The 126749-nt window shown below is 43.7% G+C and overlaps 16 non-coding genes across 16 annotated transcripts; 15 read left to right on the top strand and 1 right to left on the bottom strand.

The window, feature by feature from the left end:
• Positions 1 to 35674: 35674 nt before the first annotated feature.
• Positions 35675 to 35756, bottom strand: trnas-gcu (transfer RNA serine (anticodon GCU)). The gene has a single exon. It is a non-coding gene; the product is annotated as a tRNA-Ser (tRNA).
• A 22168-nt stretch (positions 35757 to 57924) lies between these two features.
• trnav-cac (transfer RNA valine (anticodon CAC)) lies at positions 57925 to 57997 on the top strand. Its single transcript has one exon. It is a non-coding gene; the product is annotated as a tRNA-Val (tRNA).
• Positions 57998 to 59608: 1611 nt separating this feature from the next.
• On the top strand, positions 59609 to 59681 carry trnav-cac (transfer RNA valine (anticodon CAC)). The gene has a single exon. It is a non-coding gene; the product is annotated as a tRNA-Val (tRNA).
• A 1761-nt stretch (positions 59682 to 61442) lies between these two features.
• trnav-uac (transfer RNA valine (anticodon UAC)) lies at positions 61443 to 61515 on the top strand. The gene has a single exon. It is a non-coding gene; the product is annotated as a tRNA-Val (tRNA).
• Positions 61516 to 64850: 3335 nt separating this feature from the next.
• trnav-uac (transfer RNA valine (anticodon UAC)) lies at positions 64851 to 64923 on the top strand. Its single transcript has one exon. It is a non-coding gene; the product is annotated as a tRNA-Val (tRNA).
• A 3336-nt stretch (positions 64924 to 68259) lies between these two features.
• Positions 68260 to 68332, top strand: trnav-uac (transfer RNA valine (anticodon UAC)). Its single transcript has one exon. It is a non-coding gene; the product is annotated as a tRNA-Val (tRNA).
• A 3336-nt stretch (positions 68333 to 71668) lies between these two features.
• Positions 71669 to 71741, top strand: trnav-uac (transfer RNA valine (anticodon UAC)). Its single transcript has one exon. It is a non-coding gene; the product is annotated as a tRNA-Val (tRNA).
• Positions 71742 to 75077: 3336 nt separating this feature from the next.
• trnav-uac (transfer RNA valine (anticodon UAC)) lies at positions 75078 to 75150 on the top strand. Its single transcript has one exon. It is a non-coding gene; the product is annotated as a tRNA-Val (tRNA).
• Positions 75151 to 85303: 10153 nt separating this feature from the next.
• trnav-uac (transfer RNA valine (anticodon UAC)) lies at positions 85304 to 85376 on the top strand. Its single transcript has one exon. It is a non-coding gene; the product is annotated as a tRNA-Val (tRNA).
• A 3336-nt stretch (positions 85377 to 88712) lies between these two features.
• trnav-uac (transfer RNA valine (anticodon UAC)) lies at positions 88713 to 88785 on the top strand. Its single transcript has one exon. It is a non-coding gene; the product is annotated as a tRNA-Val (tRNA).
• Positions 88786 to 92121: 3336 nt separating this feature from the next.
• trnav-uac (transfer RNA valine (anticodon UAC)) lies at positions 92122 to 92194 on the top strand. The gene has a single exon. It is a non-coding gene; the product is annotated as a tRNA-Val (tRNA).
• A 3336-nt stretch (positions 92195 to 95530) lies between these two features.
• Positions 95531 to 95603, top strand: trnav-uac (transfer RNA valine (anticodon UAC)). Its single transcript has one exon. It is a non-coding gene; the product is annotated as a tRNA-Val (tRNA).
• A 3336-nt stretch (positions 95604 to 98939) lies between these two features.
• On the top strand, positions 98940 to 99012 carry trnav-uac (transfer RNA valine (anticodon UAC)). The gene has a single exon. It is a non-coding gene; the product is annotated as a tRNA-Val (tRNA).
• Positions 99013 to 102324: 3312 nt separating this feature from the next.
• On the top strand, positions 102325 to 102397 carry trnav-uac (transfer RNA valine (anticodon UAC)). The gene has a single exon. It is a non-coding gene; the product is annotated as a tRNA-Val (tRNA).
• Positions 102398 to 105733: 3336 nt separating this feature from the next.
• On the top strand, positions 105734 to 105806 carry trnav-uac (transfer RNA valine (anticodon UAC)). The gene has a single exon. It is a non-coding gene; the product is annotated as a tRNA-Val (tRNA).
• A 3336-nt stretch (positions 105807 to 109142) lies between these two features.
• On the top strand, positions 109143 to 109215 carry trnav-uac (transfer RNA valine (anticodon UAC)). The gene has a single exon. It is a non-coding gene; the product is annotated as a tRNA-Val (tRNA).
• Positions 109216 to 126749: the final 17534 nt, after the last annotated feature.

The following is a 126749-nucleotide window of genomic DNA, read 5'->3' as shown; positions in this document are numbered from 1 at the left end:
CAGGTCAGAATTAACAGTTTCACAGGCCCAATGACATGAGGAGTTGATTTCTGGTCTATTATCGTATTTTGGAAATAATAATGAAAAATTTTTGCAGTTGAATTAGAAGTGTAAGACCAAAATGGTTTTATTGAGGAAGTGAGGACTGCAGATGCTGGAGATAAGGGCTGAAAAATGTGTTGCTGAAAAAACGCAGCAGTTTCAGGCAGCATCCAAGGAGTAGGAGAATCGACGTGTCAGGCACGAGCCCTTCTTCAGGGCTGTGCTTTTCTAGCACCACACCTTTTGACTCTGATCTCCAGCATCTGCAGTCCTGAAGAAGGGTTCATGCCCGAAATGTCGATTCTCCTGCTCCTTGGATGGTGCCTGACCTGCTGCGCTTTTCCAGCAACACTTTTTCAAAATGGTTTTATTCTGATTGAGCACTCCTCCTGTTCTCTCATTATTATTGACAACCTCATTCTCCCCCGCACCAGAACCTGTTCCAGAGAGTGTTACAGAACAGCAGAATGGTCAGCTGCAGCTGGTCACCTGACCGTCACTGGACCCGAACGTTCACTCTCCACAGATGCTGCAGATCTGTTGAATTTTTCAGCAATGTCTGTTTTTGTTTCTGATTTGCAGATGGTTCGTTGTTCAATATTCATCTTGTCTGTTTCAGAAGGAGTTTATTGATGAATTTGGAGAGTTTTGAAAATTGCAAGTTAGGCCACAAATTAGCCATGATCTATTGAATGGCAGAGCAGGGTTGAGGGGCTGAATGGCCTCCTCATGTTCCAATGAAAGTTGTCCATCTGCGGCTTTTGGTAACATTTCCCCTCACTGCTCACTTCACATCCATGTCTAACACACCGTTACTGACTGAACAAACCTCCTGTGTTTGAACTAAACCTCTGAAGATCAGTGGCTCCCTGTCTTACCACCGGTATTAACTCTCATCATGGAATGCTGTCTCGTATTACTGCGGGAATGCTCACAAAGGACTCAGCCTGGAGTCTGTATCCCTGGGATCCACAACCCCATTTATTTCCTCCCTCTCTCATTCTGGTTATTGAATTCTCTGTTTCAATCCATTCTCCTGTCATGCTCTTCAACATGTCCATGTGGGTGGACTACAGACAGCTGGGATTTAATGAAGGGAAGTGGGGATTAGGCAGAAGAACGAGGAGAGCGACAGCAAAGACAGTTCTCATTGTAACGGCAGAGTTTCTCTGTGACCCAGTGAGTGCGGAGACACCTGAGATTGTGGGGGAGGCAGATTCAATCAGGGATTTGGGAAAGCACTCAGACACTGACCTACCCATCTGATTGTTAACTCAGACAGAAAGACAAAGATAAGATACACATTTAGATAGCAACTTTGACCTGGGGTAATGAAACATGTTTCAGACCCAACAATTCCAACCTCAAATCTCTGAACCCACAAAAACAAAGCTTCCTCCTTTTGCAGGTTGTCCCTCAGCCTCCTCTTTTCTTGAGAAAAACATTTTGAATTGTTCAGCCTTTCTGGTGATTATAAGCTCTATTTTCCTGTAAGATTTGTGACGAATCCTTTATTATTGTTCTGTTCCTTGTGAGTATGCCAGCTGACCTGTGCGGGTTTAGGTTGGAGTATTTGTTTTACAAATTCATTCTCACCCTCATATACAGTGTGAAATTGCTGTAAAACAGAAGGAAAGGATTGAGTGAGAACCCACATAAACACAAAGGCAGCGTGTGTACATGAACTGAATGAACCTGGCATTAGAAAAACGTGACGACAATCACAACTAGTTAGAATCACAGAATCCTGTAGGTGCAGAAAGAGGCTATTCAGTCCATCGAGCCTACAATGACCTGCTCTCCCACCCTACCTCCATAGCCCCACATTTACCATGGCTAACCCAACCCGCCGAACCTGCACACTACAGGCCATGTGAGCACGGCCAATAGAGCAAACCTGTACATCTGTGGGAGGGTCACAGATTACATCCAAATGCTGGGAATTGTGGATGAAGGCTCACGGATATGTGACTCTGACACAAATGCTCTGTTTTTAAAAATAAAATCTGGGGGAAACTGCAACCAAAAGATTTCCAATTATCTCTGGAGGAAGAGAAATCAAAACTTGTGCCACTGACCCAGGGGCACAGTGATGTTACAGAGGCCTGGGAACCATCAGAAATGTAACAGGTTGTGAGGAAGGTGGGGGTCAGACAGGGACAAAAAGACAGTCTGTCACACGGGGAAGGGGGGAGAGATTAAACAGCAGAAATGGTACTCCCATCAGGTCAGATGGAATGGAATTAGGGCTGGGAAAGAAACCAGGAAACAAGGTATGCAGCTGTCAAATACTGGAAAAACAGATTATAACAACATAGAGGGCAGAGTTCACAGTCTGAAATTGTTGCTCTCATTGGTGAGTACAGAACATTGTAAAGCCTGGGTAGTTCTATTACAGCAATACTTAGGATGGGCCAAGTGGCCGCGATCTGTGCTGAAGTTTCTGATATTTTTTATCTGACATTTGGAGTTCAAGTCTGATGACGTTAATAAATTTCAAATTGGACTGGAGTTTAATATTCTGGAGAAATGACAAATAAATCACTTGATCCTATTCTGCAGAATTTGGTCCATAGCCCTGCATGTTCCAGCATTGAAGTTACATCCATTTCCTGCTGGTGGAACAGGACATACAGGGATGGTGATGGTGGTGTCTGGACATTGTAAGGAATGTTCTGACTGTGTAAGGCCGTTGGTTGACAGTCTGTGTTCCAGCTCACCCAATACGATGCTGGCAGGGTGAGAAACTACATTTGGAGCTCCTCTGCTCACCAGTTCCTTTCCTTTCTGCTTTTATCTTATTTATTTCTCTCTCACTCACCCCCTTGCAGTCTCTGACACAAATGTCTCAACTTTGAATCATGATACCAGGATAACCCTGTACCCCGTGTCCTCACTACTTTCTGAATAAGCCTTCCATGGGGAACGTTATCAAACACATTGCTGAAATCAATATACACCACATCCACTGCTCTATCCTCACAAACATGTTTGTCACATCCTCAAATAATTCAGTAGATTTGTGAGGCATAACCTGATGCTCACAAAGCCATGCGGCCATCTCTAATCAATCTATGCTTTTCCAAATAAATCCTGTCTCTCAGAATCCTCTCCAATAATTTGTCCACACTGATGTAAGACTGACTCATCAATGATTCCCAGGATTATCTTGATTGCCTTTGTTGAAAAAAGGAATAACTTTTGCAACCCTCCAACCACTGGTATGACTCCAGTGGATAGTGAGGATGCAAAGATCATTGCCAAAACACAGTAATCCCTTCCCCGCTTCCCATAATAACCTAAGTTATATCCTTTCTGGCCCAGGGCACTTCTCTACCCCCATGAGTTTTCAATATGTTCAGCACATTCTCCGTCTTAACATGGATTGGTTTGACCATATCAGCCTGTTTCCCATTGTCCTCACAAAGAACAACGTCCCACTCACTCATGAATACTGAAGCAAAGTACTCATTAAGGACCTCCCCGACCTCCTCTGACTCCTGGCACAAGTTTGCTTCACTATTAGGGGTATAAATGTGGAATTATGTCTCAGCACTGAATTAATATAAAGATATTGCAGTGTACAATCACTCGATTACTTTGAATATTGAACTATATTTTAACTGAGAAAAAAGTTGAATTGATTTGATTATATTTCACTTCACGCTAACATTTATTGTATTTGAACCACAATAAGAGTTTCCTTTTTACATATATAAAACTTAATTAAAATTAATCGCATGTTTTCATACAGAAAATAGAATTAACATCTGCTTGTTCCTTCCTTTTCAATGACTGTTCATTTTGAATTTGTGGAAGGTGTACATTGTTGAAAGGAAGGGGAATTGTCTTCAGCTGAACATTCACATTGAATGACTGATGTATTTTACAAATCAAAGTACAATAATCATACAGTTTTGTCAATTTGTATTTCAAAGAATTGTCATGAGATTCCTGTTTATTTAAGTCTATCATTCCTTTATTCTATTGTTATTGTAAAATATTGTTTAATTTCCAGTCCATTACACACAGAAACTACCTAATCAATTCCCATTCAAATTACTGCAATAAAACAGCTGATTAGTTTTCATTTGAGTAACCACATTAAACATAATATTGCAGTCCTGCGGCCTGAGTGAGAACATTATGAAAGTAGCTTGTGGAGCTGTGGCAGTGTCTCTATTACTAGACTCGAGGGAAGGTTTCAAATCACACCTTCAACAGAAATATATGCAGAGCTGCTCTGAATGTTGATTAGAGAGTACCTAAGCACAGATTGAATTGCTTTTCAATCTAATATTAGATCTGCTTTTGACTATTACATCAATAATCACAAAATCTGATACTTACTTGAGTCAGGTTACCAAGAAATATGTGTTGGAAAAATTCGTTTTTGCCACCTTGCTTTTACAAAAGACTGACATCTGTCCCTGTTTTCTCTAACTGTAAGAATCTGAAGAGGATTTTCACTTTTACGAAAAAAGTGGAGCTGTTTCCCATATAAATTAATGCTTCTTCAACAACGCCTTTTCAGCTTAGAAAAGGTTTCATAATAATGCTTTACTTTCGGATAGTTGGGTTACCTGTATCTAATTCTGTCGCTTATAAGTTCCTGGAGAATATTTGAAAATGTTGCAGAATTCAATATTCCAAGTAATGAGATTGATCTTTTTTTGTTGCAAAGCGGCAAGTCCAAACAATTGAAACACATTAAACATTATTTTCTCGTGCTATAAATTGGAAATAAAGTTGATATCTTCTTCAGTAAACTAACAAATGCTCCCACCTATTACTTGTCAGTCAGCTGTTTGCCGACTTTGTGACTAAATATTGTGATTCATCTAAATATTACTCTGTCCTTTGATCAAAGTGAATTTGTAATTGTTGTTCATTTATGAATTGCCAGAAACTTGTTTTTATTTTTCCATTCACCTGTTCATTTTGACCGTAAGGTTGAAATACTTTGAAAATATTGGAGTTTGTTCATTTAAAAATAAGGTTTGCACATCTCTCAAATATATCATTTCTTGTATTATGATTCAAGAATGTTTCCTGGTGGAATTCAAGTAACTTCCAAACATTTGTTCACTTCAAATAAGACCTGTAATACCCAATTATCAATCTGTTGTTAATGTTTCAGCTGGTTACATTGACATTGATTAGGTACTCATTCAGAGAGATCAACTGGCAATTATAAACTATTTGCAGGATTATTGAATTGAAAGAGAGATACAGACGGGCAATCATATTTTGGAAGGAATTGCTTTTTCATTCAAACGTGTCGGCTGTTCAAGAATTCTATATTGTGTTCCATTGGTTTTCTTGTCGAGAAATCAAATTTATAATTCATGTGAATTTTAATGTGTTCTGTATTTGTATCAGATTTAAGAATAAAAAAGACGAGAAATTAACATGAAAACTTCAGTGAATAGAAAGCACAGTAAACTAAATTGACAGATGCAACCTTTAGTATTACCTCTGAATATTCAGACAAATATTTCTAATGTCAAAAGGAGCATGGTCAGGCAGCATGCGAGGAGCAGAATCGACGTTTTGGACATGAGCCCTTCATCAGGAATCTTTTTTGATGATGGCCGAATGCCCGACAGGCCGATACTCCTGCTCTTTGAACGTGCCTTCCCTTTTCCAATGCTACAGCTTTCCTCACCTTCTACAAATATGTTTAATGAACATGAACTGAAAATGTTAGCATCAGCAGTTGAACAAGACCAAATTGCCACATTTTTTGCAATATTTATAGTGAAAACCTGTTTGAGAACATGCAGAAAATTCGATCGAACAACATCTCTTGCCTTTAGAATCCTTGGCCATTCATGATAAAGAATAACCATGCTTTGAACAATCAATATGGTGTATAACGACTGAACTGAAATACCAGAGGACACTGATTGTATTTATTGCAGGGAATGATAACCAGATCCCTACTGTGATAGTGGTGATTGATCTCCTAGACAATAAAATTTTACTGTGATTATTCCACTGAACAGTAATTAGATGGTCATGAGAATCTTTTTTTGGCTTTATGTACAGTGTTTTGTTTGAACATCGATGTCAGTAACATTGAGATATTTTACAAGATTAACAATTGACACTTAAAGGTAAGTTTTAAATGCAACGTTTAAAAAAAATTGTTAGTTTTGGATAGCGAAACACAATTCTAAGTTTATCGAATCCCTACTGTGTGGAAACAGGCCATTTAGCCCAACAAGTCTACACTGACGTTCCAAAGAATAATCCACTAAGCACCATTCTTCTCGCAGATTACTGGACATTTACCCTGACTAATGCACATAACCTACACATCCATGAACAGAACGTGCAGCTAAGCATGGCCAATCAACCTAACCTGCATATCTTCGGATTGTGGGAGAAAACCAGAACATACAAACTCCACACATACATGTGTCCGAGGATGGAATCAAACCAAGTGCATAACACTGTAAGACACGAGTGCTAACCACTGATCCTCTGTTCTCAATGCCCAATTCCCATGCAAGAAGTGAAAAAGTGAGAGACGTGCAAAATAAAAATCACTAACAAATCATGAATGAGCAATAATTAGAAAATTAATATGATCAAAGGACACAACAATATTCAGGTGAATTTCATTGTTTAACAACAAATTTGGGAATGAGCTAACTAATGAATAACGGGAAATAACATTTGTTTGTTTCACTGATGGAGAAATTGACTTGCTTTTCATCTTTGCAAACACTGCAGAAAAGTGGTGTATGTGCCTGAAATGTTTGAAGTAAGCTCTTTCCAATAAAAAAAAACAATGCAATTCCATCGACTTATTCATCCTTAAGACTCAAACATTATCAAATACTTTCCAGAAACTTAGAACCAGCAGAATAGTCACTTTGATTTCTTGGAACTCAAACAGAATAAACAGCAGATTCTGTGAATTAGTCAGTCAATGCGATTATTCTGCTGAAGACAACATCCCTTCTTTGCAAAATGCTCAACTTCGAAAAATTCAATATGTATTGTCATTGTTTAACGAGACAATACAGAGATGTTAATTCTTTTTCATTTGACTTAACAAAACGCAGCAATGTTACATGATTTTATTGCGTGAAAAATACTTAAATCTTATTGTGATCAGAAATACAACAAATGTTCGCATCGAAGTGAAATATATTTAAATTAATTCAACTATGCTTCCGCGAGTAAAGTAAGAATTCATGTTAATAATGATTGAGATTATACACCACAATATATTTAGTTATTAATGTAAAGAGCCGTAATTCCACGTTTACGGCAAGTACTGGATTGAATAATTATTAGGTATGAGCAACAACTGAATATAAAATTCGATCAATGAATTTAGAAATAATGAGAAATCTCATTTTGCTATGTGACTGAGGAATATTTGCAAACAAACAGGAACTATTGCAGGGAAAAGTAATTGCAGGTCTGTGAATTTAAAGTTTGTGACTATGGAGATCATTCAAATAAGCAAACATTAGACAGTCACAACTAATGTTGGATGCGAAGTCCTTGGATCCATTGTGGGAAACTTGACCTGAAAATCAAGTTTCATATTGTAGTGTTGGTACTCAGAAACAATTGGTCAAATTAAAATCTGAATCTCATTTTACTGTTCAAAAGATTTTCTTAAACAATTGTGCAAGTATTATCATGACAATGACGTGATAATTAATGTTGCAATATGAGCAATGAAGATGATTCAATATTTCAAAAACACATTGCTGTGATGTTGATTGGATATTTATTAAAATTGGTAAATTGTGCAATAGAATATAGTAACTAGCTTTATGAATTGAAGAAAAACTGAACCAGTGATTAGAGAACATTTTTTTCTTTCTTGACTAAAAAATGTAGATAACACAAGAAATATGAATTTCTATCAAATGGTTTGTTCATGGAGACATGTTATTTTAATTTAGATGATTAATATTATGATCAGAGTTCAGACATTTGTGTCAGAATTTGGAAGAAAGTTAATAGATAATGAAAAAAAGCATGAAAGTGAACAAATGATGCAGTCAATGATATTTGGTACATAAAGGAATTATAAAAATTGTTCATTATTGTACAGTGATGAATAATGTTGGAATAGAAAAGACAAAAAAGAATCAATATGTTCAAAGCAGTTCTTTTCTTACAATTAAATGAAACCAATAATCATTTTGCACAGCACGTGATTTTAAAAAACAGTCATTTCATGTGTTATGTAAACTGAAAACTACTTCCATTTTGCAAACATGGAGTCTTTCCCAAATTCACAATTTAGGTGTGCTGAATTATACAACAAAAATGGTTGTAATTTGTAATATCTCTTGCACACAAATTTAAAATATGTAAACTTAAAGATTATTAGAATGACAAAACGTTTATTGTTTGCATGATTGTGTTACAGTCAATATCTGTGATAAAGTAGAAGCATTGTTTTAAGCAACATAAATCATCTTTAACTACTGAACTGAAATAGAAGATATCAATTGCACTTGTTGCATGGAATAGTAAACAAATGGTTACTGTTGTCATTGGTTTCAGGAGCAATAAGGTATTTTACTGAACAATAATCAGATGGTGATGGAAGTCTTTGTGTTGCTTTATGTGTATTGTTTATGTGAACATTGGGTTCGATAAAATTGAGATATTTACATGAATTAGGAACAGATCGATAATTGGGTGCGAATGATCTGATTTAAAATCAGACAGTTTTTAATATTTACGAGGATTGCTGAGTGAAACGTTCTTAAACCATCATGTAATTAACGGGATAAGTAAGAGGTATGCAAATCGAACTTTCAAATGAGCACACCCTGATATTTTCGCACCATTTTAGTATCATATTCAATATAACTAGATGACTGGAAAGCTAAAAACAAATCTCACACAATTGATAAACTGACCAGTAATTAAAAATTGATAAATAATAGCAAGTGGCATTTGTTTATTTTACTGAGAAGTCATTGATCTTTCCTCATTGCACAGGAGCATAAAATTCTGTGTTGTTTTAATTAAGATCTACAGAACAAGAGAAAATTAATGACTATCATGACTTTGTATATTTAAGCTTTATGACTGCAACATTCTCAAATATTTTCTCTGGAATATTGATTGAGTGGAGTTCGATACATTTTCCTATGAGTGACCAGAAGAAAGTTCCTCGCAGATACTGTGATTATAGGAATGGACGATTATACCTCCAAATAATCTACAGACATTGTGACTGGAAATACAGTACGTGTAAGCATCGAAGTAAATTACAATCAAATCAATTCAAAAATGTTTCCAAGTTTAAAATAAATGCAATATACACAATGATTGAGAGATTGTACATTGCAATGTCCTTGCAGTATTTATTGCACATAAGCATAATTCCACATTTGTAGCCCTTACTGGATTACACAATTATTAGATATAAGATATATTAGTAATAAAGGGAGTTAAAAATACATATTCGTGAATTTGAGAATAATGAGATATCCCATCTTGATATTAGACTGAGTAATATGTAGAAATGAAGAGTAATATTGTAGGGAAACGTAATTGGAGCTCTCTGAATTTCAAAGGCTGAGATAATTGTTATATTTCACTTGAGCAAAAATTAGACATTTACAATGAGTGTTGCCAGGGATATTCTTGGTCGTTTTGTATGTGCATGGGCCTGAACAAACAGGTATTAATATAGTAGCATTGATAATCAGAAATAGTGATTGATTTTTTTAAAAACACCGCATTTTAAAAAGTCTATATTAAATTGCTGTTCAATTATTGTAATTGATAATTGCTTTTAGAATCCTAACAGATAAATTGACTTAATATTTTTGAAAACACTTTCTCTGATGTTGATTGGATATTCATTAAGATTAGCGAACTGAAAATTAAAGCATAAAACTACGCTCTATGATGTGAAAAAATCATTCAGCAGCAATTGAAAAAAAATGATTTTGTTTAAAAATGCAGGCATTGCAAGATTTATATGCTTCCAATTGTTTTCTTGAAGAGTCATGTCAATTTTATTGATGTAATTTTTATCACAATAAATGTTTTGAAATTTATTTCAGAATTAGGAGGGAAAGAATTTGGCCATGGAAGGGACTAATACTGTGAACAAAACATAGAGTCAATGAATTTCATCTGGAAAGGAATTCTCATAATTGTGTGATTATTGTTCACTGACATCTAATATGGGAGGAAAAGGAGAATTGTCAACATTTCCAAGCAATATTTTTCTTATAGTGAATTGAAAATAAAAATCATTTTGGAGGGCAATTTGTTTGAAAAAAGGAAACAGTCATTTCATTTGACTCGTTCCCGTTTCCCCCATTGTAGTCTTTACAATAATTTAAAACTTCGTGTTGGTTGAACAAAAGAACAAATTGATAAAATCAAAATGTTTTCTTGTACACTAAAAAAGTAAATGTAAAGCAATTTTATCCTGAAAATTATATCGCTCTGAATGTAATCATTTCACACACAATAAATGTTTATGTTGAATTGAAATGTCATCACAGCTGTAGAAGTGATTTCCCCTGACAGGGAATGAGGACGCAGGAGGCAGGCTGAGCTGAGGCATGTTAATGAAGGGATCATCCCCCGAGGACAATCACGGAAGGGAGATCCATGGCACACTGTAACATATACAGTAAAAAAGCAGCATTTTATGGACTTTCTGCATCACAGTGGCCACATGCAATGTGGTTACAGCCCTTCCCTCCTCATCCAAACACCCAATTGAATCACATAATCGCAGATGGGCATTCTCATGGACATCCCCAGATTCCAATTGGGAACTTTCCATGCGTCTTATTGACATAGATTCCAAAGTTATTCCTGAACTCTCTCGGGCCTCTCAGGATACCTTATCAGTTGGGAAATTTTGAATTCTGCTAGTCATTATATTTTATTTTATCAAAGCCAATTACTCCTTATATGTTTCACTGTCTTAATTATGTATGTACAAAGAAATAGAAAAGACAGTTAATTTTAGCTTATTTGTTATAAGATTAGTAATATGACTTGCGTTATAAAGTTCGTTATATTGTGTAAAATTTTACAGCTACTCTTTCTGTCAGGACTTCATAATTAATGGGCAATCAACATCATACCGTGAAGTTAATTCCTAAAACTAAGTAACTTCAAATCTCAGTCTAAATGTTTGTAGTAGGCATTGGTTACATGTATCAAACTTATGTTGCAAATTTCCCCTATTATACTCAAGAATCTGTAATTAACCTTTGTTTAATATTCTGAGTAACTGTAAAATAATAACTATATCTGACAAATGAACTCTTCTGTTGTCATAATAGCTGCTTTGTGAGTTAACGGGGCTGCACCCTGCAGCTTCTGTTTATTCATTTATTGGGACAATTATCCTTTCATTTATGAAGATCAGGATTGGTCATTTGTCTGTATGTCAGCATGCTCTTATAAAGAAATGTCTGGAATGTTGTAGTCCTGGCGTTGGATTCGGTCCATTGGTAGTGTGCTTTCTTTTAATTTAAGGCTGGAACAGAATGTTAGTCTAGTTTATCACCCCCTGACACCTTGTATTTTAGTTCTAAGGTAGGCTGCCTGTTTTGGAAAGTCAGGCATTTTGTATGAGCCAATATGGACCATTCTATTCCAGGTGGGGCAGCCCAGAACAGCAAATCAACTAAGATTCAAGTATTGGAATAAAAATCACCATTCGCTACCATTGGTATCTGTAAAATGCAATGCGTTCATGTTACTGAGCCTTAACTACACACTTAAAACGAGATACAATGGATTTGGTCAATTCTTAACTATTAGATATAAGCAACAATTAATCTTAAAAACATTTCATAGCAAATTTAAAAATGATTAGAAATCTCATATAGCTGCCCGTCATGTGTAAAAATGAACAGCATTTATTGGAGTGTAAAATAATCAGACCACTCTTAAAATGTCAGGATGAAAATTAATCCAATGATTTCTGTGAACATTCAAATGAGAAGGGAACAGATATTACCTGTGAGTGTTGGATAAGGAATCATTAATTAGTTTGTATTTGTGTTATCCTGGAATAAGAGAACATTTTTTAAAAAAAATAATGACACTAAGAAATACTGGATTAAATTAAAACGTGAATTTGACGATGTTTGTTACAAAACCTAAACTGTGTTATTTTTGGAATGACAATGAATTGATAATTAATTTTAGAACTTTGGCAAAGTAAATGATTCAATATGTCTAAATGGATTTGCTCTGATGTTGACTAGATATTTCTTAATCTGTCTGCCGAGAATGCAAATTCCGGCATGATGATATGGAAAGACATTAGACATTCAGTGAACATTGATCAGAAATGGTTTGTCATTCAAAATTCTCAGATCTTCAAAATTTCTATACTTGGTTTCTCTACTTTTCTTCTGAAGAAATATATAATAAGAACAAATTCTGCATTGTACTTAATTCATGCAATTTTTCATCTCATCAATATTTAGACATTTGAGTCAAAATTATAAAGAAAGTAAGTCATAAGGGAGATTTATTTTCACAGAAGCAGTCAACAGCATTTATCAATGTATTTGTTTCAATGTTGTCTCTGAGTAAACAGGAAAATACATTTAATGGGGATCTATTGACAATGTAATGAGCCACAATTAAATTTTTATCATAATTTTTGGCTTGGAAATCTATCAGAAAAAAATCCTATATTCAGGACTTGCTTCATCTCGATACATGTTACGTGTAGTATTCTCAGTCATAAGAAATAAGTTGTCATCATGGGTCTGGGAAAGATATAGTGTGTAAATTATAATACGGTTTCTCTTCCATATGTTTGTATCTGGTGAGACCTGAATGTTTGCTGTGATTATTCATCCTGAGAACAATAAGGCACGTACAAAGCGTATTTCACCGAACAGTAATTTGGTGGTCTTGAAGACCATTACGAGTACTTTGATTTTAATAATGTTGAGCTGATTTCCATGATCTGGGAAATATTTGACAACATTTTCCCAAAATTCTGGATTCTAAGCATTCAATGGGTTTCATGAAAACACCCTTCACTTGTCGTCATTCTCAAGCGAAGTGTATAACGCTCAGGCACTGGCTGCAAGTCAAGGTGCCAGGAAGTCTGCATAAAACTCTTCAAAGCACAACTCTCGGGCTGGTTGTGATTGGATCTCTCGAACCTTTGTGACCTCTTTGACTGGTCTTTCCACAATTTTCTGGAGCTGATTATTTTGTCTAATGTTTGCTTTAGTTTGGTCTTTTTAGCTCCGATTTCTCCAGCTGTCGGAATATTTAGAATGTTCAATTATGTGCGACAGATCACTTGACGTTACTGGACAGGTATAATATGATTGGGAGATGCCGGTGTTGGACTGGGGTGTACAACGTTAAAAATCACACAACACCAGGTTATAGTCCAACAGGTTTAATTGGAAACACACTAGCTTTCAGAGCGACACTCCTTCATCGGGTGATCACCTGATGACGGAGCGTCGCTCCGAAAGCTAGTGTGTTTCCAATTAAACCTGTTGGACTATAACCTGGTGTTGTGAGATTTTTAACTTTGTACACCCCAGTCCAACACCAGCATTTCCAAATCAGATCAACCATGAGTTCGTTGAATGGTTGTGCAGACTCCTTGCGCTGAATAGCATACTTCCACTTGGTTTAACATTTCGTCTAACGCCTTATTTTATTCATAAGTTCAGAATTGTGAGGGGATGGGATGAAGTGACATAAAAGGTTTATTGAACAGATCAGACACAGCAGGAACAAGGCTCATAAACTCAGGAAGAAGAAATATGCTGTGACCTGGGGGCAACAAATGACACTGGGCCCAGCACAGGTGGCTGTGCACAGAAGCTGTGATTGCTGAAGAAAGTTGCTAGATCTTATACAGTTGGCAAGTCAGTGATCACGCTGGATGATGGATCGTTGTATGATTCACACACAGCAGAAATTTGTGAAAGAACGAAATGTTTGTTTCATTGGAGACATTTTCTGTGGTTCCAATTCCGATTGACTGTTTGAAATGCTGATCAGATTTTTGTGTGAAGTGTTAGGTTAAAATACTCATGAACAATCCCACTGGATAAGCCTGTGTTCCCGATCTGTAGTTTTTTTTTCTTTCTTTCGATGTAAATTCATAGAAAGACAAGATGGAATGTAGGGCGGAAAGAAAAATGGGTTCTTTCTCATTTCACCAATTTCATCTACAATTGAATAGAATGGCTGCTCTCACTCTTCATTTCGACTTTAATGTGGTGTCGATTATTTGTGAATCTCCCGTGCAGTGAAGGGCAAGAAAAAGATTCTCGATCCAGTGTATACCAGAGTGTGAGCTGCAAATAAAAACTGCTAGAGCGGTACATAAAGTTAGCAACCAGAGTGTGACTCGAACCAGTGAATGTGGAGCACAGCGATATAATTACCCACCACCATAATCCCTCGGTCCCCTCTGCACATTTTGTAGAGGGGTGACATATGATCACACCATTGTGCTTCTGCCTTCACCAGAATTATAATAACAGCAAATTCCAATAAATAGTCATGCTGATCAGAATGAATAACTGTCATTGATACATTCTGAGTCAGAACTGAGTCAGAATGAAACAGGACAAGAATTTTCCGTCATATTTACATCTACATTTGACTCATAATTTCTTCCGTCACATGCTCTCTCACGTGAAGAAGCAGCCATGGAGAGGGATATGAAGGCGATGTTGTCACTCAATGGCCTTTCTCATTTGGCTGAACCTGAATTGGATTAAATCGCAAGAACTCATGATTTGTTCGTTTCATTTAATTTTGCTGAAACCTCACAATGTTCATTGTAATAATCAGAAGTGAGTTAGATATATCTCATTGGAACGAATAATGTTGTATTCAAATTTGCTATGACTTTATTTCAGCTTAAGGAAAATACTGCTTTGAAAAACAGAGGGTTAAAGTGCAAAAGAAAACCCACCAGTTTTGTTGCTCGTTGCTTTGGCAAATTTCACTGAGTACGAAATGGACCAAACATCATTGTGTTTGTTCTCACATCCTTAATGCAAGTGATGAAATCAGGAAGTCGTTCTCCAAGCAACTGGTCACTTCCTATTCATTATGTAATATCTTCCCTTCACAATAAATAAAAATCCACTCAGTTCAATTTACAATGCTTTAGGTGGAATATTATGCCAAATCTTTCAAAATGCAGACTTTTGGAACCGAATCTCATTCAGCTGCACACATTAAGAGAATTTCTTTACATTTAAAGTCAACTAATTTAGACACTGTTTCCCCACAACTACCGACCGACTACACCCCATCCCTACAGCTTTACCTACCCACACGCTGTGTCTCTCCTTGTGAAATTTATTCCTTGCATATCAACAAATGTGCCTTTCCAATTATTTTGAAAACCAGATTCTCGGAGTGACAGCGATTGTGTTCTCACCATTTCTTTCTCCTTCAAAGGTTTGATTAAAGGTATTGAACACCTGATATCTAGATGTTTACTTACTTGAAAGATGGAATATTCCACCTATTTACTCTGACCAAACATTTCATAACCTGCAAAAAAACCATTAAGTCTTCCTTGGTTCAAGGATAACTGTTCTCAGTTTTCCAAGAAGACAAATGAATAAAATCTCATCTTCAGTACACCCCCATCAGCATCTTTTCTAATGGCTTTACACCCCAGTAAACCCCGTCATTATCAATTCATTGAATCACAGAATCCTACAGTGCAGAAATAGCCGGTATCGGGCTGGCATCGACTCTCTGAAGAGCATCTCACCTAGACCCACCTCCCCTCCCTATTTCCATATATTTCACCTGAAGAAGGGGAATCCCTCCCCCCCCCTTATGATTTCAAATAAACCTGTTGGAGTATAATCTGACGTCCTGTGATTCCTGACCTTATCCCCACATTTCCCATGGCTAATTCACTTAACTTACTTAATTCACTCCCTGGACAGGAGAGGGCAACTTAACTTTGCCAATCAACCCAACCCTCCCTCTGAAAACCAGTGCGAATTACTGAGACAATGTTCCATCATACTGAGTAAATGCTGTATCATTTTGCAATGGTTTTATACCCTGGTAACAGCCTCATCAGAATAAATGAACCCAAATTCAATGTATCGAAACGCTACTCTGTCCTTTACAATTTCATTCGTGCTGCGGAAATGTTTCTGCACTCATATTTGAATGTGTTTACGTTGTTTCTTCCTCAGCTTCCTGCTTCTAGTAAACACTTTAATCCGGAACAAGTCTGTCAAATACTTTTCATTCCAACACAGTCACAAGGTGAAGTTTGCAGAAGGCACGTGTTTGGCCGTTCACTGACACACAGCCTTCCTGAGAGCTGCAGTCCTTCCCCACCTTTATTCAGGCAGCACTGTCCTTGCTGTGACATGCCCCATCTAGAATGGAAGGACAGGTATCAGTACCCGCACTTGGGAACGGGGCGACAGTTTTAAAATAGTTACACTGTCCCCAGCGGAGAATTGAGGCCTGTGTCAGTCGGGGACACTAACCATTATACTACCAAGGATAAGAGTGTCAAAGGAGGCCCTTCAACCAAATGTGCCCACACTTGTCAAATACACCTGCCTAATGAACTGAATCACATTTCACAATTCTTACCCCACAGCCTTATGTGTCTTGGCATCACAAGCTCACATCTGAATATTTATTCAGGTTGTAAGGGTTTCTGTCGGTCTGAACAATGCAGATAGTATATTCCAAATTCCAACCACCCACTGGCTGATAAAGCTTTTTCGCACATCTTCACGACTGCGCCACTCCATTCCTCTGATTCTGGGGCTGGGAATTGGGACTATGTGGCAGCAGTGTTTACTGCCTTGTGTGGGGAAACTGGTGAAGTAGCCAATGTTAAACTGCATTACTATTGAAGCATACATTTCAACTACACCTGCACTGTCCCCGGAGTTTTTGATGTTTTGGAGAAATCTACTTATCTCAGCTTTCAGCATATTAATGATGGAATCACCACAGCCACTGTGGGAACTGATATTAAGCGGTCAGCCCGTTCTGAGTTCCCACATATCTGCCACTGTTCGCTTAGCACTGATATTGTGCATTTGGTGCGTTGCCTAACATGTCCTATGAGATTGTACTTATTGCACTCTGTCAGCGCACTCATCTGTGCAATGCTGTGATCGTATAGTGGTTAGTACTCTGTGTTGTGGCCGCAGCAACCTCGGTTCGAATCCGAGTCACGGCAGTAATTGCTCTATCTGCTCCAGCTCTTGGGAAACAAAAAGGAATCAGTTGTTTGGATGAAGTAATTTTTTCCAAGGTGATGATCTTTTCCCTTCAAATTCTGCTCGCTCACATCTCTGTATTTCATATGTCAGAATTCAAATCCACCCGTTCTCAGAGATTTCACTCCCTCCTACGATCACTAACTGAACTTTTCATCCCACACCCCCATTACATTAATTTAGAGATGCCGGTGTTGGACTATGGTATAAAAAGTTAAAAACCACACAACACCAGGTTAGAGTCTAACAGATTTAACTGAGCAATAGTTTTCGGAGCTATGCTCTTTCATCATGTGGTTGTGGAGTCATTTCCTCTTTCATTAAGGCACTGCGGAATCGAACACAGTCTCTCACATTGATACCATTCAGTCTGTGCTGCTGCGGTCACCGTTGCTGGGTGAACGTGCCCCAACCCCACCATCGGGACCTGCAGATCAGTTGATCCATTTGGTTACGGCTGTTGTGAGGCCAATCCTCAGGTAGCAGCTTTTACTGATATGGACTTGCGATTATGGGGGGTCAAGCTCAGGAAAATGATACAGGACAATATCGAGGAAAAGCGACTTCTTTCAGAAAGATTAGTTTCACGGGTTTTCCGCAATGGCCGAGCGCTATTACCACTGGACTGTTCACTCAGATACAGAGCAAATGAACCAGGGATCCGGGTTTGACTCCAACCATGCCAGGTGTTAGAATTGAGATTCAATACATATCTGGAATTACGAATCTAATAACACCTATAAACCCATGGGCAATTGTTGAAAAAAACAAAACCATCGTGTTCACTGACGTCAATCTTACCTGGTCAGGCCTCGATGTGACTGCCGACTCACTGCTACACGGTTGAGTCTCAACTGCCCGCTGTGCAATTAGGGATCGCAATCAATACTGCCGAGACAGCGACGCCCCCATTCTGTAACAGAATAGGAAAAAAAGTTAATTTAGCTCTAGCTAGAGTACTGTGTGCAGTTCTGCAATTCACAGTATAGCAATGATGTGATGGCACTGCGAACGTTGCAGGAGAGATTCAATGGGATATTGTCTGGGCTGAAGAGTTTCAGTTATGAGGAGAGATTGGACAGACTGGGGTTGTTTATCACCGAACAGAGGAGATTGGAGAAGACATGACTGAGATGTTCACAATAATGAGGGATGTGGATAGGATAGACTGAAAGAAGCGTTTGTTATTGATGGAGGGATTGAACACTGGGGTCAAGAGATTTTGGGAAAAGGCAAAAAGGTTTGATTATATGTGCAGAAACGGTCAGAGAGGCGGAAACCCTTTTAATCTGAAAAAAATTCAGATGTGAATTTGTGATGCCAAGACATATAAGACTATGGGCTAAATAATGGAAATCTTGTTTCAGGCCGTTAAGCATTTGTGTTGGGCAAGTGCGGCCACAACAGGCTGCAGGGCCTCCTTCGATTTTGTTGTCTTCCACAGTATCGTGGTTAGTGTCCCCGCCTGTCACTGGGCTCAATTCTCTGCTGGGGGGATCGTAAATGGTTTAAACCTGTCACTCTGTTCCACCGTGAAGGTTATTAATGCCTGGCCTTCCATTCTCGATTGGTTATGTCACAGGACGGACAGTGCTGTCAGAATCAGCTGGGGAAGGACTGCAGCTCCTGGGGAGAGAGTGTGTCAGTGAAAGTGCAAACACGTAATTTCTGCAAACTTCACATTGTGTTTCGTGTTGCAATGAAAACCATTATATAGAGTTGTTCCTGACTGTGTGTTTATATAAAGCAGCAATCTGAGGAAGAAAACAGAGTAAACCCATTCAGATCTGAGTGCAGAAACATTTCCAGCAGCACTAATGAGGTTGTACAGCGCAGAACCGCGTTTGGATGCATTGAGCTCGGTTTGTGGGCGCAGCTTGCTTTCACTCGGCTGAGTTGCCAGTGTATAAAGCTATGAAACATGATACGGATAGTGTTCAATATGATGGTACATTTGCTCATTGGTTCGCACTGCTGGTAAGTCTGTAGGTTAGGTGGATTGGCCGTGTTAAATTCGTTGATGTGTTCAGGGAGTGAATTCAGTAAGTTAAGTGAGTTAGCCATGGGCAACGCAGTGATAAAGTCAGCAGTCACACGATGCCAGGTTTCATTCCAACAGGTTTATTTGAAATCACAAGCAAGAGGCATGCCAGGATAGAGACGGGAGCTAGGTCTGGGTGAGATGCTGTTTCAAATGTCCCTACAGACCTGATCGGCTAAATTGTACTTTGTGCATTGTTGGGAATCGGTGATTCTATCAGAGAGGACACTGCCAGCGCTTACTGGGCTGCTAAGACATTAGAGACGATGCTGACGGCGTTTCGTGGGGATGAAATTTTATTTATTTGCGTGTTGGAAAATTTGAAACTGAACCAAGGAAAACCGAATGGAAGTTTTCCAGAGTATTTGAGGTTTTGAGAGAGTAAATAGGTGGTAAATTCTCTCTTTCAAGTTTGCAAATTTCTGAACGTCAGGCTTTCAAAACCACCGATGTCGGGCAAAGAAATAATGAGAGAAGAATTTCTGTCACTCTGAGAATCCATTTCCAAATATTTGGAGAGACACATTTCGAGACACAGAAGGAGTGAGTTTCACCAGGAGAGAGACAGCCTGTGGCCAGGTAAAAGTGTAAATGTGGGATGTGTGTGTGGGGGGGCGGGGGGGTGTGGGCGGTGGAAGGTGTGAGGAAACAATGTCTAATTTGGACGAATTTAGAAGTGAAGAAATATCGAAAACGTATGCAGCTGAATAATATTGAGCAAAGAACCATCAGAGTTTTGAAAGATTTATATTAATATTCTACATGAAACATTATAAATGGAACTGAGCAGATTTTGTATATTGTCAAGGAAAGATATTCCATAATGAATAGGAAGTGACCTGTCTCTTGGAGATCGATTTCCTGCTTTAATCCCACGCCTTAAAGATGGAAGGACAATCGGCATGATGTTGGGTTCATTTGATACCCACTGAAATCTGCCAACGTAACTGAGCATCAAAACTGGCATCTTGTTTTGTAGTTTAACTTTCTGTTTTTCTCAACAGTATTTTCTTTAAGCTGAAATAAATTCGGAGCAAAACTGAATGCAACATTAAACGTTCCAATGATATAAATCCAATTCACTTCCGATCATTGCAATGAACAGAGTGAAGTTGCAGCAAAATTAATAAAATGAAATGAAGAAAACTGCATTTCCGGGAATTTTACCCAGTTCAGGTTCAGCCATATGAGAAAGCCCATCGAGCTAAAACATCACCTTCACTTCTCTCTCCATATATACTTCTTCACGTGAGAGAGAAACTGTCTGAAGAAATTATGCGTCAAGACTAAATATGTGTGTGAATGTGACGGCAATTTCATGTTTGCTGGTTCATTCTGAGACAGTACTGACACGGAATGAATCAAGGACAGGTATTCCTTCCAAGGACGAGGACAATTCTTTGGATTTTGCTGGTATTATTATTCGCTGAAAGCAGAAACATAATGGTGTGGATTCGATTCCTCTCAGGGACTTTCTTATCCCCTGGGTGCACCATATGTAATCACATGTGAGCCCCTTTGCATTGGGCTGGAGTGGCCCAGAGGTGAAGGCGACGGGTTGGTCTTTCATTGTGCATGTGTGGATTTGAATCCTACTCTGGCTGTTACTTCTATCAAAAACAGCTGTGGTTTTCGTTTGTGCCTGGCATCTTTAGTATACATTGGATGGAGAATCTTGTTCTTGCCCTTCATTGCACCGGAGATTTGTGATAAATTGAAACCTCATCAAAGTCGAAATAAAGCAATTTGTTTCCATTGTAAGTTATATTGGGATAATGAAAAGGAGTGCAAACGTTTCTTTCCTCCTTTCATTCCATCCTGACTTTCTATGAATTTACATCGAATGAAAGCAATACAAATAAGGAGAGATCAGGTGCAATATTTTATCCAGTTGGATTGTGAATTTTAATGTAACACACCACACAAACTTTTGATCAGTATTTTAAACAGTCAATTGAATTGGAACTGCAGAAAACTTTTCCAATGAAATGAGCCTTTAATTCTTTCACAACCTTTTGCTGTGTGCATCATACCGGGATCCGTCATCCAGCGTGATCACCAAGTTGGCAACAATATTAGATCCACCAATTTTCTTTAGCAACCACAACGTCTGCACATACCCATCTGTGGTGTTCCCAGTGCCATTTGTTGTCTCCAGGCCACAGCACCTTTCTTGTTTATGAGCTTATGAGCCTAGTTACTGATCTGTCTGATCAGTTTGAGAAACCTTTTCTCTCACTTAATCCCATCCCCTCAAAATTCGAAACTTATCAACAAAGTAAGGCATTAGACCAAATGATGCAGTACTGGAAGTCGGCCATTCAGACCATCGAGTCTGCTCGAACACTCAATGAACTCATGGCTGATCTGATAATCTTCAACTCCATTCTCTTGCATTGCCTCGACAAAGCGTTATCGTCTTTCTGATCTGACTGGCACAGTTTGAAAATGCACAACAACGCAACCTCAACAACAGTTTGGTAAGGAGTTCCACTGATTCACTGGCCCCTGAGCAAAGAAATGACTCCTCATTTCTGAATTAAATCGGCAAAATCTAATTCTGGGTTCATGTCCTCTGGTGTTCTCCTCATACCAGAGGGTAAACCACCTGCCCGTAACTACCCTGTCAAGATCCCATGAATATTGAACGTTTATAAATGTTATCATGTGATTATACAGGTCCCCTCCGCCTCCTTTGTTTCAAAGAGAATAATCCCAGCCGAACCAATCATTCCACGAAGCTCCGTTTTCTCGTGTGTTGACAATATATCCATAAATCTCTGCTGCTCCCTGCAGCGTCCTTACATATTATGAAGGCAGGTGGAGAAATTTATGCGAAGAAATGTTTGAAATTTCAAGCACAGATGGGAACTGGAATTTGAAATCAGACAGCGACTGGAATCAGATTTGTCCACACAAGGTCGAAATACAGTAATGATAACTCTGACAAATGAGAATCTAATCATATCCCACTGACATTCAATGGCTTTACTGAAACCAAATTACCCCGTGTAATCGTGGACGATTACATGGGGTAATACTACCCAGAGCTTGTATTTAAGGGGGAAAAATAGGATAGAAACTGGCGATATAAACATTTTGACAATAAAATCATGTCCTTTGGTAGACATGTTTATGATCATAAACTCAACTCGTGTCTCCGTGAACCCTACATCGTTTGCAAGGCACAAATGAGACGTGGAACATAACTCTATTTGCTTCGATGCGTGTCACTTCCATACCACTTAAGGAACTGGACACAGTCCATGACAATGCAGTCACTTGATTGAACCCTCTTCAATACCTGTAATATTCATTCCCCTTCACCACTAAGGCACAATTGCATCTACAAGATGCACTGGAGTAAGTCATTTGGGCATTTTTGACAGAACCTTCAAAGCTCAACAGCTGTCCTGACTCTAAGGACAAGGTTGGAAGATGCAACGAAACACTACCATTTGAAAGTTCCCCTCCAAGGGCCATAGCACCCTGACTTGGAAAGGAATCAGTGATAAACTCATTGGTGAAACGGTCGTGATGGAAAAAGTTGCATACTTCAGCCTTCCATCTTTTATCTTACAATTTTAAAACGTGTTGATTTATGCGGTGACAGGACTTGTGCTCAGTCCATCAGCTGTTCCCTAATCTGGTGTTTGCTAATTTTCTACTATCATCCACAGCCTGTAGTCAACATTAGACAATGTCCGAAAAACCTCTCAATTAACTGATTCCCCCCAGGTTAGAGTGGTGTTGGAGAAGCACAGCAGGTCCGGGACATCTGAGGAGCAGGAAAAATGAACATTTCAGGAAAGGTCCTTTATCAGGAATGAGATTGGGAGCATATGGGATAGAGAGATAACTGGGAGGAGGGTGGGGTTGGGGAGAAGGTAGCTGAGAGTGCAGTAGGTGAATGGAGGTGGGCGTGTCAGAACAGAAGGTGGATTGGATTGGTGGGAATGAAGATGCGCAGGTGTGACAGGTCAGGAGGACGGTGTTGAGCTGAAAGGTGGGGACTGGGGTAAGGTAGAGAATGGAGAAATGAGAAAACTGTTGAAGTCCAAATTGATGCCATGAGGTTGAAGTGTCCCAAGGCGGAAGATGAGGATTTCTTCCTGCAGGCATCGGTTGCTGAGGCAGTGGCGATGGAGGAGACCAAGGACATGCATATCCTCGGGAGAGTGGGAGGGGGAGTTGAAATGTTTGCCATAGGACACTGAGGTTGATTCTTGCGGGTGTCCTGGAGATATTCTTTGATGTGCTCTGTGAGAAGGCATCCGGTCTCCCCAATTTAGAGTAGACCGCATTAGAAGCAACGGTTACAAGAAATGACATGGACGGAAGTGCAGGTGAATCTTTGTTGGATGTGGAAGCCTCAATTGGAGCCTTAGACAGAGATGAGGGTGTAGGTGAGGGTGCATTTTTTGCAATTCCTGCAGTGACAGGGAAAGGTGCCAGGAGGGATGGGTGGATCAGTAGAGGCCGTGGACTTTACTAGGCAGTCACAGAGCGAATGGCCTCGGCGGAAAGTGGATAGGGTGGGGAGGGGAACAAATCCCTAGTGGTTGAATCCGTTTAGAGATGATGAACATGTCAGCGGATGATGCGATTTATGCGGAGGTTGGTGGGATAGAAGATAACGAGCAGTGGGGTTCTGTCCTTGCTGTGGTTGGAGGTGTGGGGTTCATGGGCGGAGGTACAGAACATGGATGAAATGCGTTGGAGGGCATCTTCAACCACATAGGAGGGGACGGTCTGGTCTTTAAAGAAGGAGGCCATCTGGTGTGTTATGTGGTGGAAATGGTCCTTTGGGAGCAGAGGGAAAGAACAATGACTGCAGATGCTGGAAACCAGAGGTTAGATCAGAGTGATGCTGGAAAAGCACAGCAGTTCAGGCAGCATCCAAGGAGCAGTAAAATCGACATTTCGGGCAAAAGCCCTTCATCAGGAATAAAGGCAGAGTGCCTGAAGGTTAGAGAGATAAATGAGAGGAGGGTGGATGTAGGGAGAATGAAGTACCGAGTGCAGAACACACCATGATGGCCTCCTTCTTTCGAGACTGCCATTTCCCTTCCCACGTGGTGAAAGATGCCCTCCGATGCATCTCGTCTACATCCCGCACCTCCGCCCTCTGACTCCACCCCTCCAACTCGTAACAAGGACAGAACCTCGCTGGTGCTCATCTTCCACCATACCAACCTTCGCATAAACCAAATTACCCACCGACATTTCCGCCACCTCCAAACGGACCCCACCACCAGGGATATATTTTCCTCCCCACTCCTTTCTGCCTTCCCCAAAGACAGTTCCCTCCGTGACAACCTGGTCAGGTCCACGGCCTCCAACAACCCCCAACCCCGTCCTGGCACCTTCCCCTGCCATCGCAGGAATTGCAAAACCTGCGCCCACATCTCCTCCCTCACCTCCATCCAAGGCCCCAAAGGAGCCTTCCACATCCACCAATATCATTTATTGTAACCACAGTTCCCGATATGACCTCCTCCACATTGGAGAGACTTGAAGCCTCCGAGCAGAGCACTTTACGGAATATCTCTGGGACACCCACACCTATCAATCACACTGCCCTGTCGCCCAAAATTTCAACTCCCGCTCCAACTCAGCCGAGGACATGGACGTCCTGAACCTCCTTCACCGTCCCTCCCTCACCACCCGACGCCTGGAGGAAGAACGCCTTATCTTCTGCCTCGGAACACTTCAACACCAGGGCATCAATGTGGACTTCAACAGTTTCCTCATTTCCCCTTTCCCCACCTCACACCAGCTCCAAACTTCCAGCTCAGCACTGTCCCCATGTCTTATCCGCCCTGCCAATCTTCCTTTCCAACTATCCACTCCACCCTCTTCCCTGACCTATCACCTTCATCCCCTCCCCAGCTCAACTATTGCCCGAAACGTCGATCTTACTGCTCCTCGTATGCAGTCTGAACTGCTGTGCTTCTCCTTTGGGAGCTGATACAAAGCAGGTGGAGGAATTGGGAATACAGGATACTGGTAGCGCAAGAGGTTGGGTCTCCTCTACACTGGGACCAACAGACACCTTCTCGCAGAGCGTTTCAGTGAACATTTCCAGGACTCCCGCAACATTCAACCTGAGCGCCCCAAGACCGAACACATCAAATCCCCTCCACACTCTCCCGACAACATGCAGATCCTGGGCCTCCTCCACCACCATTCCCTCACCACCCGACGCCTCATCCCCCATGTCGGGACCCTTCAACCCCAGGGCATCAATGTGGTCTTCACCAGTTTCCTCATCTCCTCACGCCCACCTTATCCGACTTCAAACCTTCCAGCTTGGCACCATCCAACTGACCTGTCCCACCTGTTTACCTCCCTTCCTACCTATCCGATCCACCCTCTTCTCCGACCTACCACCTTTAACCCCATCTCCATCCATCTATTGCACTCTCAGCTAAATTCTTCCCAGACCCAGTCCTCCTATTTATGTCTCCACCTTTGAGGCTCCCAGACTTATTCCTGATGAAGGTCCTTTGCCCGGAAAGTCACTTTTTTCTGCAACTCGGATGCTGCCTGACCTGCTATGCTTCTTCAATACCACTCTAATATTGATTTGAATCCAGCTCCTGCCGTACATACTTCAGTCCAACTGATTTCCCTAACCATTGATCTTCAGAGATCGTGCATGTCGACTCCATGATCTCTTTGTCTGTCTACACCACACAGAACGCTCACTGTCATTGTTTCTTCTCCCCAAATTCATTTACACTCATTGGTCTGAATTCAATTCCATTCAGCATTTTACCTTTCCACCTGATTGATACATCCCAGCAGTCCCTGGCATTTTAACCTTAGTCAACTATACGACCAATTGTTGCATCATCAGCAAAGTTCTAAATCATGGCTCCTGCAACTAAGTCTAAACCATTGATCTACATCAGAGTACAGTGGCATTTCACTGGAAACACGCATCCAGCCATGGTTCATTGCTGGTTGGGATTAACAGCTCCTTATTCTTCCACGGAATGTGGCTATCATTGAATTGAAGAGCATTTGTTGTTAATTCTAATTCACCTTGAACTAAGTCATGGATTAACAACATTGTTGTGGGTCTGGAGTCACATGTTGACAGAATTCATTACGGTCGGCAGATTTCCCTTTCGAAGGGACATGAATGAATGGATTTTCAGCTATATAAAGTTATTTTCGCTGTTCCTGAGATTGGTTTTATTTTCCAGATTTTATTCTTCGAATTTAACTATCAGCAACTGCCACGTTCCAGTCTCCAAATGTTATCATCCCAATAGATCGCCTCTGCACTAACAAGTCCCTGCTGCATTTCTCCATTCAAAGAATGACATTGTCAATTCAGATTATCACAGATGGAGAGAGAACAGATCGCGTTTCAATGTTGGAATGGAAGCAATGTACACTGGATTGGATTGTTCAGTGGAGCAAGAGATTGATGTGGAGATGATGTGAGCAAAATCAGTTCTTACTGTTAAGATAACAAAATGACGCTTTGTTAAGGAAAATCTTTGAGAATGCTTTCACCGTGGGTGGCATGGTGGCACAGTGGTTTGCCATGCAGTACCAGAGACCGGAGTTCAATTCCCGACTCAGGTGACTGACTGTGTGGAGTTTGCACGTTCTCCCCAAGTTTGCATGGGTGCCCTCCCACAGTCCAAAAATGTGCTGGTTCGTTGAATTGGCAATGCTAAAACTACCCGTAATATTTGGTGAAGGGGTATGGGTGGGTTGCTTCGGCGGGTCGGTGTGGTCACACTGCAAGTCATCCAATCTAATTCGAATTCTCAGGCTTCCTCTGAGCCAATCCTCAGTGCGGGTTAATGCTGCTGCTGATTGTTAATAATATGATAATTTGAGACGAATATACCTTTCCACCCCGCCTTTGACCAGAATCACACCCAGCCTCATCATTTCACGTGCTTGGATAGTCAGGTTTTTTTTCCCTGAGGTCGGGGAGTCCAGAACGCGAGGGCATAGATTTAGATTGAGAAGGGAAAGATATAAACGAGACCTAAGGGGTAGCTTTTCATACAGAGGGTGGCACGTGTATGGAATACGCTGCCAGACGAAACGATGGAGGCTGGTGCAATTGCAACATTTCTAAGGTATTTGGATGGGTATATGAATAAGAAGGATTTGGAGGGACATGAGCTGAATGCTGGCAGGAGGAATTAGATTGGATTGGGACATCTGGTCGGAATGGACGGATTGGACCGAAGAGTCTCTTTCCATGCTGTACATCTCTATGAGTCTATGATCGCGCCTTTACCAATCATGTCACTGATGCAACAGAATAGCTTCACGTGCTCATTTCCGACCCCACTTCCGGTTTTGTATTGGCGGCTGCGCCACGACGTTTGTCGAATTCCGGTTCTTGGAACTGGGGTTGTGTGACTAACTGAAGCAATGGGTACCTCCTTGTGTGAAAAAGTTTGGGAAGCAACCGTTTTCAAACTCATTGTTATTGAAACATACAATGCACCAATATCCCGCACTCTACCCTGAACATTTTTGTTTCTAGAAATCTATCAAAGTCAATCTTCAACATGCAGTACTTGATGGAACCACCACAGCGTCTGGGCATATCGAATTTAAAATTCATCTAATTCTGATTTCCCACATGTCTACTATCGCTCGCCTAATATTCCTATTGTGCATCTGCTACTCTACCTAACATATCCTCTGTCACTGTGATAATTGCTGGGTTTTTTTTAAAATGTATTTCCCTGCATGACTCATTTATGGTTTGAATTTTAAAGTATTCTGCATTGTGGCCGTAGGAAGCTCGTTGGAATCCGAGTTACTGCATTTTCCTCCTTGTGATTCATGTTGAAGAAACACAGAAAGGAATTAGTTGATTTTACATGACATTTTCTCAGACATTATGATTTTTTTTCCATCAAACCCCTTTCCTTCTCTCCCTCCTGCAATCACTTACCTTCTTTAAGTACCGCCTCCCATTTCCCTTACAGTCACTTTCTCATTGACCTCATTCTGTCTGTGCTGCTGTGCTCACTGTTGCTGGGTGACCATGCGCAAATCTCACTATCGGGACCTTCAACCCAGTTGATCCATTTCTATACCGCGGCTGTGAGATCACTCCTCATGTAGCAGCTTTTACTGACATGGACCAGCGATTATTGAAACATCAGTCACAGGAAAAGGGCACAGGGCCGCATTGAGGAAAATAAACTTCGTTAAAAAAAAACACCAGGTTCCGTGGACTTCCACATCATTTATTTCACTTGTTCATTCGGCTCTGGCGAGACTATTCTGTGTAGTTATGCAGTTCACATTATAGCAGGGATCTGATCGCACTGCAAACGATGCTGGGGAGATTTCCCAGGATATTGTCTGGGCTGAAGAAGAGATATTGAACAAACTGGATTTGTATTTCGTGGAGCAGAGTAGATTGAGGGAGAATGATTAAGATGTACAAAATATAAAGGAGTATGGATAGCTTAGACTGAAATGCATGTTTCACTTTGACGGCGATTTCCATCATGAGCAGGCATCGAGTTAAGGTCAGATGCGGAAAGATTACAGTGAATGCGTGGAAATACGTTTGCAAGCAGTGGGTGGCTGAAATCTGAAACACAGTGCATGCAAGGATCGGAGAGGCAAAATCCACATAACTCTCCGAAGTATTCAGATGTGCATTTGTGATGCCAAGACATACAAGGCTCTGCATCAAGTGATTTAAAAAGGGGTTCGGATAGTTAAGCGATTATTATTGAGCAATACAGGTACTCAGTTACAAGAGTGGTTATTAATACCTGTCCTTCCATTCTCGAACGGACATGTCAGACTAAGAACTGTGTTGTGTGAATCAGCGTGGGGGAATGCTGCTGCTCCCGGGGAGACACAATGACAGTGACTGTGGAAACACGTGACTTCTGTAAGCTGTACCTAGAGTGTTGGAATGAAAATCATTAGGTAGTTTTGCTCGTAGTGAAGTGTTTACTTATAGAAGGTAGCTCAGGAAAATATACATTCTACTATCCTTTCCCCACTCGCCCATACCACGGAATACCGCCACTATGTAGGACAATTTCTCTCTGAGCACCATTATCCAGTCCTCTTTGGCCCCCAACACTTCCCCATATTGCACAATTGCACGAAATCTCAGAAGATGCAATGCTACTTGTTTACGATGTCTCTCCTCACTGTGTAAAGTTCCAGTGATTTATCTGCCTCTCACTCAACTTAGCAAACTGCATTTCCTGCTCACAATGTGATCTCGTCAAGACTGGGGAGAGAAAAACAGAGCGGGTGACAAACGCGAGTACACCTATGTTCTGTCTGCAAACAGAAAAAGAACTTGAGCTTCTAGATTCCTGTCACTGCAAATTCCCACTGTGTTCCTATGCCTCCATATCAGTTTGGTCTGCTGCAGAGCTCCCACATGGCCTGTGCAAGTTGGAAGAGTGGCACGTCATTTCCGAATGAGAGACTGTGCAATCTTCAGTACCCAACATGGAGTTCAATCATTTTAGACCCTGCCCATCTTCTTTCACGTTCCTGCCCCATCTACACATACCATTCATTCCAAAGGCGGATGGTTTGGCTCGAAAATTTGTCCCCAGATGCACTAGACCTGCTGATTTTGTTCCGATATTTCTAAATTTCTTTTGATAACTTTATTCTGTTGCGATTGCCAGCCTTCAGGAAACGTGCGTTTGGATGGGATTGTGGTCAGAAGAGATTTATCAACGTGGTGCCTGAGCTCGACCATTCCCCCTGCGAAGATAAGCGAAAGTGAGGGCTGCAGGTGCTGCAGCTCAGAGTCGAGAGTGTAGTGCTGGAAATGCACAGCACGTCAGACAGCATCTGAGGAGTAGAAAAATCGATGTTTCGGGAAAAAAACACCGACATTCCATTGCCAGCCGATGCCTGGAGAAAGAAAATCTTTTGTTCCACCTTAGGACCCTGCAACCATACGGGATAAATGTGTATTTCAACAGCTTCCTCATTTCACCTCCCCCAACATTATCCCAATCCCAAGCCTCCAGCTAGGCACTGCTCTCTGGACCCGGCCATCATTGCCCCTCCGAACTACCACCTTCTACCTCTCTTCATCCATCTATCGGTTTCCCAGCTACCTGACCACCAACCCCATTCCTCTCCCTCAACCCCGACTCAAAAGCCTCATTCCTGATGAAGGGCTTATGCCCGAAACATCGATTCTCCTGCTCCTCGGATGCGGCCAGACGTTCTGTGCTTTTAAAGTACTACACTCTCGCCAATGCAAAGATAGATGAGCTCGACTGGGGCTCTCTATCTGACAGCGGAGAAAGCTGAGAGAGAAATTGATTAACGTGCACAGAAATGGAATAGATATGTTTGACAGGAATAAACTTCTTATGGGAAGGGTAAATAACCAGGGTTATAGATGAAACGCTACAGGGAGGATGTTCAGTGAAGATTTAGGAAGAATGTTTACAACCGGAGAGGGTTGTTTTTCTGGAACTCACTGTTTGAACGTGTGGTAAAGCTAAGAGTCATCCAAATATTTCAGGAGTATTTAGCTGAACACTTGAGGAGCTAGAGCATGCACGGATAAGGACCAGGTACTGGAAGGTGGGGCGAAGATAAACAGATATCTATTGAAAGACTTGAATACTGTAACTTTCGGTGCAGTAAAATGGAGGCTAGCGCAGCTCAGTGGCACAATGAAAGACGTGGTGGACATCTCCTGCATTGTTAAGATCGCGATTCAGTTTGTGGGTTTGATTCCCGCCAGAATCGCAATTTTGTTCAGATTTTAGCTGATTCAATGATTGTTCTGCTGCTTCATCGTCAGTTCCCATCGTTTGGAGTTCTCGTCCCTGCTACTGACCAGAGAAGGTTCCTCACTTTCTTGGTGGTGAGTTTTAAGAAAATCATATCATTTGAAATATGATCAGCCAGCAATCGGCTGCTCATTCACAAAACCCACTGCAGATACCCACTGTCTTTCAACACAGTTCCCTCCCACGGTTGCACAGAGTGTTTCTATTTATTCAGTGTCTTTTTCCCTTTGAATGTTAGGTTGATGTAGATGGGCTGGGAAAAGACATTGACCTGTTCGATCAGCCGTAATTATGTCAAATGGCGGGGTAGCGCTGGCGGGTGAAATGGTCCCCTCCTATTCCTCTCAGTCTGTGCTGTTTCTGACAGAGGGTTTTAAACAATAGCATGATGAGGACAATGTGAATCTACACCACGGAATACCGAGGTCCTCCCTTGTATCCCACCGCTCTCACAGCTGCTGTTGTAGCTTCAGATCAGACAGTGGAGGATTCTCCCAGGTGCTCTTTCAAGCTGCATGCTCCTTCACACAGGTTTCCAACTAGACACATGGAGCAAACTGCCGGTTACATATTGGGGATTCAGGGACAGATTTCCCCTTTTTCTGACTAGAGTTCTGACCACGGTAATAAACATGAATTTCGGGCGTTCTGTATCTTACTCTAGATTCTTATCACTTCACAATTTAAACTGAAATTCAAATTACTCTTGCATGACATTTTCATGTCTTCAGTATTCATGAAAACTGTGCATTATGTCCTTGGATGAAGCCATGGTGAAGATTAATGATGAGTGCAGTGTGTTTCATGTTGTCTGTAGGATCTTACAGAAGCATGCTCTTGAAGTGTGGTTGAATCGAATTCTGTGCCGAATTGAAGCCGACCGAGTGAGAAGCCCTGTGATAATGTAACAGTTTCTGTAAACAACGCAGCGACCCTTGGAAACCCAGTTTTCATTCAAGTCTATTTTGCACAACATTTTTCTGTATCCCATTAAATCAGTGAGTATTAAAAGGACTCAGTCCCGTTCCTGGTCATTGTGACTAAATGACCAAGGCAATCGATGGCAATGATAATGATGCTTGACATCGACAGGTGCACTCCTACTCACTAGAGTCACATTGTATTACAGATCACGTAAGCAGAGGAGATGATGATCCTTCTGGCACCCTGAGACAGTGCGACAATTAATCCCACGTTGTTATTCTCACTCTAAACCAAAAACCAGTTAGCCAGCGGACTGAGCTAACCAGCTTCCATTTAATGTAAAGCTAAAACAAACAGGTCAGCACATTAACAATCTGTAGTAATTCACGATTGAGTGGGTTGATTTCTGAAAATTAAACGTACCTTCTGAACAATGAGTGAGGCTATTCCAAGATTGCCTTCTCTGACTGCGCTGGGACATGACTGATGTTCTCTATGATATGGAAGTGCCAGTGTTCGAGTTGGGTAGACAAAGTTAAATATTACACAATATCAGGGCATAGTCCACCAGGTTTCTTTGGAAACACTAGCTTTCAGAGAGCCGCTCCTTCATCAGGTGGGTGTCTTTCTGCAGAAACTTGATGTGTGTGTCAATATGCGCGATCTTTTGGAAGATCATCTGGACTTTAACTGACCGTTCGTGGTGTCGATGGTACCCATGACTTAGATGTGTTGGTGTTGGACTGGGGTGGACAAATTTAAAAATCATACAAAGCCAGATTAGAGTCCAACAGTTGACAATCACCTGATGAAGAAACAATGCACGGAACACTGGTGCTTCCAAATATGCTTGGTCGATACAATCTGATGCAATGTGATTTTTAACATTGAGAGCTCTTGGTAATGATTAATTGATCGAAGACAGTAAACGATTTTTCGTTCGTGGAGATGAAAATTTCAAATATTATCCACCTCAGTGTAACAAAAAAAAAGTTTGGATGTGTGCTGAATCTCCACAATGCGCTTGCGCCAAGCAAAAGTTGAACCTGCACCTGCCTGATCCGTAGCCAGCTATAAGAATGGCTGTACCACTGGCCAGATGCACAGCTGAAATTTTACACGCTGCAGAGCTGTGGTGCTGACAATGACATGAGCAATAACAGTAACAGTCACAAGGTGAACAAAGAACAAAAATAATCACCATCAATGATCCACTTCAAATTGTCTTAAAGAAGACTACCATTCACAATTTGAGCAGCCAATCAATAAAGTCGCTGCTGATCAAGAAAATTGCAACTTACTTTGCTGCGTTTTCAACATAATTAGAGGTAAACTCCAGCCTAATCATAACATCGCATATTCCCATTAATTTTCAGATTTAGATTACGTTAATGACCTGTCCGTATTTGCAGGAAACTGAACAACATGAAATGAGTGAAAACGTTCTTCCGGTGATGTAATCCAGTGCAGAGTCGGCCAGAAAAGAAAAGACAAATACATGAAACATCGATCCCATTTCTCTCTGTTGCAGGACTTGTCTTTAGTATCGAAAGTATTAATTATTTTCCTGGGAAAGTTTATTCATAAATCAATTAACATCTGAGTTTTGAAACCTACTTTACTTCAGACTAAAATAGTTGAATATCCTTTCCCCCAGCCTAATGTCCCAATCCTCCTTTCTCTTCCATGTAAATACCAGCTGCTCCAGGTGAGGTTGGAGCTCCCAACCTGACGTTCCAATGCTCCTTGCTGCTCCATGTCAATAGCAGCTTCTCCAATTTAAGTTGGAGCTCCCAGTCTGATGCCTCAATGCTCCCTGCTGCATGTGAATAGAAGCGGTTCATTTGAGTTTGGATCTACCACTCTCATGCCCAAATGCTCCCAGGTGCTACGCGTCATTAAGAGCTCGTCCTTGTGAGGTTGGTGCTCCCACTCTGATGTCCAAATGCTCCCTCCGCCATGTCAATACAAGCGGTCCAGTTGAAGTTGGATCTATCACTCTGAGTCCCAATGCTTCCCACTGCTACTTGACATTAAAAGCTGCTCCAAGTGAGAGTGGGGCTCCCAGACGGATCTCGCAAAGCTCCTTGCTTCATGTCGACTGAAGCTGCTTCAAATTAGGTAAGATCCCGCAGTCTGATGTTGCAATGCTCCCTGCTGCTTCATGTCAATAGAGACTGCTCCAGGTGAGGCTGGATTTCCCAGTCTGATGTCCCAATGCTCCCTGCTGCTCCACGTCAATTGAAGCTGCTCCGGGTGCGGTTGGACCTCCCAGTCTGCTGCCCCAATGCTCCCTGCTACTCCAAGTAAATAAAAGCTGCTCCGGGTGAGGTTGGACCTCCCAGCCTGCTGCCCCAATGCTCCCTGGTCCATGTGAGCAGATGCTGCTCCAGATGAGGTGGGAGCTCCCAACCCTTGCAACTCACACACATCTATACCAACTTAGAAATAGTGCCCACTGACCACTTCCACCATTGGAGCCATTGGTGGAATATCCGCATCATGTGAATTTAAAATTTTTTTCGTCAGCACCGAATCATTACTTCCAAAAGACATTCTTTCTTAAATATTGTTTATCATGTGCATATTGCAGTCAATCCGAAGTTAGATAATGGTGCTAATTGATGTACGCTCAATAAAAATTACATCTTATTTTTCATGTTGAGTAACTGCTACTTAGCCAGGGCAATGTTTGTAATGAAATCACACTTTTATTCCAGGTGAGGGAATGTGGTTTGTATTATTTAAAATGAACTTGTCCACTGTGTACAATGATGAAATGGATCTCAATTTCAAAGCAAACTTGGTTACGTTGTCATCCATCTTGACATGTGATGTCCTCTTCTTTCAACCACACGGGTATTAGAACGAAACGTCTATTAATGACATGCGTACAAAGACGCATTAAATCATTTTTCGTGCTAATGCTGCATGAATTTGCGATTATTGATCCACAGTTTAGGTTCAGTCCCTACAGTGAACATGCTGACTTCTCCAGATGTTCATTGTTCAATGTGATGCATCCAGTGTGTGCATAACGTTTTGGAGCTTGATTCTCACATCTTGTGTTTATCTGTGCCTTGTTCATAGCCTTCATCAATAGCGAGAGCAACGGGCGAGGAAGAGAGCAATGTGTAAGTCTTTCCGTACTTATGCATGGCACCCATATCTGCAATTCTCTACTGTGCATTTATAGCCAGTTCTCGGTGCCCCTACACCCACGCCCTGCCCCTTTTGAAATATTTCCACTATTTTGTGCTGTCTCTCTGTACTCTTCTCACTAAGATGAATCACTTCTACTCAACATGCTCCAGATTTGATTTGACAAAACAGTCATTAAGAATCCCATTACATAAACACGCCCTTCACATCTCTTGTTATTTGTTTTTCCTGGATCTCTTTCATACGATAAAAGGTCCCAGCTGCTCGACTTGAAAAATAAAATCGCGTTGCTTTTCATTATCCCAATGTGATCTACGTTTCAATGCAGTTTAGGCAACTGACTCAAATTATTCTTTGAGATTTTATAGCGTCGATGCATATAAATTGACCATTGGAGTTCCAATTTCAATAAGACAGGTGTCAACATACAAAAGTAGCAACATTGGAAACAGCGACGAGAGTGGGATTCGAACCCACGCGTGCAGAGCACAATGGATTAGCAGTCCATCGCCTTAACCTCTCGGCCACCTCGTCACATATGCTAGCATTTGTATGAACTTTTCAATAAGTGAATTGCGTAAATTATGCAGAACAGCAGATATTTCTCCCTGGTCTGGTGAAATGCTAAGTAGCACAGTACGGTCCGAAGACTATGGTCTGACATCTGAGTTGTGTGGCAACGGCATTCCCACTGTGACACTCTGCTCACAGTGATCAGAACAAAAATGAAGAATAGATTATGTAACAAAGTCTGTTGAATTCTGTGAATATTTGAAGTCAACGGAATGAAGAACCCGAAAAAGCAGGAGGTGTTCTTTCAAGAAACAGTTGGATAGAGCTCATAAGGGTAGTGTAATCAAGTGTTGTGCGGATAAGGCAGGAACAGGATACTAATTGAGAATGATCATCCATAATCATAATGAATGGTAGTGCTGGCTGGAAGGGCAGAATGGCCTACTCCTGCACCTATTGTCTATTGTCGATTAAATTGCCTGTGCGGAATTGTTTTCCAGACTGGAGGAGAGTGCATAGTGCTCAATGTCATTATTCGGAACACCTTTCTTCGGCTCAGATATTTTTGACACACACCTGTGTACACAACAGACAATTTCACAATCCTAAATGAGGCTAAACTGACAATTGAATTCAACAATGCAAAAACCTTGATCTGTGTCATTTTCCTGGGACATGCTACAACAAGTCACTGTATGATCACAGCAACACAGTGAGGAAGTGTCAGAAGGAAAATGAGTGCAGTACCAGAGAGAATGCTGGGAGCAGCAGTTGACACACGGGGAAGTTCATTTCCCACAACAGGAACACTTCCCAAACAACGGACTGTGGTGGAAGAATTCAGAGGGTGTTTACACTTTCGAATTTGATGCCAGAGTCACAATGGAGATCTGTCATTGAATCTATTAAAGATGAAAATTTTAAGATTTCAACAGATAAAAAACAAAATAAAATGTACATTGGTTAGTGAAGGCAAATGTTGACATTGTATATTTCAACAACGTACCCATCTTTGCAATGAGTAGCTCACCACTTTCCTCACTCAGGTACAGAACCACTGGTGAAGATGATCGTTACAAGCCATGGAATCAGAGAAACTCAGTTTCCCAAACGTTAAGGTACAACCAGGAACGTGGAGGTAAGCATTAATGTGTTGCTCCTGTGCTGCAGGTGGGCAGTGCACAGTATCTCTGTGCCAATATAATGGGCTGTGCTCTCTCGAAGTTTTAAATTTGAGCCTCACCTGGAGCAGCTTCAATTCTTTATTGTCTTGAGGGTAGCGATGGAAGGTGATATTGAGCAAAGCCAAGTTTATGGGAAAATAGCCGTGTTTGTGGATTGGCAAACGTCCTTTTCTGGATAATGACTCCTTGATCAACAAACAAGTATTTAAAACGTGAAGAGACAGGTGTGGAGAGAGAGGCAAAGTTGATTTTTCAGCAGATGAATAACGTTTGACATGTGCACTGCGTTAATCTCCGGGAAAATAGATGCTGAACTGGTTTCATGTTATGCAGTTTGTTACAAACTCACAACGGTTATTGCAATAATCAAAAGCAAAAAAACACACATAGGACCGTTTGAATTTCGTATTGAATTGAATGTTGGTTTGAGCAGATTTTATCTTCAATGGTGTGCTGCAGAGAAGTACAGCGGGTTAACAACACAAAAGGACACAATCTTCTTGGTGCATTTCTTGGGTTGAGTTAAGAATGTAGGAAATATACGTAACATCATGTGAATGTGGTCAAATCTTTAAAGTCCAAGTGACGATTCAATTCCTATCATTAGGATATAACTTCTGTCTGCAGTTATTTTAGGACATCAGCTCCATTTACAGCGTTTCACCTTGAATAATACGCCACAGCTTACCAATCCATGAACTTTTTATACTCAATCTTATTCAGTTGTACGTGTTCATGAAATGTCTTTGTGTCTGAAGTCAACCAAATTCGAATTTTTTACGCAACCACACTGAATTTCTCTCAATGAAAGACTTTCTCCTTGTATGTTTTTTCGGGTATCTTTTAAAACACTGTGAAATCAGATTCTACACTTTATTTCTGGAAAGCCGTTCACGATTTGACTAACTCTATTGAGTGGAAGAAACTCTCATCCAAACATTCACTCATGGTTTTGAAGCTCTAACTGAAGTTATTGATTCACACGAAAGAAGGAGTTTCCCCGATTTAGTCATTCAACCCTCACGTTTTATGGAAATCTCATTTGTTTACATCAAACTTGCGTGATTCAGCACCAGCATTTCCAAATCTTGTGAATAAACTCCTTCATTCTTTCTATCATCCCGTTTGCATTCTTTCTGATGTCCTTATGTCTCAGTAAACAACGTCATTGGCGTTCTAATATCTTGCTATCCAGGAAACAGAGTCTGTGCCTCTGTACATGTTTTTGGTGGAGCATGAGGACAAGGATTACACACAATGTTCCCACTGAGGGTGACCTACAGATTTCACAGTTACACTATGAACTCTTTGCTTTTTAAATTTGACGCCTGTATGTATAAACTCCAATAAGGTAAATTATTTTCTCTCCAGTTCGTGAACATCGTCTCTATGGAGACGAAAATTATCTATCACTCCCATTATTCTTCCACGTAATGTTCGAAAGGTTTATGAGGTCAACATCTCTAACTCCCCATGCCCTAAGTGAGTCTCAGCTATTTCTAAAGGCGTCTGAAGTTCAAATACTTCGTAGTGTGTCTCCAGTCATTCCAGTGCAGACTGTTTCTGGACAGCAAATGTCATCACCAAAGGCCGCCGTAGATCTGAAATCAACAGTTTTCACAGAGTAATTGTCATAGTTAATGTGCATTGTATGTCCGTGTTCTTGTTCAACTTGTTCATCATTACATGAGTCCCTGTATTGAATTCTACTGAATGATTAATTTGTGAATGGAGACATTCCCTTCACCACTCATTCGATACTCCATGGAACATTGAATAATTTTACTCATATGCTTCCAGAGGACAGTCCTGCCATTACTGGGATAAATCAGTAAACATTCCCCACGTATCCTCGAAGGCAAGGATTTCCTTCTCCAGTTTAGGGGATCATAACAGCACCGAATCCCATGTGTGCGTTCATTAAAACCAAAAGAGTTGCAGTAAGATTTTAAAACTAAGATTTTGCAATCTGCTTGCATTGGTTGTCCCCAAAATTACATTCCGCATTGTGGTATGTTTGTGGATGAAAGCACTTTCTGAATCTTGAGGAATTACATTTCAGTTTTGTCAAAAAGCTGTCATTCGCTGTTCTCTCTTTCCCTTTCAGTTTCCCGTTTAATATCCTGTATTTTCTCAATTTATCTTACATTTTCAACAATTTCAATCAATCTCGCTCCTGATTACCAATCCGCGAGAATGCCACAATTTTGTCAATTTATATGCAGTGCAGCTGTAGGGGGCGGTGGACAAGTGGAAAGGCATTGGTCACGTGAACCAAATAAAAGTAGCGGGCTGGTGGAATCTGGCCGTTCTATCGCAGTCATATTTAAAACATTTAACGTAATCTTTAGCCAAATCTTTTGGCAGAAAATAAGAAATCATAAAAGAAAAAATGCTGATGTTGAAAATCAAATAAAAACTGACATTGCTGGAAAATTTCAGGACGTCTTGCAGCATTTGTGGAGAGATGGACTCAGTGGATGTGAAACGTTAACTGTGATTCATCTCCACAGATGGTTCCTGCACACCTGTGATTTTACAGCAATTTCTGTTTTTGTTTCAGATTGGCAGATTTTGTCACAGTTCATGAGGACAGTGCTCTCGAGAATCAAACAGACAGCATGGACCTGCTTGTGTGAAATGAATGAGTAGAGAGTGTTGTACTGGAAAAACACAGCAGGTCAGGCAACATCTGAGGAGCAGGAGAATCGGCGATTTAGGTATAAGCCATTCATCAGAAATTAGGCTTGTGAGTCGGGTTGAGGGACAAAGCTGAAGGCAGATACAAACTCGCAGGCACTTCCTCTGACTGACCCCGATCACAACCCCTCCTCCCATCACCAAACCATCATCTCCCAGACCATCCACAATCACATCACCTCTGGGCATCTCCCATCCACAACCTCCAACCTCATTCTCCGTGAACCGTGCATTCCCCGATTCTACCTCCTTCCTAAGATTCAAAAACCTGACTGCCCCAGTCGACCTTTTGTGTCAGCCTGCGCCTGTCCCATCCGAATCATCTCTTTCTACCTCGACACAATCCTATCTCCCCGGGCCCGGATATGCCCACTTATATTCGTGACACCCCTATGCACTTTACCTCCTCCAAGAATTTCGGTTTTCTGGCCCCCAACGCGTCATCTTCACCATGGACATCCAGTCCCTGTACAAATCCATCTGGCATGACAGAAGTCTGCAAGCCTTCCATTTCTTAATCTCACACCATCCCAACCAGTACCTTTCCATCCTCATCCTGAACTAGGCTGAACTAGTCCTCACAATCAACATCTGCTCTTTCCAATCTTCGCACTTTCTCCATCGAAACGGGTAGCCATGGGCAGCCACATAGGACCAAGCTATGCTTGCCTGTTTGTCAGACACACGGAACTGTCCATCTTTCACAGTTACACATACACCATCCTCCACCTGCTCCTCTGCTACATTGATAAATGTATTGGCGCCACTTCGTGCTCCAACTGGGAGGTTCAATAACTCGCCAACTTTACCAATACCTTCCACACGCAACGCAAATTTATCCGGATCATCTTGGAAAATTCCCTCGTCTTCCAGGACCTCTCCGTCACCGCCTCTGGCGACTGACAAATTACAGACATACACTGCAAGCCCACCGACTCCCACAGGTATCTAGACTACATCTTCTCCAACCCTATCTCGTGTAAAAACGACATTCCTTATTCACAATTCCTCCGCCTCCTGTTCCCAGGATGACCAATTACACTCCAGAAAGACCCAGTTGGTGTCTTCTTCTACGATCACAAATTGCCTTCCCATGTGGTTAACAACGCCCTCCAGTGCATCTCTGCCACTTCACACACCACCACCCTTGAACCCCACGCCTCTCAACGCAACAAGGACAGAACCTACTGGTGCTCACCTTCCACCCACCAACCTCCGCATAAAACGCACCATATTTTGCCACTGATGCTACCTCCAAAGAGACACCACCACCAGAAATATATTCTGCAATGCAGCCCTGCCAGCACTCCAAAAAGACCATTCCCTCGACGACCCCGTATTCAGTTTCACAACTCCCCCCACCAGCCCACAACCCTCTCCTGGTACCTTTCACTGCCACCATAGGAAGGGTGAAACTAGCACCCACACCACTCCCCACACCTCCAACCAAGACGCGAAGGAATCATTCCACATCCGTTAGAACTTCACCTGTACAGCTACCAATGTCATCTACTGCATCCTTTGCACCCAGTGTGGTCTCCTCTTCATCAGGGAGACAGGACATCTTCTTGTAGATCATTTCAGAGAACATCTCTGGGACACCCTTACCCACTAACTTCACCAGCCCTCTCCTACATGTCAAAGACATGCAGGTCCTGGACCTCCTCCAATACCAAATCGTTACAAGCCAACACCTGGAGGAGCACCGACACACCTTCCGGCTTGGGGCCCTAACTGCACACGTGATAAATGTGAATTCGAACAGTTTCCACATTTCCGCTCCCCCAAGCGCAAGCCTTCAGCTCGCCACCGCAGTTTCGACCCATTCCATCACTGTCACTTCTGACGTATTATCTTCTCCCTCCTATTCATCCATTTATTGCTTTCCAGCTATTTACCCTCAACCCCGCACCACTTCTATTTATCTCTCAGCCCTGACTCACAAGTCTTATTCCTGATGAGGGCTGAAGCCTGAAACCTGAATTCTCCTGCTCCTCGGATGCTACCTGATCTGATGTGCTTTTCCAGCATCACATTACCAACACGGATCTCCAGCATCTGCAGTCCTAACTTTATGTTTGGAATTATCAAAGATCTTGGAGTGAAGATATCCCTCGATTGCAGTGATCACAGTGTGACTGAGTCTTCCATTTATTTTGGGTGAGGGCAGGCTGGATCTGAGACGAGCGTTTAACATCTAAACAACGGGAATGGGATCAGATAGCGAAGTTAGGGCGGGCTGAAGTGAAGTGGAAAATTCTGTCAGAAGATGGGTCAATACAACTGCCCAACATCACACAGATTGTAAAAGACACACAGAAGGAGTAAAGCCCTTCAGGCACAATGACAGGTAAAGTGGAAGGGAGACAATACACTGCGGTGCAGTGGAATTATTTATGTGAACGGATTTGATATATAAGCTACTTTACATATAGACTGCCCTCACATTGAAAAAAGGAATTTCCTGCAGTGTAACGGCGACATTTGCCTGTGACATCACAATGTTGAGAGACACTGACATCGTTCCTTCTGTAGCAGCGTGGCCTCGTGAAAGCATGATCATTCCATAAACCAGAATTCAATACTTCATGCTCTCCTCTGCGCTGTACAACTTATTTGCTGTTCCTGTAGTCAGATCTCAATCGCTTCATAATGTATCTTCTTCTGCTTCCTGCTTCACGAAAACACTTGAAATGTGAACAAATCCACTTTCCACTTTCACCAATATTTTGTAACTCCCGAGTTGGCACAGGTACGAGTGACCGATTGACCTTCTCTAGCGCTCTCACTCTGGTATGATCCGAATGATAAAGTGCACTGTGTCTGATCTGCAGAATGTCCCCACCGGGACGGTGCTGTTTATCCCATCCCCGGGGACTGAGCTGTCTCTATTGGCAGAGTATTCAGCCATTTCTCTCCACTAACAGGCATTATGAGAAGGTGTAAGTGCGCATGTGCTCTGAAGCTTCCTCTCCCGGGCACAGCCAGGTGCAAGAATGCCGCTGGAACTCAGTAACTTTGATTGCGAACTTCTTCCAAATATCATTTATTTGAGAGAGAGAAAAAGATGCTGAGCTGGTAGGAAAGAAAGAAATGCGCTGTGGACTCTCTTCCCTCAGTAAAATACCAGTAAGTGCATTTTTGTGCTGCCTATTTGATGTTCAGAATCAATCTTCGGAGAACAATCCTGCTGAAAGGCTTTTGTTTCAGAGGCGTCGGCTTCTTTGCTGCAATCGGGCATCAGTTAACATCTGAGTCCCAACTCCCAGATGAAGTGACTCCGAATGAAACCCTCACTCGCTGAGAACCAGCCCCACAGCCAGGAGGTGCGGGGCTGCAGGTAGTCCAAAGTGGAAGGGAGGATGAAAAGCTAGCCATTATTTTTGTCCAACAATCACTCTGTCACAGAGACAGGGAGAGGGACGGCAGAGACGTGTGACGTCATTCACTTGCCGATTCAGCCCATTGAGTGCACGGCAAATCTCGATCGCTTGCTTCTCTCTGAGGTTATTCATCATTCGTGGTGCTTGTTCTCATAATAGGAAACTGTGTCTGTGTCGAAATGCTGTCTCCAACATATTGATCCACATGTCATTCACGGCTGTTCGTTTCACCGGAGGACCCTGCTGTGTGACACAGGTGGGGAATAACTGCAAGGCGTCATGGGCATGGTGCAAGCCACAACTGATTTCTGTCACTTTCGCCAGTGTATTCCCAGCTCAGGCAAGTGACACGTCATAAGAGACCGACAGAGAACGGCAAAAAATGCTTTCATAACTTCAAACGTGTGTTTCCTCAAATGTATAAATGTGGCGGGTGTATCTATTTCAGATACCATTGAGTGTAAGGACGTAGAAGGCTCATCAATATGTAATGCGAAGAACGGAGCACTGTTATAGCGAAATTCTGGCAGTGGCAGTGCACAAACTGACAGCTGGAATTGTCATCGAGCAAAGGATGCTTTTCATTCATTAATTTTATGGATTATGCGCCTAACACGATCCCTCTGGGCCGCTCTGTTATTGCTGACCACAGCAGTTTCCCGCAGTCTTCAGGTTTTTGTAGCGTACCTTCGAGGATGATGTCAAAAGATATTCACTGTTATTGTGTGATATACTGTGGCACAGATGTGTCCCGGCTGTGTCAATATAACCACTCTGTAACTTCCCAAATTCTGCTGTTTTAATTGCAAATTCAATCAGAATCAGAAAATGTGTCACACTGCAGACTGAGGCCATGCAGCCCACCTTCGCTCTGCTGGTTCCACTCAATGAGGAAATGACTGTGCTTTGATTGATTGATCATCACATGGACCTAAGTACAGTGGAAAGCTTTGTTTGCGATTGCTGAAGGCGGATCATAGTAATCAAGGACATGCAGATCACAGCGTGAGAAATGCAAAATTTGACCAGACTCAGGAATTCAGGTTACTACGTATAGGGCGTGCCCTCGGCAAAATCCACATAGGCAAGATCAGCATTATTTCAAGCTAGACAATCCATTTCTCAGAGCAGCAACGGCCGAGAAGATGCGGTTCGTGAACTTGCTTGTGTTTGTATTCAAGCTTTGGAATCTTTATCTGAACTCGATCTCATCGAAATTATATCGTCTCAGTCAAAAATTCGAATACTCATCCGCAAGGTGAACCTGAGGCCTCTCGCATGTATGTCACCTGTCTGAGGCAATATTACACCCGAGACAAACGAGCCAGAATGGCGCCAGACGTGGTAACCATTTATTAGATGAGTTTTTTGGTTAACTAAGGCTATTGCTGCAGTTTCAGAGTGAAAGAATCACAGAGTTTTCAACACAGGTCCTTTCCATTCTGACTCGCTTCTCCCAGGAGGCTGCGCTAGCTGCTTTCACGGAACAGGGCGGTCTTCATTGATAACTGGACGAACTCATCTTCCATTGTCACGCAGTGTTGGTGGAGAGCAGCTTGAACGCGTTCTTCAGCTCCCAATCAAACACGGGTTTGTGGAGCGGGGTAGGGGTCTGGCGGGAGTGGGAAATAGAGAAATTCTGGAACGGTGTAAAAAAGGGAGATCATGCATGCACAAGAAATCATCTTCTTTTCAGAACCCTTATCCAAATAATGCGGTCTGAGACAGATAGAAAATGCAGAACTGCAAGGAAAGACTGAACTTCTCCCCACTATTCGGGAACAGTGTCTGTGCTTCTCGAAGTCACGGGGAGCCTTCTGCTGTCTGAATCAGCATGGGATGTCACTGCAGCGAGTCCCATCGCACACGCAGTTGATGTGTGTACAGTTTTCTACGTTTCCTGCAGTTCAGATCATAGATTCCACAACTCACATCATCCCAGAGTGACAGGGAAGCGAAGGAAACGATTCAGACCATGATCTGAGCACAACCTAGGCATGGATTGGATGTGGGAGAGCGGACAGTCTCGACTGGTTCCAGCATTTACAATCCCACTATGATATTATGTTCACAAGATCTGACCACATGGAAAGAAAGGACACAGTGACAAGATCTATTGAATCAGATTCCGTGCAAAACAGAAGCCGATGGAATGAAAAGAGCCATGAGAGCGGGAATGTAACATTATCTGTGAGGAAGTTGTTTTCCAGAATCGAGGAGCGTGCACAGTGCTGTTCCCAGAGGTAAATATCTGGATAAGTAGAGTGAATCAGCATCGGCTGTTATTGTACTGCATCTATTGTACAATATTTGCAAAAGCACGGGCCTTTTGTAGAAAGGGGACAACTTCAAAATCCTCAATGATGCAAAACACACATATGAGGTGAACAACAAACCAACCGCAGAAACTCGTGATACGTAATGGGGTAAACTCCCCGGCTCAACTTTCGCTCAAATACGCTCTCTGTCAAATTCCTGAGCCTCAGATTCGAACAGTGAATGGTCTATATTAATAAAAACTGGTCGGATCTCACAACTTCAGTATTTAATACGCCCCTATAAGTACGTCTGACAACAGTAATTGATCCCTCACTGTGTTACTTCAGCACGCGTAGAGAAGAAATAAATATAAGAACAACAGTCGCATATGTGGCTGGGATTTGACCCGATGCTGCTGCAGCCAATCGATTCAGTTGTAATTAAAATTGTTTCCACCTTTCCCGTGTCAGTAATAAGATTGCATAGCTTAGTGGTGAGTTTTCATGCGTTGAATTGGACCCCAACATTCTTTCTCAGGTTGAACTTTACTGGGATATAAAGGCATGTTGAAAGACACGGTGGTGTTTACTGGAGGAAAAAGACGTTTGGAGTGGCACGGTCAGAGCTCACTTGATACAACGTCGATAAAAAGGACATACATGACGGTTACTTTGAGATTGCATCACTAGAAAAAGAAAGAGCAGATTTAATGGGACGTTGGGATAGATAAAGTATCATGCGGGAGAAATCAGGAAAGACTTAGTTGTGTCTGAATGGAGGTTATCCAGCTGATGGGACGTTGGTAAGAGTAAATCTGAGGGAACTTCCTTCGTTTCGGTGAATTGAAACTCGAGGTTGGGGTTTCAGAACAAACGGGGAATGATGAAGAAGTTTGGAGCAGATTTTATTTTTATTCTGAGAATTATTGAAATCGGGGATGAATTTTCAGAAATAAAATCATTTTAGGAGCTAATTACATTATATTTCATAAGGGAGTGAATTTAACAGCGACAGAGATTCTGGCCAGCCTGGATGGTGAGGCAAAAGGGGCATCCTCTCGAAGTGCATAACATTTATTGAAAGAAATTGCATAATACCTGCAACTGAAAATGTTCAGTATGAGAAGAGCTGCTGGCGTTGATAGGTGTTGCAGCTCATTCTACATGAAATATTATATATTGTAAATACACTGAGCTGTTTGGTTCAGCTCTGCATTGAATGGAAGTCGGTTAGCTCAGTCCACTGACTAACTAGTTATTAGAAAAGTGAGACCAACAGCATGGGATTAATTTTCTCACTGTCTCAGGTTTGCATGAGGATCATCAACTACCCCAGTCTCCCGATCTGTAATACTATGGTGCCTCCAGTGTGTAAGGTTTGGCCTGTAGATGTAAAACATCATTGTCATTGTCATCTGTTGCCTTGAACATTTGGTCACAATCACTCGAAAGGAGAGTGAGTCCATTTAATACTCACTGATCTCCGCTTGAAAAATCCTGTGACAAGACTCGACCTTATCCCAGTTGCAACCTCCGCTCCTCCCAACCCCAAAACTACTTGTTATGCCTTTGCCAGATTTACTGACATCATTCAAACGCCCCAAAGAGATAAATCTAATACTTTTGATTGGATATTGAGCTGTGCATGTTTGCAGGAAATGGAATGACATGAAATAAGTTAAACAGACTTTCCCATAATGTAATCCTGTGCAGGGTGAGCGATCTGAGAAAAGTCATTCAGCTAAAATTTCACCTCTGTTTCCCTGTTCACTGATGCAAATTCACGTGCGAAATATTTGCAGCAGTTCAGATAATAATTGACAGAAATGTGAAACTGGAGTTTTCAAATAAATGCTACTTTACTCAACATTGATTTCAACTACGTTTTAGTATGATGCACTAATAATCCCTTGTCAATGACAGTAACAGGATCTTTAGATAAGCATTGAACATACAACCGTGACATTTTCCGCACCTTTAAGCGGTAGGCGCTAAACAATTGCGCGACTGAAGCTGCAGACAGCAAGCTGGTCACATGCCGTACTCATACCTTTGGAGCATTAACTCAACTGCTCTACTTTTGCTGTGGTTCTGAATTTAAAGCTAACGCAGACGAGGTGAAAGTGACATGGACCTGTGATTATTAAAGCATCAGGTTCAGGAAGGGGACGCATAAAAATATGTCAAATAGAATTCATTGAAAAATGGGTTTCTGTTGGTTCCTGCGATGTTTACAGGCAATGTTACTGTGCCGTTGTCGCCAGGCCTTTCCTTGGATCAGCTTCAATTCAAATCAATAAAACTTCTGAATGTTCATACTGGTAACATGAAGCACACTGCATTCATCAACAATCTTCACCATTCCTGCATCCGTGAACACGTTGAATGGTTTCCATGAATACTGAAGATGTAAGAGTGTGATACAAGAATAAATTCAATTCCAGTTTAAATTGTAAAGTAGGAAGAATGAACGGTAAGACACAGAATGTCAGAAATTCATGTACGTCTCCGTGTCCAGAACTGCAGCAAAACAGAGGGGTAATCAGTCCCCGAATGCCCACGTTTGCTTGCTCCATGTGTCCAGTTGGAAACCGGTGGGAAGGAGCATGCAGTCTGACAGAGCGCCTGGGACAATCCACGATTGTGTGATCTAAAGCTGCAATAGGAGCTCACCATTCTGGCTGTGAGAGCGGTGGGGTAAATGGGAGGACCTTGATATTCCGTGGTGTAGATCCACACTTCAACATGTTATTGTTGAAAACCCTCTGTCAGAAACATCACTGACAGAGAGTAACAGGAGGACGCTATTCCAAACACCGGTCCTACTCCGCCATTTGACATCGTTATGACTGACCAAATACATCGATATCTTTCCCCGATCCATCCACAGCAGCATGTCGCTCAAAGGGAAAAAGACATTTAAGCAATCGATGATGCCTGTGCAACTATTGGAGGGGAATGTGTTTAGAGACAGTTGGTTTCTTCACGAAGTTTGTAGGTTTCCTGTGTTAGCAGTTGATTCTAGTCTGATCATGCTTCAAATGATATGATTCCGTCAAAACTCACCAACAAGGGGGTAAGGAATTTTCTGTGTTAAACAGCAATTTCGAGAACCCCAGACGACGGGAATCAGCAGAATAATAATTGAATCAGCTGAAATCTGAACTCCGATTCTGGTGGAACTCAAAACAACAAACTTTCTATCGCAACGTTAACAATGCTGTAGAAATCTAACGCACTTTTCATTGCACCATCGAGCCGCGCTACCCACAGTTTTACTGTACTCAAAGTTGTGGTTGTCATCGACAACATATAAGAAATCTCCAGGGGAGTTCTTCAATGAGATCTTTTATTTGCAGACAAAAAACCGTGACACTCAGAAAGCAATTTCTTGAACGACCCCGAAACTCAGGATCCGTGGCTCTTTATTCCTTTTCTTTTGTTATATTTTTGTTAGCTTACCTGGATGCCCAACTGTGTTAGTCAGAATTATTTCACTCCAAGTATCCAATAAACCATTATCGCTCTACTTCTGCCAATAGGGTTTTTCTATTGTCACGATAATGTATTTTACTGCCACCTCTGCAGCGATGATCTTACAGCCCAGACTAACCTGTCATGATTAGATTTTTCGCTACCCCATCTACCACAATGTTTTCCTGTCCCAAGCTGATTAAATATTTAATGTCTTTTTTTCTGCTGCAAGGGTTTCAAGCAGACTGACGCTACTAACTATCAATTAAATACTTAAAGTCAAGTCCTAAAGATTTATTGTCACGACTTGTCCCAACCTGCAATGATGATAATTAGCTGGCAAGGCTGACGGTATTAATTGCTATTATCTCAGCCTGTCACAGTAACCATTCAGCCCCAGTCTGACTCTGCTAATTGGTGGAGGAGCATTCCACTATGCTTATCCCATCCAGCCACAGTGGCCCCATCCTGCCACAGTGACCTTTTGACTCGTATAGTATTCCACAGACCTCTTGTAACAGATCGACAGTAGTATCCATGCTTTTACCCTTCCCATGATTTCTTGATCGGTATTTGCCGTACGGTGTTCAGATCTTTGATCAGATATCTGTTTGTCTTCGCCCCACTTTCCAGGACCTGGTCCTTATCCATGTGTGCTCCAGTTTCTCAAGTATTCAGCTAAATACTCCTGAAGTGTTTTGATGACTCATAGCTTTACCACACGTTCAAACAGTGAGTTCCAATTATACAACACTCTCAGAATGAAAATGTTCTTCCCATATCTCCTCTGATTATCCTCCCCTTGCATTTAACATCGATCTATGGTTGTAAACACTTTCCATAATAAATTTCTTCCTATAACACGTATCTATTCCCTTACTGTACACCTTCAACTCTTCCAAAATCACTCTTCTCCGGTCTCAGATCAAGAGCCTGAACTAACCTAATTTATCTTCCCCATGACGAGATTGTCGTGCTGGAAATGTACAGCCGATCAGGCAGCATCTGAGGAGCAGGTGAACCGACGCTTCTGGCATAAGCCTTTAATCAGGAATTAGACGCGTAGGTGGGGGCGGAGAGATAAATGGGCGGCAGTTGGGGTTGGGTGGAAGGTAGCTGGAAAAGCGCTAATTGGATGGCGGCGAGGGAGAAAGTGATAAGTCAGAGGGGGAAAAGATTAATAGGTCCGGAGGGTGCTGCCGAGTTGGATGCTTCGGACTGTGATAATGTGATGGGAGGGATATTGAGGAAGATGTTGAAATCCACATTTATCCCGTATGGTTGCAGAGTCCCAAGGCAGGATATGGAGTGTTTTTTTTCCAAGCAGCGGGTGGTAACGGTTTGGTGGTGGCTTATGCCCGAAACATCCATTGTTCTATTCTGCAAACCACATTTCAGGGGAGATGTGAAATACCAAAGACTAAAAAAAGGACAAAAAAACTTATAGAATCAGAGTTAATGGAATTAGACGCAATGCAGACAGAAACCATTTGGCCAAATGAGTCTGCTCTGTGCCGCCGAAGAGATTCACACTCCCTCACCCTATCTTACTAAACCGGCGTTATTGATCCACCTACAAAAATAGAAATGAGTTCAAAAGCTCAGCGGGTCAGGCAACATCGTTGGAGAGAAATCAGAGTTAACATTGCGAATCAAAAGGTGTTCAAAGGAATGGCCTGTTGATCCCAAATGGTCATTCGGTTTCCCTGAGCTGCGATTCCTACTTTTCTCTTTGATTTTGTCTTTGATTATCCAGTTCATTCAAGTTTTCTTTGCCATCTCCCTGAAGTGCACATCTTTGGACATTGAGAAGGAATTGGAGCAGCCGGAAGAAACCCACACGGAAGAGAAGAGAAAAGGAGCGTGCAAATTCCACACAGTCAGTCACATAAGTCTGGAATCGAAATGAACCCAATCTCACGCAGTGACAGGCAGTGGTATTGCCCTGGAGTTCAATGCAAAAAGAAGCCTATGTATCAGTACTGGAAATCTATAATTGATTAACTATCCAAACTCTTTTTGTAAATCACTTGATCGACAGCCTTGTACGTCTTGTCGTCAAAAATTCACATCGGAATACTTCTAAAAGATATGAGGATTTCTGCCTCTCCAACCTTTGCATGCACTGAGTTCCAGATTTCAACCACCTTTGTTTCAAAACGAATATCTGTGCATTCACTCAAATCTTTCTTCCTCTGTTCTTAAATCTATTACCCCGTGAGTGATCTCTCCATTATGGGTAAACTTTAGTTTCAGTCTACACGATCCGTATCCCTGATTATTTTGTATATCTCAATCATGTCTCCTCTCGATCTCTTCTGCTCTAAATCTATCCAGTCTATCCAATCTCTCTACATAACAGGAGCTCTTCTACTCAGACTATGTCCTGGTAAATCACCGCTGCATTATTTCCAGTGCTAATGTGATTGCAGAACTGCACGCCATAGTCTAGATAGAGCCGAATGAGCAAGTGAAATAAATGATGTTGCAATCCGCAGAAAGAGGTCGTTTTGAAAAAAAGTTTATTTTCCTCAGTGCTGCCCTGTGTTCTTTTCCTGAGCCTCAAGTTCCAATAATATCTGATCCATGCCAGTAAAAGGTGCTACTTGAACATTGATCTCAAAACCACGGTATCGAAATGGATTGACTGCTCTGAAGGTCGCAATGGTATGATTGAGTCATGTTCACCCAGCAACAGGGAGCGCAGCAGCACAGACTGAACAGGGTTCAATTTGAAAATGATTGTAATTGAAATGGGAGGGGGAACTTAAAGGAGGTCAGTGATTGTGAGAGGGAGAGAAGTCTCCAAGAATGGGTGAGTCTGAATTCTGACATTTATCTCAGAGAGACGTGTGAGAGAGGGGTTTGATGAAAAAATCATAATGTCAGAGAAAGTTTGCATGTCAAATCAATTAATTCATTTCTGTGTTTCTTTGGCATGTACCACAAGGAGTTAAAATGGGTAGAACATTACATGCCGTAACTCGGATTCAATCGAGGTTCCTGCGGCCACAACGCACAACACTGAACATTATACGATCCCTGGGCCATGCAGAGATGCGTGTTTGAAAAGAGCAGTAACGACAGTGACATAGAGCATGTTAGGAAGAATGCAGAGACACAACAGGACTATTTGGCGAGCAATAATAGACATGTGGGAACTCAGAATTGGCTGTATATTCAAATTGGATATTTCAAGAGGCTGAGTAAGTTCCATCGAGAACTGCATGTTGAAGAGTGAGGGTGATAGATTTTTACAAAACATCAAATTCTCAAGGGATACTGCAGGATATTGTTGAAATGTATGTTCCAACAGCAATGAGGTTTCACGATTGTTGCCACACGAGCTTCCCCACACAAGGAAGTACCCATTTCTACAGTGGATCACATAATCCCAATTCCTCCACCCAGACTCAATGGTGCAGTTGCAAAGATCAAACGGGAAATTGGGATGAAAATGAGCACGTGAAGCTACTGTGTCGCACCAGTGATGCGATCGGTGAGCACATGGTCCTTCTATGATGATACAGAGGTGCGTGAAATTCCGAGGCTGGGAGTTCTCCTGGTCAAAGGCGGGAGGAAGGGCATATTTGTCTCCAGTTATTAGATTATTAAGGTACAACAGCAGCATTAACCCGCACTGCCGATTGTCTCAGTGGAAGCGTGCTGCAGCCTTAAGCGAGAGGTCGGTGTATTGCAAGCATTCAGTGCAATTTTCCTTTACAATGCACTGTTTAGTTATTTTGATAGGTAAGAACTATTTTTTCATCACATCATCCTCTTGCTCCCAGCAAACACTCCAGTACAGCGTACATCAGTTTCATTCCAACACAGCCACATGTCATATTCTCACTCCCTCTGAGATGATTGGAATTGCCAATGTCATTCTCTGAGATGGAGCAATGTAGCATTGGGATGGTAGTGTAGTGAACAAAGAAGAACAAAGAACACAGAACATTTATAGCCCAGGAACAGGCCTTTTGGACCTCCCAGCCTGGGATGAACAAAATCAACTGTCTAAACCTATCACCCAATTCCTAAGCACCTGTTTCCATCTGCTCCCCACTTACTCACGCATCTATTAAGGCGCACCTTGAATGAAACGACCGTGCCTGCCTGTACTACCTCTGCTAGAAACGTGTTCCAGGCACCTACCACCCTCTGTGCTAAATACTTTCTACATCTATCTTCCTTAAACGTTTCACCTCTCAATTTGAATGTGAGACCTCTCATTATTTAATCCCTTACCTGGGGAAAAAGCATCTCTTTACACCCGGTCTTTACCCTGCAAGATGTTGTAGACCTCAATCAGGACCCCTCAATCTCTTTTTATTCACGGAAAGCAATCATAAACTTCTTAACCTCTCTTCACAGCAAACATCTTCCATACCAGCAACATCCTCGTAAACCTTCTCTACACCCTTTCGTAAACGTCCACATCAACTGGGTAACTTGACGACCAGAACTGTGCAGTGTTCCTAAACGCGGCCGAATCAAAATCATCTACAATTTTTGCATGACCTGCCAGCTCTTACATTCAAAGCCCGGTCCTCTGACGACAAGCATGCCATTTGCTTTCTTGATCGCTCTGTCGACCTGTGCCACCATCATCATGGTACAAAGGACCTGAACTCCCAGATCTCTCCGCTCATCAAATTTCTCCAAGACTGTTCCGTTTACTGTGTCGTTGGTTCAAGAATTAGGCTTCCCAAAATGCATCACTTCACATTTGCCTCGATTGAACTCCGTCTGCCACTTCTCCGCTCTACTCTCCCGTCTATCTACATTATTCTCTATTCTTTGACGACCCCTATGCTTTCTTCTACTCACCAATCTTCGTGTCAAATGCAAATGTAGTGGCGATATATTGGGCTAACAACACTTGGAGACTGGAACATGGCAGCTGCTGGTATTTAAATCGATGAATAAAATTTGGAATAATAACCCCGATCATAGGAACAGAGGCAAAAGGTTTTAATTAGCTGAAAGCCCATTCATTCGTGTCCCTTGGAAAGGGGAATTTGCCATCCTTAATGAGACCTGCCAACATATGACTCCAGACTCACAACAGTGCTTTTCAACGATAGAATCCCTCTGACTCAATTCATGGTGAATTAAGAATGCACAACAAATAATGTTCAGACCATGATGGCCACACTCCGTGGGAGAATAAAGAAGAAGAAAAAAAATACACGGATGACGGGGAAAATTGGGAGTGATCTCTGCGTGGACTCAAATTCAACTGATTATCCAATCTAAAAAGACACATGGATACACACACCGCCAAGATGTCAGGTCCATAGGGGGACTTCGGGAAAGGATTCAATTACCCGCTGAAGTGTAAACCTACGTGCCCAGGCACAATGTGGACAGGTCATTCCCCACTTCCATGTGTGAGAAGGGATCACTCAGGAGGCCAACTGATAGAGTCACCAGCATGTTGACAAATGACATCAGGGGTCCGATTGTGCTGTAATTGCAGGTGTTCATCACATCCAGCAATGAAGCATGTTTGGATGCTTGTTTCCAGTGGAGTTCCACTGTTTCGTGACAGAGATCAACGATTCAGACTTAGTTGTAGGAGTCATGATTTAGAAATTTGCAGTGGATCAACAATTGTTCGTGTATTTAACTATGATGAATAATGTCAGGGCCTGCAGAGATGTATCAATCAGGTGGAAAATAAAACCGGCGAATGGAATTGAATCCAGACCAATAAGTGGTAACGAATTTGGGGAGTTGGAACAATAACAGTGAGGATTCTGAGTGGAGAACAGAACAAACAGGAACAAAGGGATCTTGGAGTGGATATTCACAGATCACTGAAGATTTTTGGACAGGGAGCTCAGATGGTCGAGAGTATTTTTGGATATTTTCTGTTGTTGACCCTCGGTTGTGGGTGATATTCGATCTTTAGCAACCGCCAGTTTAGGAAACAACTAATAGAATGAGCACAAGTCTGGTCAATGCAATAATTAACATTTTAAAATTTGTAAGACACAGGATGGAGGGCTGAAGTATACCACTTTGACGATCAAGACAGCTTCATCACTCAATGGATTTACCACTGATACATCTTCAAGTCATGCCGGTATGTGCCTTGGCGGGTAACTTGCAAATGGTCGCGCTTCAGTGCATCTTCAACCTTGTCCTTATAGCCAGCACAGTTTTTGAGCTTTGAATGTTCTGTCAACACAGCCTGAATGACTTACTCCATACATCTTGGAGGTGGTGCACTCTACTGCAATCGTGCCTTAGCAGTGAGGGTAATAAACATTCAGGTGTTGAACGTGGTACAGTTAAGTGACTGCATTGTCGTGGACGAGGTCCAGTTCCTTCAGTGGCATTGAAGCTTCACACATCCAGGCAAATGAAGCGAGTTCTGTTACACATCTAATTTGTGCCTAACAAATGATGCAGGCTTCACGGAGACATGAGTTGTGTTAATTATCAACCAGAGTCGACTGACGGACATTTTTTTGTAGTCAACTTCTTTATTTGGGCGGTCAGGTAACATTTCTCCTAAATATTAGCTCCGAGGGCGATTACACGGAGGACTTCAGTTACAACGAAGTCACTGAATGTCAATAGAATATGATTAGATTCTCATTTGTCAAAGTTATCATTACTGTATTTGGTCCATGTGTGGACTAATCCGATTCCAATCGCTATCTGATTTCAAGTTCCAGTTCCCGTGCTGTAAGGGACAGCAGATATTTACGAGGATGTTGTCAACTTTGGATAAAATGGAGCTTCTTGGAATGATTGGTCAGGCTTGGATTATTCTCCTTGAAACAAAGCCGTGGGATCTTGACAGGGTAGATATAGGCAGGTGGTTTGGCCTATGCTCTGATGAGAGCACCACAGGACATAATCTCAGAATGAGATATCGCCCATTTAATTCAGAAATTAAGAGTAATTCCCATGCTCAAAGAATCTGTGGGGTTTTTTTGGCAACCGAAGTAGAGGCGAAGTTGTTGGGTATTTTCAAACTGTGTCAGGTATTTAATTAGAAAGATGATGAAGTTTGTCGAGGTAAGTGAGCAGAATGGAGTTGAAGATTATCAGATCAACCATGAGTTCGTTGTATGGTGGGGCAGACTCGATGGGCTGAATGGCATGCATTCATTTTGTTTAACATTTGATCTAACGCTAAATTTTATTCATAAATTGAGAATTGTGAGTGGATGGGATGAAGTGATAGAAAAGGTTTATCAAACAGATTATGAACGAAGCTCATAAGCTCATGAAGAAGAAATGTGCTGTGACCTGGGGGCATCAAATGACACTCTGCACAGCACAGGTAGCTGTTTACAGAAGCTGTGATTGCTGAAGAAAATTGGCTGACCTTGTACAGTTAGCAAGTCAGTCATCACGCTGCATGTGGAAGAAAGAAAGGTTAGTTTCATTGGAGCGGTTTGCTGCGGTTCCAATTCCGAGTGACTGTTTGAAATACTGATCAAATCATTGTGTGAACTGTTAGGTTAAAATAATCATGCGCAATTCCATTGGATAAACTTGTGCTCCCGATCACTTGTTAGTTATTTCTCTTTCTGTCGATGTAAACTAATAGAAAGACAAGATGGAAAGAGGTGCATAAAGAAAAAAATGTGTTCCCTCTAATTACACCAACTTAATTTACAACCGAAAAGAACATCTTCTCTCATTTTTTATTTCAACTTTTATGTGGAATTGATTATTCGTGAGTCTCCCGTGCAGTGAAGCGCAAGAACACAATTCTCGATCCAGTGTATACAAGCGGTGTGAGATGCAATGTAAAAATGCAGCAGTGGTTTGTGGAATTAGCAACCAAAATGTGACTCAAACCCATGAATGCGGAGCACGGTGGTATAATAATCCATCACTGTAATCTCTCGGTCTCCTCAGCACGTTTTGGAAATGGGTAACATGTGACCTCATCAAGGTAACATGTGGTGAAAGTCGTGGTTGAGAAATGTCTTGAGCTAAATTGAATCCAAACCATTGTGTTTCTGCTTTCACCAGAATTACAATAACAGCAAAATCCAAGAAGTAGCCATGCTCAGAATGAAACAGTGAACAATAATTCCCCGTCATATTCACATCCACATTTTGCCTTCACTCATAATTTCTTCAGTGACGTTCTCTCTCACATGAAGAAGTAGCTATGGCGAGTGATATAAATGTGATGTTGTGGTTCAATAGCCGTTCTCATATGGCTTAACTGAATTACGTTAAACCACAAGAAAAGCTTTTTTGTTCGCTTCATTTTATTAAGTGAACTGAAAGTCAGACAGTTCATTGTAATAATCGGAAGTGCATTAGATTTATCTCATTGGAACGATTAATGATATATGCAAATTTGTTCCGAATTTATTTCAGCTGAAAGAAAATACTGCCATTTATGCTGATCAACTCCAACAGTTTGTTAAAATGCTGTTTCGATCCCCGCTATATTGATGTTCAAAACACAACTGCGGTGTGGGAATGTGCTGAATATTTAAAGTGTCTGTCCTGTCATGGTCATGTTCTCCTCCCGCGCAGAAAATCGCAAGCAGCTCGAATGTTGCTTTGTTTTCCAGGCAAGTTGAGTTTTTACTGGAACGGAATGGAGACTTTTATTTCATCGCTGTTGTGAAACAAAGTCCTGCGGTGACTCGATTCCTCGTTGTTTGGTTTTCTGGCCAATGGGAAAATCTTTCCAATGCATATGTTATTGAATTTCTCCCATTTCCTCATTTCCTCATCCGATTACCATTGCAATTTTCTGAGCGCAATAGCCTCCTCCGCTCCCTCTGGTAGCTCATTCCATGCACCCATAACCTTGTGAGTGGGAAATGTGCCTCGGGGTCCTTTGTCAATTTCACACCACTCACCTTAAACCTATGCTTTCGAGTTTCCAACTCACCCTAGCTTGGGTAAAACACGTTAATGCTCAGTTCACAACACTTCCATAAAATCATGTCGCAGCCGTTATGCTGCCGGGAAGGTTGTCCCAGCCTATTCCACTTCACTCTACAGTCCAAACATTGACGACATCCTTGTCTATATTTTGTCACCAATTTCACATCCCTCTTTTTTTTTTAACTTTTTCAAGATGTCAATTACCCTGGATAACAACGAGCTATTGGAAAAAGAAAGGTGAAACGTAGAATGGCTTCAACTTTCAGTGCTGGATGCCACAGAGCCGCAGCACAGCCGGCTGAGGCTTGTTTCTGTAGTGTAGTGGTCATCACGTTCGCCTCACACGCGAAAGGTCCGCAGTTCGAAACTGGGCAAAAACTGCTTTGTTCTTCAATTGCAGCCTTTTACACGGACAAGAACGGAGCTTTCTTGCTTGCTCTCCCATCTGCAAACCAGCCTTCGAAAATGCTCGAACAAATCTGCTCTCTTTGTGAAATGTGATGCAATTCCATTTAATTAGTGAGCAAAGCATTGTAAAGGTTTTTCAGGGTGTTTCAGGGGCATTAACTGTGGAAACGTGCTGAGTATTGTCGAGACTCTCTGCTATCATGATGTTGCTCGCCTCCCCAGCAGAAAGCAAGCAGCTCAGCTATTAGTTTACGTTCCAGGCAAGTTGAGTTTTTACTGGAACCGAATGGAGACTGTTATGTCATCGCTGTTGTGAAACAAAGTCCTGCGGTGAGTCGATTCATCATTATTTGTCTTTCTGGCGAATGGGAAAATCTTTCCAATGCATATGTTATTGAATTTCTCCCATTTCCTACACTTCCGTCCTGGAGACACCGGAAGGGAAAGGTAATCTAATCGAGACTGTGATTGGTGAAATTCACTTTTTTATGGCACATACTTATTATATTCTTTCTTTCTCTCTTTTCAGCATTGTCTGGGAAGTGGTGGTGCACTAAGGCTGCAGTATGTTTGAAAGAGTAGTTTGGAATTGCCCTGTTGTTAGTTGTGAGATTACTTTATGCCTCATGCCCTCGGACTATCTCACATTTAGCGTTCATGCTTCGCTGTGTCTGAACAAGCATTAGGTATGCCTGTTTTGTTTGTGTTCCGTGTTAAATGCTTTCTGTTTGCGATTCGCTCAATACATTACGAGTTAACACGGGTTCTGAGGTAACTTGCAGCAGCAAAAATCCTCAACTGAGGATCTGGGAAAGTATCACGAAGCATGGTCAGTCGGAGCAAAAGTAAGGAAGTCGTTCGTTTCTGCAGTGTTTCACAATACTACCTTTCCCGTGAGCAGTCGAACAGACTAAATGATTGTGCCACAGACTGCGACAGCAAGCTCCGCTGAAAAGTAATCCTTTAAAACCGGTGTAAGCAACACAAGGTTATTGGGGTACACCGCGTGGAAACAGATACTTTGGTGTATCTCATCCACGCTCACCACATCACCAAAATGAAACAAGTCCCGTTCCACAGCATTTGGCCTCAATCCCTCTAAACCCATACTATCCAGAAACTCACCCGATTACCATTGCAATTTTCTGAGTGCAATAGCCTCCTCCACTCCCTCTGGTAGCTCATTCCATACACGCATAACCTTGTGTGTGGGAAATGTGCCTCGGGGTCCTTTGTCAATTTCAGACCACTCACCTTAAACCTATGCTCTCGAGTTTCCAACTCACCCTAGCTTGGGTAAAACACGTAATTACTCAGTTTACAACCCTTCCATAAAATCATGTCGCAGCCGTTATGCTGCCAGGAAAGTTGCCCCAGCCTATTCCACCTCACTCTACAGTCCGAACATTGACGACATCCTTGTCTATATTTTGTCACTAATTTCACGTCTTTTTTTAAACTTTTTCAAGATGTCAATTACCCTGGATAACAACGAGCTATTGGAAAAAGAAAGGTGAAACGTAGAATGGCTTCAACTTTGAGTGCTGGATGCCACAGAGCCGCAGCCCGCCCGGCCGAGGCTTGTTTCTGTAGTGTAATGGTCATCACGTTCGCCTCACTCGCGAAAGGCCCCCAGTTCGAAACTGGACAGAAACTGCTTTGTTCTTCATTTGTAGCCTTTTACACGAACAAGAACGGAGCTTTCTTGCTTGCTTTCCCATCTGCAAACCTGCCTTCGAAAATGCTCGAACAAATCTGCTCTCTTTGTGATTCAATTCCATGAAATTAGTTTGCAAAGCATTGTAATGTTTTTATCCAAGCTGGGTCTGATCATATGACATTCTGCTTCAGAGTGTAGTTACCGCGTTCTGAATCCTCCAGCAAAAGCAGTACCGCGTTTGCATTCCTTGTGCAGGCGGGCCGGTTCAAAGACAGGGAAGAAGCAGACGTGCTGGTGTCACAGTACACCACGGATTCCTGAACTAGTCTGTCTGTCAAATGTATCCCAAAGTCGTATCTGAAAGACCTCATTTGGAAGCCGCCTGTCGTTATTCAACGTGCGAGAATTGGCAGCAGAGGTGCTGAATCATGTTTTGGATCAGTTCGCACGTTAGTGACTCATTCTATCAGCAACAGCAATGAAAGAAATTGCACTCTCAGGGCAACCTCTGGACTTGTGATTTCATAGCGTCGCTAGTATTAAGGTGAGCCCGAGATCTAAGCCATGTTGGAACTGAAACGGAGGAATTGACAGAGAGGCTACAGAATGACATCGCAACCTTTTGGTTTTCTTTAAATCACTGACGAGCAGGAAAATGTAAACGGCCAGGGCGAGTGGGAAAGTGAGGCAGTTGCAGCTCTGGTGAAACTCTTTCTTTGTGAGTCACTCAGCAACAAGAGACGTGAAGGTGACTCAGGCGTGAGAGCTCTTCACATCGAGAACAAAAAGCACTCAAGGGCAGTTAGCACCTCTCCCGGAGTGAGGGTGGGATAAGATACTTACCTTGTGACTTCAGTTACTATGTTCACAAACTGCCTTTTAAATTGAGGTGAACAGAAGCTGCATTTCTAATAAGCAACATGGAATTTAGCAAGATTTATTGAGTTGCTTCTCGTTTCCAAGTCAGTCGGTATCCATGTGGCTCATGTCCAGATGTGAACATCTCTGCAGCAAATTGCACGGTTAATGTAAAAGGCAAGGAAAGTGGCATCTCGAACTGGCCCCGTGGCCAGAGCATCCTCACAATGTGATCTGTCGTTCTCGGATTGTAATGCTACCTCCGGTTTTATGGTGGAGAACATTCTTTGGGCCTCGTATTCTGCAAAACAGGCAGTGACTGAAACTATGCTGCAAGGTATGATGTGGAACACGGCCTGCTCAGCTTTGTGCATTTTCCCTGTAGTCCGGTGTGTTTCGTGTTCCGCGTAAACGTGAAAATTGTCCTCTTTCGAGCAATGGGTGAAATCATTCAGCAAAGCAAGAATCGAAATTGAAGTAATGTCAAGCAGCTCATGGTGATTTGACCAAATCATAACCGAACATATATTCTCACGCAGTCACAGATACATTTGTCGCTGAAAGAGTCTGAGAAGATAGACTCAGCTTACTATTGATTTTTGTCCGGATTGATGGGCTTTCATTATCTGCTGCGAAATTGACATTGTAGCCGGGCACATTCCAGCAGCTGTGCGAGTCGGAGAGGGACCATGGAGGATCCTCAACTGAGGATCTGGAAAATTTCACGAGGTATGGTCAGTCGGAGCAAAAGTAAGGAAATCGTTTGTTTCTGCAGTGTTTTCAAGATGTCAATTCCCCTGGATAACAACGAGCTGTTGGAAAAAGAAAGGTGAAACGGAGAATGTCTTCACCTTTCAGTGCTGGGTGCCAGAGAACCGCAGCGCGGCCGGCAGAGGCCGGTTTCTGTAGTGTAGTGGTCATCACGTTCGCCTTACACGCGAAAGGTCCCCAGTTCGAAACTGGGCAGAAACCGCTTTGTTCTCAATTGCAGCCTTTTACAAGCCGAGCGGTCTAATGTGCTGGATCCAGGTTCCAGTCCTGAAAGGGGTGTGGGTTCGAATCCCACCACTGCTATTTCAGCTGATCAACTCCATCGCCGCAGCACTGTTAAAATGCTGCTTCGATCCCCGCTGCCTGGATTCCCCCGGGTATTTAACTGTGGTATGGAAACGTGTTGACTATTGCAACGTTTCTCTGCTGTCGTGATGGTAATCGCTTCGACTCTCGCTTTACATTGCAGGCAAGTTGAGTTTTTACTGGAACCGAATGGAGACTGTTATTACATCGCTGTTGTGAAACAGAGTCCTGCGGTGAGTCGATTCATCGTTATTTGGCTTTCTGGCGAATGGAAAATCGTTCCAATGAATATGTTATTGAATTTCTCCCATTTCCATCGTTTCCGTCCTGGAGACATCTGAAGGGAAAAGTAATCTCATCGAGTCTGTGATTGTTGAAATTCACTTTTTTTATGGCCCATACTTATGATATTCGTTCTTTCTCTCTTTTCAGCATTGTCTGGGAAGTGGTGGTGCACTAAGGCTGCAGTATGTTTGAAAGAGTAGTTTGGAATTGCCCTGTTGTTAGTTGTGAGATGACTTTATGCCTCTTGACCTCGGACTCTCTCACATTTAGCGTTCATGCTTCGCTGTGTCTGAATATGCATTAGCTATGCCAGCTTTGTTTGTGTTCCGTGTTAAATGCTTTCTGTTTGCGATTCGCTCCATACGTTACGATTTAACACGGGTTCTGCGGTAACTTCCAGCAGCAAAAATCCTCAACTGAGGATCTGGGAAAATTTCACGAAGTATGGTCAGTCGGAGCAAAAGTAAGGAAGTCGTTCGTTTCTGCAGTGTTTCACAATACTACCTTTCCCGTGAGCAGTCGAACAGACGAAATGATTGTGCCACAGACTGCGATGGAAAGCTCTGCTAGAAAGTAATCCTTTAAAACCGGTGTAAGCCACACAAGGTTATTGGGGTACACCGCGTGGAAACAGATACTTCGGTGTATCTCATTCATCCTCACCACATCACCAAAATGAAACAAGTCCCGTTCCACAGCATTTGGCCTCAATCCCTCAAAACCCATCGCATTCCAGAAACTCATCCGATTACCATTGCAATTTTCTGAGTGTAATAGCCTCCCCAACTCCCTCTGGTAGCTCATTCCATACACCCATAACCTTGTTGGTGGGAAATGTGCCTCGGGGTCCTTTGTCAATTTCTGACCACTCACCTTAAACCTATGCTCTCGAGTTTCCAACTCACCCTAGCTTGGGTAAAACACGTAAATACTCAGTTTACAACCCTTCCATAAAATCATGTCGCAGCCGTTATGCTGCCGGGAAAGTTGTCCCAGCCTATTCCACTTCACTCTACAGTCCGAACATTGACGACATCCTTGTCTATATTTTGTCACAAATTTCACGTCTATTTTTTTTAACTTTTTCAAGATGTCAATTACCCAGGATAACAACGAGCTATTGGAAAAAGAAAGGTGAACCGTAGAATGGCTTCAACTTCCAGTGCTGGATGCCACATAGCCACAAGGGGCGCGCCTGAGGCCAGTTTCTGTAGTGTAGTGGTCATCACATTTGACTAACGCGCGAAAAGTCCCCCGTTCGAAACTGGACAGAAACTGCTTTGATCTTCATTTGCAGCCTTTTACACTGACAAGAACGGAGCTTTCTTGCTTGCTATCCCATCTGCAAACCTGCCTTCGAAAATGCTCGAACAAATCTGCTCTCTTTGTGAAATGTGATGCAATTCCATTAAATTAGTTTGCAAAGCATTGTAAAGTTTTTCTCCAACCTGGGTCTGATCATATGACATTCTGCTTCAGAGTGTAGTTACCGCGTTCTGAATCTTCCACCAAAAGCAGTACCGCATTTGCATTCCTTGTGCAGGCAGGCCGGTTCAAAGACAGGGAAGAAGCTGACGCGCTGGTGTCACAGTACACCACGGATTCCTGAACTAGTCTGTCTGTCAAATGTAGCCCAAAGTCGTATCTGAAAGACCTCATTTGGAAGCCGCCTGTCGTTATTCAACGTGCGAGAATTGGCAACAGAGGTGCTGAATCATGGTTTGGATCAGTGCGCTCGTTAGTGACTCATTCATTCAGCAACAGCAATGAAAGAAATTACACTCTCAGAGGAACATTTGAACTTGTGCTTTCATAACGTCGCTAGTATTAAAATGCGTCCTGAGATCTAAGCCGTGTTGGAACTTAAACGGAGGAATCGACAGAGAGGCTACAGAATGACATCGCATCCTTTTGGTTTTCTTTAAATCACTGACGAGCAGGAAAATGTAAACGGGGAGAGCGAGTGGGAAAGTGAGGCAGTTGCAGCTCTGCTGAAATTCCTTCTTTGTAAGTAACTCAGCAGCAAGAGACGTGAAGGTGACTCATGTGTGAGAGCTCTTCACATCGAGAACAAAAAGCACTCAAGGGCAGTTAGCACCTCTCCCGGAGTGGGGGTGGGGTGAGCAGTAACTTCTGTTACTCTGTTCAGAAACTGCCTTTTCGATTGACTTGGACAGAAACTGCATTTCTAATAAGCACCATGGAGTTTAGCAAAATGTATTGAGTCGCTCCTTGTCGATTCCCACACAGGTTTCCAACTCAGTTGATATCCATGTGGCTCATGTCCAGGTGTGGACATCTCTGCAGTGAATGGCACGGTTAAGGTAAAAGGCAAGGAAAGTGGCATCTCGAACAGACACAGTGACTGAAACGATGCTGCACGGTATGATGTGGAACACGGCCTGCTCAGCTTTGTGCATTTTCCCTGTAGTCCGGTGTGTTTCGTGTTCCGTGTAAATGTGAAAGTTGTCCTGTTTCGAGCAATGGGTGAAATCATTCAGCAAAGCAAGAATCGAAATTGAAGTAATGTCAAGCAGCTCATGGTGATTTGACCAAATCATAACCGAACATATATTCTCACGCAGTCACAGATACATTTGTCGCTGAAAGAGTCTGAGAAGATAGACTCAGCTTACTATTGATTTTTGTCCGGATTGATGGGCTTTCATTATCTGCTGCGAAATTGACATTGTAGCCGGGCACATTCCAGCAGCTGTGCGAGTCGGAGAGGGACCATGGAGGATCCTCAACTGAGGATCTGGAAAATTTCACGAGGTATGGTCAGTCGGAGCAAAAGTAAGGAAATCGTTTGTTTCTGCAGTGTTTTCAAGATGTCAATTCCCCTGGATAACAACGAGCTGTTGGAAAAAGAAAGGTGAAACGGAGAATGTCTTCACCTTTCAGTGCTGGGTGCCAGAGAACCGCAGCGCGGCTGGCAGAGGCCGGTTTCTATAGTGTAGTGGTCATCACGTTCGCCTTACACGCGAAAGGTCCCCAGTTTGAAACTGGGCAGAAACTGCTTTGTTCTCAATTGCAGCCTTTTACAAGCCGAGCGGTCTAATGTGCTGGATCCAGGTTCCAGTCCTGAAAGGGGTGTGGGTTCGAATCCCACCACTGCTATTTCAGCTGATCAACTCCATCGCCGCAGCACTGTTAAAATGCTGCTTCGATCCCCGCTGCCTGGATTCCCCCGGGTATTTAACTGTGGTATGGAAACGTGTTGACTATTGCAACGTTTCTCTGCTGTCGTGATGGTAATCGCTTCGACTCTCGCTTTACATTGCAGGCAAGTTGAGTTTTTACTGGAACCGAATGGAGACTGTTATTTCATCGCTGTCGTGAAACAGAGTCCTGCGGTGAGTCGATTCATCGTTATTTGGCTTTCTGGCGAATGGAAAATCGTTCCAATGAATATGTTATTGAATTTCTCCCATTTCCATCGTTTCCGTCCTGGAGACATCTGAAGGGAAAAGTAATCTCATCGAGACTGTGATTGTTGAAATTCACTTTTTTTATGGCCCATACTTATGATATTCGTTCTTTCTCTCTTTTCAGCATTGTCTGGGAAGTGGTGGTGCACTAAGGCTGCAGTATGTTTGAAAGAGTAGTTTGGAATTGCCCTGTTGTTAGTTGTGAGATTACTTTATGCCTCTTGACCTCGGACTCTCTCACATTTAGCGTTCATGCTTCGCTGTGTCTGAATATGCATTAGCTATGCCAGCTTTGATTGTGTTCCGTGTTAAATGCTTTCTGTTTGCGATTCGCTCAATACGTTACGATTTAACACGGGTTCTGCGGTAACTTCCAGCAGCAAAAATCCTCAACTGAGGATCTGGGAAAATTTCACGAAGTATGGTCAGTCGGAGCAAAAGTAAGGAAGTCGTTTGTTTCTGCAGTGTTTCACAATACTACCTTTCCCGTGAGCAGTCGAACAGACTAAATGATTGTGCCACAGACTGCGATGGAAAGCTCCGCTAGAAAGTAATCCTTTAAAACCGGTGTAAGCAACACAAGGTTATTGGGGTACACCGCGTGGAAACAGATACTTCGGTGTATCTCATTCATCCTCACCACATCACCAAAATGAAACAAGTCCCGTTCCACAGCATTTGGCCTCAATCCCTCAAAACCCATCGTATTCCAGAAACTCATCCGATTACCATTGCAATTTTCTGAGTGTAATAGCCTCCCCCACTCCCTCTGGTAGCTCATTCCATACACCCATAACCTTGTTGGTGGGAAATGTGCCTCGGGGTCCTTTGTCAATTTCTGACCACTCACCTTAAACCTATGCTCTCGAGTTTCCAACTCACCCTAGCTTGGGTAAAACACGTAAATACTCAGTTTACAACCCTTCCATAAAATCATGTCGCAGCCGTTATGCTGCCGGGAAAGTTGTCCCAGCCTATTCCACTTCACTCTACAGTCCGAACATTGACGACATCCTTGTCTATATTTTGTCACAAATTTCACGTCTATTTTTTTTTAACTTTTTCAAGATGTCAATTACCCAGGATAACAACGAGCTATTGGAAAAAGAAAGGTGAACCGTAGAATGGCTTCAACTTCCAGTGCTGGATGCCACAGAGCCACAAGAGGCTAGCCTGAGGCCAGTTTCTGTAGTGTAGTGGTCATCACATTTGACTAACGCGCAAAAAGTCCCCCGTTCGAAACTGGACAGAAACTGCTTTGATCTTCATTTGCAGCCTTTTACACTGACAAGAACGGAGCTTTCTTGCTTGCTATCCCATCTGCAAACCTGCCTTCGAAAATGCTCGAACAAATCTGCTCTCTTTGTGAAATGTGATGCAATTCCATTAAATTAGTTTGCAAAGCATTGTAAAGTTTTTCTCCAACCTGGGTCTGATCATGTGACATTCTGCTTCAGAGTGTAGTTACCGCGTTCTGAATCTTCCACCAAAAGCAGTACCGCATTTGCATTCCTTGTGCAGGCAGGCCGGTTCAAAGACAGGGAAGAAGCTGACGCGCTGGTGTCACAGTACACCACGGATTCCTGAACTAGTCTGTCTGTCAAATGTAGCCCAAAGTCGTATCTGAAAGACCTCATTTGGAAGCCGCCTGTCGTTATTCAACGTGCGAGAATTGGCAGCAGAGGTGCTGAATCATGGTTTGGATCAGTGCGCTCGTTAGTGACTCATTCATTCAGCAACAGCAATGAAAGAAATTACACTCTCAGAGGAACATTTGAACTTGTGCTTTCATAACGTCGCTAGTATTAAAATGCGTCCTGAGATCTAAGCCGTGTTGGAACTTAAACGGAGGAATCGACAGAGAGGCTACAGAATGACATCGCATCCTTTTGGTTTTCTTTAAATCACTGACGAGCAGGAAAATGTAAACGGGGAGAGCGAGTGGGAAAGTGAGGCAGTTGCAGCTCTGCTGAAATTCCTTCTTTGTAAGTAACTCAGCAGCAAGAGACGTGAAGGTGACTCATGTGTGAGAGCTCTTCACATCGAGAACAAAAAGCACTCAAGGGCAGTTAGCACCTCTCCCGGAGTGGGGGTGGGGTGAGCAGTAACTTCTGTTACTCTGTTCAGAAACTGCCTTTTCGATTGACTTGGACAGAAACTGCATTTCTAATAAGCACCATGGAGTTTAGCAAAATGTATTGAGTCGCTCCTTGTCGATTCCCACACAGGTTTCCAACTCAGTTGATATCCATGTGGCTCATGTCCAGGTGTGGACATCTCTGCAGTGAATGGCACGGTTAAGGTAAAAGGCAAGGAAAGTGGCATCTCGAACAGACACAGTGACTGAAACGATGCTGCACGGTATGATGTGGAACACGGCCTGCTCAGCTTTGTGCATTTTCCCTGTAGTCCGGTGTGTTTCGTGTTCCGTGTAAATGTGAAAGTTGTCCTGTTTCGAGCAATGGGTGAAATCATTCAGCAAAGCAAGAATCGAAATTGAAGTAATGTCAAGCAGCTCATGGTGATTTGACCAAATCATAACCGAACATATATTCTCACGCAGTCACAGATACATTTGTCGCTGAAAGAGTCTGAGAAGATAGACTCAGCTTACTATTGATTTTTGTCCGGATTGATGGGCTTTCATTATCTGCTGCGAAATTGACATTGTAGCCGGGCACATTCCAGCAGCTGTGCGAGTCGGAGAGGGACCATGGAGGATCCTCAACTGAGGATCTGGAAAATTTCACGAGGTATGGTCAGTCGGAGCAAAAGTAAGGAAATCGTTTGTTTCTGCAGTGTTTTCAAGATGTCAATTCCCCTGGATAACAACGAGCTGTTGGAAAAAGAAAGGTGAAACGGAGAATGTCTTCACCTTTCAGTGCTGGGTGCCAGAGAACCGCAGCGCGGCCGGCAGAGGCCGGTTTCTGTAGTGTAGTGGTCATCACGTTCGCCTTACCCGCGAAAGGTCCCCAGTTCGAAACTGGGCAGAAACTGCTTTGTTCTCAATTGCAGCCTTTTACAAGCCGAGCGGTCTAATGTGCTGGATCCAGGTTCCAGTCCTGAAAGGGGTGTGGGTTCGAATCCCACCACTGCTATTTCAGCTGATCAACTCCATCGCCGCAGCACTGTTAAAATGCTGCTTCGATCCCCGCTGCCTGGATTCCCCCGGGTATTTAACTGTGGTATGGAAACGTGTTGACTATTGCAACGTTTCTCTGCTGTCGTGATGGTAATCGCTTCGACTCTCGCTTTACATTGCAGGCAAGTTGAGTTTTTACTGGAACCGAATGGAGACTGTTATTTCATCGCTGTTGTGAAACAGAGTCCTGCGGTGAGTCGATTCATCGTTATTTGGCTTTCTGGCGAATGGAAAATCGTTCCAATGAATATGTTATTGAATTTCTCCCATTTCCATCGTTTCCGTCCTGGAGACATCTGAAGGGAAAAGTAATCTCATCGAGACTGTGATTGTTGAAATTCACTTTTTTTATGGCCCATACTTATGATATTCGTTCTTTCTCTCTTTTCAGCATTGTCTGGGAAGTGGTGGTGCACTAAGGCTGCAGTATGTTTGAAAGAGTAGTTTGGAATTGCCCTGTTGTTAGTTGTGAGATGACTTTATGCCTCTTGACCTCGGACTCTCTCACATTTAGCGTTCATGCTTCGCTGTGTCTGAATATGCATTAGCTATGCCAGCTTTGATTGTGTTCCGTGTTAAATGCTTTCTGTTTGCGATTCGCTCAATACGTTACGATTTAACACGGGTTCTGCGGTAACTTCCAGCAGCAAAAATCCTCAACTGAGGATCTGGGAAAATTTCACGAAGTATGGTCAGTCGGAGCAAAAGTAAGGAAGTCGTTTGTTTCTGCAGTGTTTCACAATACTACCTTTCCCGTGAGCAGTCGAACAGACTAAATGATTGTGCCACAGACTGCGATGGAAAGCTCCGCTAGAAAGTAATCCTTTAAAACCGGTGTAAGCAACACAAGGTTATTGGGGTACACCGCGTGGAAACAGATACTTCGGTGTATCTCATTCATCCTCACCACATCACCAAAATGAAACAAGTCCCGTTCCACAGCATTTGGCCTCAATCCCTCAAAACCCATCGTATTCCAGAAACTCATCCGATTACCATTGCAATTTTCTGAGTGTAATAGCCTCCCCCACTCCCTCTGGTAGCTCATTCCATACACCCATAACTTTGTTGGTGGGAAATGTGCCTCGGGGTCCTTTGTCAATTTCTGACCACTCACCTTAAACCTATGCTCTCGAGTTTCCAACTCACCCTAGCTTGGGTAAAACACGTAAATACTCAGTTTACAACCCTTCCATAAAATCATGTCGCAGCCGTTATGCTGCCGGGAAAGTTGTCCCAGCCTATTCCACTTCACTCTACAGTCCGAACATTGACGACATCCTTGTCTATATTTTGTCACAAATTTCACGTCTATTTTTTTTTAACTTTTTCAAGATGTCAATTACCCAGGATAACAACGAGCTATTGGAAAAAGAAAGGTGAACCGTAGAATGGCTTCAACTTCCAGTGCTGGATGCCACAGAGCCACAAGAGGCTAGCCTGAGGCCAGTTTCTGTAGTGTAGTGGTCATCACATTTGACTAACGCGCAAAAAGTCCCCCGTTCGAAACTGGACAGAAACTGCTTTGATCTTCATTTGCAGCCTTTTACACTGACAAGAACGGAGCTTTCTTGCTTGCTATCCCATCTGCAAACCTGCCTTCGAAAATGCTCGAACAAATCTGCTCTCTTTGTGAAATGTGATGCAATTCCATTAAATTAGTTTGCAAAGCATTGTAAAGTTTTTCTCCAACCTGGGTCTGATCATGTGACATTCTGCTTCAGAGTGTAGTTACCGCGTTCTGAATCTTCCACCAAAAGCAGTACCGCATTTGCATTCCTTGTGCAGGCAGGCCGGTTCAAAGACAGGGAAGAAGCTGACGCGCTGGTGTCACAGTACACCACGGATTCCTGAACTAGTCTGTCTGTCAAATGTAGCCCAAAGTCGTATCTGAAAGACCTCATTTGGAAGCCGCCTGTCGTTATTCAACGTGCGAGAATTGGCAGCAGAGGTGCTGAATCATGGTTTGGATCAGTGCGCTCGTTAGTGACTCATTCATTCAGCAACAGCAATGAAAGAAATTACACTCTCAGAGGAACATTTGAACTTGTGCTTTCATAACGTCGCTAGTATTAAAATGCGTCCTGAGATCTAAGCCGTGTTGGAACTTAAACGGAGGAATCGACAGAGAGGCTACAGAATGACATCGCATCCTTTTGGTTTTCTTTAAATCACTGACGAGCAGGAAAATGTAAACGGGGAGAGCGAGTGGGAAAGTGAGGCAGTTGCAGCTCTGCTGAAATTCCTTCTTTGTAAGTAACTCAGCAGCAAGAGACGTGAAGGTGACTCATGTGTGAGAGCTCTTCACATCGAGAACAAAAAGCACTCAAGGGCAGTTAGCACCTCTCCCGGAGTGGGGGTGGGGTGAGCAGTAACTTCTGTTACTCTGTTCAGAAACTGCCTTTTCGATTGACTTGGACAGAAACTGCATTTCTAATAAGCACCATGGAGTTTAGCAAAATGTATTGAGTCGCTCCTTGCCGATTCCCACACAGGTTTCCAACTCAGTTGATATCCATGTGGCTCATGTCCAGGGGTGGACATCTCTGCAGTGAATGGCACGGTTAAGGTAAAAGGCAAGGAAAGTGGCATCTCGAACAGACACAGTGACTGAAACGATGCTGCACGGTATGATGTGGAACACGGCCTGCTCAGCTTTGTGCATTTTCCCTGTAGTCCGGTGTGTTTCGTGTTCCGTGTAAATGTGAAAGTTGTCCTGTTTCGAGCAATGGGTGAAATCATTCAGCAAAGCAAGAATCGAAATTGAAGTAATGTCAAGCAGCTCATGGTGATTTGACCAAATCATAACCGAACATATATTCTCACGCAGTCACAGATACATTTGTCGCTGAAAGAGTCTGAGAAGATAGACTCAGCTTACTATTGATTTTTGTCCGGATTGATGGGCTTTCATTATCTGCTGCGAAATTGACATTGTAGCCGGGCACATTCCAGCAGCTGTGCGAGTCGGAGAGGGACCATGGAGGATCCTCAACTGAGGATCTGGAAAATTTCACGAGGTATGGTCAGTCGGAGCAAAAGTAAGGAAATCGTTTGTTTCTGCAGTGTTTTCAAGATGTCAATTCCCCTGGATAACAACGAGCTGTTGGAAAAAGAAAGGTGAAACGGAGAATGTCTTCACCTTTCAGTGCTGGGTGCCAGAGAACCGCAGCGCGGCCGGCAGAGGCCGGTTTCTGTAGTGTAGTGGTCATCACGTTCGCCTTACACGCGAAAGGTCCCCAGTTCGAAACTGGGCAGAAACTGCTTTGTTCTCAATTGCAGCCTTTTACAAGCCGAGCGGTCTAATGTGCTGGATCCAGGTTCCAGTCCTGAAAGGGGTGTGGGTTCGAATCCCACCACTGCTATTTCAGCTGATCAACTCCATCGCCGCAGCACTGTTAAAATGCTGCTTCGATCCCCGCTGCCTGGATTCCCCCGGGTATTTAACTGTGGTATGGAAACGTACTGACTATTGCAACGTTTCTCTGCTGTCGTGATGGTAATCGCTTCGACTCTCGCTTTACATTGCAGGCAAGTTGAGTTTTTACTGGAACCGAATGGAGACTGTTATTTCATCGCTGTTGTGAAACAGAGTCCTGCGGTGAGTCGATTCATCGTTATTTGGCTTTCTGGCGAATGGAAAATCGTTCCAATGAATATGTTATTGAATTTCTCCCATTTCCATCGTTTCCGTCCTGGAGACATCTGAAGGGAAAAGTAATCTCATCGAGACTGTGATTGTTGAAATTCACTTTTTTTATGGCCCATACTTATGATATTCGTTCTTTCTCTCTTTTCAGCATTGTCTGGGAAGTGGTGGTGCACTAAGGCTGCAGTATGTTTGAAAGAGTAGTTTGGAATTGCCCTGTTGTTAGTTGTGAGATTACTTTATGCCTCTTGACCTCGGACTCTCTCACATTTAGCGTTCATGCTTCGCTGTGTCTGAATATGCATTAGCTATGCCAGCTTTGATTGTGTTCCGTGTTAAATGCTTTCTGTTTGCGATTCGCTCAATACGTTACGATTTAACACGGGTTCTGCGGTAACTTCCAGCAGCAAAAATCCTCAACTGAGGATCTGGGAAAATTTCACGAAGTATGGTCAGTCGGAGCAAAAGTAAGGAAGTCGTTTGTTTCTGCAGTGTTTCACAATACTACCTTTCCCGTGAGCAGTCGAACAGACTAAATGATTGTGCCACAGACTGCGATGGAAAGCTCCGCTAGAAAGTAATCCTTTAAAACCGGTGTAAGCAACACAAGGTTATTGGGGTACACCGCGTGGAAACAGATACTTCGGTGTATCTCATTCATCCTCACCACATCACCAAAATGAAACAAGTCCCGTTCCACAGCATTTGGCCTCAATCCCTCAAAACCCATCGTATTCCAGAAACTCATCCGATTACCATTGCAATTTTCTGAGTGTAATAGCCTCCCCCACTCCCTCTGGTAGCTCATTCCATACACCCATAACCTTGTTGGTGGGAAATGTGCCTCGGGGTCCTTTGTCAATTTCTGACCACTCACCTTAAACCTATGCTCTCGAGTTTCCAACTCACCCTAGCTTGGGTAAAACACGTAAATACTCAGTTTACAACCCTTCCATAAAATCATGTCGCAGCCGTTATGCTGCCGGGAAAGTTGTCCCAGCCTATTCCACTTCACTCTACAGTCCGAACATTGACGACATCCTTGTCTATATTTTGTCACAAATTTCACGTCTATTTTTTTTTAACTTTTTCAAGATGTCAATTACCCAGGATAACAACGAGCTATTGGAAAAAGAAAGGTGAACCGTAGAATGGCTTCAACTTCCAGTGCTGGATGCCACAGAGCCACAAGAGGCTAGCCTGAGGCCAGTTTCTGTAGTGTAGTGGTCATCACATTTGACTAACGCGCAAAAAGTCCCCCGTTCGAAACTGGACAGAAACTGCTTTGATCTTCATTTGCAGCCTTTTACACTGACAAGAACGGAGCTTTCTTGCTTGCTATCCCATCTGCAAACCTGCCTTCGAAAATGCTCGAACAAATCTGCTCTCTTTGTGAAATGTGATGCAATTCCATTAAATTAGTTTGCAAAGCATTGTAAAGTTTTTCTCCAACCTGGGTCTGATCATATGACATTCTGCTTCAGAGTGTAGTTACCGCGTTCTGAATCTTCCACCAAAAGCAGTACCGCATTTGCATTCCTTGTGCAGGCAGGCCGGTTCAAAGACAGGGAAGAAGCTGACGCGCTGGTGTCACAGTACACCACGGATTCCTGAACTAGTCTGTCTGTCAAATGTAGCCCAAAGTCGTATCTGAAAGACCTCATTTGGAAGCCGCCTGTCGTTATTCAACGTGCGAGAATTGGCAGCAGAGGTGCTGAATCATGGTTTGGATCAGTGCGCTCGTTAGTGACTCATTCATTCAGCAACAGCAATGAAAGAAATTACACTCTCAGAGGAACATTTGAACTTGTGCTTTCATAACGTCGCTAGTATTAAAATGCGTCCTGAGATCTAAGCCGTGTTGGAACTTAAACGGAGGAATCGACAGAGAGGCTACAGAATGACATCGCATCCTTTTGGTTTTCTTTAAATCACTGACGAGCAGGAAAATGTAAACGGGGAGAGCGAGTGGGAAAGTGAGGCAGTTGCAGCTCTGCTGAAATTCCTTCTTTGTAAGTAACTCAGCAGCAAGAGACGTGAAGGTGACTCATGTGTGAGAGCTCTTCACATCGAGAACAAAAAGCACTCAAGGGCAGTTAGCACCTCTCCCGGAGTGGGGGTGGGGTGAGCAGTAACTTCTGTTACTCTGTTCAGAAACTGCCTTTTCGATTGACTTGGACAGAAACTGCATTTCTAATAAGCACCATGGAGTTTAGCAAAATGTATTGAGTCGCTCCTTGCCGATTCCCACACAGGTTTCCAACTCAGTTGATATCCATGTGGCTCATGTCCAGGGGTGGACATCTCTGCAGTGAATGGCACGGTTAAGGTAAAAGGCAAGGAAAGTGGCATCTCGAACAGACACAGTGACTGAAACGATGCTGCACGGTATGATGTGGAACACGGCCTGCTCAGCTTTGTGCATTTTCCCTGTAGTCCGGTGTGTTTCGTGTTCCGTGTAAATGTGAAAGTTGTCCTGTTTCGAGCAATGGGTGAAATCATTCAGCAAAGCAAGAATCGAAATTGAAGTAATGTCAAGCAGCTCATGGTGATTTGACCAAATCATAACCGAACATATATTCTCACGCAGTCACAGATACATTTGTCGCTGAAAGAGTCTGAGAAGATAGACTCAGCTTACTATTGATTTTTGTCCGGATTGATGGGCTTTCATTATCTGCTGCGAAATTGACATTGTAGCCGGGCACATTCCAGCAGCTGTGCGAGTCGGAGAGGGACCATGGAGGATCCTCAACTGAGGATCTGGAAAATTTCACGAGGTATGGTCAGTCGGAGCAAAAGTAAGGAAATCGTTTGTTTCTGCAGTGTTTTCAAGATGTCAATTCCCCTGGATAACAACGAGCTGTTGGAAAAAGAAAGGTGAAACGGAGAATGTCTTCACCTTTCAGTGCTGGGTGCCAGAGAACCGCAGCGCGGCCGGCAGAGGCCGGTTTCTGTAGTGTAGTGGTCATCACGTTCGCCTTACACGCGAAAGGTCCCCAGTTCGAAACTGGGCAGAAACTGCTTTGTTCTCAATTGCAGCCTTTTACAAGCCGAGCGGTCTAATGTGCTGGATCCAGGTTCCAGTCCTGAAAGGGGTGTGGGTTCGAATCCCACCACTGCTATTTCAGCTGATCAACTCCATCGCCGCAGCACTGTTAAAATGCTGCTTCGATCCCCGCTGCCTGGATTCCCCCGGGTATTTAACTGTGGTATGGAAACGTACTGACTATTGCAACGTTTCTCTGCTGTCGTGATGGTAATCGCTTCGACTCTCGCTTTACATTGCAGGCAAGTTGAGTTTTTACTGGAACCGAATGGAGACTGTTATTTCATCGCTGTTGTGAAACAGAGTCCTGCGGTGAGTCGATTCATCGTTATTTGGCTTTCTGGCGAATGGAAAATCGTTCCAATGAATATGTTATTGAATTTCTCCCATTTCCATCGTTTCCGTCCTGGAGACATCTGAAGGGAAAAGTAATCTCATCGAGACTGTGATTGTTGAAATTCACTTTTTTTATGGCCCATACTTATGATATTCGTTCTTTCTCTCTTTTCAGCATTGTCTGGGAAGTGGTGGTGCACTAAGGCTGCAGTATGTTTGAAAGAGTAGTTTGGAATTGCCCTGTTGTTAGTTGTGAGATTACTTTATGCCTCTTGACCTCGGACTCTCTCACATTTAACTTTCATGCTTCGCTGTGTCTGAATATGCATTAGCTATGCCAGCTTTGATTGTGTTCCGTGTTAAATGCTTTCTGTTTGCGATTCGCTCAATGCGTTACGATTTAACACGGGTTCTGCGGTAACTTCCAGCAGCAAAAATCCTCAACTGAGGATCTGGGAAAATTTCACGAAGTATGGTCAGTCGGAGCAAAAGTAAGGAAGTCGTTTGTTTCTGCAGTGTTTCACAATACTACCTTTCCCGTGAGCAGTCGAACAGACTAAATGATTGTGCCACAGACTGCGATGGAAAGCTCCGCTAGAAAGTAATCCTTTAAAACCGGTGTAAGCAACACAAGGTTATTGGGGTACACCGCGTGGAAACAGATACTTCGGTGTATCTCATTCATGCTCACCACATCACCAAAATGAAACAAGTCCCGTTCCACAGCATTTGGCCTCAATCCCTCAAAACCCATCGTATTCCAGAAACTCATCCGATTACCATTGCAATTTTCTGAGTGTAATAGCCTCCCCCACTCCCTCTGGTAGCTCATTCCATACACCCATAACCTTGTTGGTGGGAAATGTGCCTCGGGGTCCTTTGTCAATTTCTGACCACTCACCTTAAACCTATGCTCTCGAGTTTCCAACTCACCCTAGCTTGGGTAAAACACGTAAATACTCAGTTTACAACCCTTCCATAAAATCATGTCGCAGCCGTTATGCTGCCGGGAAAGTTGTCCCAGCCTATTCCACTTCACTCTACAGTCCGAACATTGACGACATCCTTGTCTATATTTTGTCACAAATTTCACGTCTATTTTTTTTTAACTTTTTCAAGATGTCAATTACCCAGGATAACAACGAGCTATTGGAAAAAGAACGGTGAACCGTAGAATGGCTTCAACTTCCAGTGCTGGATGCCACAGAGCCACAAGAGGCTAGCCTGAGGCCAGTTTCTGTAGTGTAGTGGTCATCACATTTGACTAACGCGCAAAAAGTCCCCCGTTCGAAACTGGACAGAAACTGCTTTGATCTTCATTTGCAGCCTTTTACACTGACAAGAACGGAGCTTTCTTGCTTGCTATCCCATCTGCAAACCTGCCTTCGAAAATGCTCGAACAAATCTGCTCTCTTTGTGAAATGTGATGCAATTCCATTAAATTAGTTTGCAAAGCATTGTAAAGTTTTTCTCCAACCTGGGTCTGATCATATGACATTCTGCTTCAGAGTGTAGTTACCGCGTTCTGAATCTTCCACCAAAAGCAGTACCGCATTTGCATTCCTTGTGCAGGCAGGCCGGTTCAAAGACAGGGAAGAAGCTGACGCGCTGGTGTCACAGTACACCACGGATTCCTGAACTAGTCTGTCTGTCAAATGTAGCCCAAAGTCGTATCTGAAAGACCTCATTTGGAAGCCGCCTGTCGTTATTCAACGTGCGAGAATTGGCAGCAGAGGTGCTGAATCATGGTTTGGATCAGTGCGCTCGTTAGTGACTCATTCATTCAGCAACAGCAATGAAAGAAATTACACTCTCAGAGGAACATTTGAACTTGTGCTTTCATAACGTCGCTAGTATTAAAATGCGTCCTGAGATCTAAGCCGTGTTGGAACTTAAACGGAGGAATCGACAGAGAGGCTACAGAATGACATCGCATCCTTTTGGTTTTCTTTAAATCACTGACGAGCAGGAAAATGTAAACGGGGAGAGCGAGTGGGAAAGTGAGGCAGTTGCAGCTCTGCTGAAATTCCTTCTTTGTAAGTAACTCAGCAGCAAGAGACGTGAAGGTGACTCATGTGTGAGAGCTCTTCACATCGAGAACAAAAAGCACTCAAGGGCAGTTAGCACCTCTCCCGGAGTGGGGGTGGGGTGAGCAGTAACTTCTGTTACTCTGTTCAGAAACTGCCTTTTCGATTGACTTGGACAGAAACTGCATTTCTAATAAGCACCATGGAGTTTAGCAAAATGTATTGAGTCGCTCCTTGTCGATTCCCACACAGGTTTCCAACTCAGTTGATATCCATGTGGCTCATGTCCAGGGGTGGACATCTCTGCAGTGAATGGCACGGTTAAGGTAAAAGGCAAGGAAAGTGGCATCTCGAACAGACACAGTGACTGAAACGATGCTGCACGGTATGATGTGGAACACGGCCTGCTCAGCTTTGTGCATTTTCCCTGTAGTCCGGTGTGTTTCGTGTTCCGTGTAAATGTGAAAGTTGTCCTGTTTCGAGCAATGGGTGAAATCATTCAGCAAAGCAAGAATCGAAATTGAAGTAATGTCAAGCAGCTCATGGTGATTTGACCAAATCATAACCGAACATATATTCTCACGCAGTCACAGATACATTTGTCGCTGAAAGAGTCTGAGAAGATAGACTCAGCTTACTATTGATTTTTGTCCGGATTGATGGGCTTTCATTATCTGCTGCGAAATTGACATTGTAGCCGGGCACATTCCAGCAGCTGTGCGAGTCGGAGAGGGACCATGGAGGATCCTCAACTGAGGATCTGGAAAATTTCACGAGGTATGGTCAGTCGGAGCAAAAGTAAGGAAATCGTTTGTTTCTGCAGTGTTTTCAAGATGTCAATTCCCCTGGATAACAACGAGCTGTTGGAAAAAGAAAGGTGAAACGGAGAATGTCTTCACCTTTCAGTGCTGGGTGCCAGAGAACCGCAGCGCGGCCGGCAGAGGCCGGTTTCTTTAGTGTAGTTGTCATCACGTTCGCCTTACACGCGAAAGGTCCCCAGTTCGAAACTGGGCAGAAACTGCTTTGTTCTCAATTGCAGCCTTTTACAAGCCGAGCGGTCTAATGTGCTGGATCCAGGTTCCAGTCCTGAAAGGGGTGTGGGTTCGAATCCCACCACTGCTATTTCAGCTGATCAACTCCATCGCCGCAGCACTGTTAAAATGCTGCTTCGATCCCCGCTGCCTGGATTCCCCCGGGGATTTAACTGTGGTATGGAAACGTGTTGACTATTGCAACGTTTCTCTGCTGTCGTGATGGTAATCGCTTCGACTCTCGCTTTACATTGCAGGCAAGTTGAGTTTTTACTGGAACCGAATGGAGACTGTTATTTCATCGCTGTTGTGAAACAGAGTCCTGCGGTGAGTCGATTCATCGTTATTTGGCTTTCTGGCGAATGGAAAATCGTTCCAATGAATATGTTATTGAATTTCTCCCATTTCCATCGTTTCCGTCCTGGAGACATCTGAAGGGAAAAGTAATCTCATCGAGACTGTGATTGTTGAAATTCACTTTTTTTATGGCCCATACTTATGATATTCGTTCTTTCTCTCTTTTCAGCATTGTCTGGGAAGTGGTGGTGCACTAAGGCTGCAGTATGTTTGAAAGAGTAGTTTGGAATTGCCCTGTTGTTAGTTGTGAGATGACTTTATGCCTCTTGACCTCGGACTCTCTCACATTTAGCGTTCATGCTTCGCTGTGTCTGAATATGCATTAGCTATGCCAGCTTTGATTGTGTTCCGTGTTAAATGCTTTCTGTTTGCGATTCGCTCAATACGTTACGATTTAACACGGGTTCTGCGGTAACTTCCAGCAGCAAAAATCCTCAACTGAGGATCAGGGAAAATTTCACGAAGTATGGTCAGTCGGAGCAAAAGTAAGGAAGTCGTTTGTTTCTGCAGTGTTTCACAATACTACCTTTCCCGTGAGCAGTCGAACAGACTAAATGATTGTGCCACAGACTGCGATGGAAAGCTCCGCTAGAAAGTAATCCTTTAAAACCGGTGTAAGCAACACAAGGTTATTGGGGTACACCGCGTGGAAACAGATACTTCGGTGTATCTCATTCATCCTCACCACATCACCAAAATGAAACAAGTCCCGTTCCACAGCATTTGGCCTCAATCCCTCAAAACCCATCGTATTCCAGAAACTCATCCGATTACCATTGCAATTTTCTGAGTGTAATAGCCTCCCCCACTCCCTCTGGTAGCTCATTCCATACACCCATAACCTTGTTGGTGGGAAATGTGCCTCGGGGTCCTTTGTCAATTTCTGACCACTCACCTTAAACCTATGCTCTCGAGTTTCCAACTCACCCTAGCTTGGGTAAAACACGTAAATACTCAGTTTACAACCCTTCCATAAAATCATGTCGCAGCCGTTATGCTGCCGGGAAAGTTGTCCCAGCCTATTCCACTTCACTCTACAGTCCGAACATTGACGACATCCTTGTCTATATTTTGTCACAAATTTCACGTCTTTTTTTTTTAACTTTTTCAAGATGTCAATTACCCAGGATAACAACGAGCTATTGGAAAAAGAACGGTGAACCGTAGAATGGCTTCAACTTCCAGTGCTGGATGCCACAGAGCCACAAGAGGCTAGCCTGAGGCCAGTTTCTGTAGTGTAGTGGTCATCACATTTGACTAACGCGCAAATAGTCCCCCGTTCGAAACTGGACAGAAACTGCTTTGATCTTCATTTGCAGCCTTTTACACTGACAAGAACGGAGCTTTCTTGCTTGCTATCCCATCTGCAAACCTGCCTTCGAAAATGCTCGAACAAATCTGCTCTCTTTGTGAAATGTGATGCAATTCCATTAAATTAGTTTGCAAAGCATTGTAAAGTTTTTCTCCAACCTGGGTCTGATCATATGACATTCTGCTTCAGAGTGTAGTTACCGCGTTCTGAATCTTCCACCAAAAGCAGTACCGCATTTGCATTCCTTGTGCAGGCAGGCCGGTTCAAAGACAGGGAAGAAGCTGACGCGCTGGTGTCACAGTACACCACGGATTCCTGAACTAGTCTGTCTGTCAAATGTAGCCCAAAGTCGTATCTGAAAGACCTCATTTGGAAGCCGCCTGTCGTTATTCAACGTGCGAGAATTGGCAGCAGAGGTGCTGAATCATGGTTTGGATCAGTGCGCTCGTTAGTGACTCATTCATTCAGCAACAGCAATGAAAGAAATTACACTCTCAGAGGAACATTTGAACTTGTGCTTTCATAACGTCGCTAGTATTAAAATGCGTCCTGAGATCTAAGCCGTGTTGGAACTTAAACGGAGGAATCGACAGAGAGGCTACAGAATGACATCGCATCCTTTTGGTTTTCTTTAAATCACTGACGAGCAGGAAAATGTAAACGGGGAGAGCGAGTGGGAAAGTGAGGCAGTTGCAGCTCTGCTGAAATTCCTTCTTTGTAAGTAACTCAGCAGCAAGAGACGTGAAGGTGACTCATGTGTGAGAGCTCTTCACATCGAGAACAAAAAGCACTCAAGGGCAGTTAGCACCTCTCCCGGAGTGGGGGTGGGGTGAGCAGTAACTTCTGTTACTCTGTTCAGAAACTGCCTTTTCGATTGACTTGGACAGAAACTGCATTTCTAATAAGCACCATGGAGTTTAGCAAAATGTATTGAGTCGCTCCTTGTCGATTCCCACACAGGTTTCCAACTCAGTTGATATCCATGTGGCTCATGTCCAGGGGTGGACATCTCTGCAGTGAATGGCACGGTTAAGGTAAAAGGCAAGGAAAGTGGCATCTCGAACAGACACAGTGACTGAAACGATGCTGCACGGTATGATGTGGAACACGGCCTGCTCAGCTTTGTGCATTTTCCCTGTAGTCCGGTGTGTTTCGTGTTCCGTGTAAATGTGAAAGTTGTCCTGTTTCGAGCAATGGGTGAAATCATTCAGCAAAGCAAGAATCGAAATTGAAGTAATGTCAAGCAGCTCATGGTGATTTGACCAAATCATAACCGAACATATATTCTCACGCAGTCACAGATACATTTGTCGCTGAAAGAGTCTGAGAAGATAGACTCAGCTTACTATTGATTTTTGTCCGGATTGATGGGCTTTCATTATCTGCTGCGAAATTGACATTGTAGCCGGGCACATTCCAGCAGCTGTGCGAGTCGGAGAGGGACCATGGAGGATCCTCAACTGAGGATCTGGAAAATTTCACGAGGTATGGTCAGTCGGAGCAAAAGTAAGGAAATCGTTTGTTTCTGCAGTGTTTTCAAGATGTCAATTCCCCTGGATAACAACGAGCTGTTGGAAAAAGAAAGGTGAAACGGAGAATGTCTTCACCTTTCAGTGCTGGGTGCCAGAGAACCGCAGCGCGGCCGGCAGAGGCCGGTTTCTTTAGTGTAGTTGTCATCACGTTCGCCTTACACGCGAAAGGTCCCCAGTTCGAAACTGGGCAGAAACTGCTTTGTTCTCAATTGCAGCCTTTTACAAGCCGAGCGGTCTAATGTGCTGGATCCAGGTTCCAGTCCTGAAAGGGGTGTGGGTTCGAATCCCACCACTGCTATTTCAGCTGATCAACTCCATCGCCGCAGCACTGTTAAAATGCTGCTTCGATCCCCGCTGCCTGGATTCCCCCGGGGATTTAACTGTGGTATGGAAACGTGTTGACTATTGCAACGTTTCTCTGCTGTCGTGATGGTAATCGCTTCGACTCTCGCTTTACATTGCAGGCAAGTTGAGTTTTTACTGGAACCGAATGGAGACTGTTATTTCATCGCTGTTGTGAAACAGAGTCCTGCGGTGAGTCGATTCATCGTTATTTGGCTTTCTGGCGAATGGAAAATCGTTCCAATGAATATGTTATTGAATTTCTCCCATTTCCATCGTTTCCGTCCTGGAGACATCTGAAGGGAAAAGTAATCTCATCGAGACTGTGATTGTTGAAATTCACTTTTTTTATGGCCCATACTTATGATATTCGTTCTTTCTCTCTTTTCAGCATTGTCTGGGAAGTGGTGGTGCACTAAGGCTGCAGTATGTTTGAAAGAGTAGTTTGGAATTGCCCTGTTGTTAGTTGTGAGATGACTTTATGCCTCTTGACCTCGGACTCTCTCACATTTAGCGTTCATGCTTCGCTGTGTCTGAATATGCATTAGCTATGCCAGCTTTGATTGTGTTCCGTGTTAAATGCTTTCTGTTTGCGATTCGCTCAATACGTTACGATTTAACACGGGTTCTGCGGTAACTTCCAGCAGCAAAAATCCTCAACTGAGGATCTGGGAAAATTTCACGAAGTATGGTCAGTCGGAGCAAAAGTAAGGAAGTCGTTTGTTTCTGCAGTGTTTCACAATACTACCTTTCCCGTGAGCAGTCGAACAGACTAAATGATTGTGCCACAGACTGCGATGGAAAGCTCCGCTAGAAAGTAATCCTTTAAAACCGGTGTAAGCAACACAAGGTTATTGGGGTACACCGCGTGGAAACAGATACTTCGGTGTATCTCATTCATCCTCACCACATCACCAAAATGAAACAAGTCCCGTTCCACAGCATTTGGCCTCAATCCCTCAAAACCCATCGTATTCCAGAAACTCATCCGATTACCATTGCAATTTTCTGAGTGTAATAGCCTCCCCCACTCCCTCTGGTAGCTCATTCCATACACCCATAACCTTGTTGGTGGGAAATGTGCCTCGGGGTCCTTTGTCAATTTCTGACCACTCACCTTAAACCTATGCTCTCGAGTTTCCAACTCACCCTAGCTTGGGTAAAACACGTAAATACTCAGTTTACAACCCTTCCATAAAATCATGTCGCAGCCGTTATGCTGCCGGGAAAGTTGTCCCAGCCTATTCCACTTCACTCTACAGTCCGAACATTGACGACATCCTTGTCTATATTTTGTCACAAATTTCACGTCTATTTTTTTTTAACTTTTTCAAGATGTCAATTACCCAGGATAACAACGAGCTATTGGAAAAAGAAAGGTGAACCGTAGAATGGCTTCAACTTCCAGTGCTGGATGCCACAGAGCCACAAGAGGCTAGCCTGAGGCCAGTTTCTGTAGTGTAGTGGTCATCACATTTGACTAACGCGCAAAAAGTCCCCCGTTCGAAACTGGACAGAAACTGCTTTGATCTTCATTTGCAGCCTTTTACACTGACAAGAACGGAGCTTTCTTGCTTGCTATCCCATCTGCAAACCTGCCTTCGAAAATGCTCGAACAAATCTGCTCTCTTTGTGAAATGTGATGCAATTCCATTAAATTAGTTTGCAAAGCATTGTAAAGTTTTTCTCCAACCTGGGTCTGATCATATGACATTCTGCTTCAGAGTGTAGTTACCGCGTTCTGAATCTTCCACCAAAAGCAGTACCGCATTTGCATTCCTTGTGCAGGCAGGCCGGTTCAAAGACAGGGAAGAAGCTGACGCGCTGGTGTCACAGTACACCACGGATTCCTGAACTAGTCTGTCTGTCAAATGTAGCCCAAAGTCGTATCTGAAAGACCTCATTTGGAAGCCGCCTGTCGTTATTCAACGTGCGAGAATTGGCAGCAGAGGTGCTGAATCATGGTTTGGATCAGTGCGCTCGTTAGTGACTCATTCATTCAGCAACAGCAATGAAAGAAATTACACTCTCAGAGGAACATTTGAACTTGTGCTTTCATAACGTCGCTAGTATTAAAATGCGTCCTGAGATCTAAGCCGTGTTGGAACTTAAACGGAGGAATCGACAGAGAGGCTACAGAATGACATCGCATCCTTTTGGTTTTCTTTAAATCACTGACGAGCAGGAAAATGTAAACGGGGAGAGCGAGTGGGAAAGTGAGGCAGTTGCAGCTCTGCTGAAATTCCTTCTTTGTAAGTAACTCAGCAGCAAGAGACGTGAAGGTGACTCATGTGTGAGAGCTCTTCACATCGAGAACAAAAAGCACTCAAGGGCAGTTAGCACCTCTCCCGGAGTGGGGGTGGGGTGAGCAGTAACTTCTGTTACTCTGTTCAGAAACTGCCTTTTCGATTGACTTGGACAGAAACTGCATTTCTAATAAGCACCATGGAGTTTAGCAAAATGTATTGAGTCGCTCCTTGCCGATTCCCACACAGGTTTCCAACTCAGTTGATATCCATGTGGCTCATGTCCAGGGGTGGACATCTCTGCAGTGAATGGCACGGTTAAGGTAAAAGGCAAGGAAAGTGGCATCTCGAACAGACACAGTGACTGAAACGATGCTGCACGGTATGATGTGGAACACGGCCTGCTCAGCTTTGTGCATTTTCCCTGTAGTCCGGTGTGTTTCGTGTTCCGTGTAAATGTGAAAGTTGTCCTGTTTCGAGCAATGGGTGAAATCATTCAGCAAAGCAAGAATCGAAATTGAAGTAATGTCAAGCAGCTCATGGTGATTTGACCAAATCATAACCGAACATATATTCTCACGCAGTCACAGATACATTTGTCGCTGAAAGAGTCTGAGAAGATAGACTCAGCTTACTATTGATTTTTGTCCGGATTGATGGGCTTTCATTATCTGCTGCGAAATTGACATTGTAGCCGGGCACATTCCAGCAGCTGTGCGAGTCGGAGAGGGACCATGGAGGATCCTCAACTGAGGATCTGGAAAATTTCACGAGGTATGGTCAGTCGGAGCAAAAGTAAGGAAATCGTTTGTTTCTGCAGTGTTTTCAAGATGTCAATTCCCCTGGATAACAACGAGCTGTTGGAAAAAGAAAGGTGAAACGGAGAATGTCTTCACCTTTCAGTGCTGGGTGCCAGAGAACCGCAGCGCGGCCGGCAGAGGCCGGTTTCTGTAGTGTAGTGGTCATCACGTTCGCCTTACACGCGAAAGGTCCCCAGTTCGAAACTGGGCAGAAACTGCTTTGTTCTCAATTGCAGCCTTTTACAAGCCGAGCGGTCTAATGTGCTGGATCCAGGTTCCAGTCCTGAAAGGGGTGTGGGTTCGAATCCCACCACTGCTATTTCAGCTGATCAACTCCATCGCCGCAGCACTGTTAAAATGCTGCTTCGATCCCCGCTGCCTGGATTCCCCCGGGTATTTAACTGTGGTATGGAAACGTGTTGACTATTGCAACGTTTCTCTGCTGTCGTGATGGTAATCGCTTCGACTCTCGCTTTACATTGCAGGCAAGTTGAGTTTTTACTGGAACCGAATGGAGACTGTTATTTCATCGCTGTTGTGAAACAGAGTCCTGCGGTGAGTCGATTCATCGTTATTTGGCTTTCTGGCGAATGGAAAATCGTTCCAATGAATATGTTATTGAATTTCTCCCATTTCCATCGTTTCCGTCCTGGAGACATCTGAAGGGAAAAGTAATCTCATCGAGACTGTGATTGTTGAAATTCACTTTTTTTATGGCCCATACTTATGATATTCGTTCTTTCTCTCTTTTCAGCATTGTCTGGGAAGTGGTGGTGCACTAAGGCTGCAGTATGTTTGAAAGAGTAGTTTGGAATTGCCCTGTTGTTAGTTGTGAGATTACTTTATGCCTCTTGACCTCGGACTCTCTCACATTTAGCGTTCATGCTTCGCTGTGTCTGAATATGCATTAGCTATGCCAGCTTTGATTGTGTTCCGTGTTAAATGCTTTCTGTTTGCGATTCGCTCAATACGTTACGATTTAACACGGGTTCTGCGGTAACTTCCAGCAGCAAAAATCCTCAACTGAGGATCTGGGAAAATTTCACGAAGTATGGTCAGTCGGAGCAAAAGTAAGGAAGTCGTTTGTTTCTGCAGTGTTTCACAATACTACCTTTCCCGTGAGCAGTCGAACAGACTAAATGATTGTGCCACAGACTGCGATGGAAAGCTCCGCTAGAAAGTAATCCTTTAAAACCGGTGTAAGCAACACAAGGTTATTGGGGTACACCGCGTGGAAACAGATACTTCGGTGTATCTCATTCATCCTCACCACATCACCAAAATGAAACAAGTCCCGTTCCACAGCATTTGGCCTCAATCCCTCAAAACCCATCGTATTCCAGAAACTCATCCGATTACCATTGCAATTTTCTGAGTGTAATAGCCTCCCCCACTCCCTCTGGTAGCTCATTCCATACACCCATAACCTTGTTGGTGGGAAATGTGCCTCGGGGTCCTTTGTCAATTTCTGACCACTCACCTTAAACCTATGCTCTCGAGTTTCCAACTCACCCTAGCTTGGGTAAAACACGTAAATACTCAGTTTACAACCCTTCCATAAAATCATGTCGCAGCCGTTATGCTGCCGGGAAAGTTGTCCCAGCCTATTCCACTTCACTCTACAGTCCGAACATTGACGACATCCTTGTCTATATTTTGTCACAAATTTCACGTCTATTTTTTTTTAACTTTTTCAAGATGTCAATTACCCAGGATAACAACGAGCTATTGGAAAAAGAAAGGTGAACCGTAGAATGGCTTCAACTTCCAGTGCTGGATGCCACAGAGCCACAAGAGGCTAGCCTGAGGCCAGTTTCTGTAGTGTAGTGGTCATCACATTTGACTAACGCGCAAAAAGTCCCCCGTTCGAAACTGGACAGAAACTGCTTTGATCTTCATTTGCAGCCTTTTACACTGACAAGAACGGAGCTTTCTTGCTTGCTATCCCATCTGCAAACCTGCCTTCGAAAATGCTCGAACAAATCTGCTCTCTTTGTGAAATGTGATGCAATTCCATTAAATTAGTTTGCAAAGCATTGTAAAGTTTTTCTCCAACCTGGGTCTGATCATATGACATTCTGCTTCAGAGTGTAGTTACCGCGTTCTGAATCTTCCACCAAAAGCAGTACCGCATTTGCATTCCTTGTGCAGGCAGGCCGGTTCAAAGACAGGGAAGAAGCTGACGCGCTGGTGTCACAGTACACCACGGATTCCTGAACTAGTCTGTCTGTCAAATGTAGCCCAAAGTCGTATCTGAAAGACCTCATTTGGAAGCCGCCTGTCGTTATTCAACGTGCGAGAATTGGCAGCAGAGGTGCTGAATCATGGTTTGGATCAGTGCGCTCGTTAGTGACTCATTCATTCAGCAACAGCAATGAAAGAAATTACACTCTCAGAGGAACATTTGAACTTGTGCTTTCATAACGTCGCTAGTATTAAAATGCGTCCTGAGATCTAAGCCGTGTTGGAACTTAAACGGAGGAATCGACAGAGAGGCTACAGAATGACATCGCATCCTTTTGGTTTTCTTTAAATCACTGACGAGCAGGAAAATGTAAACGGGGAGAGCGAGTGGGAAAGTGAGGCAGTTGCAGCTCTGCTGAAATTCCTTCTTTGTAAGTAACTCAGCAGCAAGAGACGTGAAGGTGACTCATGTGTGAGAGCTCTTCACATCGAGAACAAAAAGCACTCAAGGGCAGTTAGCACCTCTCCCGGAGTGGGGGTGGGGTGAGCAGTAACTTCTGTTACTCTGTTCAGAAACTGCCTTTTCGATTGACTTGGACAGAAACTGCATTTCTAATAAGCACCATGGAGTTTAGCAAAATGTATTGAGTCGCTCCTTGCCGATTCCCACACAGGTTTCCAACTCAGTTGATATCCATGTGGCTCATGTCCAGGGGTGGACATCTCTGCAGTGAATGGCACGGTTAAGGTAAAAGGCAAGGAAAGTGGCATCTCGAACAGACACAGTGACTGAAACGATGCTGCACGGTATGATGTGGAACACGGCCTGCTCAGCTTTGTGCATTTTCCCTGTAGTCCGGTGTGTTTCGTGTTCCGTGTAAATGTGAAAGTTGTCCTGTTTCGAGCAATGGGTGAAATCATTCAGCAAAGCAAGAATCGAAATTGAAGTAATGTCAAGCAGCTCATGGTGATTTGACCAAATCATAACCGAACATATATTCTCACGCAGTCACAGATACATTTGTCGCTGAAAGAGTCTGAGAAGATAGACTCAGCTTACTATTGATTTTTGTCCGGATTGATGGGCTTTCATTATCTGCTGCGAAATTGACATTGTAGCCGGGCACATTCCAGCAGCTGTGCGAGTCGGAGAGGGACCATGGAGGATCCTCAACTGAGGATCTGGAAAATTTCACGAGGTATGGTCAGTCGGAGCAAAAGTAAGGAAATCGTTTGTTTCTGCAGTGTTTTCAAGATGTCAATTCCCCTGGATAACAACGAGCTGTTGGAAAAAGAAAGGTGAAACGGAGAATGTCTTCACCTTTCAGTGCTGGGTGCCAGAGAACCGCAGCGCGGCCGGCAGAGGCCGGTTTCTATAGTGTAGTGGTCATCACGTTCGCCTTACACGCGAAAGGTCCCCAGTTCGAAACTGGGCAGAAACTGCTTTGTTCTCAATTGCAGCCTTTTACAAGCCGAGCGGTCTAATGTGCTGGATCCAGGTTCCAGTCCTGAAAGGGGTGTGGGTTCGAATCCCACCACTGCTATTTCAGCTGATCAACTCCATCGCCGCAGCACTGTTAAAATGCTGCTTCGATCCCCGCTGCCTGGATTCCCCCGGGTATTTAACTGTGGTATGGAAACGTGTTGACTATTGCAACGTTTCTCTGCTGTCGTGATGGTAATCGCTTCGACTCTCGCTTTACATTGCAGGCAAGTTGAGTTTTTACTGGAACCGAATGGAGACTGTTATTTCATCGCTGTTGTGAAACAGAGTCCTGCGGTGAGTCGATTCATCGTTATTTGGCTTTCTGGCGAATGGAAAATCGTTCCAATGAATATGTTATTGAATTTCTCCCATTTCCATCGTTTCCGTCCTGGAGACATCTGAAGGGAAAAGTAATCTCATCGAGACTGTGATTGTTGAAATTCACTTTTTTTATGGCCCATACTTATGATATTCGTTCTTTCTCTCTTTTCAGCATTGTCTGGGAAGTGGTGGTGCACTAAGGCTGCAGTATGTTTGAAAGAGTAGTTTGGAATTGCCCTGTTGTTAGTTGTGAGATTACTTTATGCCTCTTGACCTCGGACTCTCTCACATTTAGCGTTCATGCTTCGCTGTGTCTGAATATGCATTAGCTATGCCAGCTTTGATTGTGTTCCGTGTTAAATGCTTTCTGTTTGCGATTCGCTCAATACGTTACGATTTAACACGGGTTCTGCGGTAACTTCCAGCAGCAAAAATCCTCAACTGAGGATCTGGGAAAATTTCACGAAGTATGGTCAGTCGGAGCAAAAGTAAGGAAGTCGTTTGTTTCTGCAGTGTTTCACAATACTACCTTTCCCGTGAGCAGTCGAACAGACTAAATGATTGTGCCACAGACTGCGATGGAAAGCTCCGCTAGAAAGTAATCCTTTAAAACCGGTGTAAGCAACACAAGGTTATTGGGGTACACCGCGTGGAAACAGATACTTCGGTGTATCTCATTCATGCTCACCACATCACCAAAATGAAACAAGTCCCGTTCCACAGCATTTGGCCTCAATCCCTCAAAACCCATCGTATTCCAGAAACTCATCCGATTACCATTGCAATTTTCTGAGTGTAATAGCCTCCCCCACTCCCTCTGGTAGCTCATTCCATACACCCATAACCTTGTTGGTGGGAAATGTGCCTCGGGGTCCTTTGTCAATTTCTGACCACTCACCTTAAACCTATGCTCTCGAGTTTCCAACTCACCCTAGCTTGGGTAAAACACGTAAATACTCAGTTTACAACCCTTCCATAAAATCATGTCGCAGCCGTTATGCTGCCGGGAAAGTTGTCCCAGCCTATTCCACTTCACTCTACAGTCCGAACATTGACGACATCCTTGTCTATATTTTGTCACAAATTTCACGTCTATTTTTTTTTAACTTTTTCAAGATGTCAATTACCCAGGATAACAACGAGCTATTGGAAAAAGAAAGGTGAACCGTAGAATGGCTTCAACTTCCAGTGCTGGATGCCACAGAGCCACAAGAGGCTAGCCTGAGGCCAGTTTCTGTAGTGTAGTGGTCATCACATTTGACTAACGCGCAAAAAGTCCCCCGTTCGAAACTGGACAGAAACTGCTTTGATCTTCATTTGCAGCCTTTTACACTGACAAGAACGGAGCTTTCTTGCTTGCTATCCCATCTGCAAACCTGCCTTCGAAAATGCTCGAACAAATCTGCTCTCTTTGTGAAATGTGATGCAATTCCATTAAATTAGTTTGCAAAGCATTGTAAAGTTTTTCTCCAACCTGGGTCTGATCATATGACATTCTGCTTCAGAGTGTAGTTACCGCGTTCTGAATCTTCCACCAAAAGCAGTACCGCATTTGCATTCCTTGTGCAGGCAGGCCGGTTCAAAGACAGGGAAGAAGCTGACGCGCTGGTGTCACAGTACACCACGGATTCCTGAACTAGTCTGTCTGTCAAATGTAGCCCAAAGTCGTATCTGAAAGACCTCATTTGGAAGCCGCCTGTCGTTATTCAACGTGCGAGAATTGGCAGCAGAGGTGCTGAATCATGGTTTGGATCAGTGCGCTCGTTAGTGACTCATTCATTCAGCAACAGCAATGAAAGAAATTACACTCTCAGAGGAACATTTGAACTTGTGCTTTCATAACGTCGCTAGTATTAAAATGCGTCCTGAGATCTAAGCCGTGTTGGAACTTAAACGGAGGAATCGACAGAGAGGCTACAGAATGACATCGCATCCTTTTGGTTTTCTTTAAATCACTGACGAGCAGGAAAATGTAAACGGGGAGAGCGAGTGGGAAAGTGAGGCAGTTGCAGCTCTGCTGAAATTCCTTCTTTGTAAGTAACTCAGCAGCAAGAGACGTGAAGGTGACTCATGTGTGAGAGCTCTTCACATCGAGAACAAAAAGCACTCAAGGGCAGTTAGCACCTCTCCCGGAGTGGGGGTGGGGTGAGCAGTAACTTCTGTTACTCTGTTCAGAAACTGCCTTTTCGATTGACTTGGACAGAAACTGCATTTCTAATAAGCACCATGGAGTTTAGCAAAATGTATTGAGTCGCTCCTTGCCGATTCCCACACAGGTTTCCAACTCAGTTGATATCCATGTGGCTCATGTCCAGGTGTGGACATCTCTGCAGTGAATGGCACGGTTAAGGTAAAAGGCAAGGAAAGTGGCATCTCGAACAGACACAGTGACTGAAACGATGCTGCACGGTATGATGTGGAACACGGCCTGCTCAGCTTTGTGCATTTTCCCTGTAGTCCGGTGTGTTTCGTGTTCCGTGTAAATGTGAAAGTTGTCCTGTTTCGAGCAATGGGTGAAATCATTCAGCAAAGCAAGAATCGAAATTGAAGTAATGTCAAGCAGCTCATGGTGATTTGACCAAATCATAACCGAACATATATTCTCACGCAGTCACAGATACATTTGTCGCTGAAAGAGTCTGAGAAGATAGACTCAGCTTACTATTGATTTTTGTCCGGATTGATGGGCTTTCATTATCTGCTGCGAAATTGACATTGTAGCCGGGCACATTCCAGCAGCTGTGCGAGTCGGAGAGGGACCATGGAGGATCCTCAACTGAGGATCTGGAAAATTTCACGAGGTATGGTCAGTCGGAGCAAAAGTAAGGAAATCGTTTGTTTCTGCAGTGTTTTCAAGATGTCAATTCCCCTGGATAACAACGAGCTGTTGGAAAAAGAAAGGTGAAACGGAGAATGTCTTCACCTTTCAGTGCTGGGTGCCAGAGAACCGCAGCGCGGCCGGCAGAGGCCGGTTTCTATAGTGTAGTGGTCATCACGTTCGCCTTACACGCGAAAGGTCCCCAGTTCGAAACTGGGCAGAAACTGCTTTGTTCTCAATTGCAGCCTTTTACAAGCCGAGCGGTCTAATGTGCTGGATCCAGGTTCCAGTCCTGAAAGGGGTGTGGGTTCGAATCCCACCACTGCTATTTCAGCTGATCAACTCCATCGCCGCAGCACTGTTAAAATGCTGCTTCGATCCCCGCTGCCTGGATTCCCCCGGGTATTTAACTGTGGTATGGAAACGTGTTGACTATTGCAACGTTTCTCTGCTGTCGTGATGGTAATCGCTTCGACTCTCGCTTTACATTGCAGGCAAGTTGAGTTTTTACTGGAACCGAATGGAGACTGTTATTTCATCGCTGTTGTGAAACAGAGTCCTGCGGTGAGTCGATTCATCGTTATTTGGCTTTCTGGCGAATGGAAAATCGTTCCAATGAATATGTTATTGAATTTCTCCCATTTCCATCGTTTCCGTCCTGGAGACATCTGAAGGGAAAAGTAATCTCATCGAGACTGTGATTGTTGAAATTCACTTTTTTTATGGCCCATACTTATGATATTCGTTCTTTCTCTCTTTTCAGCATTGTCTGGGAAGTGGTGGTGCACTAAGGCTGCAGTATGTTTGAAAGAGTAGTTTGGAATTGCCCTGTTGTTAGTTGTGAGATTACTTTATGCCTCTTGACCTCGGACTCTCTCACATTTAGCGTTCATGCTTCGCTGTGTCTGAATATGCATTAGCTATGCCAGCTTTGATTGTGTTCCGTGTTAAATGCTTTCTGTTTGCGATTCGCTCAATACGTTACGATTTAACACGGGTTCTGCGGTAACTTCCAGCAGCAAAAATCCTCAACTGAGGATCTGGGAAAATTTCACGAAGTATGGTCAGTCGGAGCAAAAGTAAGGAAGTCGTTTGTTTCTGCAGTGTTTCACAATACTACCTTTCCCGTGAGCAGTCGAACAGACTAAATGATTGTGCCACAGACTGCGATGGAAAGCTCCGCTAGAAAGTAATCCTTTAAAACCGGTGTAAGCAACACAAGGTTATTGGGGTACACCGCGTGGAAACAGATACTTCGGTGTATCTCATTCATGCTCACCACATCACCAAAATGAAACAAGTCCCGTTCCACAGCATTTGGCCTCAATCCCTCAAAACCCATCGTATTCCAGAAACTCATCCGATTACCATTGCAATTTTCTGAGTGTAATAGCCTCCCCCACTCCCTCTGGTAGCTCATTCCATACACCCATAACCTTGTTGGTGGGAAATGTGCCTCGGGGTCCTTTGTCAATTTCTGACCACTCACCTTAAACCTATGCTCTCGAGTTTCCAACTCACCCTAGCTTGGGTAAAACACGTAAATACTCAGTTTACAACCCTTCCATAAAATCATGTCGCAGCCGTTATGCTGCCGGGAAAGTTGTCCCAGCCTATTCCACTTCACTCTACAGTCCGAACATTGACGACATCCTTGTCTATATTTTGTCACAAATTTCACGTCTATTTTTTTTTAACTTTTTCAAGATGTCAATTACCCAGGATAACAACGAGCTATTGGAAAAAGAAAGGTGAACCGTAGAATGGCTTCAACTTCCAGTGCTGGATGCCACAGAGCCACAAGAGGCTAGCCTGAGGCCAGTTTCTGTAGTGTAGTGGTCATCACATTTGACTAACGCGCAAAAAGTCCCCCGTTCGAAACTGGACAGAAACTGCTTTGATCTTCATTTGCAGCCTTTTACACTGACAAGAACGGAGCTTTCTTGCTTGCTATCCCATCTGCAAACCTGCCTTCGAAAATGCTCGAACAAATCTGCTCTCTTTGTGAAATGTGATGCAATTCCATTAAATTAGTTTGCAAAGCATTGTAAAGTTTTTCTCCAACCTGGGTCTGATCATATGACATTCTGCTTCAGAGTGTAGTTACCGCGTTCTGAATCTTCCACCAAAAGCAGTACCGCATTTGCATTCCTTGTGCAGGCAGGCCGGTTCAAAGACAGGGAAGAAGCTGACGCGCTGGTGTCACAGTACACCACGGATTCCTGAACTAGTCTGTCTGTCAAATGTAGCCCAAAGTCGTATCTGAAAGACCTCATTTGGAAGCCGCCTGTCGTTATTCAACGTGCGAGAATTGGCAGCAGAGGTGCTGAATCATGGTTTGGATCAGTGCGCTCGTTAGTGACTCATTCATTCAGCAACAGCAATGAAAGAAATTACACTCTCAGAGGAACATTTGAACTTGTGCTTTCATAACGTCGCTAGTATTAAAATGCGTCCTGAGATCTAAGCCGTGTTGGAACTTAAACGGAGGAATCGACAGAGAGGCTACAGAATGACATCGCATCCTTTTGGTTTTCTTTAAATCACTGACGAGCAGGAAAATGTAAACGGGGAGAGCGAGTGGGAAAGTGAGGCAGTTGCAGCTCTGCTGAAATTCCTTCTTTGTAAGTAACTCAGCAGCAAGAGACGTGAAGGTGACTCATGTGTGAGAGCTCTTCACATCGAGAACAAAAAGCACTCAAGGGCAGTTAGCACCTCTCCCGGAGTGGGGGTGGGGTGAGCAGTAACTTCTGTTACTCTGTTCAGAAACTGCCTTTTCGATTGACTTGGACAGAAACTGCATTTCTAATAAGCACCATGGAGTTTAGCAAAATGTATTGAGTCGCTCCTTGCCGATTCCCACACAGGTTTCCAACTCAGTTGATATCCATGTGGCTCATGTCCAGGGGTGGACATCTCTGCAGTGAATGGCACGGTTAAGGTAAAAGGCAAGGAAAGTGGCATCTCGAACAGACACAGTGACTGAAACGATGCTGCACGGTATGATGTGGAACACGGCCTGCTCAGCTTTGTGCATTTTCCCTGTAGTCCGGTGTGTTTCGTGTTCCGTGTAAATGTGAAAGTTGTCCTGTTTCGAGCAATGGGTGAAATCATTCAGCAAAGCAAGAATCGAAATTGAAGTAATGTCAAGCAGCTCATGGTGATTTGACCAAATCATAACCGAACATATATTCTCACGCAGTCACAGATACATTTGTCGCTGAAAGAGTCTGAGAAGATAGACTCAGCTTACTATTGATTTTTGTCCGGATTGATGGGCTTTCATTATCTGCTGCGAAATTGACATTGTAGCCGGGCACATTCCAGCAGCTGTGCGAGTCGGAGAGGGACCATGGAGGATCCTCAACTGAGGATCTGGAAAATTTCACGAGGTATGGTCAGTCGGAGCAAAAGTAAGGAAATCGTTTGTTTCTGCAGTGTTTTCAAGATGTCAATTCCCCTGGATAACAACGAGCTGTTGGAAAAAGAAAGGTGAAACGGAGAATGTCTTCACCTTTCAGTGCTGGGTGCCAGAGAACCGCAGCGCGGCCGGCAGAGGCCGGTTTCTGTAGTGTAGTGGTCATCACGTTCGCCTTACACGCGAAAGGTCCCCAGTTCGAAACTGGGCAGAAACTGCTTTGTTCTCAATTGCAGCCTTTTACAAGCCGAGCGGTCTAATGTGCTGGATCCAGGTTCCAGTCCTGAAAGGGGTGTGGGTTCGAATCCCACCACTGCTATTTCAGCTGATCAACTCCATCGCCGCAGCACTGTTAAAATGCTGCTTCGATCCCCGCTGCCTGGATTCCCCCGGGTATTTAACTGTGGTATGGAAACGTGTTGACTATTGCAACGTTTCTCTGCTGTCGTGATGGTAATCGCTTCGACTCTCGCTTTACATTGCAGGCAAGTTGAGTTTTTACTGGAACCGAATGGAGACTGTTATTTCATCGCTGTTGTGAAACAGAGTCCTGCGGTGAGTCGATTCATCGTTATTTGGCTTTCTGGCGAATGGAAAATCGTTCCAATGAATATGTTATTGAATTTCTCCCATTTCCATCGTTTCCGTCCTGGAGACATCTGAAGGGAAAAGTAATCTCATCGAGACTGTGATTGTTGAAATTCACTTTTTTTATGGCCCATACTTATGATATTCGTTCTTTCTCTCTTTTCAGCATTGTCTGGGAAGTGGTGGTGCACTAAGGCTGCAGTATGTTTGAAAGAGTAGTTTGGAATTGCCCTGTTGTTAGTTGTGAGATTACTTTATGCCTCTTGACCTCGGACTCTCTCACATTTAGCGTTCATGCTTCGCTGTGTCTGAATATGCATTAGCTATGCCAGCTTTGATTGTGTTCCGTGTTAAATGCTTTCTGTTTGCGATTCGCTCAATACGTTACGATTTAACACGGGTTCTGCGGTAACTTCCAGCAGCAAAAATCCTCAACTGAGGATCTGGGAAAATTTCACGAAGTATGGTCAGTCGGAGCAAAAGTAAGGAAGTCGTTTGTTTCTGCAGTGTTTCACAATACTACCTTTCCCGTGAGCAGTCGAACAGACTAAATGATTGTGCCACAGACTGCGATGGAAAGCTCCGCTAGAAAGTAATCCTTTAAAACCGGTGTAAGCAACACAAGGTTATTGGGGTACACCGCGTGGAAACAGATACTTCGGTGTATCTCATTCATGCTCACCACATCACCAAAATGAAACAAGTCCCGTTCCACAGCATTTGGCCTCAATCCCTCAAAACCCATCGTATTCCAGAAACTCATCCGATTACCATTGCAATTTTCTGAGTGTAATAGCCTCCCCCACTCCCTCTGGTAGCTCATTCCATACACCCATAACCTTGTTGGTGGGAAATGTGCCTCGGGGTCCTTTGTCAATTTCTGACCACTCACCTTAAACCTATGCTCTCGAGTTTCCAACTCACCCTAGCTTGGGTAAAACACGTAAATACTCAGTTTACAACCCTTCCATAAAATCATGTCGCAGCCGTTATGCTGCCGGGAAAGTTGTCCCAGCCTATTCCACTTCACTCTACAGTCCGAACATTGACGACATCCTTGTCTATATTTTGTCACAAATTTCACGTCTATTTTTTTTTAACTTTTTCAAGATGTCAATTACCCAGGATAACAACGAGCTATTGGAAAAAGAAAGGTGAACCGTAGAATGGCTTCAACTTCCAGTGCTGGATGCCACAGAGCCACAAGAGGCGAGCCTGAGGCCAGTTTCTGTAGTGTAGTGGTCATCACATTTGACTAACGCGCAAAAAGTCCCCCGTTCGAAACTGGACAGAAACTGCTTTGATCTTCATTTGCAGCCTTTTACACTGACAAGAACGGAGCTTTCTTGCTTGCTATCCCATCTGCAAACCTGCCTTCGAAAATGCTCGAACAAATCTGCTCTCTTTGTGAAATGTGATGCAATTCCATTAAATTAGTTTGCAAAGCATTGTAAAGTTTTTCTCCAACCTGGGTCTGATCATATGACATTCTGCTTCAGAGTGTAGTTACCGCGTTCTGAATCTTCCACCAAAAGCAGTACCGCATTTGCATTCCTTGTGCAGGCAGGCCGGTTCAAAGACAGGGAAGAAGCTGACGCGCTGGTGTCACAGTACACCACGGATTCCTGAACTAGTCTGTCTGTCAAATGTAGCCCAAAGTCGTATCTGAAAGACCTCATTTGGAAGCCGCCTGTCGTTATTCAACGTGCGAGAATTGGCAGCAGAGGTGCTGAATCATGGTTTGGATCAGTGCGCTCGTTAGTGACTCATTCATTCAGCAACAGCAATGAAAGAAATTACACTCTCAGAGGAACATTTGAACTTGTGCTTTCATAACGTCGCTAGTATTAAAATGCGTCCTGAGATCTAAGCCGTGTTGGAACTTAAACGGAGGAATCGACAGAGAGGCTACAGAATGACATCGCATCCTTTTGGTTTTCTTTAAATCACTGACGAGCAGGAAAATGTAAACGGGGAGAGCGAGTGGGAAAGTGAGGCAGTTGCAGCTCTGCTGAAATTCCTTCTTTGTAAGTAACTCAGCAGCAAGAGACGTGAAGGTGACTCATGTGTGAGAGCTCTTCACATCGAGAACAAAAAGCACTCAAGGGCAGTTAGCACCTCTCCCGGAGTGGGGGTGGGGTGAGCAGTAACTTCTGTTACTCTGTTCAGAAACTGCCTTTTCGATTGACTTGGACAGAAACTGCATTTCTAATAAGCACCATGGAGTTTAGCAAAATGTATTGAGTCGCTCCTTGCCGATTCCCACACAGGTTTCCAACTCAGTTGATATCCATGTGGCTCATGTCCAGGGGTGGACATCTCTGCAGTGAATGGCACGGTTAAGGTAAAAGGCAAGGAAAGTGGCATCTCGAACAGACACAGTGACTGAAACGATGCTGCACGGTATGATGTGGAACACGGCCTGCTCAGCTTTGTGCATTTTCCCTGTAGTCCGGTGTGTTTCGTGTTCCGTGTAAATGTGAAAGTTGTCCTGTTTCGAGCAATGGGTGAAATCATTCAGCAAAGCAAGAATCGAAATTGAAGTAATGTCAAGCAGCTCATGGTGATTTGACCAAATCATAACCGAACATATATTCTCACGCAGTCACAGATACATTTGTCGCTGAAAGAGTCTGAGAAGATAGACTCAGCTTACTATTGATTTTTGTCCGGATTGATGGGCTTTCATTATCTGCTGCGAAATTGACATTGTAGCCGGGCACATTCCAGCAGCTGTGCGAGTCGGAGAGGGACCATGGAGGATCCTCAACTGAGGATCTGGAAAATTTCACGAGGTATGGTCAGTCGGAGCAAAAGTAAGGAAATCGTTTGTTTCTGCAGTGTTTTCAAGATGTCAATTCCCCTGGATAACAACGAGCTGTTGGAAAAAGAAAGGTGAAACGGAGAATGTCTTCACCTTTCAGTGCTGGGTGCCAGAGAACCGCAGCGCGGCCGGCAGAGGCCGGTTTCTGTAGTGTAGTGGTCATCACGTTCGCCTTACACGCGAAAGGTCCCCAGTTCGAAACTGGGCAGAAACTGCTTTGTTCTCAATTGCAGCCTTTTACAAGCCGAGCGGTCTAATGTGCTGGATCCAGGTTCCAGTCCTGAAAGGGGTGTGGGTTCGAATCCCACCACTGCTATTTCAGCTGATCAACTCCATCGCCGCAGCACTGTTAAAATGCTGCTTCGATCCCCGCTGCCTGGATTCCCCCGGGTATTTAACTGTGGTATGGAAACGTGTTGACTATTGCAACGTTTCTCTGCTGTCGTGATGGTAATCGCTTCGACTCTCGCTTTACATTGCAGGCAAGTTGAGTTTTTACTGGAACCGAATGGAGACTGTTATTTCATCGCTGTTGTGAAACAGAGTCCTGCGGTGAGTCGATTCATCGTTATTTGGCTTTCTGGCGAATGGAAAATCGTTCCAATGAATATGTTATTGAATTTCTCCCATTTCCATCGTTTCCGTCCTGGAGACATCTGAAGGGAAAAGTAATCTCATCGAGACTGTGATTGTTGAAATTCACTTTTTTTATGGCCCATACTTATGATATTCGTTCTTTCTCTCTTTTCAGCATTGTCTGGGAAGTGGTGGTGCACTAAGGCTGCAGTATGTTTGAAAGAGTAGTTTGGAATTGCCCTGTTGTTAGTTGTGAGATTACTTTATGCCTCTTGACCTCGGACTCTCTCACATTTAGCGTTCATGCTTCGCTGTGTCTGAATATGCATTAGCTATGCCAGCTTTGATTGTGTTCCGTGTTAAATGCTTTCTGTTTGCGATTCGCTCAATACGTTACGATTTAACACGGGTTCTGCGGTAACTTCCAGCAGCAAAAATCCTCAACTGAGGATCTGGGAAAATTTCACGAAGTATGGTCAGTCGGAGCAAAAGTAAGGAAGTCGTTTGTTTCTGCAGTGTTTCACAATACTACCTTTCCCGTGAGCAGTCGAACAGACTAAATGATTGTGCCACAGACTGCGATGGAAAGCTCCGCTAGAAAGTAATCCTTTAAAACCGGTGTAAGCAACACAAGGTTATTGGGGTACACCGCGTGGAAACAGATACTTCGGTGTATCTCATCCATGCTCACCACATCACCAAAATGAAACAAGTCCCGTTCCACAGCATTTGGCCTCAATCCCTCAAAACCCATCGTATTCCAGAAACTCATCCGATTACCATTGCAATTTTCTGAGTGTAATAGCCTCCCCCACTCCCTCTGGTAGCTCATTCCATACACCCATAACCTTGTTGGTGGGAAATGTGCCTCGGGGTCCTTTGTCAATTTCTGACCACTCACCTTAAACCTATGCTCTCGAGTTTCCAACTCACCCTAGCTTGGGTAAAACACGTAAATACTCAGTTTACAACCCTTCCATAAAATCATGTCGCAGCCGTTATGCTGCCGGGAAAGTTGTCCCAGCCTATTCCACTTCACTCTACAGTCCGAACATTGACGACATCCTTGTCTATATTTTGTCACAAATTTCACGTCTATTTTTTTTTAACTTTTTCAAGATGTCAATTACCCAGGATAACAACGAGCTATTGGAAAAAGAACGGTGAACCGTAGAATGGCTTCAACTTCCAGTGCTGGATGCCACAGAGCCACAAGAGGCTAGCCTGAGGCCAGTTTCTGTAGTGTAGTGGTCATCACATTTGACTAACGCGCAAAAAGTCCCCCGTTCGAAACTGGACAGAAACTGCTTTGATCTTCATTTGCAGCCTTTTACACTGACAAGAACGGAGCTTTCTTGCTTGCTATCCCATCTGCAAACCTGCCTTCGAAAATGCTCGAACAAATCTGCTCTCTTTGTGAAATGTGATGCAATTCCATTAAATTAGTTTGCAAAGCATTGTAAAGTTTTTCTCCAACCTGGGTCTGATCATGTGACATTCTGCTTCAGAGTGTAGTTACCGCGTTCTGAATCTTCCACCAAAAGCAGTACCGCATTTGCATTGCTTGTGCAGGCAGGCCGGTTCAAAGACAGGGAAGAAGCTGACGCGCTGGTGTCACAGTACACCACGGATTCCTGAACTAGTCTGTCTGTCAAATGTAGCCCAAAGTCGTATCTGAAAGACCTCATTTGGAAGCCGCCTGTCGTTATTCAACGTGCGAGAATTGGCAGCAGAGGTGCTGAATCATGGTTTGGATCAGTGCGCTCGTTAGTGACTCATTCATTCAGCAACAGCAATGAAAGAAATTACACTCTCAGAGGAACATTTGAACTTGTGCTTTCATAACGTCGCTAGTATTAAAATGCGTCCTGAGATCTAAGCCGTGTTGGAACTTAAACGGAGGAATCGACAGAGAGGCTACAGAATGACATCGCATCCTTTTGGTTTTCTTTAAATCACTGACGAGCAGGAAAATGTAAACGGGGAGAGCGAGTGGGAAAGTGAGGCAGTTGCAGCTCTGCTGAAATTCCTTCTTTGTAAGTAACTCAGCAGCAAGAGACGTGAAGGTGACTCATGTGTGAGAGCTCTTCACATCGAGAACAAAAAGCACTCAAGGGCAGTTAGCACCTCTCCCGGAGTGGGGGTGGGGTGAGCAGTAACTTCTGTTACTCTGTTCAGAAACTGCCTTTTCGATTGACTTGGACAGAAACTGCATTTCTAATAAGCACCATGGAGTTTAGCAAAATGTATTGAGTCGCTCCTTGTCGATTCCCACACAGGTTTCCAACTCAGTTGATATCCATGTGGCTCATGTCCAGGGGTGGACATCTCTGCAGTGAATGGCACGGTTAAGGTAAAAGGCAAGGAAAGTGGCATCTCGAACAGACACAGTGACTGAAACGATGCTGCACGGTATGATGTGGAACACGGCCTGCTCAGCTTTGTGCATTTTCCCTGTAGTCCGGTGTGTTTCGTGTTCCGTGTAAATGTGAAAGTTGTCCTGTTTCGAGCAATGGGTGAAATCATTCAGCAAAGCAAGAATCGAAATTGAAGTAATGTCAAGCAGCTCATGGTGATTTGACCAAATCATAACCGAACATATATTCTCACGCAGTCACAGATACATTTGTCGCTGAAAGAGTCTGAGAAGATAGACTCAGCTTACTATTGATTTTTGTCCGGATTGATGGGCTTTCATTATCTGCTGCGAAATTGACATTGTGCTCGTCGGAGAGGGACCATGGAGGATCCTCAACTGAGGATCTGGAAAATTTCACGAGGTATGGTCAGTCGGAGCAAAAGTAAGGAAATCGTTTGTTTCTGCAGTGTTTTCAAGATGTCAATTCCCCTGGATAACAACGAGCTGTTGGAAAAAGAAAGGTGAAACGGAGAATGTCTTCACCTTTCAGTGCTGGGTGCCAGAGAACCGCAGCGCGGCCGGCAGAGGCCGGTTTCTGTAGTGTAGTGGTCATCACGTTCGCCTTACACGCGAAAGGTCCCCAGTTCGAAACTGGGCAGAAACTGCTTTGTTCTCAATTGCAGCCTTTTACAAGCCGAGCGGTCTAATGTGCTGGATCCAGGTTCCAGTCCTGAAAGGGGTGTGGGTTCGAATCCCACCACTGCTATTTCAGCTGATCAACTCCATCGCCGCAGCACTGTTAAAATGCTGCTTCGATCCCCGCTGCCTGGATTCCCCCGGGTATTTAACTGTGGTATGGAAACGTACTGACTATTGCAACGTTTCTCTGCTGTCGTGATGGTAATCGCTTCGACTCTCGCTTTACATTGCAGGCAAGTTGAGTTTTTACTGGAACCGAATGGAGACTGTTATTTCATCGCTGTTGTGAAACAGAGTCCTGCGGTGAGTCGATTCATCGTTATTTGGCTTTCTGGCGAATGGAAAATCGTTCCAATGAATATGTTATTGAATTTCTCCCATTTCCATCGTTTCCGTCCTGGAGACATCTGAAGGGAAAAGTAATCTCATCGAGACTGTGATTGTTGAAATTCACTTTTTTTATGGCCCATACTTATGATATTCGTTCTTTCTCTCTTTTCAGCATTGTCTGGGAAGTGGTGGTGCACTAAGGCTGCAGTATGTTTGAAAGAGTAGTTTGGAATTGCCCTGTTGTTAGTTGTGAGATTACTTTATGCCTCTTGACCTCGGACTCTCTCACATTTAGCGTTCATGCTTCGCTGTGTCTGAATATGCATTAGCTATGCCAGCTTTGATTGTGTTCCGTGTTAAATGCTTTCTGTTTGCGATTCGCTCAATACGTTACGATTTAACACGGGTTCTGCGGTAACTTCCAGCAGCAAAAATCCTCAACTGAGGATCTGGGAAAATTTCACGAAGTATGGTCAGTCGGAGCAAAAGTAAGGAAGTCGTTTGTTTCTGCAGTGTTTCACAATACTACCTTTCCCGTGAGCAGTCGAACAGACTAAATGATTGTGCCACAGACTGCGATGGAAAGCTCCGCTAGAAAGTAATCCTTTAAAACCGGTGTAAGCAACACAAGGTTATTGGGGTACACCGCGTGGAAACAGATACTTCGGTGTATCTCATTCATGCTCACCACATCACCAAAATGAAACAAGTCCCGTTCCACAGCATTTGGCCTCAATCCCTCAAAACCCATCGTATTCCAGAAACTCATCCGATTACCATTGCAATTTTCTGAGTGTAATAGCCTCCCCCACTCCCTCTGGTAGCTCATTCCATACACCCATAACCTTGTTGGTGGGAAATGTGCCTCGGGGTCCTTTGTCAATTTCTGACCACTCACCTTAAACCTATGCTCTCGAGTTTCCAACTCACCCTAGCTTGGGTAAAACACGTAAATACTCAGTTTACAACCCTTCCATAAAATCATGTCGCAGCCGTTATGCTGCCGGGAAAGTTGTCCCAGCCTATTCCACTTCACTCTACAGTCCGAACATTGACGACATCCTTGTCTATATTTTGTCACAAATTTCACGTCTATTTTTTTTTAACTTTTTCAAGATGTCAATTACCCAGGATAACAACGAGCTATTGGAAAAAGAAAGGTGAACCGTAGAATGGCTTCAACTTCCAGTGCTGGATGCCACAGAGCCACAAGAGGCTAGCCTGAGGCCAGTTTCTGTAGTGTAGTGGTCATCACATTTGACTAACGCGCAAAAAGTCCCCCGTTCGAAACTGGACAGAAACTGCTTTGATCTTCATTTGCAGCCTTTTACACTGACAAGAACGGAGCTTTCTTGCTTGCTATCCCATCTGCAAACCTGCCTTCGAAAATGCTCGAACAAATCTGCTCTCTTTGTGAAATGTGATGCAATTCCATTAAATTAGTTTGCAAAGCATTGTAAAGTTTTTCTCCAACCTGGGTCTGATCATGTGACATTCTGCTTCAGAGTGTAGTTACCGCGTTCTGAATCTTCCACCAAAAGCAGTACCGCATTTGCATTCCTTGTGCAGGCAGGCCGGTTCAAAGACAGGGAAGAAGCTGACGCGCTGGTGTCACAGTACACCACGGATTCCTGAACTAGTCTGTCTGTCAAATGTAGCCCAAAGTCGTATCTGAAAGACCTCATTTGGAAGCCGCCTGTCGTTATTCAACGTGCGAGAATTGGCAGCAGAGGTGCTGAATCATGGTTTGGATCAGTGCGCTCGTTAGTGACTCATTCATTCAGCAACAGCAATGAAAGAAATTACACTCTCAGAGGAACATTTGAACTTGTGCTTTCATAACGTCGCTAGTATTAAAATGCGTCCTGAGATCTAAGCCGTGTTGGAACTTAAACGGAGGAATCGACAGAGAGGCTACAGAATGACATCGCATCCTTTTGGTTTTCTTTAAATCACTGACGAGCAGGAAAATGTAAACGGGGAGAGCGAGTGGGAAAGTGAGGCAGTTGCAGCTCTGCTGAAATTCCTTCTTTGTAAGTAACTCAGCAGCAAGAGACGTGAAGGTGACTCATGTGTGAGAGCTCTTCACATCGAGAACAAAAAGCACTCAAGGGCAGTTAGCACCTCTCCCGGAGTGGGGGTGGGGTGAGCAGTAACTTCTGTTACTCTGTTCAGAAACTGCCTTTTCGATTGACTTGGACAGAAACTGCATTTCTAATAAGCACCATGGAGTTTAGCAAAATGTATTGAGTCGCTCCTTGCCGATTCCCACACAGGTTTCCAACTCAGTTGATATCCATGTGGCTCATGTCCAGGGGTGGACATCTCTGCAGTGAATGGCACGGTTAAGGTAAAAGGCAAGGAAAGTGGCATCTCGAACAGACACAGTGACTGAAACGATGCTGCACGGTATGATGTGGAACACGGCCTGCTCAGCTTTGTGCATTTTCCCTGTAGTCCGGTGTGTTTCGTGTTCCGTGTAAATGTGAAAGTTGTCCTGTTTCGAGCAATGGGTGAAATCATTCAGCAAAGCAAGAATCGAAATTGAAGTAATGTCAAGCAGCTCATGGTGATTTGACCAAATCATAACCGAACATATATTCTCACGCAGTCACAGATACATTTGTCGCTGAAAGAGTCTGAGAAGATAGACTCAGCTTACTATTGATTTTTGTCCGGATTGATGGGCTTTCATTATCTGCTGCGAAATTGACATTGTAGCCGGGCACATTCCAGCAGCTGTGCGAGTCGGAGAGGGACCATGGAGGATCCTCAACTGAGGATCTGGAAAATTTCACGAGGTATGGTCAGTCGGAGCAAAAGTAAGGAAATCGTTTGTTTCTGCAGTGTTTTCAAGATGTCAATTCCCCTGGATAACAACGAGCTGTTGGAAAAAGAAAGGTGAAACGGAGAATGTCTTCACCTTTCAGTGCTGGGTGCCAGAGAACCGCAGCGCGGCCGGCAGAGGCCGGTTTCTATAGTGTAGTGGTCATCACGTTCGCCTTACACGCGAAAGGTCCCCAGTTCGAAACTGGGCAGAAACTGCTTTGTTCTCAATTGCAGCCTTTTACAAGCCGAGCGGTCTAATGTGCTGGATCCAGGTTCCAGTCCTGAAAGGGGTGTGGGTTCGAATCCCACCACTGCTATTTCAGCTGATCAACTCCATCGCCGCAGCACTGTTAAAATGCTGCTTCGATCCCCGCTGCCTGGATTCCCCCGGGGATTTAACTGTGGTATGGAAACGTGTTGACTATTGCAACGTTTCTCTGCTGTCGTGATGGTAATCGCTTCGACTCTCGCTTTACATTGCAGGCAAGTTGAGTTTTTACTGGAACCGAATGGAGACTGTTATTTCATCGCTGTTGTGAAACAGAGTCCTGCGGTGAGTCGATTCATCGTTATTTGGCTTTCTGGCGAATGGAAAATCGTTCCAATGAATATGTTATTGAATTTCTCCCATTTCCATCGTTTCCGTCCTGGAGACATCTGAAGGGAAAAGTAATCTCATCGAGACTGTGATTGTTGAAATTCACTTTTTTTATGGCCCATACTTATGATATTCGTTCTTTCTCTCTTTTCAGCATTGTCTGGGAAGTGGTGGTGCACTAAGGCTGCAGTATGTTTGAAAGAGTAGTTTGGAATTGCCCTGTTGTTAGTTGTGAGATTACTTTATGCCTCTTGACCTCGGACTCTCTCACATTTAGCGTTCATGCTTCGCTGTGTCTGAATATGCATTAGCTATGCCAGCTTTGATTGTGTTCCGTGTTAAATGCTTTCTGTTTGCGATTCGCTCAATACGTTACGATTTAACACGGGTTCTGCGGTAACTTCCAGCAGCAAAAATCCTCAACTGCGGATCTGGGAAAATTTCACGAAGTATGGTCAGTCGGAGCAAAAGTAAGGAAGTCGTTTGTTTCTGCAGTGTTTCACAATACTACCTTTCCCGTGAGCAGTCGAACAGACTAAATGATTGTGCCACAGACTGCGATGGAAAGCTCCGCTAGAAAGTAATCCTTTAAAACCGGTGTAAGCAACACAAGGTTATTGGGGTACACCGCGTGGAAACAGATACTTCGGTGTATCTCATTCATCCTCACCACATCACCAAAATGAAACAAGTCCCGTTCCACAGCATTTGGCCTCAATCCCTCAAAACCCATCGTATTCCAGAAACTCATCCGATTACCATTGCAATTTTCTGAGTGTAATAGCCTCCCCCACTCCCTCTGGTAGCTCATTCCATACACCCATAACCTTGTTGGTGGGAAATGTGCCTCGGGGTCCTTTGTCAATTTCTGACCACTCACCTTAAACCTATGCTCTCGAGTTTCCAACTCACCCTAGCTTGGGTAAAACACGTAAATACTCAGTTTACAACCCTTCCATAAAATCATGTCGCAGCCGTTATGCTGCCGGGAAAGTTGTCCCAGCCTATTCCACTTCACTCTACAGTCCGAACATTGACGACATCCTTGTCTATATTTTGTCACAAATTTCACGTCTATTTTTTTTTAACTTTTTCAAGATGTCAATTACCCAGGATAACAACGAGCTATTGGAAAAAGAAAGGTGAACCGTAGAATGGCTTCAACTTCCAGTGCTGGATGCCACAGAGCCACAAGAGGCTAGCCTGAGGCCAGTTTCTGTAGTGTAGTGGTCATCACATTTGACTAACGCGCAAAAAGTCCCCCGTTCGAAACTGGACAGAAACTGCTTTGATCTTCATTTGCAGCCTTTTACACTGACAAGAACGGAGCTTTCTTGCTTGCTATCCCATCTGCAAACCTGCCTTCGAAAATGCTCGAACAAATCTGCTCTCTTTGTGAAATGTGATGCAATTCCATTAAATTAGTTTGCAAAGCATTGTAAAGTTTTTCTCCAACCTGGGTCTGATCATGTGACATTCTGCTTCAGAGTGTAGTTACCGCGTTCTGAATCTTCCACCAAAAGCAGTACCGCATTTGCATTCCTTGTGCAGGCAGGCCGGTTCAAAGACAGGGAAGAAGCTGACGCGCTGGTGTCACAGTACACCACGGATTCCTGAACTAGTCTGTCTGTCAAATGTAGCCCAAAGTCGTATCTGAAAGACCTCATTTGGAAGCCGCCTGTCGTTATTCAACGTGCGAGAATTGGCAGCAGAGGTGCTGAATCATGGTTTGGATCAGTGCGCTCGTTAGTGACTCATTCATTCAGCAACAGCAATGAAAGAAATTACACTCTCAGAGGAACATTTGAACTTGTGCTTTCATAACGTCGCTAGTATTAAAATGCGTCCTGAGATCTAAGCCGTGTTGGAACTTAAACGGAGGAATCGACAGAGAGGCTACAGAATGACATCGCATCCTTTTGGTTTTCTTTAAATCACTGACGAGCAGGAAAATGTAAACGGGGAGAGCGAGTGGGAAAGTGAGGCAGTTGCAGCTCTGCTGAAATTCCTTCTTTGTAAGTAACTCAGCAGCAAGAGACGTGAAGGTGACTCATGTGTGAGAGCTCTTCACATCGAGAACAAAAAGCACTCAAGGGCAGTTAGCACCTCTCCCGGAGTGGGGGTGGGGTGAGCAGTAACTTCTGTTACTCTGTTCAGAAACTGCCTTTTCGATTGACTTGGACAGAAACTGCATTTCTAATAAGCACCATGGAGTTTAGCAAAATGTATTGAGTCGCTCCTTGCCGATTCCCACACAGGTTTCCAACTCAGTTGATATCCATGTGGCTCATGTCCAGGGGTGGACATCTCTGCAGTGAATGGCACGGTTAAGGTAAAAGGCAAGGAAAGTGGCATCTCGAACAGACACAGTGACTGAAACGATGCTGCACGGTATGATGTGGAACACGGCCTGCTCAGCTTTGTGCATTTTCCCTGTAGTCCGGTGTGTTTCGTGTTCCGTGTAAATGTGAAAGTTGTCCTGTTTCGAGCAATGGGTGAAATCATTCAGCAAAGCAAGAATCGAAATTGAAGTAATGTCAAGCAGCTCATGGTGATTTGACCAAATCATAACCGAACATATATTCTCACGCAGTCACAGATACATTTGTCGCTGAAAGAGTCTGAGAAGATAGACTCAGCTTACTATTGATTTTTGTCCGGATTGATGGGCTTTCATTATCTGCTGCGAAATTGACATTGTAGCCGGGCACATTCCAGCAGCTGTGCGAGTCGGAGAGGGACCATGGAGGATCCTCAACTGAGGATCTGGAAAATTTCACGAGGTATGGTCAGTCGGAGCAAAAGTAAGGAAATCGTTTGTTTCTGCAGTGTTTTCAAGATGTCAATTCCCCTGGATAACAACGAGCTGTTGGAAAAAGAAAGGTGAAACGGAGAATGTCTTCACCTTTCAGTGCTGGGTGCCAGAGAACCGCAGCGCGGCCGGCAGAGGCCGGTTTCTGTAGTGTAGTGGTCATCACGTTCGCCTTACACGCGAAAGGTCCCCAGTTCGAAACTGGGCAGAAACTGCTTTGTTCTCAATTGCAGCCTTTTACAAGCCGAGCGGTCTGATGTGCTGGATCCAGGTTCCAGTCCTGAAAGGGGTGTGGGTTCGAATCCCACCACTGCTATTTCAGCTGATCAACTCCATCGCCGCAGCACTGTTAAAATGCTGCTTCGATCCCCGCTGCCTGGATTCCCCCGGGGATTTAACTGTGGTATGGAAACGTGTTGACTATTGCAACGTTTCTCTGCTGTCGTGATGGTAATCGCTTCGACTCTCGCTTTACATTGCAGGCAAGTTGAGTTTTTACTGGAACCGAATGGAGACTGTTATTTCATCGCTGTTGTGAAACAGAGTCCTGCGGTGAGTCGATTCATCGTTATTTGGCTTTCTGGCGAATGGAAAATCGTTCCAATGAATATGTTATTGAATTTCTCCCATTTCCATCGTTTCCGTCCTGGAGACATCTGAAGGGAAAAGTAATCTCATCGAGACTGTGATTGTTGAAATTCACTTTTTTTATGGCCCATACTTATGATATTCGTTCTTTCTCTCTTTTCAGCATTGTCTGGGAAGTGGTGGTGCACTAAGGCTGCAGTATGTTTGAAAGAGTAGTTTGGAATTGCCCTGTTGTTAGTTGTGAGATTACTTTATGCCTCTTGACCTCGGACTCTCTCACATTTAGCGTTCATGCTTCGCTGTGTCTGAATATGCATTAGCTATGCCAGCTTTGATTGTGTTCCGTGTTAAATGCTTTCTGTTTGCGATTCGCTCAATACGTTACGATTTATCACGGGTTCTGCGGTAACTTCCAGCAGCAAAAATCCTCAACTGAGGATCTGGGAAAATTTCACGAAGTATGGTCAGTCGGAGCAAAAGTAAGGAAGTCGTTCGTTTCTGCAGTGTTTCACAATACTACCTTTCCCGTGAGCAGTCGAACAGACTAAATGATTGTGCCACAGACTGCGATGGAAAGCTCCGCTAGAAAGTAATCCTTTAAAACCGGTGTAAGCAACACAAGGTTATTGGGGTACACCGCGTGGAAACAGATACTTCGGTGTATCTCATTCATGCTCACCACATCACCAAAATGAAACAAGTCCCGTTCCACAGCATTTGGCCTCAATCCCTCAAAACCCATCGTATTCCAGAAACTCATCCGATTACCATTGCAATTTTCTGAGTGCAATAGCCTCCTTCACTCCCTCTGGTAGCTCATTCCATACACCCATAACCTTGTTGGTGGGAAATGTGCCTCGGGGTCCTTTGTCAATTTCAGACCACTCACCTTAAACCTATGCTCTCGAGTTTCCAACTCACCCTAGCTTGGGTAAAACACGTAATTACTCAGTTTACAACCTTCAATAAAATCATGTCGCAGCCGTTATGCTGCCGGGAAAGTTGTCCCAGCCGATTCCACTTCACTCTACAGTCCGAACATTGACGACATCCTTGTTTATATTTTGTCACCAATTTCATGTCTATTTTTTAAAATTTTTCAAGATGTCAATTACCCTGGATAACAACGAGCTATTGGAAAAAGAAAGGTGAAACGTAGAATGGCTTCAACTTTCAGTGCTGGATGCCACACAGCCGCAGCGCGCCCGGCCGTGGCTGGTTTCTGTAGTGTAGTGGTCATCACGTTCGCCTCACACATGAAAAATCCCCAGTTCGTAACTGCGCAGAAACTGCTTTGTTCTTCATTTGTAGCCTTTTACACGAACAAGAACGGAGCTTTCTTGCTTGCTCTCCCATCTGCAAACCTGCCTTCGAAAATGCTCGAACAAATCTGCTCTCTTTGTGATTCAATTCCATTAAATTAGTTTGCAAAGCATTGTAATGTTTTTATCCAACCTGGGTCTGATCATATGACATTCTGCTTCAGAGTGTAGTTACCGCGTTCTGAATCTTCCACCAAAAGCAGTACCGCGTTTGCATTCCTTGTGCAGGCGGGCCGGTGCAAAGACAGGGAAGAAGCTGACGCGCTGGTGTCACAGTACACCACGGATTCCTGAACTAGTCTGTCTGTCAAATGTAGCCCAAAGTCGTATCTGAAAGACCTCATTTGGAAGCTGTCTGTCGTTATTCAACGTGCGAGAATTGGCAGCAGAGGTGCTGAATCATGGTTTGGATCAGTTCGCACGTTAGCGACTCATTCAATCAGCAACAGCAATGAAAGAAATTATACTCTCAGAGGAACCTTTGGACTTGTGATTTCATAGCGTCGCTAGTATTAAGGTGAGCCCCGAGATCTAAGCCATGTTGGAACTGAAACGGAGGAATTGACAGAGAGGCTGCAGAATGACATCGCAACCTTTTGGTTTTCTTTAAATCACTGATGAGCAGGAAAATGTAAACGGGGAGAGCGAGTGGGAAAGTGAGGCAGTTGCAGCTCTGCTGAAATTCCTTCTTTGTAAGTAACTCAGCAACAAGAGACGTGAAGGTGACTCAGGCGTGAGAGCTCTTCACATCGAGAACAAAAAGCACTCAAGGGCAGTTAGCACCTCTCCCGGAGTCGGGGTGGGGTGAGATAATTACCTTTTGATTTCAGTTACTATGTTCACAAACTGCCTTTTAAATTGAGGTGAACAGAAACTGCATTTCTAATAAGCACCATGGAATTTAGCAAGGTTTATTGAGTCGCTTCTCGTCGATTCCCACGCAGGTTTCCGACTCAGTCGGAATCGATGTGGCTCATGTCCAGGTGTGACCATCCCTGCAGCCAATTGCACGGTTAAGGTAAAAGGCAAGGAAAGTGGCATCTCGAACTGGCCCCGAGGACAGGGCATCCGCACAATTTGATCTGTCCTTCGCGGATTGTAATGCTACCTCCGCTTTTAGAGTGGAGAGCATTCTTTGGGAATCTTATTCCGCAAAACAGACTCAGTGACTGAAAGGATGCTGCACGGTAGGATGTGGAACACGGCCTGCTCAGCTTTGTGCATTTTCCCTGCAGTCCGGTGTGTTTCATGTTCCATGTAAACGTGATAGTTGTCCTGTTTCGAGCAATCATTGAGCCAAGCAAGCATCGAAATTGAAGTAATGTCAAGCAGCTCATGGTGATTTGACCAAATCATTACCGAACATATATTCTCACGCACTCACCGAAACATTTGTAGCTGAAAAGAGTCTGAGTAGGTAGACTCAACTTACCATTGCTTTTGAGGGGCTGTATTGAGGGGCTCCTTCTTTGTGATTCACTCAGCAACCAGAGACATGAAGGTGACTCAGGCAGAGCGCTCTTCACATCGAGAACAAAGAGCACTCAGGTACAGTTAGCACCTCTTTGACATCTTCTGGGGTGGGGTGTGGTAATCAGCTTTTGACTTCTGTTAATATCCTCAAAAACTGAAAGTTGTCCTGTTTCGAGCAGAGGACGAAATCATTTACCAAAGCAACAATCCAAATATCAGCAATATCATGCAGCTCATGGTTACTTTCCCCAATCATAACCGAATATACATTCTCTCATACAGACATTACATTTGTGGCTTGAGCAAATCTCAGAAGCCTGATTCCAGCTATCAAATGATTTTTGGCTGGATTGAAAGTTTGTTGCGAGATTGATATTGTAGTTGGTCATATCCCTGCAGCTGTGCCAGCAGGATAGGGATCACAGAACTGTTTCCCGGTGACTTTGCTTCTAATGTTTCACAGGAGCACCATGGAAGGTGTAAGACAATATACTGCAGCTGTGGCTGGTTTCGTGGCGAAGTGACCGAAGAAACCGCTTTCTCACTACAAACTCACAGGTGGCTCGAGTTCAGATCCAACCGCTGCCGTTTGTGGGTGTGCTGTCTGTTTTACTGTAGCCTGTTAAATGCTGCTGTGTTTAAATTCCAAAACAACCATGTGGTTTTGCTTTTGGAAATGTACCTCTGATTTGGGAGAGTGCACACTCTCTATCCTGTCAATGTTCATGCTGTTATGATCACGTTTGCGTCCCACATGAAATGCCCCGGTCTCAAGCTGTTCTACTGCTGCATCATATTCCAGCCAAGTTGTAAAGTTTAGTGCTGGCCGACTCTGAACACCAGCTGCTCGCGGGGATGTTGCCTGTAGTGTAGTGACTGTTAGAGTCACCTCGTACACGAAAAATCCCCACTTCAAAATCGGGCATGAATAGCCTTATTCCCGATGGCAGCCTTTCAGACTGACATGAGCAGAGTTTTATAACTTGCTGTTCACGTCAGCAAACCTGGCTTTGAATTTGCTCGCTCATACATGCTCGCGTGATGAAACGGAATACAATCCCATTTCATTTCTGTGTGAAACATTGTCACAGTGGTCGCCAAACTGGTTTTGAATATGGACAGATGTGTACAGCACTGATGGCCATTCTGTGTCACAGTGGAGTTCCTGGACTCTGATCCTTCCACTAAAAACAGTACCACATTTGCTTTCCTTGGGCAGGCGGCCTGGTTCAAAGCCAAGGGGCAAAGGTTCCCAGCAAAAATCCTCAACTGAGAACCTGGGCATGTTTCATGGGGAATCGTCAGTGGGAGTAACATTGTGGAAACATCCGGTTCTGCAGTGTTTCTAAACACTAAATTCAAGAGCGATTGGATTTTAGTATTCTGAGGCATAATTTAAATTGATTGGTAAAATTGGAATTGTTTCTTAATTACCAAACAAAACTGACTTGTTCCACAGCCAACCGTTTTCAATTTTCCAGTACACGCTGAGACTGCTAGTTGGTCATCACAGGTATTTGTCAGCGCTCAGTTCCGAACAGCATCCACTCTCATTTAAAGGTGGAGGGCACGTCTTCAACTTCATAACACTGTTCTCATCACAAAATCCTGCAGCTTCTAATCTTGGGGACAGGGGTTGGATTGCAGCCGTTACCGTATTAAAAGTAAAGTTTCTCACACGGGAAGCACCATTCATGAAGAGACAGTTTCTGTAAGCACTGTCCCAGGGCTGTGCAGGGAGCTGCAGTGGCCACTTTCTGTTGACAGCAGGGGTCTGGAGAGAACAATGTTTATCCCTATCTTACTCCACGTGGAGCCAGGAAACACAGAATCATCAATGGTTTGGGCTGCAATTCCACCTTGCCATGGATTTTCCGGTTTAAATGGAGCTAGGGTACTATTCCCATAGTCTGATCTGGAACAACCAAAGCTCCATACCTGGATGGTGTCAAACTAACAACCTTTATCTTTCAGCCCGCTGCCGACCATTGGAGTCACACAGCCTGTCACCAACCAGGCGTGCCGATTTCCCTAAAGCAGGAAGGTTAGCGGGGATCTGAAGGGCGGTGGAACAACTGGAGCTTTCACTGTTTTCAGAGTCTGTCACCAATTTTCCTGCTTTCATTACCAAAAGTGTCAGAGAGCTTGAGGGGTCTGCAAACACCCAGAGGGAAAGGAACTGGAAATTAGAAGATACCCAGATCGTTCAAAATGACTGCCTGAGCTACATCACTATGACTCTGATACTGGGGTAATTCAAGCACACGGCTTGACAGAATCTGAAAATTAAATACAGAACTTCAGGCTGTTCAGTCCAAATGCAATCCATTAAGATACAGTGGATATTGAATCCCTTCTATATAACCACTTCATCAAATCCTCCCTGTCAATCTATCCACAATCTTAATTTTTGTATCTCGTTGTCCATTTCCCCCAGCTAATGTGAACATCTTGTTTTCATCTTCCTTACCTATAACAATAATAAGCCAATAAGCTTTGTCACATCTCGCTTCAACTCCAGTTGCTCCATTGCATCATAAGTCACTCCTGAAACTTTCTTGTAAATGAATGAGCCTATCCCCTCTCTGGAACCTCCAATCCTTCGCAGTGTATGATGATCTCTGTTGTGAGTATACTGATCACCCTCGACTTCGATGAGCGATAATGTGAGTTTCTGAAATTATAGAGAGGGTGCAGGAGGAACCCAATAGGACTGGCACCTTTTGGGAGAGAGAAATAATGTTCATGTTTAGAGATAATTTCTTACTTTATTTTGATTATTCTTTTTTCTCTGCCCTAATAGTGATGGATCGTGTAAGCTTCTTTCTCTGAGGACTTCAAGGAAGGATATATACACAAAAGTATCAAACTAAGGGAATTATCTGTCTGTCTGATTTCTCACCTGGACCAGCATTGCCTTTATTAAACTTCTTTGAATGTGTGAAGAAGATTCACAGACAGGAAACGCCAAAGAAACATTTAATCAAAATCTGACAATATCAATTGATTCATCACAAACTGGAAATAATTGACGTTTGAGTATTGCATCCTCAGTCATTACCAATCACTGCATACAATTTCGCCATCATATCCTCCCTGACGATCTGTACCAAAGTCTTAGGTGATTGTTGGTGTATCCCATACCTGGGGGAGATGTGTTCCAGGTAGAGGAAGTTGGGAGCTGACAGGATGAACTGGGTTGGGGAGGAGATGGGATTTGGGTGATAGACATTGGGAGTAATTGAACCTAGCTCAGTCAGCCATTACCCTCACGCCATGCCGGCTGACCGGAGGAGTATTGATCTGTGACTGTCTCTGTCTGTCTGTGACAGCATGTGGACTGGGGGGTCACTTGTTCCCTTGTTGCCTTTTCTCTCTCTCTCTCTCTCTTGCTCTCTCTTTCTCTTCTCTCTCCTCTGTCGTTTTCTCTTTCACACTCTCATTCTTCTGCTCTCTCTTCACCACCCCTTCTTCACCTCTCTTCTCATCCTCCCCGCTGCTCCCTCTCTTCTCTCTCCCCTCTCTCTTCCCTCACTCTTCTCTCCCTCTCTCTCCTCTTTCTCCCTCCACTCTCACTTCATCTCTCTCTCTCCCCCTCTCTCTCTCATTAGGGTCGCATGGTGGCTCAGTAGTTACCATTGCTGCCTCACAGTGCCAGGGACCCTGTTCAAATCCTGCCCAAGGCGACTGTCTGTGTGTAGTGTGCACATTTTCCCCAGTGTCTGCGTGGGTTTCCTCACGGTGTGTCCAATGGTGTGCAGGTCAGGGTGGACTGGTAATGGGAGAGTAGCCCAATGGGCTAGGTGAACTCTCCAGACCGAGAAAGGTCTGGGTGGGTTACTCTACTACCCATCTTCCCACCCCTCTCTTTCCCCCAGTCTCCTATCCCCTCTCTTCTGCCACCCTGCCCTCACCTATCTTCCCAATTCTCTCCTCACTTTCCTCCCACACTTTCACCGTCCTACCCATCTGCCCTTCTGTCTTTCATCCAATTTCCTCCTCCCCACGTCCAACCACTCTGTCCTCCCTCGTCACCTCCTTCTGCTCCTCCTGCTGTCTACTCACTCTCTCCGCACCGCCACCTCCTCCCCCTCACCTCTTCTCTCCCAGCTAACACACCCCACTCTCTTCCTCCTCACCCCACACCTCACCCACTCTCCTCCTCCCCTGCTCTGACACGCTCTTTTGCTCCTGCTCTTCTCTGCCTCATCCTCCCCATCTTTCCCTACCCCTCCCTCCTCCACCTCTCTCCTCTCCCTCTCTCTCTTCTACCCCTCTTTTCCACGCCCTCTCTACTCTCCCTCTCTCTCCTCCCCCTCCATCCTCCCCTCTCTTCCCACTCCCTCCCCTCCCCCTCTCACCCCCCTTCCCTCCCCCTCTCTCCTCCCACAGACTCTCCCGTCCTCTCTCTCTTCTCCCCTCCCCTCTCTCTTATCAACCTCCCCTCCCTCCTCATCCCCCTCCCTTCCTCCTCCTTCTCTCCTCTCCCCTCTTCCCTCTCTCCTCCCCCTCCCATCTCACTCCTCACTAATCTCTCCTCTCACTCTTCACCACTGTATCCTCTCCCCTCTCTCCCTCCCCTCTCTCCTCATCCCCTTTCCCCTCTCCTCCTCCCTCTCTCCTCTCTCATCTCCCTTCTTCCCTCTTCCCCTCCTCACTACTCACTCCTCTCACTCCTTACCACTGTCGCCTCTCCCCTCCCTTCTCTCCTCTCCCCTCTCTCCTCTCTTCTCTCCCCTCCCCCTCACCTCTCCCTTCTCCTCTTTCTCTGAAGCGACTGGGCTTGTATACCCTTGAGTTTAGAAGACTGAGAGGGGATATGATTGAGACGTATAAGATTTTGAAAGGATTGAACACTCTGGCAGCAGGAAACATGTTTCCGCTGATGGGTGAGTGCCGAACCAGAGGACACAGCTTAAAATACCCAGAGAGTGGTGGCTGTGTGGAATGCTCTGCCCCAGAGGACAGTGGAGGCCCAGCCTCTGGATTCATTTAAGAAACAGTTGGATCGAGCTCTCAACGATAGTGGAATCAAGAGTTATGGGGATAAGGCAGGGAGCGGATACTGATTAGGAATAATCAGCCATGATCATATTGAATGGCGGTGCAGGCTCGAAGGGCTGAATGGCCTACTCCTGCACCTATTGTCTATTGTCTAATTCTGGTCAACAGATTCCTGGTCAGAACGAGGAAGTTAAACTACCATAGAGGGACCAGTTCCGTACCTTTTGCTTCCCGTTCAGGACACTGTGAGGTCTCAAGGGTTAACTATTCCTTGCCAAAGGCCTTATTTCATTAACTGAAGGCTTGTACTCTTACATTACAGACAGAACACCTCAGAAGGGGGAAGGCTGACGGTATCTCAAAATAGAACCTCTTGCAGCCACACATGTGGATTTCCTCGTAACCCCAGACAGAGGAATTTGCCCTTTCCAGACAAGACTGAGAGCCCTGGGCACAACCCTGTTAAACTGCCTCCCTCTCCCATTGTCTTACCTCCCCTACATATTAGCATAGGTAAGTGACTCCCCCATTTACTGAAGGAAGAACCCTCCAGCCTTAATCTCTTCCAATCAACACATAATCATGAACAATACGATAATAAGTTTCTGTAATCCATTCACACGTTATCACAGGACGTCGCCATTCATCAAGCTTTGTAAGGTCATAATTACCTACTTTAAACTATGTAATGACAATCGCCCATGTGACTGATATGCCTTTGTCTACTCCCTATTAAATATACTGTCTCTGTGGGTAAGGCAGAGATTCATGAAGAAGAGTCTCTACAAGTAGGCACTTTGCTAATTTGGAGATGCTTTGAAACTCTCGCCGGCTGCCCAATAATAAAGCTACTGCTGTTGTGCAGAAAACTTGCATCGTCTGGATTTGTGGAACAAAATAGGCATCGACAATGAGGGCTATGAGTGATCTTCAGGGTGTGGAGTACAGACTTACTGGAGTGGTTCACTGATGAAGACAATGCAGTCATTGGATTGATTTGAAGAAATTGCTATTTTCTTTGAAGTAAACAAGCTAAATATATTTTGATAGAGCTGTATAAGATTATAACAGACCTAGATATAGCAGACAAAAATATATGTATTCGATAGGCGATGGCAAAAGAATTAAGATCAGATGTAAGGTTTTGATACAGCGGACATGAGTAAGTGTTTCTGCTGTCTGCATTGGCTAGAAATATGCAGAACATGCTGCCTATTATGGTGGTGCAGGCAGAGAAGAAGATGAATGATTGGTAAAAACAATTATATCAGATCTTAGGGAAATAAACATGCAAAGTTTGGGGGATGTATGGGGAGTGAGAATATTGGATTCTGCTACAGAGAGCCAGCTTGGATTTGATGGGCCTCTCTCTGTGCTATAATGCATTTTATTTGGACATGCTTAACGTGCTCTGGTCACCGATTAAGTTGCCATTTAGGTAAATCTGCTCATGTTTCTACTCAGACCAATACAGACTGTCCTTCCACAGCAGGAGATAATGTTTACTGCTTTATACTGGGTTCTTTGGGCGGTGGTGGTGGGGGGGGGGTGGGGGGGGGGGGGGGGGGAGAGCAGGCTAACGGTGTGTGTAACAGTCTGCTCGCATTTATATGAAATGGCTAAACCCTAGTGCAGCTACACTAGGGACAGACTCTGGAAATGTGGGGATTGCCAGAAGGGAATTCTTTACGCATTCCCACCTGGAAACGGGCCAAACCAGTCAGACTGGGGAGAAGCTGTTCATCTGCTCTGTGCGTGTGTGGGGGGGAAGGGATTCACTCAGGCATCCATCCTGCTGAGACACCAGTGAATTTACTCATAACCACAGTTGGATTTTTTTTTCTCTTTCACACCAAGTAATGAACAACGGTTTTGCAGTTAATAAAGTTTTGCATACAAAGAAGTTCGTTTTGGAAATGTTCACAACATTTCTGAACATGTACAGATTCACACTGGGTAGAGACTTTTATTTTCCTTTATTCATTCACAGGATGAGGGTGTCACTGGCCCGGCAGCATTTACTGCCCATCCCTAATTGCCCAGAGGGCAGGTAAGAGTCGACCACATTTTTGTGGGTCTGAAGTCACAATGTAGGCCAGACCAGGTAAGGATGGCAGCTTCCTTCCTGAAAGGGCATTAGTGATCCAGATGGGGTTTTCTGGCAATCGATTAATGGTCGTCATTAGATTCTTCAATTTTCAAGTTTTTAAAAATTTAATTCAAATTCCCCCATCTGCTGCAGCAGGCTTTGAACGCAGGTCTCCAGAACTTTATCTGGGGCTTTGGATGAACTGTCTAGCGACAATATCACTCGGCCAATACTTCCTCACATTGCTGTCCATCTGCACAGAGTAAACAGCGATTTTCTGGTATATCAGGACTGACATCAGGGCTAGTTAATCACACATACATTTGCTGAATAATTGCAGGAGTTGGATGTTGATGGGCTATTGACATCCATCTATGAACCATGTATTCTGAGGTTTGTTTCTGATCATGATTGGAAACACCATCAGTCTTGTTATCTTTTGGGGATAAAAACAGTTTCAATTAGCTTTCTGTTAAATACCTAGCAATCAAGTCGATCCCATAACTCTCAGGCAGATTACTTTCCTTTGAAGAGCTCCTCATCTCCCCAACCTCCTCCATCCTCAACCCTAAGAGTACAATAATCTCACAGAGTCTCTTTATGACTATGAATAAGACAATTTGATCAGCTGCTTCTTTCTCTACTCCTATGTCAAGTTGGATCTTAATCTCCCCTTGCTGCAGTTGTGATCCTGCATCATTGTACAGTGTTGCTTGTATTTCATGTCTTGGACTGTCAGTGTTTATGATACTGCATGTAGCTTCTTGTACATCGGGTTTACAGTGCAAGAGTTTAGCTCTTGCCTTCCAACAACAGTAGAGTCGTACTCCAACAAAGCTTACAGAATCACGGCCCAGCATATTCTCCAACTTCCCTCCTTCCAACAAACCAGAGGATCAGCCCTGAGAGAATTCAGGAGGGCATGTCAGTAACAGCAGCATGAATACCTGAAAATGAGGTGCTCACCTGATGAAGTTACCAAACAGCATAAGCAGCAAGTGATGGGCAGAGCAAAGCAACCCAGTAAACAACAGAACAGATGTAAGATCTGCAGTCCAACCACAAGCAGTCGTGATTGAAGTCAGAGCACAGCTGGAGTTCTGACGACAGTTCTCTCCAAGATATGAATCAACAAGAATGTCAGACTGGATTAATCTTCATAAAACTGAAGTCCATTTGATATTAATATGTTTACAATCAGTGTTCAATTCGCCAGGTGTAACTAAAAGTAAAGATAATCTTCAAGTGATTGTAACAGTGAAGACACCTGAATACTTCTTCAGCAAATTAAAGCCTGTTGTGTTAGTAATAATTTTAAAGAGATATTAAAAGTAAGGTGACTTGAGTATAATGGAAGAAATTCGTTGCTGGGTATCTGATAATCCTGTTTTAATGTGGAACTTATTTAGGATTAATTAACAAACAAACACATGGTAGGGAATCCCAGTCCCATGGAGTGCACATGTGGGAGAGCAGGATCTCACTAATGGGGTGACAGAGGCAGTTCCCATGTGGGAAAACCAGGATTTTTCTTGTATCAGCAACAACCACAAGAACACGGAGGTGACACTGGAACAGGGTGACCACGGCTAAAGTAGTGCACTCACTCATAGTCCCCACATTCCAGGATTTATGTGATCACACCGGAGAGGGGACAGAGAAAATTGATCAGAATGTTTCTCTGATTGGATAATTTCTGCTCTGAGGAAAGATTGGATAGATTGGAGGTGGTGGTGTGGGTGGGGTGGGGTGGGGGCTGGATTCCAAGGAAGATGAACTGAGATTAATTGATGTGATAAAATACTGAGGAATCCAGGTAGAATGGATAGGAAGCAGCTATTCATTAACAGAGCCATCAGGAACTAGAGGTTTTAGATTGAAGATAATTCTCTGAAAAGAAAGTGGAAAGGAGAATTTATTTCCCTCAGAGATGGTGGAGAGCAGGATCTCACTGATCGGGTGACAGAGGCAGTTACCAGCATTACATTTGAATAAAAGTACGTGGATGGAACTGAAATGTTGGAACGTGCAGGGCAATGGACTAAGTTCTGCAGAATGGGATAAATGTGATTTATTTGACATTTCTCCAGAATATTAAACTCCAGTCCAATTTGAGAAGTTAAACATCATTAGACTTGAGCTCCAAATGTCAGAATAAAATTATTAGAAAGTTACAGCACAGATCAAAGCCACTCAGCCCATCCTCCATGTGTTGGCTGTGATAGAATGACTCAGGCTTTACAGCGTTCTGTACTCACCAATGAGAGCAACAATTTCAGACTGTGAACTCTGTCCTCTATGTTGTTATAATCTATTTTCTCAAAGTATTTCTTTGGCAGCTGCATACCTTGTTTCCTTCCCAGCCCTAAATCTATTCCCCTTGGCCTTGAGAGATTAGCATTTCTGCTGTTTAATCTCGCCTGCCTTCCCCTATGTGACAGACTGCCTTTCTGTCCTCGTCTCACACCTACCTACTCACAACTTGTTACATTTCTGATGGTTCCCTGACCACTGTAACTTTCACTCCCCCTCCCCCCCCCGGGGACAAATTTTGAATTCTCTTCCTCCAGAGATAATTGGAAATCTTTCTGGCTGCAGTTTCACCCAGATTTTATTTTAGAAACAGAGAATTTGCGTCAGTCAAGTATTTGTGAGTTTCATCCACAATTCCGAGCATTTGGATGTAATTTGTGACCCTCCCACAGATGTGCAGATTTACTTTATTGGCAGTGCTAACATGGCCTGGAGAGTGTAGGTTAGGTGGGTTGGGTTGGCCATGGTAAAAGTGGGGTTACGGGGATAGGGTAGGAGAGCAGGTAATTACCGACTTGATGGGCCGAATAGCCTCTGTCTACACCTGCAGAATTATGTGATTATAAATGGTTGCGATTGCTGTCACATTTTCCTAATGCCCGGTTCGTTCAGCTCAGGCACACATGCTGCCTGCGTGTTTTTGTGGGTTCTCAATCACTCCTTTCCTGCTGTTTTTATATCAATTCCACACTGTATGTGAGGGTGAGAATGAATTTTTAAATATGAATAATCCAACTGAAACTCCTCACAGTTCAGGACCTGTTTCTGCTGCTGGCATCACTCACAAGGGACAGGAAAACAATAAAGGTTTCATTACAAATCTTACAGGAACATAGAGGTTATAATTACAAGAAAAGGCTGAACGGCTCAAAATGTATTTCTCAAGAAAACAGGAGGCTGAGAGACAACCTGGTACAAATAGGATGTTTTGTGTTTGTATTTTCAGAGATTTGAGGTTGAAATAATCAGGTCGGAAGCATGTTTCATTGCCCCAGATCATCAAAGTTGCTATCTAATGTGCATATTTCATTCTATCTGTCTGAGTTAACAACCAGATGGACAGGTCAGTGTCTGAGTATTTTCCCATATCCGTGATTGAATCTGGCTCCCCCACAGCCTCAGGTGTTGCAGCACTCACTGGGTCACGGAGAAATTCTGCCATTACAATGAGAACTGTCTTTGCTGAGATAGTAGGCCAGAAATCAACTCTTTCGGTCATTGGGTCTAGGAGACTGTGTTACTTCTGACCTGGTCCAGCCAACATGTGAATCCAGACCCCAAATAATGGGGTTGACTCTGAACCATCTCCTGGGCAGTTAGAATGGATGACAAATGCTGCCCCAGCAAGTGATGCCGTGATCCCATGAACAAACAAAATAAATCCGATCGCTGTAGTTCGCTGTGAACATGCCGGTGTTATTGGAAGAGGATGAATGGGAAGGTTTATGGGGTAAAGGGAGAAGGATAGCATTCGGTGAGGTGATCCTTTGGAGAGCTGATGAGCTAATCAGCCTCCTTTTGTACAGTAATAATTCTGTGAATAATTAATTCTGAACCCTCTAAGGAAATATCAGAGCAGGATTTGTAAAGAGGTCAGATTGAATGAGCATCTCGGTGAACACAAGTGAGACACAGGTACAGAGAGGTTTTGGGATGGATTAAATTAAATTTTATACATTTGCACAGTCATCAACATTACAGCAGTGAAAAATGGGAGTGATCAAGAGAGTGGAATTAGAGCAGCAAATAAATCTTCACATTTATGCAGCTAAAGGGGATGCTGGGTAAAGATACCGGAGTTAGTGCTTATTTCATTCCAGACACACCAGCCAGGGAACACATCCTTCCTGTATCTGTCCTATCGAGCTCTTGAAGATTTTTTGTTCATTTGAAGTGTTTCATGTTTAGATACTCCAGAGAAGACAGCTTCAAGCTCCTCAATCTCTCTCCTGCCAGGGCAATGCAATTCAATTCCCTGATGCATGTTACTGGCTGCTTCATGGACTGGAACTGGCAATTGAGACTGAAAGGTTACTGTTTAAAATACCTTCAATGATATTGCCAGACGTGAGTGGTTTTAGGAAAATGACCTTGACTTACGGGCATTGAGTGTCAGAGCACTTCCTGTTGAGGGGCATCCTGTTTAGATACAATCTATTGATAACTATTAGAACTGACGAGCACTGGCTCTGTCAAAGTGGTCAGAGCATTATGGCTGTCATTGAAGCTGGTAACAAACTTCCCATGGGTTAAAAATCGTAAATGATAGAATAGGTACGAGGTCTGATGACACTGTTGGAGTATTGATGTTGTTGTTAATCCCATTAACTCGACAGGAGTTGACTGAACTCATATTGTCTCTTTCTGAATCTCAGAATGTCTCTCTGGGCAATGAGTCTCCACAAACAGCAATGAGCAGGGTTATCTGTTTTGATTTAAATTGTGATTGTAGCATGGCTGCTTCATAGCACCAGGTACAAGGGTGGAATCCAGCCTTGGACAACAGCTTGTGTGGAGTTCCCACATTGTCCCCAGGATAGTGTGGGTCCACTCCAGGTGCTCTGGTTTCCTCCCACAGTCCAAAGATTTGCTAAATTGTCCACAGTGTCCAGAATTGTTCAGACTCGGTGGATCAGCCATGGAAATGCAGTGTTACAGGGGTGGAATGCTCCAGATGGGATGCTCTTTGGATAGTTGGTGGGATTTGATGGGCCAATTCTCTCCTTCCACACTGTCGGGATTCCATTCTATGATTGAGGATAAAGGGGATACAACAGGGTGTCCTTGGAGAAGGAGCATGTGGTGTGTATCAATTCTCCCAATGCCTTTAGATAGAGATGGGTACCACAGTGGATACAGTGCTTTATCTCCATCGCTGCCTCCTCACTCTACTTTGATTTGATCCCTTCCCACTTTGTCATTTGTAATGGTTTGTTTTGCCTGTATGGGGCGTTGTTTATAAATATTCAATTGGTTACATGGGTGGTTTACTGCTGGTGATTATATGGGAACCAAAATTGGGTAATGGCGTAATGATAATGTTGATGGTGGGAAGGTTGCTCAGCTGTGTGTGAGATACCACGCCCGGGTCAGAGATGTGGGGAATAAAGAACACTTCACAGCTCACAGAACCAGAAATGAAAAGCAGTTAAATCAAACCAAAGGTTCAGACAGGGAGGGAATATTTCCCTGGAGCTTGAGTAACTGGAAAGTGATGGCGTCTGGGAGTAGACAGGATTTGTTTTGCAGGGCGTTTGAAATTTTAAAAAACTGTTATATTCAGATCGTTTCATTTCTTTTCTTTTAGTTTTATTTATTGTGGAATAAATAGCTACAACATTTTAAAACCAAATTCACAAACCTTGTGTTAAAGACAAATGTTAAATAAAATCCATCAAACCGTCCCTCACTGAAACCGGATGTGGAAGTGCATTCGCCTGGAGAATCCCTGCCCTGCCTACTTCTTCCTCCCCGGGCTCCATGGCTATTTACATACATGAGAGATAGTAGCAGGAGGCCATTCGGCCTTTCAATCCTGCTGCTCTATTCGATGGGAAACAGCTGACGATCCAGCTCAGTCTCCTGTTCCTGCTGTGCTCCAATCCCCTTTCATGACTTTACCTCGAAGAACTATATCTAAGTCCTCCTTTGGTTTCACTGCCTTTTGTACGAGTGACGTTGCTGTGTTACTGTGTGGGTGTAGGCGGGGGTAGTGTGATGGTGCTGCCTCCTGGAGGATGCACTCAGCATCCCTCATCATCCTGCAGTAACAGGAACTGGGTTTCAGCAACTTGAGACAGAAACCATTTCCAGGATATGGGCATCACTGGCTCAGCCAGCATTTATTCCCCATCTCTAGTTACCCTTGAGAAGGTGGTAGTGAGCTGCTGTCTTGAACCATTCACAGTCCATTTGGCGCAGAGAGACCGACAATGCTGTGTGGGAGAGTGTTGCTGGATTTTGGCCAAGTTATTCTCTATCTTTGGTTCTTCAAATGCTGGTTAACTTAATCATGATCTGCACAGGAGTTTGAGATTTCAGTCTGCAAATCTTCACCATCGAGCACCCTGAATAAATAAATATGTACAGGTTAGATATTCAGAGCAGACATTCTAGCTTTTCTGGAAATCTTTCTTCCCTTTCTTCCCCAAAAGCTGTAACCCTCCAGCCCACTTACTCTCTCCCACCATTCTGACTCTGTTGTCCCTAATGTACCCACCTCCATTCTCATGGAGTTACTGGTAAAGAGAACCATGCCACCACTTCCTGTCCTGGTTAGACTCTGCACCCTTTCTGGGTTTACTCCATTTCCCTTCAGTTGCTGCAAGTCAAAAATATAACAGGAGAATAAATCAAAAGGAAACAGAAAGGGAGGTAGCAGATCCTGGACAGAAGCGGAACCTTCAGTCTGGGAGAATGGGTCAGATCGTTCTTTGTTTCCCATTGGTCGATGCCCAGTGTTATGACAAGTTGGGGATGGAACTTTGACCCCCCCAACCCATCAATACTACAAGCTGATTGGTCCCTCCTCCAGCCAATCACAGTGTCAAATGCTTTCCGCTAATTTCCCCAAAGCACATGCTCCAACATCTGCCCATATTCTGTACATGTGCAGTTCTGGGCTTCCCCGCACACGCGTGGTCCCTGCCTCAGGGATTGTGGGAGTTGTAGCCCCCATGAAGCCACTGGAGACATGTTTCTGGATAGTGAATGAAAGGTGTGGGCTCGAGGGTGTTGTGTATTGGATCCCCATTCAGACACACAGGACATATGGACTCTCACTGGATTTTACTGAGACATCTGCTTCCACAACCTGATTTCTGACGTAAGGAACATAGATTGCGGGGTGGGGAGGTAAATAAGGGGTAGCAGATTTTAAGCAGATGTAGCTGAGTTGTTAGCATTGCTGCCACACAGCGTCAGGGACCCGGGTTTTATTTCAGCCAGATGCGACTGTGT

This window comes from Hemiscyllium ocellatum, unplaced genomic scaffold (genome assembly GCF_020745735.1).
Source record: "Hemiscyllium ocellatum isolate sHemOce1 unplaced genomic scaffold, sHemOce1.pat.X.cur. scaffold_1161_pat_ctg1, whole genome shotgun sequence".
Lineage (NCBI taxonomy): Eukaryota > Metazoa > Chordata > Chondrichthyes > Orectolobiformes > Hemiscylliidae > Hemiscyllium > Hemiscyllium ocellatum.
Note: the sequence above shows the minus strand (reverse complement) of the source record. Positions and strands in the feature narration are given on the sequence as shown.